The sequence below is a fragment of the Girardinichthys multiradiatus genome, chromosome 5 (genome assembly GCF_021462225.1).
Source record: "Girardinichthys multiradiatus isolate DD_20200921_A chromosome 5, DD_fGirMul_XY1, whole genome shotgun sequence".
NCBI classification, from domain to species: domain Eukaryota; kingdom Metazoa; phylum Chordata; class Actinopteri; order Cyprinodontiformes; family Goodeidae; genus Girardinichthys; species Girardinichthys multiradiatus.
Genome location: NC_061798.1, coordinates 29874328 through 30016455, shown reverse-complemented (window position 1 = coordinate 30016455; position 142128 = coordinate 29874328). Strand labels below are relative to the sequence as shown.

The 142128-nt window shown below is 40.1% G+C and overlaps 10 protein-coding genes, 1 long non-coding RNA gene, 2 other non-coding genes and 1 pseudogene across 17 annotated transcripts in view; 4 read left to right on the top strand and 10 right to left on the bottom strand.

Moving 5' to 3' along the window:
- Window positions 1-6333, bottom strand: part of cc2d1a (coiled-coil and C2 domain containing 1A) — a 22565-nt gene extending 16232 nt beyond the window's left edge. Inside the window, exons 1-10 of one of the 2 annotated variants that reach the window (XM_047366515.1) lie at window positions 6179-6333; window positions 5892-5961; window positions 3786-3927; window positions 3304-3407; window positions 2204-2437; window positions 1788-2097; window positions 1565-1674; window positions 1407-1479; window positions 1222-1305; window positions 419-546 (exon numbers count right to left, since the gene is read on the bottom strand). In XM_047366515.1, coding sequence (XP_047222471.1) covers window positions 419-546; window positions 1222-1305; window positions 1407-1479; window positions 1565-1674; window positions 1788-2097; window positions 2204-2437; window positions 3304-3407; window positions 3786-3927; window positions 5892-5948 — 1242 coding nt within the window. In that variant the 5' untranslated portion in view covers window positions 5949-5961; window positions 6179-6333. The remainder of the gene's footprint in view (window positions 1-418; window positions 547-1221; window positions 1306-1406; window positions 1480-1564; window positions 1675-1787; window positions 2098-2203; window positions 2438-3303; window positions 3408-3785; window positions 3928-5891; window positions 5962-6178) is intronic. The other variant, XM_047366517.1, reaches the window with a different exon arrangement.
- On the top strand, window positions 6331-19303 carry si:ch211-286b5.2. 2 transcript variants are annotated; one of them, XM_047366518.1, is made up of 8 exons: window positions 6331-6424; window positions 6759-6800; window positions 10485-10591; window positions 10666-11387; window positions 15090-15597; window positions 16196-16335; window positions 17489-17581; window positions 19069-19303. In XM_047366518.1, the coding sequence occupies exons 2-8, from the start codon at window positions 6767-6769 to the stop codon at window positions 19139-19141; spliced, it is 1677 nt and encodes a 558-aa protein (XP_047222474.1). In that variant the 5' UTR covers window positions 6331-6424; window positions 6759-6766; the 3' UTR covers window positions 19142-19303. The 2 variants fall into 2 exon arrangements, with proteins under 2 accessions (XP_047222474.1, XP_047222475.1); XM_047366519.1 differs by lacking the exon at window positions 6331-6424 and adding an exon at window positions 6471-6587.
- A 2740-nt stretch (window positions 19304-22043) lies between these two features.
- Window positions 22044-24241, bottom strand: nanos3 (nanos homolog 3). Its single transcript, XM_047366522.1, has one exon. The coding sequence runs from the start codon at window positions 23319-23321 to the stop codon at window positions 22674-22676; it is 648 nt and encodes a 215-aa protein (XP_047222478.1). The 5' UTR covers window positions 23322-24241; the 3' UTR covers window positions 22044-22673.
- Window positions 24242-26916: 2675 nt separating this feature from the next.
- Window positions 26917-35635, bottom strand: si:ch211-286b5.4 (afadin- and alpha-actinin-binding protein B). Of its 2 annotated transcripts, none has more exons than XM_047366521.1 (13): window positions 35508-35635; window positions 35383-35435; window positions 35131-35222; window positions 32030-32098; window positions 31833-31953; window positions 31677-31755; window positions 31471-31591; window positions 29316-29460; window positions 29144-29247; window positions 28903-29064; window positions 28659-28767; window positions 28132-28300; window positions 26917-27094 (listed from the first exon to the last, which is right to left on the bottom strand). In XM_047366521.1, the coding sequence occupies exons 2-13, from the start codon at window positions 35432-35434 to the stop codon at window positions 26998-27000; spliced, it is 1320 nt and encodes a 439-aa protein (XP_047222477.1). In that variant the 5' UTR covers window position 35435; window positions 35508-35635; the 3' UTR covers window positions 26917-26997. The 2 variants fall into 2 exon arrangements, with proteins under 2 accessions (XP_047222477.1, XP_047222476.1); XM_047366520.1 differs by having other exon boundaries at window positions 35131-35225; window positions 35508-35629.
- Window positions 35636-36253: 618 nt separating this feature from the next.
- si:ch211-286b5.5 (uncharacterized protein LOC100003596 homolog) lies at window positions 36254-41926 on the bottom strand. Of its 2 annotated transcripts, none has more exons than XM_047366524.1 (3): window positions 41685-41926; window positions 41096-41222; window positions 36254-37536 (listed from the first exon to the last, which is right to left on the bottom strand). In XM_047366524.1, the coding sequence occupies exons 1-2, from the start codon at window positions 41772-41774 to the stop codon at window positions 41097-41099; spliced, it is 216 nt and encodes a 71-aa protein (XP_047222480.1). In that variant the 5' UTR covers window positions 41775-41926; the 3' UTR covers window positions 36254-37536; window position 41096. The 2 variants fall into 2 exon arrangements, with proteins under 2 accessions (XP_047222480.1, XP_047222479.1); XM_047366523.1 differs by having other exon boundaries at window positions 36254-37533; window positions 41685-41921.
- A 15015-nt stretch (window positions 41927-56941) lies between these two features.
- On the bottom strand, window positions 56942-61352 carry LOC124868973 (uromodulin). The gene is made up of 10 exons (XM_047366644.1): window positions 61177-61352; window positions 60213-60998; window positions 59078-59497; window positions 58569-58883; window positions 58235-58446; window positions 57967-58118; window positions 57609-57851; window positions 57360-57519; window positions 57189-57264; window positions 56942-57104 (listed from the first exon to the last, which is right to left on the bottom strand). The coding sequence occupies exons 1-10, from the start codon at window positions 61238-61240 to the stop codon at window positions 57085-57087; spliced, it is 2448 nt and encodes an 815-aa protein (XP_047222600.1). The 5' UTR covers window positions 61241-61352; the 3' UTR covers window positions 56942-57084.
- A 14093-nt stretch (window positions 61353-75445) lies between these two features.
- On the bottom strand, window positions 75446-75606 carry LOC124869239 (annotated as a pseudogene).
- Window positions 75607-75696: 90 nt separating this feature from the next.
- LOC124868938 lies at window positions 75697-77252 on the bottom strand. Its single transcript, XR_007038432.1, has 2 exons — window positions 76707-77252; window positions 75697-76037 (listed from the first exon to the last, which is right to left on the bottom strand). It is a non-coding gene; the product is annotated as an uncharacterized LOC124868938 (long non-coding RNA).
- On the bottom strand, window positions 76711-76901 carry LOC124869238. The gene has a single exon (XR_007038539.1). It is a non-coding gene; the product is annotated as a U2 spliceosomal RNA (small nuclear RNA).
- A 2656-nt stretch (window positions 77253-79908) lies between the features above and the next one.
- Window positions 79909-88589, bottom strand: slc26a11 (solute carrier family 26 member 11). Its single transcript, XM_047364598.1, has 15 exons — window positions 88466-88589; window positions 87950-88123; window positions 87635-87848; window positions 86251-86443; window positions 85995-86080; window positions 85371-85587; window positions 85101-85279; window positions 84933-85005; window positions 82408-82519; window positions 82277-82332; window positions 81878-82018; window positions 81679-81806; window positions 80847-80946; window positions 80634-80767; window positions 79909-80538 (listed from the first exon to the last, which is right to left on the bottom strand). The coding sequence occupies exons 3-15, from the start codon at window positions 87836-87838 to the stop codon at window positions 80425-80427; spliced, it is 1737 nt and encodes a 578-aa protein (XP_047220554.1). The 5' UTR covers window positions 87839-87848; window positions 87950-88123; window positions 88466-88589; the 3' UTR covers window positions 79909-80424.
- Window positions 88590-88641: 52 nt separating this feature from the next.
- Window positions 88642-97854, top strand: sgsh (N-sulfoglucosamine sulfohydrolase (sulfamidase)). The gene is made up of 9 exons (XM_047365332.1): window positions 88642-88826; window positions 90816-90976; window positions 91056-91161; window positions 91257-91633; window positions 91755-91836; window positions 91926-92129; window positions 94606-94772; window positions 94845-95062; window positions 97514-97854. The coding sequence occupies exons 1-9, from the start codon at window positions 88745-88747 to the stop codon at window positions 97695-97697; spliced, it is 1581 nt and encodes a 526-aa protein (XP_047221288.1). The 5' UTR covers window positions 88642-88744; the 3' UTR covers window positions 97698-97854.
- On the top strand, window positions 96650-96840 carry LOC124869227. The gene has a single exon (XR_007038528.1). It is a non-coding gene; the product is annotated as a U2 spliceosomal RNA (small nuclear RNA).
- Window positions 97855-99567: 1713 nt separating the features above from the next.
- On the top strand, window positions 99568-101060 carry npb (neuropeptide B). The gene is made up of 2 exons (XM_047365334.1): window positions 99568-100085; window positions 100529-101060. Exons 1-2 carry the CDS (start codon window positions 99822-99824, stop codon window positions 100655-100657), a joined length of 393 nt encoding a protein of 130 aa, XP_047221290.1. The 5' UTR covers window positions 99568-99821; the 3' UTR covers window positions 100658-101060.
- A 2-nt stretch (window positions 101061-101062) lies between these two features.
- Window positions 101063-141403, bottom strand: gnav1 (guanine nucleotide binding protein (G protein) alpha v1). The gene is made up of 9 exons (XM_047365333.1): window positions 140862-141403; window positions 140668-140759; window positions 125107-125199; window positions 124515-124675; window positions 119689-119817; window positions 109251-109380; window positions 108861-108932; window positions 107029-107116; window positions 101063-102164 (listed from the first exon to the last, which is right to left on the bottom strand). The coding sequence occupies exons 1-9, from the start codon at window positions 140989-140991 to the stop codon at window positions 101974-101976; spliced, it is 1086 nt and encodes a 361-aa protein (XP_047221289.1). The 5' UTR covers window positions 140992-141403; the 3' UTR covers window positions 101063-101973.
- Between the last annotated feature and the right edge of the window lie 725 nt (window positions 141404-142128).

The following is a 142128-nucleotide window of genomic DNA, read 5'->3' as shown; positions in this document are numbered from 1 at the left end:
ATCAGTGTGGGACCTTAAACAAGGTTTCTCCGATGCTTAAAACAGGTGAGTTTGTGCAGGGTGTTTAATGTGTGCAGCTCTAAATAACATTTCAGCTCCTTTAATTGGAAAGAAATCAGCAAAACCTACCGATTTTTATGAATTTAGCACTGATTTCCCTTCATTTATACTCACATTAACATTTGACAAAACCACCCATCAAGGTAATTTGCATCACACTATAAGTTGCAGATAAAGCTAAACAGAATCTTTCCAGTCTAGGTTCAACCACTGAGTTACAAACAAAAGCAGATATATTGCACTTATAACTTACAGGACATTTAATGGTTTCTTTCATTTAGCCCCAGTAAGCATGATGAAGAACTTTCATAGGAGGGAAAAACAGAGATTCCCATTGAAAAGAAGACAATGTGGCTACCTTTATAATACGCTGATGCATGCGAGCCTTCCGATCGTCTCCTTTGCTCTTGGCTCCCTCTGCTGCCTGCTTGTAAATGTCCATCCTCTGCTTCAGGGCTTCTGCCACACTGCTAGGAGCAGGAAGGTCTTAAAAAAAGCATAAACACAAACACTGATGTAGGCTAAATTTAACAGGATTTTATTTTCACAGCTTAAAAAAAACATAACATGTGAGCTACCACTCTGTTTATCGATATGCTTAAAAAAATCATCAACCTCAATCCTTTTACGTTTGTTTTTCTGTTTTGTAAATTTTTTTTTCCAATTTTGCCACCAAGTGGTAAAATTGTGGAACTGATCAGAACCAACCAGATCACTGTTCAGTTGTCATAAATGTTTGAAGTCATTCTTAGTCTTGTAACTTACAGCGTTCTGCACATTTACTGGCATCCCTGGTAAAGATGCGTAAAAAGCATCAAAATAATTTTAATTTGACCTCCATTACTCCATCCTCCTCACTGTGTTTGATGACAATATCCATTTTTAAAAGTGGCTAAGAGAAATGTGCCTCTTTGTCACATCATGATTAAACATGAGAAAACTGGACCTCATGGATTACTAAATGAAAAAGAAATGCTTCTTAAATATACTCAATCAAATCAGAATTTTTAGTGTGAGATTACAGAAATGCAAATCAGAGATTCATTTATTCTAAAAGTTTTTGTTGTTGTTTTTTTTTACGTGGGCTATATTTTGTTCCATCAGTAAACAGCAAAAACACAAAGTATTTAAAAGGCATCATAAAGAAAAGAGGAGATTTACTGTTGGTGGCCATCTGGGTAGCTGCAGGAAGAGCAGCAGGTTTGGGAGAAGACTGAGGAGGAACAGGCACACTCTGCTGCTGGACTGCAGAAAATCAGAGAACAGTGATGCACTTTTGTCAAGTTTCTATACGTTTTTCCACTTGAATTCCTGAAACATGTAAAACTGCAGTAGCATAGACTCACCAGGAGGGAGCGGTAATGCGCTCAGCTCCACTGGTTCCCCTCGGTCCACAGCCTCCACCAGCGAGTTGAGCTTCTACAATGACAGAGGAAGCATCTTTAGTTAAATCTCTGTCAGTTTTATGCAAACAGATCTGCTCCAACTGATTCTGCTGTGTTACCTTGGCAGTGAGGTAATGCTGTTTGGCCAGGTCGATGTCACCACCCTGCTTGGCTTGTATGGCAGCCATCTTATACTCCCTCTGCCTGGACAGCACTGCCTGCTTCAGCTCTAGATGGTGTAAAAGCATGAATATGGGTTAGTTTCCAGTCAGACAGAGAACTGGAACAGAGTACAGATGTTCAGACTCACTCATCCCACAAAAGAAAGGTGTTGTCAGTTACCTGAGTGCTGGGCATCGGGTTGGCTAGGGGTGAGGGGGGAGATCGCAGGCGTTTCTGGGGTGACCGCAGCAGCTGGTTTTTGGGGAGGTGTTAGATGTCTAGGTTTGGTGTTCAGAGCTCCTGGTGCCAGATCCCTCATTGGTTTCTGATTGGAAGGAGGGGAGGGAATCCGTCCAGACGTTTCTCGATCCTTAACGGGTTCAGACTCAGCTGGAGTGTTTGAGGTTCCTCCAATGGCAACAGGAGGAGGAATCTCCTCTTCATTGATTTGCTTCCCTTTTTTCACAGATGTCAACATGGATTGTAACGTCTACAATTAGGGAAGACAATCATAAATACACAGAGTCAGTACCTATATCAACCGAGACCTACAATGTTCACAAGAGGAATTTTTGCCTTTCATTTTATCAGTTTACCTTTAACCCTCGGTCATATCTTCGAACTTTGCTAGTCTCGCCTGCAGCCTTGGCATTGGATATAGCTTTCTGATACATATCAATGCGCTCCAACAGGCAGGATTCCAACCCTGATGCTCCACTGGGTGCAGTGGGAGACGTGACATTCACCTTAGGAATGGTGGGAGTCGCAGCGGGAAGTTTTGGAGCAGGAGTATCCCCCTCGTCATCCTCCAACACTTCATTTAATTCTGCCTGTGAACACAGCAAGAAATCCACACTGTATGGATGGGAAGATGGCACAGACATGGATTACCAACTACAGAGTTGTTCACATTTATGTCAGAATAAAACAAAAAATGGTATCTGTTGTCCTACTATCACAAAACACGTAAACATGTGGTGCTTGCTAAACTTTACAGGGTTTAACGAGACCTGTGGGCTTCGGTCAGATGAAACCAAGATTGAGAGTTTAGGCAACAATCAATGGAGCTAGGTTTGGCTAAAGATGGATAGATGTAAAAAAGCATCCCATGCCCATTGATAAGCATGGTGGAGGATCTTCGATGCTGTTGGCCAGGGAACTCTTTGAATAACCTGGAAAATAAGGTTACAAATCTTGTGGCTTTTGTCAGTAAACTGAAAATGGGCTGCCACTGGATCTTTCCGCAGAATAAAGGTCCAAAGCGCCAGACTCAAAACATGGGATCTTCTATGGACATCTCAGTCCTCAGACCTAAAGGTCTACTTCATTAAAGCTCAGATTTCTCTGAGTTTAGTGCAAAATTATGCTGCTGTAATAAAACATTATTATTAATTATTCAAAGGCTACTTTCACAACTTCGTCAGAGGTGCCTGGTGAAATCTATTTAGACTTTAAAATGTAAAAACTAAAACAAACAGATGTAAATGTCATTTCTCAAACGGAAAAATAAAATAATCATAATAAAAGTTGAACTGAAGGATTCTTAGTTATAGTTATAATTGTTTGTCATTTTCTCACTGTAAGAGTTAAAAACTGAATGTTAGATATTTTCTGAGTAATTTAAAACTGATAAAATAATGATAAAATGATAAAAACTGATGTTTAATGTCTAAAATAGAGGAAAAGTGTGTTTTACCAGCAGGTCTTCGTCATCTAAATCTTCGTCTCCCATGTCCTCATCGTCCAGATCTTTCATACAAAGATCTGCCATTCGCTCAATTTCAGCCATGGGAACGGGAGCTGAGAAGAAAAAAATCAAACTGGCATAAGAAACGTTTATTGTTGAGGCATTTAACATTCAACAATGGCTTTATTTAACAATTTAAAGTAAGGTCACAGTGTTCCTTCTTCTCTTTGATTTTCACCTATATTCTGTTTCCTGTGTTTTCAATGTGGAGATTTAAAAACATGAAATGTGGTTGTTCCCTCTGTAACTTGGGCACCATTCTTTCTGTAATGTTTGATGGAAGAGTTTCTCTGCTTTTCATTAATTAATAAAACAGAGAGACAAGCGATGAGTCTGGTTCCCAAGGCTCTTGATAACTGCTCCCCAGATGAGTTTTTTTATATGTTCCCTGGTAGTTATAGATCTGCAAAATGCAATAGAAGTACACTCACATCTTCCTTCCCCCTTCTTCCCTTGTGGTCTCCCTCCTTTTCCACCTCCTCCAACCAAACTGAGGAGCTCTGCTTCCAAGTCCTCGTCATTTCCTTCTCCGTCCATCCCTGCGTCCGGTGTAAGGTCTAGAAGAAGCCCCATCTGACATCCAGACAGAAGGAGAGCTGCTGATTTATATGTGAGGCTAACATACTCATACACACTTTAAATTGTCATTGGATCACTTTAAGCTTTGATCTAATCCAATCTGATGCTGCATTTCTGTGAAGAGTATTCGGTGTCACTTCATTTTTTATGCCAGGATCTTGAGCTGTGATAAGGAGACCTAGACTGCTGCATCACATAATCTTGAACTTATCCCCAAAGATTTTCAATGGATTCTGGAGTTTTTGTTACCAAATACTTAATCTTTACCCTCTAAATAATGTTTATAGTTTCTGGCTGATGGATCCTGAAACAGCCACACCGGTCCATTGAAGAAAGCAAAAATGACTGACCTACAAATGTTTTAAAAGGTAATTAGGCTTCTATTTTTTAATATTATTGTTCTGAACTTTAACCAACAAAAATGAAACAACACTATAATGTTACCTCTATATGGAGACATAAGGTTTGACGGGTGGGGCCCCTAATCTGCTGCTCTTTATACTCCAGTAAATAAGTAGCTTCATATTGTGCTTTAAGTTGCTAATATTGTGCCTTGCATATGTAGTCATAAGCCTTTCCATATTTTGTAACATTACAACCACAAACTTTAATGTGTTTTAATGTCAGTCATCAGTCAGTAATTTTCTATCGCTTCTTCCATAGTGGGTCGCGGGGAAGCTGGTGCCTATCTCCAGCAGTCTATGGACGAGAGGCAGAGTACACCCTGGAGGGCAACACAGAGACACAGAGGACAAACAACCATACACACACTCATTCACACACACCTAAGGGCAACTTTAGTTAGGCACTCTAGTGATCTGACAAATATGGAAGAGTGACAACAACACCTTAGTAAAATGAAGCCACAAGAAGTACAAGCCATGTAAGGGACATAGCAAACATGAATAAAAAGGTGATCTGGTCAGATGAGGCCAAAAATCAGCTGTTTGACCTAACACTGCACAGCACTCTGAACACATCATCCCAGTGGTAAAACATGGTGGTGGCAGCACAGTGCTGTTAGGATGCTCTTATTTACCAGGAGCAGGGAAGCAGATCCAAAGTTGATGAAAAACTGGATGGAGCTAAACACAGCACGAAAACCTGTTAGAATCTGCAAAAAAGGACCCAAGACTGGGGTGTAGGTTTACCTTCCAGCAGGACAACCAGACCCAACATACAGCCAGAGCTACAATAGAATGGTTTACATCAAAGCATATTTATGTGCTAGAATGGCCCAGTCAAAATCCAGACCTAAATACAAGTCTCTAGATGTGCAAAGCTGCTCGAGACATACCCCAAAAGGCTTGCTCTACAAAGCAGTGCAAATGCATGCCACACTTTTAAGTTTTTACATGTAAAACAAATGGTGAAAACCATGCATCTTTCCCTTCCACCTCACAATTATGCCCTTCCTTGAGTATGTGTGTCATGCAAAATCCCAGTAAAATACATTCATGTGTATAGATATATTGTGACAAAATGTGAAAAGCTTTTGCAAGGCACTGCAAGTTGTTTTCAAGAAGCTGTTCAGCTATTTAGTTCTAGATTCTTGCATCTTACTGATCTTTATTTCTTCACACTGCTGTTAGATCTAACGCTGCTTTTTAAAACAAGATTTCAAACTTTTCGGTGGTTTTGGTGGGTTCAGCCCTTACTATTCTTCTAGGTTTTGGTGTCTACAAGAAGTCATATAATTTCCGTATTATTTAGTCTCTTTTGATGTTTTGTTTCCTTTTAATACTGATGGATTATTTGCACTTTATGGATCACACACTTTGTCGCCATGACTAAACAAAATGCCTCAAATCTATTGTTAGTTTAAACATGTTTATTAACGCAGTACCTTTCCACAGGGAGGCTCGTCGTTTTTTTTAAATCCAGGTTGTAACTTTATTTGGCCAGCATTGAATTAACACCAGGCACACAATGTAGTCATCAGTCATGACAGGTATTACCTGTTTGGCTCTAGCTGCCCCTTGACCCCGGGGAGGGAGGTTCCTGCTGCGACTCATGGACTGTAAACACCTGGGAGAAAACGAGTTAAAATGAATACATTCATTGAACCTAGTAACAAAGTGATGAATTGGTATTAACAGACAAGCGTCGGGTAGACAAAGCACCCATGTCAGTCACTATGACAAAGTTAATGCGGCAAAAAAAAAGAATCCAGACGTCTCCTGTCCTATTAGCTTCCCACAGCTAATTGATCCCACAGCGTTTGGATCTTCTGACTTTGTTTTACCTTCGCAGCTTCACTGATTGTTGAGTTGCTCAGCTGGGTCCCTCAGATGGAAAACTCGTTCTGTACAACATTAACCAGGTATAAACTGAGGGCCACAGATCTGTTTAACCGTTTACTTTGAGGCGTCAAAACAAGAACGGGGTAAGCCGTGTAAATTACTTCCTGTATGGCGCTTTACGGCCGGTCGAAAACACGCCCATTGTTGACGTAAAGCTGTGACGTTCGAGCCTGTTACACCCACCCCAGGTGAGCAGCTTCGCGTTAGTGAAAAAGTGTCGCATAAAAATTTACCTTAACATTGTGAAAGAGCCAATATGAGATGTGTGAAGAGATAAAATATGTTTCGGTCTCAGCTGATAATTTAAGACGCTGGTTGTGTTCAAGACAATTTCCCCTCAGTTAGCTAAATGTAATTTGCTAGCTAATCAATGCTCTAATTGTTGAAAATATTATGTTTCACTGTAAATTACTCTATTTGTCCTAAAATCCTTTCATGAATGTAGTTAAAGATTAAAAATAGTGTTTTTATTTTGTTGTATCTTGTCTTTAAATAAACATTTCCCCCTTTTTTTCCTTTTAGTTGAGGAAATGGCCAAAGGAAAAGCAAAGATTGACAGCAACGGTAAAAGAAACACTAACCTTATATAATATTAATCAGTAAGGTCATCGTAATTTTTTTTATCACTGGGTTTTTAAAAACAGATATCTTGGCTTGAGAAAAACTCCTACAGCTGTAGCATTAATTGTGAATTATCTATTTATAAACAGTACCTTGCAAAAGTTTTAACATTCCTTGACCTTTTTTCACCTTTTGTCACATTTCAACCACAACGTTCTGTATATTATGTTGTGATTTATGTGAAAAAAAAAGTTTTTTAATATTGTTAATTAACAAAATATGAAAGTGTTGAAAAGTATTGACCCCTCCTGAGAACCTTTTCCTGCACCGACATCTTCAAGTCTTTTGGGGTACGTCTGTATAGCTTTGCACATCTAGAGACTGACCATTTTGTTCATTCTTCTTTGTACAATATCTCAAGCTCAGTTAGATTGGGTGGAGAGCATCTGAAGAGCATTTTTTTAGGTTCACAGATCTGCTTTGTAAACCTGAAAGGTAGCTGGAAGGTGAACCTCCACCCCGGTCTCAAGTCTTTTGGAGCCTCCAACAGATCTTCTTCCAAGTTTGCCCTGCATTTACAGGGGTTGGACAATGAAACTGAAACACCTGTCATTTTAGTGTGGGAGGTTTCATGGCTAAATTGGACCAGCCTGGTAGCCAGTCTTCATTGATTGCACATTGCACCAGTAAGAGCAGAGTGTGAAGGTTCAATTAGCAAGGTAAGAGCACAGTTTTGCTCAGAATATTGAAATGAACACAACATTATGGGTGACATACCAGAGTTCAAAAGAGGACAAATTGTTGGTGCACGTCTTGCTGGCGCATCTGTAACCAAGACAGCAAGTCTTTGTGATGTATCAAGAGCCACGGTATCCAGGATAATGTCAGCATACCACCAAGAAGGACGAACCACATCCAACAGGATTAACTGAGGACGCAAGAGGAAGCTGTCTGAAAGGGATGTTTGGGTGCTAACCCGGATTGTATCCAAAAAACATAAAACCACGGCTACCCAAATCACGGCAGAATTAAATGTGCACCTCAACTCTCCTGTTTCCACCAGAACTGTCCGTCGGGAGCTCCACAGAGTCAATATACACTGCCGGGCTGCTATAGCCAAACCTTTGGTCACTCATGCCAATGCCAAACGTTGGTTTCAATGGTGCAAGGAGCGCAAATCTTGGGCTGTGGACAATGTGAAACATGTATTGTTCTCTGATGAGTCCACCTTTACTGTTTTCCCCACATCCGGGAGAGTTACGGTGTGGAGAAGCCCCAAAGAAGCGTACCACCCAGACTGTTGCATGCCCAGAGTGAAGCATGGGGGTGGATCAGTGATGGTTTGGGCTGCCATATCATGGCATTCCCTTGGTCCAATACTTGTGTTAGATGGGCGCGTCACTGCCAAGGACTACCAAACCATTCTTGAGGACCATGTGCATCCAATGGTTCAAACATTGTATCCTGAAGGCGGTGCCGTGTATCAGGATGACAATGCACCAATACACACAGCAAGACTGGTGAAAGATTGGTTTGATGAACATGAAAGTGAAGTTGAACATCTCCCATGGCCTGCACAGTCACCAGATCTAAATATTATTGAGCCACTTTGGGGTGTTTTGGAGGAGCGAGTCAGGAAACGTTTTCCTCCACCAGTATCACGTAGTGACCTGGCTACTATCCTGCAAGAAGAATGGCTTAAAATCCATCTGACCACTGTGCAGGACTTGTATATGTCATTCTCAAGATGAATTGATGCTGTATTGGCCGCAAAAGGAGGCCCTACACCATACTAATAAATTATTGTGGTCTAAAACCAGGTGTTTCAGTTTCATTGTCCAACCCCTGTAGCTTCATCCAGCTTTCCATCAATTTTGACCAGCTTCTTTGTCTTTGCTGAAGAAAAGAATCCCCACTACATGATGGTACCACTACCGTGTTTTGTGGTGGGCAGGGTGTGTACATTGTGAAGGGCAGCAATGGGACATTTCTCATGATAGTGTTTTTCACATTGGCCAGGAGGTTCAGTTTTGGTATTATCTGACCAGATCACCTACTTCCATGTTTGCTGTATATCATGCATGACTTATGGCAAACTGTGAACATGACTTTTTTTTTATAGCGTTTGTTTCAATAATGGCTTTCTTCTGGCCACAACCAATTCCAGATTTACGGAGTTCATGAAAAAACCCCACATTTTCTCACCTAAGCTGTGGATACCTGCAGTCGTTTGGCTGCTTTTCTGATTATTGTTCTCCTTGCCTGTACGTTTAGGTGGACAGCCATGTTTCCAGGTTTGCAGCTCCGCCTTATTCTTTTCATTTATAATGGATTAAACAGAGCTCTTCGAGATTTTCAAAGCTTGGGATATTGTTTTGTATCCCAACCCCACTTTAAGCTCCCCCATATCTTTAAACCTGACCTATCCAACAGATTCCTTAATGTTTATGATGTTGCTTGTTCTCTGGGGTTCTCTAACAAATCTTTGAGGACTTCACAGAACAGCTAGATTTATACGGAGATTAAATTCCAGAAATTAATAACAGATAAATTTTTGTTCAAGCTCACAATTTGCTCTGCTTTGTGTTGGTCGATTCCACAAAATCACGTTGAAGTTTGTGATTGTAGCATAAAAAAATTTAGAAGATGTAATGTAAATGTAGTAGTTTTCAAAGGTGCAGTTTACATCAAATCAGGCACAATATTACTACCACATTTCAGTAGGACCCTTTTTCATGCCTGGCTTGTTTTGACCTGCACTTTAGATAACGTACACTTTATTTATCCCATAAGAAAAGCTGTCTTCCATAAGGCTTAGCGTATAACTTCACTTTGTGATATCTAGGGCTACCTCTTAATTCAAGGTGAGCCAATATTGCCATATTTGCAACTCTTATAATGATATAGATTGTATTTAATCCACATTATTCTTACTCATATCTTGCTTTTCCATTCCTACTATGTCGCTAACACTCTTGTTACGCACTAAAATCTACATCTGCTGTGGGCACACAGTATATTACACCAAACAATATATTACCAAACATTGCCTCCAAGCAGTACCGTCAGTTTCAGTCTTGTTTATATTGAGATGCCAGTTGGGAATCAACATATTGTGTAGCTTCAGTGATATTTTGCATTTTAATGGCAGAGGAAATTAATGATTTCTCATGGTGATTTAATTAGCAAATAATCTGTCTATTAAAGGTGACATATCAGATGAATTCATTATTTGTCGTTTATTTTCAATCGCACAGATTCACAACAGGTGTCACCTCAAGGCACAAGGAAAACAGTTTCTATATAGCGTTTTTTTTAATTATAGGTTTAAAATCTATCATAGTTAAATTTAACTGAAAATATGAGCTGTAGATGAGTTTAAGCTAAATTGACACTGTAAGACTTCACCCAGTCCAAAATGCTGCTTTTGAAATGCTGAAAACCAGCCTTTGAACTTCCTGGTTAGATTCTGGTCATCGATGGTTCTGTCCATCACAGCCTTCTGGACAGACAGAACCAACCCTTGTTTTTTCTAATACATTGCACGCATTGCCAGGTGTGAATCTAGTAATTTAAAACTAATGTTTTCACTTTTCCTATAAATAGAGTGCGTATTAATAAACTAAATGTGTCCACAGTGGCTCCCCTCTGTGTCTTTAATTGATTACAAGTGTTTTTATGTTTCAGAGGACTTGGCTCTGCCCCAGACTCGTTCCCTTAGGTTAAAGAAGAGAGCAACTTCCACTGATGAAGCCTCCGAGACACATCAAGTCCAAGCTGCTCTTCTTCAAAAGGTATTTATGGCTGCAATGGAGCCCCTAATTGAATTAAATTCAAGCAAACTGACAGACTGTCTCCTAAATGTTAGAATACAGATGGAGATATTAAAGAAGTTGATAACATGCTGCTGCAGTCCAATCTCCAAGACAGTGCAACAGTCACAAACGAGGAAGAGGAGCAGTCCTGTCTCTCAAAACCAGATGAGTCCAACATAGAAAACAATTCAGAAGGGACAAATGCGTCAGACATGGCAAATAAGGAGAGAGAAGAGACTATGGTCGATGATCCCAACCGTCGTTTTGAGATAAAGACCTGTGGAGTACAAGCTAATGATTGTACTGATGAAACAGCTTCAGAACAATGCAGCAGGTTACCAAGTCAACCCCAGACGTTTGTGTCCAACTCTGAAGATGACAGTGAATCCAGTTGTGCTGCTTTAGAGAAGCAAGCGGTTGAAAAGGAACACTCAAATTTGAAGAGAAATCAAGACACTAACGAAGAAGTGCCCAGCTTTCACATGAGGGACGTCAAGGAGTGGGCGGTGGGTTTACCGGCCAAGAAGAAGCGAAGGATGGGCATGTGCGGTCTGACGGAGAAGGAACGGAGTCACTTTCTACAGGCACAACAGGGCGAAAACGCACAGATCAGAGCAGGGAGTCCAGGGACACAAACATGTGGTAAAACCTCTGAGCGTGTAGCTTCAGCGGACGATGTGTCCTCAGCCCATTTACAGTCTACACCTCCTCCCATCTCAGCAGAGGTCGAAGAGCAGAGTAAGGAAGAGCCCTCTCACAGTGGAGATGAATACCGGTCAGTATTTTAACTTTTTTAATTTCCTTTACATCTTACAGTGAAGGAATGAATAACCTGGGCAGGTTTCTGTAATATATTTAAGTGAAAGTGTTGAAGCTTTTAAAATGTATATACAGTACCTTGCAAAAGTATTTCTAAAATTTTTCCACATTGTTTCATGTTAAAACCACAAATATCATTGTATTTTATTTGGGTTTTATGCAGCAGGCCAACACAAAGCAGAGCAAACTCTGAACTGAAAGGAAAATGATGGTTATAATTTTTTCTTACATGTCTTTATTCTGACACCCCTCAATAAAATCCAGGAGGACATAACTGTGAAGTAGAAGATAAAGCGATAAATGGTTGTCCTATATTTTCACTAATTGTTAGGTGGTTGGAGTGAGTGGCCAACCCAAACCAACAGTCAGACTCAGAGGAACAACACAGAGACTCTTTAATTTTCTCGCAGCGAGGGCAACTACACACGAGAGTGCGAGCTATGTGTGGCTACCTCAGCTTCGTTTATTTATACAGTAGAGTGTACAGACATATCAGATGGGTGTGTGACATTTACAAGTTTCAGTTGGGGAGTGGAAACAGGGACAGTTGGTACTGCCTTCGGTTATTGCAAGACCAGCTGCACACAGACCAAGATAACAATTGAGTACAGCCAGACACTGGGTCACATTTACATGTGACGGTTAGAATAGAACCCCAAGTCTCTGGATGTTTTGGGGCTGTCATGGTTGACACGCCTCTTCAACATTGCGTGGCGGACAGGGACAGTGCCTCTGGATTGGCAGACTGGGGAGGGTATGTTCCAACTACAGGGGGATCACACACCTCAGCCTCTCTGGTAAGGTCTACGCCAGGGTATTGGAGAGGAGAGTCCGGCAGATAGTCGAACCTCGGCCTCAGGAGGAGCAGTGTGGTTTTCGTCCCGGCCGTGGAACACTGGACCAGCTCTATACCCTCTACAGGGTACTCGAGGATTCATGGGTGTTTGCCCAACTGGTTCACATGTGTTTGTGGATCCGGAGAAAGCATTCGACTGTGTCCCTCGTGATGCCCTGTGGGGAGTGCTCCAGGAGTATAGACTCGGGGGCCCTTTATTAGGGGCAATCCGGTCCCTGTACGAGCGGAGCAGGAGTTTGGTCCGCATTGCCGGCACTAAGTCGGACCTGTTCCCGGTGCATGTTGGACTCCAGCAGGGCTGCCCTTTGTCACCGGTCCTGTTCATAACTTTTATGGACAGGATTTCTAGACGCAGCCAAGGGCCGGAGGGGGTCTGGTTTGGGGACCAGTGGATTTCGTCTCTTCTTTTTGCGGATGACGTGGTCCTGCTGGCCCCCTCTAGCCAAGACCTACAGCATGCGCTGTGGCGGTTCGCAGCCGAATGTGAAGCTGCTGGGATGAAGATCAGCTCTTCCAAGTCCGAGGCCATGGTACTCAACCGGAAAAGGGTGGCTTGTCCTCTTCAGGTTGGAGGGGAGTTCCTGCCTCAAGTGGAGGATGTGGAATCTCCTCCACATCGAGAGGAGCCAGTTGAGGTGGCTCGGGCATCTATACCGGATGCCTCCTGGACGCCTTCCTCGGGAGGTGTTCCAGGCACGTCCCACCGGGAGGAGGCCCAGGGGACGACCCAGGACACGCTAAAGGGACTAAGTCTCTCGGCTGGCCTGGGAACGCCTTGGGCTCCCCCCGGAGGAGCTGGAAGTGGTGTCTGGGGAGAGGGACGTCTGGGCGTCTCTGCTGAGTCTGCTGCCCCCGCGACCCGGTCCCGGATAAAGCGGAAGACGACGGTTAGAATAGAGACAAAATGTTCCAGACACCGAATTACATCTGCATGTGACTGTTAGATTAGGGACGAAATGCATGTGAGTGATAATTAGTGAACAGGTTGAGTGTATATACATAAATAACACTAATGAAATCTGTAAAGTGTGGCCTGCATTTGCATTTTGCACCACTGCATCCATACTTTGTTGAACCTCCTGCAGTTACATCTGTAAGCCTTTGAGGGAATGTCTCTACCGGCTTTACACATCTGCAGACTGTACGTTCTGCTCATTCTTCTTTAGAAAACAGTTCAAGCTCAGTCAGGCTGGATCAAGAGTGTCTGAACATCAGCTTTCAAGTCTTGCCACAGATTTTCAATCGGATTTAGAGCCCAACTTTGACTGGGCCATTTTAAGGCATAAATATCCTTCAATCTAATCTATTCCATTCTAGCTTGATCAGTAAGTTTAATGTTATTATCTAGCTGCAAGGTGAACCTCATCTCTACTCAGAGGTTTTTTGCAGCCTCTAACAGGTTGTCTTCCAACATTATCCTGTTTTCAGGTCCATCCATCTTCCCGTTAACTCTGACCAGCTTCTTTGTGTCTGCTGAAAGAAAGAAAACCTGCAGCATAATTCTGCCACCACCCTGTTTCACAGTGGAATGGTGTATTTAGAGTGATTTTCAGTGTTAGTTTTATGCTCCACAAAACATGTAGATCGAAAGGGTTGCTTTCTCATTCGACCAGAGCACCTTTCACGTTTGCTGTGTCCCATATAGCGCTTATGGTGATCTGCAAACAGCACTTCTCATGACGTTCTTTGAACAAGGCCAGATTTGTGGAGAGACTTCCCCACCTAAACGATGATCTCTGCAGCTCTCCAGAGGTACCATGGCTGTCCTGGCTGCTTAATCCCATCATTGCTTAGTTTGTCAGTTTAGTTGTAAAAATCCTTGGTAGGTCTGCAGTTGTGACATGTTCAGATGATGAATTGAACAGTTTCTCAATGAGATGTTCAAAGTTTTGAATAACCTAAATTGAGACCCTTCTCCCCGACATGTCTACCGTGTTCATTGGTCTTCATATTGCCGCTTGTTCTTTAATGTTCTCCAACAAACCTCTGAGGCCATAACAGAGCAGTTGGATGGATACCCAGATTAAATCACAGGTGACCTCTGAAGGCAGTTTGTTGTAATTGATTTAATTTAGGGGTATCAATACATAAAGGGAGCTGAATAGATATAGGAATGTCACACTTTCAGATTTCTATTTGTGAAAGAGATCATACATACATACACACACACACACGTGTTTTACTATCTTTATGAGGACTTTTCAGTTACTTCCATTGACTTCCATTGACTTCCATTCATTTTCCTTGATTTTTAGTGCCTAACCCTGACCCTAACACTAACCCTAACCAGTTAATACCTAACCCTAACCCTAACAAAAACTCAATTCATACCCTAGTCCTAAATCTAACCCCTGTCCCAAGAATGGAATTTGAAAAAGTGAGGACCAGGAAAATGTCCTCACTTTGTCAAAATGTCCTCACTTTGTGATAAAAATACAAAAAATGGTTCTCACTCAGTTACAAGTAGAACAACACACACACACACACACACACACACACACAGGCATCTCCACCTATGTGAACTGACTGTGACATCCTCAGCTAGTCATCCTGAATCAGTTTCTTGGACAGAGACAGACGTCCTGCTGCTTAAAACAAGAGAAAAAAGAACAAAGTCCCAGTTAACTCCACTGAAGTTTGTGGTTGTAAAATGACAAAATGTAAAAAGAGGTATAAATCCTTCTGCAAGGCCCTCTAAATATGCTTCCTTCATAAACGTTTTCATAAAAACAAAATCCACATGCAATAAAATGAATGAATGTAGTTCATTACTGTCTGCTTAAACATTTAACTTCAACACAGAGCTGAAACCGAAGTCCACAGTGTTGTGACAAGCTCAGATGGAGCCGGTACCACAAGTAATCCAGGCTGCTCAGAAACAAGAAGTTCTGAGGCTAAGGAGGGCTATTCAGCTGATCCAGAGCTAAAAGGCAACACTGAACCAAACCAACCTGCAGAGGAAGAAAAAGAGGAACATCTGGAGAACCTGCAGCCACCAGAAGTCAAGGAATCCACCACTAGCAAGATTTATCTAATGCCTAAAATACAGACCGGAGAAGATTTGCTATCAAAAGTACCAACAGATTCTTTCAAGACTTTTTTTGCAAAGCAACAAGAAGAAGGTGATGCCGAGGGTGCAGATCCACAGATGTGCCGTGTGAAAAGGACCACAGATGAGGGTAACTTAGAGATGAATGATGCAATGGGAGATGATGGAGCTGAAGAAGGCGCTTCCCCTGAATTAAACTGTAGTTCTGAGAAACTCCACGAGGCTTCGCTGACACCTGCTATCCAAGAGATGAATTACAGCGTAAGTAGCTGGGCTAGATGCTAAAACAAAGGTTGCTGGGGGAATTGGGCTCTCTGTCATTTAAATGTACATTATAGAGAAAGGATAGCAGAAGATTTTGGAGCTTTGAACAAAATAACCACTAGTTCATCCTCACTGTCATTGACTGTGTGTTAGAAACCCCGTTCTTTCTTATGGTAACGCATCTTTAATAGTTGCAGAAAGTAAGCAGGTAAGAAGTAAGACCAAAACTGAGGAGGGCAGAGTGACACGTTTCCATGACAAGAAGAGAAAGTTCTCATCCCAGGCGGTTACTCATTGTATTTCTGTTTGGACTATTTACCAGAAATACCTTAATCCTAAAATAATAAGTTAATAGTTACTGCTATGAACAAATAAAGAGATTTTTTGTGTGTTTTGCACATTGTAACCATTTTAGTGTAGCCCCTCTTGCCCATTTAGGCAGGCTAACAGAAAGCGGTTAAAACCTGTAGCTCAGTAGCTTCTGTAATGTTTACAGCTGAAACCCAACTCTAAGCCAGGTGCATCGTATTCATTTAAAGCTCCCTCGGTGGGTTTGAAAGCTGTTGAAATTGAATTTATTTTTATTTGCACACAGTATGATCCCAGTGATGATCCCACTGCTGGGCCCTCTGTGGTCCACACTGAACACACTCGAACCAGGGACCCGGAGGACTCGTCTGGGCCTGGATGCATAGATTATGTGTCAGACTCGCAGCTGAACACCATTGTTATCATGTAAGAAAAAAAGTCAAATATGTTCAATCCAACACAATGTCTGATTATACAGGCGCATGTCCAATAATTAGAATATAATCCAAAAGTTAATTTATTTCAGCAATTTAATTTAAAAAGGGAAACCCATGTAAAGATTGATTACACAGTGATGCACTTCAAGCATTTATTTGTTCATTTTGATGATTAGGTCTAACATCTCAGGTAAACCTGAAATTCACTTTCTCACAAAATTAGAATATTACATTAAACCAGTGAAATGCTATGTAATGATCATGAAAACTTTCCTCCAGGGCAGTAAGCCACAATGTATCATATCTATTGTTCATAGAGTGCTGAATCCAAGCATATTAATGAAAGGTTTAGTGGAAGGAAAACGTGTGGTAGAGAGCAACAGGGATAACATCAACCTTGGGTGGATGGTTAAGATAAGCCAATTCAAGAATTTGAGGGTTGAAAAGATGTGGACTGTAGCTAGATTTAGAGCTTTAGCAGCCACCAGCCACACATATCAGGACCATGTCCTGGATATGTGTGTCTCATCCCTTGTATGAAGCTACTCCTGAACCAGACTTCATGTCAGAAGCATCTTACCTGGCCTAAAAAGAAAAAGGATTAAGCCATTGCTCAATGGTCCAAAGTCTTCTTTCCAGATAAATATACATCTGGCATCTTCTTAGAAAAATCAGGTTTCCAGAGTCTGGAGGAAAAGAGGAGAGGCACAGAATCCAAGTGGCTTGAACCAGCGTAAAGCTTCCACATTCAGTGACGATTTATTTGGAGCCAAATCATCTGGCGTTGGTCCACTTTGTTTTATCAAGTCCAAAGTCAGAGCAGCTGTCTACCAGGATATTTTTGAGCACAACATGAGAACCTTAATGGGCTTCCTCAACATATCAGTAGAGCCACAGGCTAATCACCTACATGACACACTGCAGCTGCACTGATGTGATTATTCGTGCAAAAGGAGACCCGACTAAGTGTTGAGTGCATATAATGCAGAATGCATAGACATACTTTTAAGTTGGCCAACACTTCAGCATTAAAAAAATCCTTTTTTATTTTGTCTGAGAGGCTGAATTTTGAGTTTTCCCTAGCTGTGTGTAACTGACATAAACTCGTTGTATGGTCCAACCAACGTTTTACTTTTATCCAGCGAGGAAAGAGAGGCTCAACCTGATTCCCAGGGCCGTCTTGAAGATGCCACAGAGCTGGTCTGCGGACTGATCAGAGAACTCTCCTCTCTGAAGTTAGTAGAAACCATTTCTTTGTCATCCATTTTATCTTTATGTTTTGTTTTTACTGCTTTTGCTGCTGTTTTTCCTTAATTTTCCTCTTTACTCAGCAGTCTCCTCACTCTGGAGGGATATGTTCTATAATCCATCACTACTTTGATCTACTTCACACCTATTTCTGTGTTCTGATTGGCTGCAGGAGCTCTGTCAGCTGTAAATCTTGTCTAGTTAAAACTTCAAGTTAAGCTTTGATGTGGCTGTTGAAGTTGCTAACAGAGTCTTCACGCCCTAAATTCAGCTGTGGTTGTTTTCAATCAAGCAGAAATATCAACTCTTAATCTGAGAAAATAAGAATATCAGATCTTTGAATGTAGGTGCTGCTATCATCAAGACCATAAAAGGTGGGTTTAAAAACCAAAGTTTCTTTGGGCGTACATCACAGACAGTTTGTCCTCATCTCTTTCACATGGTGCTCTAGTGAAGATAGAATACAGTATTCGTAACCCTTAAACTTTTCACATTACAACCAAAAACTTCAGCGTATTTTGTTATTTTATGTCATAGATCATGACAATATAATAGTATGTGTATTCAGTTTCTGATATCCCTAAATAAAATCTAGTGCTGGTCAAATTAGGCCAAAACTGAACTTTTTAGATACATGCAAAATGCTTTGGCACAAAACCATCATTGTCCTTCACCCTGAACATACCCTCACCACACTGAAACATGATGGTGGCAGCATCATGCTGTGGGCATGCTTTTACCCAGCAGTGACAGGCAACATGGTCAGTTGAGGTGCACATTTAATTCTGCCGTGATTTGGGCAGCCGTGGTTTTATGTTTTTTGGATACAATCCGGGTTAGCACCCGAACATCCCTTTCAGACAGCTTCCTCTTGCGTCCACAGTTAATCCTGTTGGATGTGGTTTGTCCTTCTTGGTGGTATGCTGACATTACCCTGGATACCGTGGCTCTTGATACATCACAAAGTCTTGCTGTCTTGGTCACAGATGCGCCAGCAAGACGTGCACCAACAATTTGTCCTCTTTTGAACTCTGGTATGTCACCCATAATGTTGTTTGCATTTCAATATTTTGAGCAAAACTGTGCTCTTACCCTGCTAATTGAACCTTCACACTCTGCTCTTACTGGTGCAATGTGCAATCAATGAAGACTGGCTACCAGGCTGGTCCAATTTAGCCATGAAACCTCCCACACTAAAATGACAGGTGTTTCAGTTTCATTGTCCAACCCCTGTATGTGCCAGATTTGATTGTCATCTTATTGTTATTTGATCATTTTACTTTGGTTCCGATTGCAAAGTCTATATCTCAAAATGTGCAGCAAATGGGTAACAGTTTCTTTCATTATCTTGCCTCAGCTAATGTTGTTTAATCTTAACCTATGATGTACTGTTTTAAAGAATGTAGAAGAGCTATAAAACCCACTTTAAAATCTAAAATTAAAAGCTCCAACCTGTTTGTTCTCTTTGTTCCAGTCGAATAGTGATGGTCGCTCATCGAGAACTGGAGAACCTGCGACGCAAACCTTCAAGAAGCTCCGTACGTTGAGGACTGTTTTCACTAAATGTTCTCATGTAATTGTTGTCCTAAGAGTTCATTGGTAAGAAAGTACAAAATCTTAAATATTTTACCAGTTTTGGTTTCCAGAATGTTTGCTTTGGCTGTTGATGATCTAGTTCTTCTTAAATAAAGTGATTCGTGTACCTAGAATCTGTTCTCAGCTTCACTAACAAAGCAGCTCATCAATATATATTAATGTATCAAGGATGTTATCAGTCTCATTAATAACACTAATCAGTCTTGTATCAATTGTTCAGTCTGAACGATAAAATCTCATCTGGGAACTGGCTTACTGCATGATAATAAAAAAAAAAAAAATGACTGCTCAGATTTTGTATGCTCTATAACCTGATTGAATTAATGAAACCAAAAACATAAGTATACTACTACTACTGTAAGGAAAAAATCTGACATTCAGAATATTTTCTAAAATGATTATACACCTAACTTTCAAATGTTTTCTTAACTTTTCCCTATAGTTGAAATAAAGGGCTCATCCACTCATTTTTTGTTTAAACATTTACCAGAGGAAGAGGAGGCATGAACTCAAAGGGAGTCACCTTTGATCTGTTAGCTTGGCAACCACTGAAGCACCACCAAAGAACTGATAAATGGACACCCTACATGTGATCCAAAATTAGCTGTTTGGTTCGTTTTTTTTCCCTCAGAACCAGCTTTAGAACTCAGGTGGTCAGGCTCCAGTGCACCTCTCAGCTCAGATGGAAAATCTCAACATCGTTCTGTTTTTTCAGTCCGAAGGTCGTTCTGTGGAAGGCTAATCTGGCCAAAGAATAATTGGATTCTTGGATATTTCCCAAATCACATTGGATGCCTCTGAAAATATTATTGTCTAAGAAACTCAGTTATTCTGAGATTTAAGTTTGGAGGAAAGAGACAAAACCGAGTATCAACTTCAAACAAAAAACTAGACAAAGATGCACAGCGTAGTGCAAAAAAAAAACAGTGAGGGTAAGGTAAGTTTATTTATAGAGCACTTTTCAGTAACAAGACATTCAAAGCGCTGTACATGAGGAGGAACAATTACAATACAATCACAAAGAAAATAAACAGACAGACACAGAAAAACAAATCAAATGACACTTATAATCCTTGGGAGTGATAATAATTAATAATCCTTCCAAGTTTACTGGTAGAAATTGGTTCCAAGCCACTCTTAATAAAGCATCTTATGCTAAAAGATGATAATATTGATAGTCTCATCATTCCACTGAATTGTAACTAGTGAAGCTGAGTCATTGGTACAAAACAGCTTTAATCCACATTTTCAGGTGCTAATAATATATTGCTTTTACTGGTACTGAAGTTGAACTAAGTAATAACAGTCCTTTGTAGTCTAATTAAGAAAGCTGGGTCACTGGTATAAGATCAGCTAAAGTCCAAATTACTAAATATATTTGGTTTTAGCTGGTAATCCTTCTAATAAAACTAAAAATCAATGAAAAAGTAATGAAATACTAATAATAATTGGCTTTTGCTGGTAATCCTGAGAAATCAGAAAATCTATGAAAAGTAATGAAATCACACATTTAGGTAAAGTAAGATAGGGGGGGGGAAATCATATTTCAGACTATTTTTAGCAGAAGAGTCTGAAACAGTACAAAAAAACCTCAGCAGGGGTAAGCAACACATTTAGCAAGGGTACGGTGGAATCTTGAGGGTACGAATATGTATAAGTCTGAGTGTTTTTGCATGAATTATACTGTCAACACTGATAGAAGCGCCATTGTCCTTGAGAAGTGAGGTGGAAGTTTTATCAATCGGCTGCATAGTCCTATCAGCACACAGCTGGTAGGGGAGTGCTGGGGAAGAGCGTCATGTTTATATAACATCCAGGAGATATTTAGTCGATAGCCAGTTAGCAGAAGTTGCCAAGGCCACATTGAGGAGCCAGATTTAAAAAAACAAATGTTGTGGTTCAGGCAGTTGTGAATTTCCAACTACCTTAAGAGTTTTACTGGTATGTCTCAATTGCGAATCCAAATAGCCAAATTTCTGGAACTTTCCGCAGATCTCGAGCAAACAACTTCTCCAAGATTATATCCTTTAACCTCTGAGTCCAACCGCTGCCAGGCTGCGATTCTGTTCAAGAATCGTGTCCAGCTTGCGATTCTGCTCTCTTAACATTTCAGTCTGAGTGTTGATCGCTCTACAGACTCCATCCAACATCACAGGCAGCTTTGGAACGCTTTGAACAGCTGCCCACGTTTTGCGAATCACTCGATAAGTCAGGTAACCACCAACTCCAAAACGTAGAAATCCTGTTATCAAAAGTCCAAATATGTACACATTTTCTACGTCCGCGACCGACATCGTAGTCAGGCACACAATCTTCCACTGCTGCCAAGAATCCATTGTGTTTCCAGGGAGGGATACACAGGAGGGAGAATCAGGCTAGATTTAATTCAGTTTTTACTTTTTGTTAACCATGGGGCAGAACATGTTGCCCAGCCAGGAATTTCAAAACATGACCTTGGAAGACCTGTAGCCATGCTGCATTTCCCAGCTAACCAGAAAATTATTTTTTTGTATTGCATTTCTTAAAACAGAGACAAAGAACCATAGAGCATCACTAGTTGATACAAAACCTCTCCATAGCTGGGAGAAGCCTTTCAAACTCAAAACTTTCTACATATAATCCTTTTATGAAATAAAAAGCAAGCCGTACCTTTCACACATGTACCCCTATTTTAAAAAAGGCACTAATCAAATATAAAAAAAAGTGTCCTTTTACATGTATGACATGCATTCAGATCATAACAGAAAGGTCCTAAATACACATCTTGAAGCCTTTGGTATATTCTCTGCATAAGAGATTGCAAATTCACCTTATAGCCACAACAAAATAATGCAAGAAAAAGAAGGAGGCAAATTCAAGTTTAGCCACTTATTTATAACTTGAACCAATATATAACTTGAAAAATATTTACAAACTTTAGGGCCACATGAGCTGGAGTGGTACAACTGGAAAATCCTCCAAATAAAACAAGCCCCAGGAATTTTGTACACAGAACAAGAGAAGGTCCTTCATTAAAAGCTTAAAATGCTGACATGGTCACATTATGTAAACCTACTGTAGAAAATGCGATGCAGTGTAACTGCAAGTCCTCCCAAAGGGTTGATTGTGTTATTCATTCATTGTATGTGGTAAGAGGCATGAACCTGGACATTGGTTGGCCATGTTTTAAAAGCATGCAAAAAAAAACAAAAAACACCATTGTTTTTCTCCTCCCAAACGTAATATCTGGCAGTCGTTCTTTACCTTATTGTACAAAATCCAAACAGCAAACAGACAGCGTTAAATAGTAAATAAAAAGCGTTAAAAGTAACTCCAAACAGAAAACATGCAAACACAAAAGCATGCAAATGAAAATACAAAGCAAGTAACACTCAAATAAACCACACTGATGCCTAATTATTATTATTATTATTATTATAACAAAATACACACAGACAAAAGGGAAGCTGCTTTCCGTTTAGTGTCTTGAGGCCACCTGTTAAATCAGCGTCTGGTCTTGGTGTACACAGAGCTATAGGAACTGTCCACTTTGGGGCAGAACCGCTTGGTGTGGGCACTGGCCCCTGTGGCGCCGCACAGGGGACACACGTACTGCCGCAGGTAGGGACATAAAACCTCTCCTGCCTGGTTCTTCAGCCAGTGGGACGCATAGACAAGCTCGGACTCGCCGTTGTGCTTGCAGAAGCTGCAGAAAATGCGAGCAGGAGGAGGAGGAGAACGCGCAGGCGGCTCTGGAGCTGGAGTCTTGCAACGAGTTGTGGTCCTCCTGCGTTCCTTGGGGCGACATCTGGAATCCGTCGGTATCTGCAGCGCAGTGGCACTGGCTGATACTGCTGCGATCCGAAGCATATCCTCTGGGTTAAGCATAGCCAAGGACCCAGGCAATTCGTCTGCAACGAGATCATCCGCGCAGGCTTCTGCGTTCATGCGCATCGACATTAAAGCCCTGCTGAAATGGTCAGACTGGGAGCGATGGGCTTGGCACGCTGGCAGGACAGACTCGGCGGCGCTGTTCCGACGCAGGATCTCTCTGACCGTGTCCGACAGTCCCATGTAATCCCTCCAGGGCTGGAAAGTTTCGCTGTTGGACTCCATGAAGCGCGGCAGAGGGTTAAACAATCCCCACACCATCTCATTCTTTCTGTCTCTATCCTGGAAAGTTTTTCTGGTCTGCCAGACGACCGAGTTGTGGATTTTTAACAAAAACAGGCAAAACGACAACAGAAAAGAGCAGAAAGGTGCGCACAGTCGACTGCCACTGGTAATTGGGCGCAGGTGGTGATCAAAGAGTCTCCAGGAATGGCAGCAGCCAATCAGGCTGCTGATTGGCTGCACAACGGGTGCAGCTCTCAGTGTCCACCACTTAAAGCATGTTCAGTATAAAACCAAATCTTTATTGCTACGCGTGGACATTTAGAAACTTAAACATCGCAAACTAGGTTTTAATTTTCAGGTTCTGATGACGTTATTAACACCAATAAAACATTAGAGTTACGAAGTCAGACTGACAGTAATTTAGTTCTTAAATAACTTTGTGTCAATGTTAAATCTATTGTCAGATGTTTCTATCGTTTGCTGAGGTTCACTACTTAATCGTCTAGTAAGTTGTAAAGGCCTTTGAGGAGAAATACATCAAGTTAATGAAAAGCAGTAACATTGCCCGTGTCAACCTGTTTTTAAATTAAAAAAAATGCTTCAGTAGTCCATCAGTGAGGAAATTCAAGTATATCAGCTGCAATAGTGACCCACTATTGCAGCTAATAGAGACCCATAGAAACGTATGAAAATAAGCAGTGATAAGATGAAATAGACAGTAATGTGAAATATACAAGGTAAAAAGCACCATAGAGACTGATGACATTACGTCTTCAAAGCGACACCCTTTTTTCCTTTTGAGGGGCCATTTTGTTATGTTCCAATGCATAGCAGGGTTATGATCTTTGGTGTTTGGGTTTTTGGTTTTCTTTTGTGTCTGTTTTCTTCATTTCCCAGTGGTTTAAAATGATCTACACTGCTTAAAAATTAAAGGAACACTTTGAAAACACACCAGGTCTCAAATGAAAAAACAAATCACGTTGTTATACTCAGAGAGCTGTGTACAGATTGGTGTGTGTTTGTGTGTCTCTTTCTCACCTCCTCTTTCCAGCCTGTGACTGCAGCTGCTGCTCTCAGGAGGACTAATTAGGAGGCACGTTTAAGGAGCTGGAACCAAAGGGGAGATGCCACATTGTTAGCTCTACCAGCGTAGTAATCAGGCTAGTATTTTCTAGTAGTCCTTGTTCTTTTATTTTACTCAGATTTTTTCTTCATTCACCAGGATCCTCCCCAAACTTGAGCTTGAGTTCCTCAACTTTGGTGATCAGTTCCCAGCTCCATGGATCCAAAGGGATATCCTCCCTGTGAGTCCTGTTTATCAGTCTCCACGCTGCTCCTAGAAGAAATCTGAGAACAGTCTCTTTCTTCATTCAGACACTTGCCTCCTGTTCACCCTCCAACATTGACTGCTCCATTGGATGTTTTTCTTTTTCCTTGAAAACAGAGATTCAACATCACCAAACTATTTCCACTACCTGCCAGACTCAGCATCTGTGGGTTGGTTGGCTCAATCCCTCCAGGAATCCCTCCTCCTCCTCCTAAAGTAAGACCACATGCTTCCCTCTGCACGATCTTATTAGCTGTTCAAACAGCAACCACCTACCTCTCCTCCTCAGAGCTCAGACAGACCCTCTCCCACTAGGAATCCAGACATCCAACCTAGTTTCCATTTTCAATAAACCTGTCAAACATCTTATCTGTGTTTGTAATTGTTGCCTGCTTCAGGGTCATTCTACAAATGTGACACATACTAGATATCCATACTGATATGGAATGGGTAATGTGTTGGGAACAAGGAGGCCACATTATTTGATGAAAATGATCAACCCACAGAGGGCCTAATCTGAATTCAGATACATTTATACTGAAAAACTGATGCGGCAGGCTAACCCAGTTTAAAATGTAATTGCAACAACTCAACATGGTACTCAGTCTGCATGCCTGACAATGTTGGCGACTGATGGTGTCTCCGTCATCTGTGCGTTTTGCTGTATGTCACCAATAAGTCAGTGTGGTAATTCATACTGGCTCTGTGGTGCTGCGACATGACAGAAAGCCCTGCTCCAATGTCCGTTAGATATGAATTGAGGAGCAAAGATGGATGAATTTCAGTACTGATAAGATTCACAGATGATGGAGCTGTTATGGGATGCAGGAATAGATCGTGAAAGGCATCCAGTGTGAATTGCTGCAGGACACTATTTGGGACTGACAGATGACAAAGCAGACATGGAACGTAGCTGATGTGAATTAGGGGTTTACCTTAATTACCTAGCAGCATTCAGGTAGATGCTACAATGTCTGCTCCTGCTCTGACCAGCATTTTTACTCTAATACATACAGAAGTCTGCATTGCCATATTTTCTGAAGAACAGTGCTCATAAGTGCTTAACTGCACTGCAGTAATGTGGCTGTCACGATGTTATTGTACAGACCCGTTTGTTACGCCATTTAAACTCTAAAAATCTGTGTGGTTTTACAGGAAATGTCATTAGGCCCTTAAAAGTCACTCCAGGTGTATGGGACACTGCTTTACCTGGAAGGCAAGTTACATTTCTGTTTTACTACTAGCATCTGCAATCAAACTCTCAGCTCATCTGATTCAGACACATAGAAAAGATGTAGAAAATTGTCACATGTAAACATCTGGTAGTGGACTTTGGAAAGAGCTGTTATTGATTTATTTAATAAAGTCATCTGTCCATGATGACGCATTCTTGCATTATCAGTACTTAGATTTTTGTCTCAGTTTTTGGATGCATTTGACCACAGGTTCCCGATGAGTGTAGGATCTAAACTCTGAACTTCCTGGCCAATGGCCATTGACAAAATTTTATGTTTTGATCCCTGACTTGATCACCATTGCCTTGTGACGCTGTGCTCCATCCTGTTGGATAAAACACTGTTCATCACCAAACCGCTGCTGGATCGAAGCTCAGGATGTTCGTACGACATTTACTCATGGCAGTGTTTTTAGACAAAACTGTGGGTAAGGCCACTCCCTTGAATGAGAGGCAACGCCACACTTGAATAGTTTCAGTATAAATCACTGTCAGAATAACCCAGAACTGAAGGTAGTGTCCTTTTTCCCTCTATATAGTCCCATTTCCAGATATCCCAAACAATCTGAAGGGGCTTCATTGGAGGAAAACATTACCCTGTTCAAAAAAAAGAATTCAATTATCAAATAAGTTTATTACTCAGGTGATTTTTTTTTTAAATGCCCAAGGGTTAAAATAATACCATTTCATTTGTTCTTTTATCTTTTCCCCTTTTGTAGATAATTCACTAATACTTATTAGGCATTGTCAAAAGACAATGGTGTTTATTGCAGTCTGTGATATTTGAGAAAATAGCGCTGCCATCTTTGAGGCAAGTGCTTTGTGTCTCAGATTAGGACTGGATAATAGTTTCTTTTACATTAAACAACAAAGGTCTAAATACAGACATTAGACTTAAGGGTCCTTGCAAATTAGCCTAATTTTGTCCATTTTTACTTTTAAATAGTAAGAGCCCAACATGACCAATATCCTAATTTAGGCAGAAAGAAAAGGAAAACAACCATGTTTTCACACAAGTCAGTAAATGTCTCAAAACATCCGTCAGCAGTGTGTAATGATCATCAACCAGGTTTAAAAACAAATAAACGCCTTTATTAAAAAGATAACATTGAAGGTAAAATGTTATTTAACTTCAGCAGTAAAACAGTGTACTAAAATGACCAGTCCAAATATGAAGGCCAGGGTGTGTGCAGTCTCCTGTCCGCCCCGCCTTCCCACATCTCCGAGTGGTGATCAGCTTCTCTGGACCTGCGGAAGAAGAACATTCAGCAAGATGGCAGCAGGTACGAAGGTCTGATCTAATTCAGTTTTAATAAGCAGCGCTTTCAGTTCTTAAATTGAGAAGCTCTGCATTGTACCGTCTGCACAGGTAGTTGGTCAGGAGCTGGACCAGATGAAGCCCCCACATTGAAGTACTCTTAATACAGTGTCTTGCAAAACTATTTATACCCATTGAACTTTTTTACATTATAAATACAGACTTCAATATAGTTTAAATTTATGTGAACCATAAAATTATGAGGTGGAGGGGAAATGATGCATGGTGAGACCTAATGTAACTTTTTTGCCTACATTCTGAACACTGTGCGATGTAAGACCCTGAACACACCATCCCCAAGGTGACGCAAAGCAATGGCAGCATTTTTCTCTGGGGATGCCATTCTTCTGCAGGAACTGGAAAGCTGGTCAGATTTGGTTAGAAGATGGATGGGGTCAAAAACAGGGCAGGAAGAAAACCTGTTAGAGGCTTCTAAAGACTGGACTGGGGTGGTGGTTCACCTTCCACCAGACAACCACCCTAAAAATACAGCCAGAGCTACAATGAAATTGTTTAAAGCATGTTCTTGTATTAGAAGGGTCTTGTCAAAGTCGAGATTTAAATCCAGTTGGGAGTCTGTGTTCACAGATCCTCTCCACCCAGGCCGATGTTTTTACTCAGGTGGGCTGAATACAAAAAGGCATGCCACAGCCTTCAGGTCTTTGTTTGAAAAAGAGTTTTAAAACCTCTTTGCTCTTCACAGAACAGCTGTATTTATACTAAGATTATCATCCCAACTAATTAGGTGACTTCTGAAGGTAAACTGGTTGTACTGGATTTAGGGTAAAGCTGGCTGAATTATGCACTACTTTGTTTTAATGGTTTACATAAAATCCTAACTAAATGCACTCAAACTTGAGGTTTTACCGACAAAAACCTACAAGACTTACAAAGCTATGAACACTTTGGAAAATAATTGTATTTCAATTTGATTGACTGCATGGAAAGTGTATGGACAAACACTAACCTGTTATTATATGATAAATTGAGAGCAGAGTACAGCTGAGGTGTGCTGGGGCTTTGAACTCTGACCCTTCCCTCATGTAATTCATCAGCAGCGGCGTTCCCAGAGTCACTGGATGATGGAGTGATGGGAAGACAGCCGGATACGTTAGTTCCTTCCACACCAGAGAAGTCTGCCCCAGAGACATTTAAAGACAAAAACTAATGTGCTGAACGTAAGCAAAACATGTATACACACACACACAGTATATATACATAATTAAGTCCCTTTTTAGCTGCTCCCTTATTCAGGGGTCGCCACAGCAAGTCATTACAACCTGCACACAGTTTTGCTAGAGTTTTTACACCAGATGACCTTCCTGACGCAATCAGGATTCAAACCTGGGTCTCATGTCAAAAACTGAGCCACACACACACAACCTCAAACATCTAACTGGCTGAAAGAAAGTGGAAAACACAAGAAGCAGACCATCTCAATCTGGACCTTCATCCAGTGCCCATGCATTTAGATTCAATCAAACCCTTACTCACTCAAAGCAGTGCTCTCCCTCCTGTTTGTTGCTCCTTTGTTAAACAGAGACGAGTCACACAGATACTGCTGCTTCAAAAACAAGCCCCTTTGTTGTTCAAAATCACGGCGCTGTGGACGCAAAAAAAAGTTTTGTATGTGATTTCAATAAGTGCACAAGTTGAAAGGCAAGAAGCTCAAGAGACCGAATCTCTTAGTTTAACCCCAGGAGTGCTACATTGTTGGTTTAAGCTCAACCCATTTTACCTCATGGCTCAGTCGAATGGCAGCGTCAGTGAACGCTTGCCGCTCCCTTTCAAATGTCCTCCGCTGATGAGTAAGCTCTGCCCAAGACATCTGAAGACGTTCCCACTCCTCCAAAAAGTAAGAATCGGAGAGTTCAGATGGGACCGTGGAGGCAAGGTTGTCCTACAAGAAGCACCAGAGCAGGTCTCACTCTCTGACATTTAGAGCTCACATTAAGTTTTAATAAAAAGGTGATTAATACCTGTAGAAGCTGCTGTTGTAATTTGATGACCTCCTGACTTTCTTTTAGTTCGAGCTCCAGCTGAGCCAGGAGCTTATCATGGTCGGTACCAGCAGCAGTGTGACCTGTGGACAGTCACTTTCTTACAGTTTTTGACCACTAGTTTGGGGACATTTACAGGCCTGTTCATCACCTTCAGACAAGATGCTCTGCAGCTTCTTCTGCACCAGCCTCCAGCTCTGAACAACTCCTCCAGTCACGTGTTCACCAAGTGCTGCTTCAGTTTCATCTAGCTTTCTGTCTCCATCTTGGCTAACATCCAAAAACTCCAACAGGCACTTCGAAAGGTTCAAAAATTCAACTCAAATGAAACATTTTTAGTAAAAAAAAGTCATATTTCACAAATTAAACTTCTCTTTAGTGGTTCACTTTTAAATCCAGAGTAAAATAAAAAACATTTCTTTCTCACATATATAAAAAAGGTCTAATTAATCTTAGTTCAGATTGTTCCATTTGTTCCTAACAGAGCACTTTGTTCTCAGACTGCAGGATTACTGGTGGTTCCTAGAGTCTCTAGAAGTAGAATGGGAGGCAGATCCTTTAGTTATCAGGCTCCTCTCCTATGGAACCAGCTCCCGGTTTTAGTCCGTGAGGCAGACACCCTGTCTACTTTTAAGGCTAGGCTTAAAACTTTCCTTTTTGATAAAGCTTATAGTTAGAGTGGCTTTAGGTATCTAGCTACTGTTACAGGTGCCATCTTAATAAATTACAATATCAAAAAAGAACATCAGTTCAATAATTGAAACTGATTCATTGCACAGTGCTAAATAACCATTTGTTAATTATGATTAAAACTAATAAAAACCCAAAGTTCAGAGTCTCAAAAATTATGAAACGTAGAAAAAAAAAAAAAGAATTGATACACAAATGTCGCCCACACAATCATGGGGAACACTGCTGATTTGATTGGTTTTGAGCTGTCATCAAACACCCTCCACCAATAGGATAAGCCACATTTGGTCATTAAAAAAAAAAAGTAGTTGGCTGCTCAGAGAGTGCTGTATCCAAGCAAATTCATGGAAAGGTGATTGGAAGGAAAAGATGCACAAGCAACAGGGATACCCACAGTCTTAAGAGAATTGTGAAGCATATCACATTCAGGGGTTTAGGGAAGACTCCGGCATGCATTGGGCAGGAATGTAATGATTTAATACACAATGATATTCTGATTTTATGACCACTGCCAACTGTGCCCTGACCAGCCAAGCAACTTACCGAACCTAAACCTGTAAAAAGGAACCTGAAGAATCTGTGGGGTATTATCAAGAAGAAGATGAGACGCCCAAGGCCCAAAGATGCAGATAAGCTGAAGGCCACCTTTACAACAACCTTGGCTTCACTATCACCTCAGCAGAGCCACAGGCTTGTCACCTCATTGGTGACAAGCCCATATTATCTGCACATACAGTTTAGTGTACGGACATACTTTCAGTAGGTTGACATTTCTTTATTAAAAATCCTCTATTTTTCCCCTTATTGGCCTATTGTGATATTCTAATTTAAAACTAGATTCTAGCTTTTATTTGCAGTAAGCTATTGTCAGATTTAACAGAAAAAAAAACTTGAAATAAATAATAGGAGTTGCAGTTTTTTAATTGAATTAAAATAAATAAATTAACTTTCCAATTAATTTTTTAGAGGCACCTGTAATGTCAAAGATGCAGACGTTTTGGAGTTAACATACTGTAGTACAGTAGCATGTATAAATAAGAACTACATGATTTATTTTATAGCAGGGGTAGTTGTACCAAGTACAACTACTAAAATAACTGCATCTTTACTTTTATAACCGCTTATTTAGTAGTATTTCTGAATTAATTTAATGTCTGAACTAAATAAACTTTTCAATAAAGACAAATTTACTGGGAGACACCTGCATGGTATTAAAGCTAACTTCATGATTAGATTCTACTGGAATGAACCGAATAGGTTGAACCGGATTTGGACCGTTTTGGATTCTATATATTTGGAAGTGAATTGGATCCGTTTGCCTTAGCTTAAGGTTCTCTAATCAGAGTTAGATCAAAATGATAGATTCTTATTTTACCACCTTGAGCATTTCTTGTTACTTGTAAAGATAATAAGGCTTAAATTGAACATTTAAGATCCAAAACCAGCCATAACTTCTGCAATAATTCACAAACTAAATTTGAATCTTAGTTTTCCCACCAAATTGTGCTTCAATTGTTCCAATATCTACTTAACATTTAACCTAGAAGCTCTTGAATTATTGAAAGAACTCTTTCTGGAATGACACATGGATGTTGGTTAGTCCTCCCTTTTCTGACCTGCTCCATGTCGACTCTGAGTGCGTGCAGCAAAGTGGTGAGGCTGTGGCGCAGCTTCATCGCCTCTCTCAGTTCTGCCTCTCTGCGCTCCAGCATCAGGCGCAGTGCAGCCTCTTCTCGCCTGAAGGAAAGAGCTGCAGTCTTAAAGAGGGGCTAAATCAAAAGGCCAAGACCAGAAAGACCTTTAATAGCAACAGTCCACATACTTGGCAGTAGACCTGATGGATTTGCTGAGTTGCTCCCTTTTGCCTCTGCTTCCAGGAGGGAAATTTAACACCTCTATAGCTGCATCAGAAAAAAAAAATACAAGATGATAAATGTTGTTTTTAATCAATATGTTTGAAATAATTCTGGAGTCTCACAGGGTCCTTTGTCTCTGTGACTGTCAGTCTGTGAAAGCCTCTCCTTCAGTCTGTTGCAGTGCATCTCTCTGCGCTTCAACTCTGCCTCCTGCTGGTTGCACTGCAGCTGCAGACGGGAACACTGACGGAAAGAAAAGCGCTTCTTGGGAAGGTGAATTCATGCAGGAAGTTATCCTTCTCACATCAACTGGGCTTACTTTTGTGTGCTCAGATCTCAGATCTGCCTGAAGCCTGGCCACGTGCTCATCCATTTCTCTGAGCTGCTCCTGCAAGATAAGACAGTGCGGTGCAAAAGTGTCCATACCCTTTAACCTTTCATTTGTTACCAACAGTGCATTTTATTGGGATTTTGTGTGATATACCAACACAGTAGCACAAAATCATGAAGCAGGACAAAAATGAAACACGTTTTAACATTTTTTTTTTTATCTGAAAACTGGTGTTTGTATTCAGCCTGCTTCACTCAGATGCCCCCAAATAAAATCCAGTGCAACCAGCTGCCTTCATAAGTCTTATTAAATATCGAGTCCACCTATGTATAATTTGTCAGTATAAATCCAGCTGTTTTGTGGAGTCAGAGGTTTGTGAGAGAATATTAGTGAACAAATAGCATCATGAAGACTGAGGAACACAGCAGACAGGTGGTTGATGAGTATTTTAAGGGAGGGCTAGCTCAGACATTTATTTTGTGAGCTTTGAACAACTTGACAGCAATGTTCAATCCATCCATCCATAGATGGAAAGAAGATTGAAAGTTTGTAAATCCATTAAGGGTTGGCCATCCACCCAAACTGACAGAACTGAAAACTGGCTCAGAGTTCATCTGCTTAGTTGTCCGTCTCTCCTAGATGGAGCAACTGAATAAGCTACTACTGCCTTTAACATTTTTATTTTAAGCTTACGTAGAAAGTTGCCCTTGGATCAGTTCTGGTCCTCAGGACTGAATGTCCTGCATGTTTACGGTGTTTCCCTGCTGCCTCACATCTGACTTAAAAGACTGATTAACAGGCTGCCGCAGCACTTGATGTCATGCTGAGAAGGTAATGCAATCATTTGAATCAGGTGAGCTGGAGAAGAGAAATCTAAAAGATGCAGGACAGTAGTCCCAGAGGACTAAGCTTGGGGACCAACTGGTATAAGTCACAGGTGTCCTGAACAAACACCTGAACTGAAGCATTAGTGCATGAGATGGAATCTGTAGAACTCTGCTGTATGCTGAGGAGACAAATCAGCACTTGGATTCTGAGGTGTTGGACCACTTACAGGTCCTTCTCAAAATATTAGCATATTGTGATAAAGTTCATTATTTTCCATAATGTCATGATGAAAATTTAACATTCATATATTTTAGATTCATTGCACACTAACTGAAATATTTCAGGTCTTTTATTGTCTTAATATGGATGATTTTGGCATACAGCTCATGAAAACCCAAAATTCCTATCTCACAAAATTAGCATATTTCATCCGACCAATAAAAGAAAAGTGTTTTTAATACAAAAAACGTCAACCTTCAAATAATCATGTACAGTTATGCACTCAATACTTGGTCGGGAATCCTTTTGCAGAAATGACTGCTTCAATGTGGCGTGGCATGGAGGCAATCAGCCTGTGGCACTGCTGAGGTCTTATGGAGGCCCAGGATGCTTCGATAGCGGCCTTTAGCTCATCCAGAGTGTTGGGTCTTGAGTCTCTCAACGTTCTCTTCACAATATCCCACAGATTCTCTATGGGGTTCAGGTCAGGAGAGTTGGCAGGCCAATTGAGCACAGTGATACCATGGTCAGTAAACCATTTACCAGTGGTTTTGGCACTGTGAGCAGGTGCCAGGTCGTGCTGAAAAATGAAATCTTCATCTCCATAAAGCTTTTCAGCAGATGGAAGCATGAAGTGCTCCAAAATCTCCTGATAGCTAGCTGCATTGACCCTGCCCTTGATAAAACACAGTGGACCAACACCAGCAGCTGACACGGTACCCCAGACCATCACTGACTGTGGGTACTTGACACTGGACTTCTGGCATTTTGACATTTCCTTCTCCCCAGTCTTCCTCCAGACTCTGGCACCTTGATTTCTGAATGACATGCAGACTTTGCTTTCATCCGAAAAAAGTACTTTGGACCACTGAGCAACAGTCCAGTGCTGCTTCTCTGTAGCCCAGGTCAGGCGCTTCTGCCGCTGTTTCTGGTTCAAAAGTGGCTTGACTTGGGGAATGCAGCACCTGTAGCCCATTTCCTGCACACGCCTGTGCACGGTGGCTCTGGATGTTTCTACTCCAGACTCAGTCCACTGCTTCCGCAGGTCCCCCAAGGTCTGGAATCGGCCCGTCTCCACAATCTTCCTCAGGGTCCGGTCACCTCTTCTCGTTGTGCAGCGTTTTCTGCCACACTTTTTCCTTCCCACAGAGGTGCCTTGATACAGCACTCTGGGAACAGCCTATTCGTTCAGAAATTTCTTTCTGTGTCTTACCCTCTTGCTTGAGGGTGTCAATAGTGGCCTTCTGGACAGCAGTCAGGTCGGCAGTCTTACCCATGATTGGGGTTTTGAGTGATGAACCAGGCTGGGAGTTTTAAAGTTCTCAGGAATCTTTTGCAGGTGTTTAGAGTTAACTCGTTGATTCAGATGATTAGGTTCATAGCTCGTTTAGAGACCCTTTTAATGATATGCTAATTTTGTGAGATAGGAATTTTGGGTTTTCATGAGCTGTATGCCAAAATCATCCGTATTAAGACAATAAAAGACCTGAAATATGTCAGTTAGTGTGCAATGAATCTAAAATATATGAATGTTAAATTTTCATCATGACATTATGGAAAATAATGAACTTTATCACAATATGCTAATATTTTGAGAAGGACCTGTACACATGTAAAGGTTGCAGAACGCTGGTCTTTGAGGACTAGAGTCTGACACCCCTGGTTTAGCCAATTTATATGCTAGAATAACCCAGACAAAATGTGTCTGCGTTCACAATGAGACAAAATAGTCTATGTGCAAAGATAGTAGAGCTATACTTCAAACAGGGAGCATTCATTGCAGTAAAAAAAAGGTGGTTCTCAGTGTTGACTGGGGAAAGCTAAATAAAATTGTTTGTGGAATTTGGAAACCATCTAACAGTTTTTGTCCATTTCAAATATGTGCATTATTTTTTGTGCTGGTCTGTCACAAACATTACATTTTCTGATTGTGACGAGACAAAAATGGAGAAAAAGTTTAAAGAGTGTGAACTTGTTTGCAAGACATAGTTCTTTTGATACGGCAATTGGTTTGCTTTCTAGTTGAGCCTTTTTTTACCCACCCTGAGGGAGTCTGCTGGGTCTTTACAGTCCTGTCTGCTGGCCCACCAGGAGGTACCTGGAAAGGAGCTTGGATCCCTCTGGAGATATGAATCTGCTGCATGGTTTAAAACAGAACAGGTAAAAACATGTAAAACAATAGAAAATGTTGTGTTAATTTGGGTTAAGTGATGATAAAGAGGATAGGTGAACTAATTTGCCTGTTTTTTAATGTATGTGAATGATAGGTTTAAATAATAAAAACTGAACTTAACCTGAATATTCCTGCTTTCCACCTACTTTACTCTGGTCAAATCGGTATGCCATCCTAAATCACAAATACAGTTCACATTTTAAACACATGGAAACTATAAGCACAGCAACGTATAAATGCACATACTTTTCAGGTCAATACACCCCTGTGTATATTTCCAGTTAGTAGTCAGACTTGCTCTCCCAGGTGTCTGCTGCTTCTTTTATTTCCAGGTGACAGCACTTCTGCTAATTACTGACAATGGATACTAGGTAGAACAAGCGATGGTCTCGGTTCAGCAAACAGTTTCCTAAAAAGGTATGATTGGGTTGATATTAGGAACCACTTCTCATGTATGGTCCTTCCTGAATTTATTAAAAGCCAAATTGTACAAAAATGCACAATAAGAGGACACACAAGTGACCCTCATTATGGGACGCACTCAGCTGGTGCTCTGTAGCTCAGCATATTCCACAGAATGAAGAGCCGAATCAGCTTAAAGTTGGAAGAATTACATGAAGTCAGCATGTGGCAGCAGCTGACGACTTACTTCATACTCCTTAACAGGGTCAGTACTCATGGAAATATCAAATACTTTCCAAGACATGAGTTTCCGGAGCTCTTGGTCCATTTTTTAAACACTACGACTATATGACAGACATTACTACAGTTGTCAAGCTTTAAATATGAAACCTGAAACAAGAATGAAGATAAAGAAATGGATGGATAAATTGATGGATGATACATAGATTGATAGATGGATGGATGGATGATATATGGATGGATCTAGACCTGGAAAATCTTAAATCAAATTCCATACTTTCTCAGACCGCTAGGAACCCATCTTTAAACCTTTATTTTACAAAACAGTAATCAAGCAAAAACAGCACATATTACAAGTATATATATTTTTATTCATTTTCTTCCATACAAACAGATTGCATTCATCACAAATCATTGAGGTGACAGGTAACAGTGATTCTGGTAGCTTCGTGCAGATTTATGGGATGATACCAAATAAATTAAATGGAGCAGTTCGCTCTCACGACGAGCCAAACCAGTCCACAATTAGATCATCAATTTCTGAATTAACATCCAATTCAGTGTAACTTCAAACAAGTAAACTGACTGGAATAGCATCAAATTTTATGTGAAGCCTTTTATTTAAATACTTGCAGTCATGAATTCATTATTTTCAGATACTTATAAAAATGTTACATGCAGCAAATTAACCTGTGTCTGAAAAACTAATTTCTAAATCACCCAAGTGTTGCAGAGAAAACAAAGAGGCACTAACAGCAGCAAAGATTTTGGTTGATTGGTGTTTGATTCCAGCGTGAAAAACAATGAATGACTTATTAAATACAAACATAACCCAAAGATTTCAATACAAACACAAGCATTCGTGCAATGTGATATAAATTAAAGTTATCATCACTATCCAAATAGTGTAAGGCCTTTATGTGTTTTTATTTTAAATAAAAAGATTCAACAAAGAAACTTAAAAGACAGATATAGATAGGAGGTGAATAAGAGAAACAAGAGACTTAAAAGATATAAAACCATCACTTGCCCCAAAGTTAAAGTCTGTGTCATGTTGTAGTACCTCAGGTTCACAATAGCACTTTTATTCTTCTTTTAAATACATGAATCATTAAAATAAAAAAGGCACCACTTTAGTTTGTTGGCCAACAATGTAGCTAAATTTTATTATTTTTTGTAGTCTTTTACACAAATAAACACCAAGCAGTGAAGATGGAACAGAACCTGGTTTAAATTTACGCTTGATAATCCCTCCACCCACCCCTCATGAAGGGCCATCCATCACCCACTGGGGAACGAACAACGGTAACAGTCTGCAAATAGATGCTGGACATGTTGAGCACTTAGGCAAAGCCAGATTAATCATTAGTCAGGTTAGTGTCAGGAACATCTCATGCTTGTTTGTTGAACAAGCAGAGTTTGGCCATGCTTTCATGTAACAGATGGGAGATTTGATACCGTTAGTTTTGGCAAACAGGTAGATTGACATCAGCCCTCGAAAGCCTTCAGCACCAAGAGTGTTTTTCCCCTCCCTCGCTTTGAGGAGCTGCAGTCAAGTCTACGATGACATCGATGAGAGGTGAAGTGACGGTTTGACGAACAAGTCCAGAAATCCTTCCTGTTCCTTCTGCTGCTGAGAGAAAACAGAGAAAATTGGAAAAGACACATTTATTAGGCTTGAATTAGACTTCGAAACTCCAGTCTTATTTTATTATAAACACTAACGCTTTTCTTGCCGTAACAGAGCAAAAGCCTTCAATGTGAAAATATATATTTTTTTAAACCTGCAGTGTCCTCAGGATGAATAATACTCCAGAGAGCAGGTTGGACTGAGAAATATCCAGCAGCATTACTCCTACAGAATAATTACAGAACATTAGAGAAACATGCCTTAAGGCTTTCCACATCATGTCTTAAACATATACAGCACTCATCTGGGCTGAAGGAAGACAAGCGGTTTGTGATATTTCCTGTTTTGAAAGACAAAGGACAAGAGCAAAAACACCACGATGTGAAGCTGCTAAACATTTCCAGTGAGATGAGAGTTTCTGTATCCAATTTGAAAAGGGAAAGATTCTTATATGTATATAAAGGATATAAGATATTGAATGTCTGATATTCTTATATTTGTGTGCAAGTTTATATATGCACACACACACACACTTGTCTATGAATAAATAAAATAAACAAATGTAGTATTGCACCAATCTTTAGGGAGGGCCGTCAATAATCTGTAGTATTTGCCAGAGGGCATGGGTGCAAATAGGCGAGGTTCTTTTTTTAACAATGATTTGTGCTCAAAGTCAAATTCTGAAAATCCCAGAAGGGAAATTCAAGCTTTATCTTTGATTTGCCACAACATGCCTTGTTTTTAACATTTTAACCATCAGTATTTAGATGTTTGACTTACTGCCTGAATGCAGGCTCATTCGCACATCAAAACAGGATCATTTCACTACTTTTTGGACTCTTCCCAATATGTTTGCAACTAACAATTATTTTGCTAATTGATTAATCTGTTGACAATTTTTTTGATTAATCAATGAATAGCAAAAGATGCTTATTGGGAGATTTTTTACTGAATTTGTATCAGGTGAAGCTAAAGCTACGTCACTTGAGCAGTTCTGGATAGAACATATTTACAGACACAGAAGGTTTTTCATCTTTAATGCAAAATGTGTTTGTACAGTTTTGGGCTAATTACTGCTCTGAGTGGGTTGTCCTTTCAGCAAATGACATGTTTTAGGGTCTGTGTACTCCTGTTAACGACTGTTGGATTACTAAATAAATTAATGATTATTTCAATATTCAATTAATTATTGTTTCAGCTCTACTAGACAACATTTATTTCAGACTCTTTTTAAACACACATCTGTTGTTTGGCTTTTGAAGATGAGCAGAATATTCTGTCTTTTATATTTTTATTGTAGTTTATATTTCACCGATTAAATTACTGATGATTTCATACTTGGTCCTTTAGAAACGAACCTTCAAAAATAAAAATATATTTGATAAACTGCAATAACATGATAGGAATGAGACAATATTTTAAATTGGATCAATTTTTTTTGCCATTGTACATAGCAGACCGGATGTGCAGATATTCCTCCTAAGCTTCAGGGACATGCATTCCTGCACGCAACACCAAAGTTGACTAAAAATGTAAACATAAATAGAAAATCTACCGTCAACATAAAGCTGGTTGCACTTGTAGGAAATGAGTATTGCACCTAAGAGTGTGACATGGGCTGATATATTGTGGTATTTAGTAGAGGTGCAGATTAATAAATTGTAATAGCTTATACTATATCAGTTTGTGTGTAATGAGTTTAAATATGGATTGCACAACTGAGTTTATTAACTAACATTAAAGAACTTTTAAAAGCTTATTTATGTTCATGTTGATGATTATGGATACAGCAAATGAAGACACAAAATTTAGTTTCTCATAAAATTTAAATGTTACATAAGACAAATTAAAAAAACAATTAATACTGAAATATTATGTTATGGCCATGTTATGCCCTACACAATCACAAGGTACACTGTTGACAGTTGTCACCGACACCATTGTTCACAGAGCGCCGTATCCAAGCTAGTTACTGGAAAGTTGAGTAGAAGGGTTAGGGTTAAAGGAAAAAATGTGAAACGGTGTACAACAAAAAGGGATAACCTCAGTGTTGAAAAGTCTGTGACACGACTGTGGCTCAGTAGGAAGTTCAGTCGTCTTGCAATCAGAAGGTTGTGGGTTCAATTCCAGCTTCCTCCTGCCATAGGTCGATGTGCCCCTTAACCTAACGTTGCCTATTGATCTGCGTATCGGTGTATGAATGTGTGAGCGTTAGTGAGTGCAATTGGGTGAATGTGGCTCTAGTGTAAAACACTTTGAGCGGTCTGTATGACTGGAAAAGTGCTATATAAGTTCAGTCCATTTACCATTTATCTCATTCAAGAGTTTGGGGGAAATTCACAAGGTGTGGACTGTCAGCGCTTTACTGGCCACCACACTCAAGATGTTTCCTGAACAACTGTTGGATTCTTTGTGTCAAGACACACCTGAAAGAGAGACAAGGTCAGAAGTGTCTTACTGGGACTAAGGAGATGAAGTTGTCTTTTTACAAAAAGAAAATTTAGCCTTTCATTTGGAAATCAAGGTCCAGGACTTTGGAGGAAGAGTGGAGAGGCACAAAAATCCAGAGGGTGATGATTTGGATTGCCATGTCATCTGCTGGTGTTGGTCCACCGTGTTTGATCACGTCCAAAATTAGCACAGCCATCCACCAGGAAGTTTTAAAGCACTTTAAGGTTCCTTCTGCTGATAAGTTTCATGGAGATGTTGATTTCATTTTTGGCAGGACTTGGAACCTGCCCACACTGCAATAGGTACTAAGACCTGGTTCAATGACCAAGTAACTGGGCTTGATTAGTCAGAAAACTGGCCTGAACTGAACCCCACGGAGAATCTATAGATTATTGTCAAGAAGAAGATAAGAGACACCAGACCCGACAATGTGGATGACCAAGAAAAACCTAGGAGTAACTGCCTCCATGCCGTGCTGGTGATTCATGCAAAAGGAACCCCACCCAAGAATTTGGTACATTTACTGCACAGTATGTTGAAATACTTTTCACTATGCCAATATTTCTGTATTGAAACCAAAACCAATGGAAGAGGAACGGGTCAGAACCGTGAAGGCATAGCACTACTAACTGAGCTGCTGACACATTCCTTAGGCTTTACACTGAGAAACAACAACTCTACATCAATATTAAGAATTTAACTTTTTAAATTTAACTGTTGAAATGAAATAACCTCACCATTACATTCTAATTTACTGAGAGACACCTGTCTTCTTTGGCTTATAGTTTAGCGGTCATATTGCACCAAGACTATCACTTTCACATTCACTGACTCAATTGTGTGTTTATTCCTAATAGGGGTATACGATGCTAAAAGTGGCAATGGTTCATTAAAGTTATTTGTTTTGATAACAATTATTTTTAATGACAACCCTTTTGGTGATGTTTACCAAAGTTATGAGGCATAAAGCCTTGACACTGCAGGGTAATGAGTGAAGTATAACCAGAATATGAAGGTGGTACTTCAGCTCCTTCTTGGAGTGGTTAAAACCCGCATCTTAATTCCCCAGTGACCTGAGAGCCCTAATGAAGACTTTAAAAAGCAATCTTACCTCAGAACAGTGAGCAGGACTTTGGGGGTCTGAAGGGATTATCGCTGGAGGGGACCCCTATGAGCAGCGGGTCCTTGGAGGCATTCTGCAGGCAGAACTGTTTCAGCTCGGCAGCGGCCTGGGACACCTGCAGAGCCCAACATATGGCGTGGTGTGAAAACATGAACAGCATAAACATACACTGCGTCTGTCAGCCTCCTGTGCGCTCAGGCTCGGCCCATTTTCTGCTTTTCCTACACTGACTAACTGCCTTTCTGGTTTTTTGCATAATATTTGCAAGCAACGGGGCCACGGAACAGCAGTGGTTGTATCTACTATGTTTCCTTCTCAGATGTAGGTTACAGATATAAGTTCTGTAATGTTTTATTCCTGTACAGAAAAACATTTATACGCGTTTAACTTTAAAACTTCTACGTAGCTGCGAGTTACCAAACAGGACAAACTAGGAACCAGTCTATATCTGTTCCTCATAAGTTTGGCGGAAGGTCAGTCAATTTATATTTGACAGAATCCACGTTTTGTGATTTCTAAACTTAGTTTCTAGGATCCGAAGGAAAGGTCTTCCGTGTTTGTGTGTCAGGGTTCGTACCTTGATCCTCCGGATACTGGCCTCTAACCGGAGCTGCTTCACGGCCCTCTGGGCGATGATTAAGCTGCTGCTGGCGTTGTTGTTGGACATAGTGGTGACTCTCGGTGGGTGTTCAATAAAATTATAAAGCTAATTTTGCTTTAATGACAGCCGTCTCCAACCTTTGCGGAAACCAAACCTAACTATTAACTGCCCTGAACCCTGAACTGAACTGGGAAACAGCCCCAGTGCTTCACCCCGCCCACATTGCGATGTTCAAGCTCTCCTATTGGCTAAGACGTCCGTCAATCAAATAATTGTGAGCCCACCTTCTCCCCGTTCCCACGGAAACGCCCATGAAAATATGGGCCATTATTTTAAGTTTCCTAGACAGCAAACAAGGAAAAACGTGACCTTCAGTCGTTGTTTCCCACTTCATTTAACTTCACACCCAACTGGGAACTCTTTCAGAGAAATGGTGCTTCATCATTTATGTAATATGCTGAGTTGAACCTTCAGTCTAATTCAGACATCAAAATGAACAATAACCCCCCACTCCCCACTCTTACTATGATAAATGGTCACAGAGAAAATAGTTCATTAGTTTAAAAACAATGTTTCTCAACATACAATTGCAAGGAATTTACAGATTTCATCATCTACAGTTCATAATATCATCAACAGATTCAAAAAACCTGGAGAAATGTCTTCAGGTAAGCAGCAAGGCCGAAAACCAGCACTGAATGCCCATGACCTTCGACCCTCACGAGGCAAAGCATTCAAAATAAACCAACATCATTCTGTAACAGATATTACCACGTGGGCTCAGGAGCACTTCATAAAACCAGCGTCAGTTATCACTGTTTGTCGCTACATCTACAAGTGCAAGTTCAAACTCTACCACGCAAAGCCAAAGCCATATATTAACACCACCCAGAAATCCCGCCGGCTTCTCTGGGCATGAGCTCATCGGCGATTGACTGACGTAAAGTGGAAAACTGTGCTGTGGTCTGACGAGTCGACATTTCAAATAATGGATGTCGTGTCCTCCGGGCCAAAGAGGAAAAGGACTATCCAGATTATTATCAGCGCAACGTTCTAAAGCCAGCATCTGTGATGGTGTGGAGGTGTGTTAGTGCCCATGGCATGGGTAACTTGAACACCCGTCTCACATTGAAAATGTGTGGCGCATTATGAAGTGCAGAATATGACAAAGGAGAACCCAGACTGTTTAGAAGTTGTACATCAAGCAAGAATGGGAATGAATTTTTCCTACAAAGCTTCAACAATTACTGTCCTCAGTTTCTGAACCCCTTTCGCGAGTTGTTAAAGGGAAAGGTGATGTAACACAGTGGTAAACATGCTCCTGTACCAGCTTTTTTGGGACTTGCTGCAAGCATCAAATTCAAAATAAGTTAATATTTGCAAAAAAAACAATAAAGTTTATCGGTTTGAACCTTAAATATTTTGTTTTTGTAGTGGATTCAGTTACAAATAGGTTGAACAGGATTTGAAAAACCTTGTAATCTGTTTTTATTTATGTTTTACACAATGTCCCAACTTCACTGGAATTGGGGTCGTACTTAAACCATGAGGTATGACAATCTTTGTTTTATCTGTTAAGTGTTTTCATGGATTATGAAAAGGAAAGGGTCGCAGAAGTACTCAAATCCATGTATTTTATTTCTATTATAATTCAATTCACCCCACATACATCATTGTCACAGCACTGAAAAGCTCCTTCAGTGACAGACCTAAATACACGAAGGAACGCTATCTTTAACTGTTAGGCTATACAACCAGCACTGTTCCCAACAGTTCTGGTAATTATAAACATGACAATAAAATACATTAAAAAACCTATTTGGTTATTACTATTCAGCTTTCCCTTGTACAGACCTGGCACACAGCCCGTTTAGCATAGTATAAAGAGTACAGTTATGTATTCTATACCTATATTCTGGATATATTTTGGATGTATGTGTTCCTATTTAAATTAGCTATTTATTCACTACTGTATGTTTTAACAGTTTGTTTTTTGTATTGTAAAGATTTTTCCAATTATCTCTGTTTTTACCCCACTCAAGGGAAAAACAGAAAATTGTTCTATTCCAGTCTATTCTGTTTGTAAATTTATATCATAAAAAAATTGTGTTATATTCCAAATTGGTTGTTCTGACTCTTGTTTAGCCAGTTATTTCTTACAAAAATTTACAAAAACTGGTCTTTTTATGGAACCACGCCCAATTGCATCGAGTCATTGACTTTGCAGCAATCTCTCTTCCCGAGTAACAATGTAGCAACAGATGACAGTCAAATGCAAGGACCTGTTATCTTTGCAGAAATACTTCAGCAAGGGTGTTGTGATAGTAGATGGCTGGTTGTATTGAGTCACAATCTTTGCAGCAATCCCTCCTCCTGAGCAAGCATGTGGCAACAGCGGCTGGCTGATGGCATTAAATATTTAGCTTTGCAGCAATCCCTAATACTAAACAAGCATATGGCACCAGTGTGGGGTCTGAACACCCCCAATAAGTGTATAATCGTTTTTATTATGGAAATCTATGCAGAAACTTTAGTACATACAGTATATAGCACAGTATATAGCACTGTGGGACGCTTGGAACTAGAGTTAGCTGCCCTTTTGACAAATCTTCTCCTGGGGGATGTTGCACAGTGTGTTTCGGCGTCATCAGTGGATATCTGTGGGCTGCTTTTTTGCTTGAACATCCATTTCTGGCATCTTTCACCATTTTGAGACATTTACTTTTTACTCAGGTCATGTTGTGGCTGTCGTTGATCAGATGAACTTCATTAGTTTCCAGTTGTACTCATCATTGTACTCATCATTTTTCCTGTTTTAGACAAACTGTCAACTCAGAATCATCCTACATAATTAATTGTACATAAAACAGTACATGCATTTTTATTTCTCACATTAAATACGATTTGAAGCCATAGTCTCCTTGAGTTAAATTAATACAAATAGGTTTGTCTTATCAAAGCCAGCTCACCTTCTCTAATGGTTTTCTACAACACTGAATCCAATAACTGGAGAAAGGTGGTTGTGTTCTTTAGGGACTTCATATCTGCTGACAGAACTGAAAGAGTTCATATTAGCCCCACACAAGGTTTAATAAGGAAAATACTAATTAAACATTTTCACTTACCTTTTTATTTGGCTGATCATCGAAAGCCCTCTCATGTGGTCCAACAGCTGACAGGTAAAACAGGTTATTGTCTATGGATTCTAACCACAAACACATATGTGGTTATATATAGATAAAGCTCAAAGGTAAAATTTGCTGAGCAGACAGCAGTCACTTAGAAACAGGCACACAACAACAACATTAAAAGAGGAAGTCTGAGTTTCATGCCCACATTGTTGAGTTCACCAAGCTGACAGCAGCAGAAATAAAAGATTTCTTCAGTCTGTTTGTTCTACATCGTGGCATTCTTTACATCATTCCTGAAGGTACCACGGAAAATCCTAAAGTCCTAAAGATAATCTAAGCCTTCTTCAGGGGTGTGCCAACAATTTTACTGCATACTTATACAATACCCTGCAAACCATTCTTGTTTTTAGCTCCACACAGCAAACTCCAGAGGCACAAATCTTAAGAAAAAAACCTTTGTCACCACACAAATGACCAGAATCCAAACACCTCCCGTGGTTTTCATCTTGTGAAAGCTACTTCTGAGGTTTAAATCTTCATTCTGTAGTTTGTACAGCTGCAGCTCACCATCTCTGATTGTTTCTCTGTTCAGAAAGGGAACCAACAGGTTTTGTATTTTATACACTAGCCCTTAGCTGTAGGAGTTTCATTTAAAAGTTGTGATGATGGTAGCTCTCGAGGACTGGACTTGACCACCCCCGATTTAAAAGGACAACAACTCATCGGTCATTTTATTGTCAAAATGTTAGCAACAGCATTACACTGGATAAATGGGAGAGAGGAAGCACTGTTGGAGATATCTATTACAGAACAGTGTCTTGAAGAAAGACTTAAATGTTACACTTAATACGACCCCACATGTCTACGTGACCTCTACCAGGAGGACTAATCTATACAACATGTTGTTCTACATTAAGTTTTCAGACTTGGAGGGAATGAATCAAATTTAGTATTTGTGCCACTTGCCAAAAACAGCGGGACACCTTTCTGTGTCTAGCATTTGGCACATTATTTGTTATTTCATTATCATGTTTAATTTCATTCCTTCATTCATCTTCTATACCACTTATTCCATAGTGGGTCAAGGGTGAGCTAGTGCCTATCCCCAGCAGTCTACAGGTGAGAGGCGGGGTACACCCTGGACAGGTCGCCAGTCCATCACAGGGCAACACAGAGACATACTGGACAAAAAAACCACGCACACACTCATTCACACCTAAGGGCAATTTAGAGAGACCAATTTACCTAACAGTCATCTTTTTGGACTGTGGGAGGAAGCCAGAGTACCCGTTGAGAACACACGCATGCACAGGGAGAACATGAAAACTCCATGCAGAAAGACCCCCAGCCGGGAGTGGAGCCCAGAACCTTCTTGCTGCAAGGCAACAGTGCTACCAACTGCACCACCGTGCAACCCATATGTTTAATTTTATTATTATTATTAAAATTATTATTATATAACTATTATAAAATAATAATTATGTAATAATATTTTTTTAATAATTATGATATAAATATTATTTTATTTATTTAGAAAGCACTTTGAAAATCAAAAGGTAACCAAAGTGTTGTAAAGCTATTAAAATTGATTAAAAATAAGATAATAAAATCAATACTCATTAAAGTACATTTATATTACATTTATAAATATATTAGTAAATAAATTAGTAAATAAATATATTAGTAAAATACATTTACGTTTCTAAAATTCATTCAGGCCATTCCAGATTTCACATTATATTACATATAAGTTTGTACACAAAAATATATACATATTGAACATGTTTTAAAGAAATCTTTTTCTTTTTACTTTCTTTTTTTACATCTGCAGTAGGCTTTAGGCTGTATTTAAGTGGGGAGCAACTATTGACTCAAATGTTTTTTTAAATTTTGAACATTTATTCAGTCTATTTGAGCAACTGAAAAAAAATCAAAAGGTCAGTCAACCATTTCTACCACTTATTCCATAGTAGGTCACGGGGAAGCTGGTGCCTATCTCCAGCAGTCTATGGGCGAGAGGCAGACCTGGACAGGTTGCCAGTCCATCGCAGGGCAACACACAAACAACTCCTTCACACACCTAAGGACAATTTAGAGTGATCAATTAACCTAACAGGCATGTCTTTGGACTGTGGGAGGAAGCCGGAGTACCTGGTGAGAACCCATGCATGCACAGGGAGAACATGCAAACTCCATGCAGAAAGACACCTGGTTGGGAATCAAACCCAGGACCTTCTTGCTGCAAGGCAACAGTGCTACCAACTGCACCACCATACAGCCCAAAACCTAAAGGTCTGTGCTCTAAGTTGTAAACGAATATACTGGAGGTTGTGTTTCTACATAAAATCTTTCCTCAACATTGAAATGAGACAGTTGGTTCCAGGGCATCATGGGAATAAAAAATGTTTGCCTGTTGTTTGCTCACTTTATTAGGCACACGTTTAAGACAAATAGCAAATTAGCCAATCATAAGGCAGCAATAAGCATCTAGATGTAGCGAGTACAGTTTGCTATAGGTATAGGGAACAAAGGAGATATAAGTGACTTTGAATGAGGTTGTTGATGACAGATGGGCTGGTCTAAATATTTCAAACATTGCATAAAAAAAGAACAGAGTTTAATCAATAGAGGCCCAAAATTAAGGACATTCAAACTGATGATATGAGTATGCAAACCTCTGACCCAAACAGTATCCTACAATCTGATGGCAAATCAAAGAATATTCATGACCAGCAGGTGGTGTCAGAGGCCAATAAAAGGCAGGGTTCACTATCACTTCCTGCTCAAAACTAGTATAACACCTATGCAAATAAAATCATATTGGGGAGAAACGTTGCTGCAAAACAAAAGGAAAAAGTGTTTAAGACCAACGATCTGATCCTTTTCCACTAGTTACTATTTGACAAAATAGTGAGAATTATTGTCTTATACTTAATCTCTGCAGAAAATACACTGATAATCTTTACATTTTCAAAGAACCAGTATTATAAACAGGCCCAGTATCAGATTCCTATCTTCCCACCTTTAATTGCCTAAACCAAGGTAAATGCCTTATGCAAACATCTGCCTTATCCATATGTCTTTTCTTCATTTCTCCATTTAGTAAACTTTATAATTACTGTACAAATATTCATGTTATTTAGGGTTTATGTTTTTATTGTACAGTAATGTCTAATCATATAACATCACAAACACCAGTGAAACTCTCAAGGTAAATATTAGTTAAAAAACCTCCCTTGGCAACAGAAGCTCTAACAGGATCATCAGCAGCATCAGGACCATGAAAAAAGAGAATGAACCAACTTCACTAATCTACTGCTGCTTAGACAGAGTGTCAGAAAAATGGGACCCCGATGAGATCCTGAGTGGATAAATAACAGCAAAACACAGTGGCAGAGGAAGGGTATGTTTCTGTGGATGCAATATTTCTATTCTGCTCCAACTGCTCCTGATATTACTGAGCCCTCTGAGGTATACTGTTTGGAGTCATAAATCTATTTATGTAATAATCTGTGGTTAATATTATTAGAAAATGACTGTTCCTATGTTTGATTTCAGCAATTAGTGGCTTTCTAACAATTTAAATTGAATGCTAGTTCTCCACTAAGCACAGAAAAACAGAAACATCTTTATATTTGTTGTATTTTCTTGATGATAAAAAGAACTAAAAACATACAAAAATGGTGTCGCACAAGAAGATCAGATGGGAAGCAGAGGAACAGGATCAAGCATGGAATTGTAGTAAAACAGAGAAACAGGGTATGGCAAAGAGTGGCACAACAGACAAAACCTACGAGGAATAATGAGAGGACATGAGTTTATACAGGTCCTTCTCAAAATATTAGCATATTGTGATAAAGTTCATTATTTTCCATAATGTCATGATGAAAATTTAACATTCGTATATTTTAGATTCATTGCACACTAACTGAAATATTTCAGGTCTTTTATTGTCTTAATACGGATGATTTTGGCATACAGCTCATGAAAACCCAAAATTCCTATCTCACAAAATAGCATATCATTAAAAGGGTCTCTAAACGAGCTATGAACCTAATCATCTGAATCAACGAGTTAACTCTAAACACCTGCAAAAGATTCCTGAGGCCTTTAAGACTCCCAGCCTGGTTCATCACTCAAAACCCCAATCATGGGTAAGACTGCCGACCTGACTGCTGTCCAGAAGGCCACTATTGACACCCTCAAGCAAGAGGGTAAGACACAGAAAGAAATTTCTGAATGAATAGGCTGTTCCCAGAGTGCTGTATCAAGGCACCTCAGTGGGAAGTCTGTGGGAAGGAAAAAGTGTGGCAGAAAACGCTGCACAACGAGAAGAGGTGACCGGACCCTGAGGAAGATTGTGGAGAAGGGCCGATTCCAGACCTTGGGGGACCTGCGGAAGCAGTGGACTGAGTCTGGAGTAGAAACATCCAGAGCCACCGTGCACAGGCGTGTGCAGGAAATGGGCTACAGGTGCCGCATTCCCCAGGTCAAGCCACTTTTGAACCAGAAACAGCGGAAGAAGCGCCTGACCTGGGCTACAGAGAAGCAGCACTGGACTGTTGCTCAGTGATCAAAGTACGTTTTTTGGATGAAAGCAAATTCTGCATGTCATTCTGAAATCAAGGTGCCATAGTCTGGAGGAAGATTGGGGAGAAGGAAATGCCAAAATGCCAGAAGTCCAGTGTCAAGTACCCACAGTCAGTGATGGTCTGGGGTGCCGTGTCAGCTGCTGGTGTTGGTCCACTGTGTTTTATCAAGGGCAGGGTCAATGCAGCTAGCTATCAGGAGATTTTGGAGCACTTCATGCTTCCATCTGCTGAAAAGCTTTATGGAGATGAAGATTTCATTTTTCAGCACGACCTGGCACATGCTCACAGTGACAAAACCACTGGTAAATGGTTTACTGACCATGGTATCACTGTGCTCAATTGGCCTGCCAACTCTCCTGACCTGAACCCCATAGAGAATCTGTGGGATATTGTGAAGAGAACGTTGAGAGACTCAAGACCCAACACTCTGGATGAGCTAAAGGCCGCTATCGAAGCATCCTGGGCCTCCATAAGACCTCAGCAGTGCCACAGGCTGATTGCCTCCATGCCACGCCGCATTGAAGCAGTCATTTCTGCCAAAGGATTCCCGACCAAGTATTGAGTGCATAACTGTACATGATTATTTGAAGGTTGACGTTTTTTGTTTTAAAAACACTTTTCTTCGGATAAAATATGCTAATTTTGTGAGATAGGAATTTTGGGTTTTCATGAGCTGTATGCCAAAATCATCCGTATTAAGACAATAAAAGACCTGAAATATTTCAGTTAGTGTGCAATGAATCTAAAATATATGAATGTTAAATTTTCATCATGACATTATGGAAAATAATTAACTTTATCACAATATGCTAATATTTTGAGAAGGACCTGTATACACTGAGGCAGGGTTGAGAAATGGCAAGCAAACCAGAAAAGCTAATTGGGTGGAATGAGGAGCAGCTGTGTAATAAATTATTGTGGTCTAAAACCAGGTGTTTCAGTTTCATTGTCCAACCCCTGTATGTATAAATTCATTAATCATGAACCACTGATTAAATAAGGCTAGTTATTTCCATGACTTGCAGATTGAGATTAAAAATGATTAATTCAGTCAACCTAGAAGTTTGTTTCTGATGGAAAAAGAAGTAAGAAATAAAGTAATGTAAAATGAGTATTAAAAATATATATTTTGTGTTTTCATTAACATTTTAATAAAAATTGCATGAAAATTATTTACACCCTTTCATAATGACTGAAAATCTTTATTAGCATTACAGCAATCAAACTCTTTTTATAACTGGTCACCAGCTTTTTCCATGTTCACATGGTATCTGGATGATTTACTTTTGATCAGCCCCACGTTTTTAAGGTTGGCAAGACTCTTTGCCATCATCCTAATCATTTTTTTCTTCCATGAATTCCATGCCCAATTTAAGTTTGGACTGGATGGGTCACTCCAAGATGTTAATATTGCTTTCAGTCCGAATAAACACAGTGGTAAAATAAAAAAAAAGACCTGCTAGGGGTATGAATAATTTCAAGCTTAGCTGTAACTCTGTAGGCTTAACTGGAACACAGCTTCTATGGTCAAACAGGCTGAGGCTACAGTAAAGATAAATAACTTGATATTCCTATTTCAAAGTGTTTACTTTTAGTTTTGCTGCTACAGAAAGGTTTGAACTTTCCCACAACCGACCTCAGTGATTTCCTGGTGTACAACAATACAGTTTGGCCAAGGTTGTGGGTTTATTGATGAAATAATGTTTATTTTGTTGCTGGTGTTAAACCTAATGTCACATACAACCCAAGTGTACAAGAGAAGATCTTAGTCTACATGGCTTTAACCACTAATTTGTTAATTGTTGTCATGAAGCCTTGAAGCTTATATCTTTAGTTTGGCATGTTGCTATCGGGATTAAAGCCTTTCATGTTTTGGTTAAATACAAATGTTGAGCTATAAGGATTGCTTACATGTATTGATTCCATACGATCTAGTTTGGTAAAAATGTCACGTGGATGCTGAGTTCATCGTAGTGCATATATAGTTCAGGTAGCAAGATGATGCATGGGGGATCTTTTAAATTATGGGGTTATTTGGATTAACATTAATTTTAGTGCAAAACAGGGGAAAATGTATTTTGTTAATTGCATCATACATTTCAATGACTGATGGAAGAGATAAAGACAACCTGCAGTACCTCCCAGTTGGCATAGGTGGCATCTACCAGCTCATGTTTACCTCAAAAGTGTTAGTCTTACATTGAACTGAGAGGGTGACTTACTCTCAAGTTGGTCTTATTACCACATTCAGACGAGTGTCAGCTTCCAAAGGATAGGAACAGGAGAAGGGAAATCTCTTGGGAAGGAGGAAGGGATAATTTTGCTGAGTAGCTGTGCTGCCATGCTAACACCCCCAAGCTTAAAAAGCAAAGGTTCGGTTTAAGCCCAGTTGTTCTTGTTGTGTCTCTATAACACTTCCACAGATAGCAACATCTTCATTAGCGTCTCTAATCATAAAACCTTAACATTCTTTATTGCTGCTTAGTTAAACTTTCTATTATAGTTGAAATTTTGATGTCAAGTACCACTACATAACACAGCCTGTACTGTTACTTTCTAGAAATGCACCAAGTACTTTCCAGATCTTCTATTAGAAATTAACCAAAATGTGCACTGCATGAAAATAATAGGTAAGTTCAGAAAATACCTTGAAAGTTACAGATAGTATCCGGCAAGTTAATAGAAAGCACCTGGTATGTTTAGTGAGTGTAAGCGACAATATCAGGGAAAGGACCATATGAAAGGGCCTAATGAGTCCCAATAAAATAATGAAAAGCACCTGTTAAGTTCTGGGAAAGTATCGGGTAAATTCAAAGAAATATGTGGAAGGGGCACTGGGTGGCTTAGTTGGAAGAGCAGGCGCATCATGTTGTCATGTGTTTGATTTCTGGTCTCGGGCTCTTTGTTGTATGTCTTCCCCTTCTCCCTTCACCTTCTTTCCTGTCCAATTACTATTCAATAAGGGCCAATAGTGGTAAAACATATTTAAAAAATAGGTCTATGAAATTATCTTTTAATTTCCTTAAAGGTTATTGGTATGTTCTATAAAGTTCCCTCTGTCCCAGGAACAGCAGGCTGTAGAAATGAAGTGTCACTAATTGATGAAGGAAGTATTCCTTATCATTTTATCATGTTTATTTCTGCATTGTGTAACTTGTGGCTCCCACTAAACTCAAAGTCAAAGTCCTTTGGTTTCATGCCAGGCATCTACAATCGCAGCAAAAACGAGACCTAACTGCCCTCAATCCTGAACTAATCTAGGAAAATACAGACAACCTATTAAGTGTCCCAGTTAAAAACACCTACTGTTTTAAAAGATGCATATAGGGCGTGGCGGTGGCGCAGGGGTAAAATGTGCGACCCATTTCAGAGGCTTCAGTCCTCAACAGTCCTGTTGCAGGTTCAACTCACGGCCCAGGCCACCTTTGCTGCATGTCTTCCCTCTCTCTCCACCTCTTTCCTGTCAGGTTACTGTCAAAAAATTTAGAAAAATAAAGGCCACTAATACCACAGAAAAAAAGATGCATATAGGGCTGTCACCAGGGCTGCTTTAGGACTCTTTAATGACTGTCTGCTTTGTCTCATTCCAACCTATAGCCAGAAATTAAACACTTCTAAACCTGTGCTTAAGACTGTTAGGAAGTGGACGGAGCAGTCAAAGCAGATGTTACAGGCCTGCTTTTACTGCACAGATTGGAGTGTTTTTGAAGCTTCACCCTCTGATCTAGACCAATTCACTGAAGCTGTGACATCATACATCCAATTTTGTGAGGACGTGTATGCAGATCAAAATCTTTCGCACATACAATAATAATAAACCATGGTTCACTTCACATATGAGCAAGCTTCATAGAAACAAGGAAGAAGCCTACAGGAGTGGGAACCAGTCCCCGTATAAGCCTGCCAGAAACAAACTGACCAAGGAGATCAGGGCAGCTAAGAGAACCTACAGCGAGAAGCAAATAACAGCTGGGTCATTAGCTTTTCAGCTAATGACCCAGCTGCAGTTTGGAACGGTTTGATAAACCTCACTGCCAACAGGAGCCTGTCCCCCAACCCTGATAAGAATCCTGATCTGGCAGACAGCCTTAACAGTTTCTACTGCAGGTTTGAAAAGCAGCCCTTCACACCTCCCACCAGTCACCCACATTGCATTCAAACACCACCTCCTTTCCTCAGATCCCCAACCTGGACTGAAAATCTCTGAAGAAGATGTGAAAAGGCTTTTAAGATTCAAAACAAAAGAAAGCTGCCATGATTAAGAATACATGAAGAAATAAATGACTCAATAAAATATTTACTGGGGCAAAAAGTAGCTAGAAATATAAATTAGGGTGCCATTAAATGCAACAAAATAATAAAAAGCAGAGGTTTACTCAATAAAGTAATCCGATATAAATATATATTTCTATTTTAATCTACTGTTTTTATTTAAATCACTAATTGACACTAAAAGACAATACAGCAACCAAGAAATGTAGAAAAGAAAAACGGAAATGGGAGGGGGACATATATCAGTGCTTCAGAAATAAAAGGACAGTAAAAAAATTTGAAAAATTATTTAAATATATATGACAAATAAAAATGGCAAATAATTCACTTGTATTAAATAAACTAAGGAAAAATATAGAGTTCAAGAAAAAATATATGATTTGAAATTGTGGTTTAAATAAAAATAGTGGATTAAAATAGAAATATTTTTAATATCTGATTAATTGGTCAATTATTTAATAAATCTCTTCTTTTTATTATTTTGTTGCATTTAATGGCACACTAATTTATATTTCTAGCTACATTTTGGCCCAGTAATTATTTTATTGAGTCATTTGTTTATTTCTTTATATATTCTTAATTTAGGTACGATTTGTCTTCCACACTCCATAATAGTCCAGATTTGAATTTGGTAAAGAGTCTGAGGAGGCAGGTAAACGTTAGCGTGATGATAAGGAGGTCTTCCCACCTTAAAGACTTGGAGCTCATCACCTAAGAAAAATTGTTAAAATATCAGCAGAACAAAGGAAAACAAAAAACTGTTCAGCAATTATAAGAAGGGTTTTCTTGCTGTAATGCCAAGGAACATTTTCCCACTGATTACTGAGATGGATATGAATCATCGTCTCAGTTTCAGTCAGAAACAAATATCATGGTTTAATGTGTCAAATCTGGATGTTGTTGACGAGGTCAAAAACGGCAACAGGACCGAGGCAGATGCATGAGGGAGATTGTATTTAATGGAGGAACTGGTGGACTTACAGAACATGAGGAAAAACACACAGGAACCAAGATGGGAGCAACAAAATCCAGCCAAGAGAGAAAGAAACCAAGGAGCCTAAATACTGTGGAGATGTGATCAGTAACATGGAAACTGAATTTAGAGCAGTTAACTGAGAGAAGGATCAATGATGGGAAGAGGAGAAACTGAATGGAAACACACAGTATCTAACTAATAACTAACATCTGAATAAGGCCTCAAAAAAGAACTTCGATGCTCAACACGAAGGAATGAACAAATACGGAGAGACCTTGATGACAATAATACTAGATTGATCGAAATACAAACAGAAGCGAGAACAAAAGAACAAACCGCTGTGGGTCATGACAGAATGAAACCTTTATTAAATCTAAATCTGCACGGGGTGTGAATACTGTGGAAGCTCATTACATTCACCAAAGGAAAATAAAATGACATCTTTGCTCAGAGATCAGGATCTCGTAATTACAAGATAAGACGTCATAATTACAAGATAAGATGTCATAATTATAACATAAGATGTCATAATTATAACATAAGATGTAATAATTCCGAGAAAAAATGTTATAATTACAAGATAAGATCTCATAGTTATGAGAAAAGATCACGAAGCTGAAGTTGACTTCCTATTGCAGCTTCCGATTTGGGAAACAGTTAAAGGGTCATTCACCTCATTTTTCATTACCTTGAGCATCTCTAAACTGCTCCAATTGAAAAACTACAGTACTTATACACTTCAAACCTGGACTAGATTGTCCTACACTAATAGCATAATCTTAGAAACCTAGTTTGAGATTTGTGAAACCTTTATTTGATTTGTAAAAGCTTTAAAAAGGGCCATATTAGTACTTTTACGGTATTTGGACCACATTAGAACTGGTTTTGCTCTGGCATTAAGCACGCCTGGGCATACAGAGTGTGACCCGCTCCAGGGACAGTGGCAAGTGGGGAGTTTGACTGGGGTGGTACACCTGTCAAATGGTAAAGCAGGAGCTCAGGGAGGACAGAAACCTCCCGTAGAGCAGAAGAAAGATTTTTTTAAATCTTTATTGTGAAGCTGGGTAAATATAAATCAATTCATTTATGAATCTCGGTGTTACAATCACCTCCATGGCTGCAGGTGTATAAAGTTTGGTTTGGAGAAACTTGACTGACCTGCAAAGAGTCAGATCAACCTTATGGAAAGCCTTCCCAGAAGAGCTGAAGATCTTAATGCTGCAAAGGGGGGTCAACGTCATTTAAAGTTGTTGCCCTAAGAATGGGATTGTTGGGACTTGGGAGTGTTATACTGTGCTTGTCCACCAGAGGTCTTCCTGGAGCCACTGCTGACTGCTACAGGTGTTCCTGATCATTGGCTGATTGTGTGTACCTGGGAGGAGTATTTAGGAGCCAGCCACCAGTCCTTTGTTGCCTGGGTGTTTTGCCCACGTGGTAATCACCAAGCCAAAGTAACTTTGCCAGTCTGACCTGACCCGACCCGACCCGACCCGACCCGAGCTGAGCTTGTGCTAACCTTGTTTTGTTTCTCTGCTTCCTGCTAGTACATGTGAGGTGTGGGCGGTTTCCTCTCAACCTGGATATCCAGTACCTCTTTCAAAAAGTTTGTGAATTTTGGACTATTACCACTAGACTGTGGTTTGGTTCCTGGATCTCCCGAGCTCCTAGCACTGTGTGAACTCAGACCTGTTGTGGACCGTTCTTATTGGACATCATTCTGGATTGCCTGACTCCCAAGCCCAATGGGAAAGATCTCCCCGGAGTTTACTACCTGTGACAAATGTAAGCAAAACTCTTTGGACTTTGAGGATTTATTTCTATGTGGCCAGAACTAACCAGAACTTCTCTCTTTAGTGAACCCGAGAATCCGAGAAGTACCTGCCTGAGCATTCCTGACCGGGTTTCCGGTGTGACTTGAAATACTGACTGTAAAATAAATCATTGAACCTTTTCTGGTCTACTGAGGGAGTTTGCATGTGGGTCAAACAAATTCAAAAAGAAATGAAAGGGATGTATTAAAGTTCACGTTTGTGTAGAGACAAGTGACTCTACTTTTGGCAATATAGTGTATATCTTTCAGCATCTAAAATGTTATTAGTAGTAGTGGTAATAGCATATAAACATATATAATTAAAATAAATGCATAAAAAATGTATTTGTAAAATTTTAAAACACCATCAAGTCAAAAAGAGATAACACACTGGTAAAAATTTGTAAATCTCCCCAGCAAAAAGCAGATGCAAAGAAGAAATAAGACAGTAGTAGTAGTAGTATCTTTTTTATTACTTTTTTAAACACTGGATGTTACAGAAGTAACACAATTATGAAATGTCAAATTAAGGATCCGTTTTTTCAAATCTTTTTTATTCAAGAGGTTTGGAATCCCGCTGTTTGAAGATATCACTTTAGTCATTAGATATCTCCCCTGAAAAAAGATAAATTTTAACAGTAGTTATACTTTAATATCAGTGACACAAAAGACTTAAACCAGATGATGGATCTTACTTACACGTGAATGGTCCGCTAGTGATCATTTTAAGAGGATTTGAGTTGAAAACAGAGCGGGAAGTCCTGCTTCGACAAGTCTGCAACATAGAGTAAGGTAAACCAGCTACAGTATATGATAAAATGTTTTGGTAGTACTGGATATGTGTCACAATAGATAAAGTCTGTAACTCACTGGGACACAGTTGGAGGTTCCCCTGTGGCAAAGACTGAGACTACAGTGAAGATAAATATCTCGATATTCCTCCCCCAGCAGGAACAACGTAGCAATGAATCGAGCTTGCAGAGAGGAGCCACTTTGAACCAAAGAGACCTGTCGATAGTTGACAGGACACCTGTGGAGAAGGAAAGAGGAGAACATCAAGGGTTTTACCTGCCAGTCCTTCTAAAAAAACATCTTCTAAGGCTGAGTGGGTGCACACACTTGTTTTGGATGAGAGGGTATTGCATGGGGTCTTCAGGATTTGATGTGTGGGTGGCAAAGCAGTCCTCCAGAACAACTGCAAATCTATAGTCTGTCTCCTCCACAAAAACGCCAACATACAGAGGTGAACCCACTGGGAGAATGACCCGACCTGGTTCATAAGTCTCGCTGTAGCTGGAATCTCGGAACAAAAACATGGAGCCTGCTGGTTGTGCTCCTGTCGCTGAAATGCCACCATTTAATCTGTCCAGAGAACATAGTGAGCATAAAGGGGAGAAAATAAATATTAAAGGTGGCATTCAATTAATGGCTGTTTATAATAACATATATTGCAGGGACATTTAAAAATGCAACTTACTCCAAGACTGGCCTGATGGCTGCATCCAGACTAGTGTTTGTATTAAGAGGGTAAGAACACGAGAAGGGTAGCCTCACAGGAAGTAGAAAGGATGCAATATTTTTATCATAGAGGAATAAAACGTTGGAATAAATGGCATGAGTCTGGTTAGTCTGAAAGACAGATAGTGCAATTGTCATTTTAATATATATATATACATATATATATATATATATATATATACACACATAGTGTATGCTGCCTTTTAATAACTGCACTCAAGTCTTACCGACAGTATAGTTCCACAGGCTCCTTCATGAGCATCTATCTCATACCAAACAAAACCATCATGCAACGCTGTGACCTGATGGCACTGTTTAGCAGCAAAATGTCCAGAGAGTGGGTCCAACCCTGCATTTGCCAGGCTAGTCAGCTGAAGACCCACTTTTTGTTTAGAGCGGCCACAAAAAAGCTGTGATGGTTGGAGTGGAGGGTACTGATCTAAAGAAAACACCATAAAATTGAAGGGAGAAAGTCAAATGTAATCAAAGCCTTAATATTCAATAATAAAATATTATATCATTCGAGCTGTAGAATGTGAAAACATGCAGGATATGACCTACATTCACATACAACACTGGCATCCTCAGAGTGATGACAGTTGTGGACACCAAACCCAGAGTGTCTGCAGTTGTGTATTGATGTTTCATATCCAAAACAGCCGACATCATCCAGCCATATCTGCCCACTGCCCTGTCCAAAAAATGCCCTCTGTGGAGCTGAACGAGCCCTTCCACAGTCCAGCTGTCTGCACACCACACTGGCATCGTTCATGTCCCACGAATCATCACAAACTGTCCCCCATTGTCCATTGTGGAAAATCTCTACTCTGCCAGAGCATCGGTGATCAGAGTTGACTAACCTCATTGGGGAAGTTGCTAAAGCAAAAACAAGAAAAACAGCTCTTTCTGGGGAAAACTCTGAGTACTCGTTACTGTAAACACTTGAAAAAAATACAACATATACACTAAGCTCTGCTTCAAATGAGAACTATTTAATCTCTAAGCAAAAAGTATCGGAAATACAAGATTCCTGCAATAATACTTCCAACAGCTGTCCAAGATGGTTTTACCTTCACAGATGACACCAGCATCCTCATTGTGACCACAGTTATGAGATCCAACCCCTCGGTGTTGACACTCCGATAGCTGTGATTCAGTTCCCGTGCACCTGACATCATCCAGCCATATGGGTCCAGTTCCCGCTCCAAAATATGCATTATGTGGCGCTGAAACGACTCTCCCACAGCCCAACTGTCTACACACCACCTGAGCATCAACCTGGTCCCACGTGTCATCGCACACTGTCCCCCATTGTCCATTGTGAAAGATTTCTACTCTGCCAGAGCAGTAATTTTCTGCATTGGCCAGTCGTACTTCTCCCTCAGTTCCGGACCTGTTGTTCACACTTGCTGTGGGAGTGTTATTGGTATAGATCTGAGGTACTGACAGGATTTTGTTTGCAGAATCTTGAGAATCTCTGCTGGTCACTTCTGTTCACAAGAAAAAACAGCGCTATATTTATGTTAAAACATTTATTTGGCTCAATCATAATATATATATATATATATATATATACACACTACATGTCAAACAGTTTATAACGCCTTTCTCATTTAATGGTTTTCTTTATTTTTATGATTATTTACATTGTACGTAGATTCTCAATGAAGGGATCAAAACACTAAATGAACACATATAGAATTATGTAGTAAACCAAATATTTTAAAAAACATTAAATATGTTATATTTTAGAGTTCTTAAAGTAGCCGCCCTTTGCTGAAATGACTAAAATATTAACCTCTGACCGTCTCTCAATGAACCTCTGTGAAGTTCTTTCAAGACTCTTTGGAAAACCATTTGAGGTGACCACCTCATGAAGCTCATGGAGAGAATGAAGAGCAAAGCAGTAATCAGAACAAAGGGTGGCTATTTTGTAATAATCTAAAATATAAAAATATTTTGAGTTTTTTCACACTTTTTGTTTTCTACATATTTCCATGTGTGTTTATTCACAGGTTTGTTGTCTCTGATGAGAATCTACAATTTAAATAGTCATGAAAATAAAGAGACCCATTAAGTAAGAAAGGCATTCAAAACCTTTTGACCGATAGTGTCTGCGTGCGTATATATATGACCGGTAGTGTGTGTGTGTGTGTATATATATATATATATATATATATACACACACATGTAGTGGAACAGTACCTGTGCAGTAAGCAAGTCCCTCTGCTGTTGGCTTTGCAAGTTTGTAGACGTAGTAGTTTCCATGGCAGAGTTTGACGTGGATGACATGTGGTCTAAAAGTGCAGCAGGAGCCATTCCCAGCGTTACAAACAGTGCGATTAAAGATTTCATCTAACACCACAGGATGAGGTTCTGTGATCCACATGGGACCATGTGTTCCACACCGGTTCTCAGCTATACACGTCTCTGGAATTTGAGCATCTCTTTGTCCCAGAAACATGCGATACCAGCCCTGCCAGTCAATGTCTCTGTCGCTGTGTATAACGCTCAACGCTGTATTATTTGTTGAACGCCAATCATCCTTAAATACAGTATAGTGCTCACAGGGATCAGCACATCTGGTATTGCCATCGGTTTGGATGCAGTCAATGCCTGAAGGACATATTGTGTTTCCACAGTTGAAGCGGACTGACTGGGAGTAGAAGCCTGATGTACTGTTGGAGGGAAACAACAGGCATGCATAAGACCCTGGCCGGTTGGAGCAAATCTGATGTGCTGGACATGGTGAGCTCTGTTGAGAGCACTCATCAACGTCCACACAGCCGAAATCTGGTGACCACTGATAACCTCGGGGACAGCAGGAAGAGTTGTCACAGAGCTTTATATCATAGCAGGTCAGACCATCACCCACAAAACCATCTCTACAAGCACAAGAGAAGGTTCTGCTTTCAAGAGAGTCACCTCTTTGTCTTGACTCCAAGCAGGTGGCTTCATGATGACAAGAATCACAGCTGGTAACAGGTGTTGCTGCAAAAAATGTAACGTTATTTAGATGCATGTAGATGACAGTATGTAAAATATTCTACCAGCTAGACATATCAAATTAATTTCTATGTGATAGAAAATCACTGGAAAATAAATGATCTTCTAAGTATTGTTTTTAACTTTATTTGTAACCAGTTTGTGTTTTAAATCCAGGTTTTACCTGATGTGGTTCTTGTAAAAATTTGCAAAAGTATGAGTAAAGATAATTTCCAGCGCACTCCCATTTTTGGCCAACAAAAAACAAGGAGATGAGATGAAGATATCCACTCACTTCAAACAAAGAAATGTATTGTTGCAATGGTCTTACTCTGCTGTTACCTCTGCTTATCTTGAGGAGGATGCTAAATGTCACCTGTGAGTACCAGTATTTATACGTCTATTCCTTTGAACAAAGAACCAAAGTGACTGAGCAAGCCAGCATTGATTCAAGTGATGTCAGAGATTACTCATTATTCCGAGAAACCCGCTCATTTGGCGGATGAGAAAGGATGTTGTAAAACTATACAACTTTATCTGTTACGGAAACTGGAATGTTCTAAAAAATATTTTATCTGTTGCTAGTTAAAAAATTAAAGAAGTGAAGGTCATCAGCTCATTTCTTGGAAGGGGATTTTTTTCTTGGCAGCAGGGATTGCTTATGGTGCCACACCCTCAGCGTTTTATCCTCAGACTCAGACAATGTTGCTGGTACTCCTCTATACAAGGTATTAAGCCTGACATCTTTGGGTTTACAATATTAACAATATTGTCACATACTTAACAATATTAAGCATGTGACAACAGGAGGCTGCAACAAGTCAAGAAAATCACTCAAATCTGTCAATATTTAGGAAAAAAAATATTTTTCCTATTAGTACAAGTTAAAATAAGCTGATTTAGTTTAAACTGACGGCCTCTCGTTGCCAAGGAATCGCAAAAGAAACATCTCATGATGAGTAAAAGTGAAAAGCTTTCTTGAGACCTTCTCAACATATTACTGCAAAGCATAGTGATGGCATGAGTTGCAAACATATTTTTATACATCTGAATGTTCCAGTATGCATCATTCGGACCATGATCCAGAAGTGGAAGAAACATAAGTTATCCATTAGCCTGCCAAGACAATACTTAAATGAGTTGTCCAAGAACAGATGGCCATTCACAGCTTCAGAAAAACCTGGAATTAGCAATTGCAGTTTTTAAATGACAACAATAATGAATACACCTAACCACAATGGCCTCTATGCACTCTCATCATGCAAGACTCCACTGCTGAAGGGAAAGCATGTTGAAGTTTGTGTTTGCTGCAAAACATTTGCATAAGCCAATGACATGCTGGGAGAACAGTAAAATTTAAGTTATTGGATGCCTTTGCAAACAGCAAATATTTGGAGGAGAAATGATTCTGCACATCACCAAAAAACACTAAACCAATAGGTAAATTTGAAGTTGGAAGCATCATAATGTGTGGTTGTCTTTTAGCTAAATGTACCTAGACAGACTAAAAAGATCACTCGAGAGTTTTTCAGCAAGACAGCCAAGGAAACTTCACTGGCTTCAGAGAGAGAAAACAAAGCAGCTAGAGTGGCCACAAAAAGCAAATGGACTCAAATCTGTGGAAAGAAGCTAAGATTAGAGTGCAGGGATAACCCCAAACAGTTTATGAGGAGGAATAGGCCAACATCACACTTGTGAATGCATGAAACTAGTTTCTCCATGAAGGAGATATCTTGCAGATTACCAAAAGCTGTCTTTCTTTCACCTTACACATTTTATTTGCCCATTTAAGATGATTTTATACTTCTTTAAAGTTACCTAGTTTGATAATGCACCTTGCAACATTTAAACACCTTTTTTTCCTAATTTGTTTAGGTAACTTGGAAACAGAAAAACTCATGGTGTTTAAGTCACATTTCTGTTTAAATATGGACCATTTCATCCACAAACCAGTAGCTTTCTGGGTTGTTGATTTTCAGTTGATTTAAGGTCAATTTGAAACACGTCTTGCCTTAGCTAAATGGCTTTGGAGAAATTTTTTATGATGCATGGTTTATGTAAATGATTGGCTCAGTTTTTATAATCATATTATCCTTGGACTTCTTGTCATTCTGTACCTTGCCAATAAACCTATCTCTCCATTTAAATGTAAATGATTTACTAAGCATTTTGCCAGTGATAGCCATTTTTAACCAAAAGTGTTCTGGGAAGTACCTTGAGGTTCACATGGAATGGTGGACCCTATTGAAAATGAAACATTCAATGGTTAAGGGAAAACATTGTTGCCAATTTAACTTTGTGTAGGTCTTTTGACCACATTTGTTTGCGAAACACATTGAAGTGTAAGGATTTATGGGGTTTACGTCTGATTTTGTAAAGTTTGGTGCAGAGGCAATTATGGTTCGGGGCTTTCAGAAGTTAGGTTCGGCCCTTAGTTCCAGTGAGAGGAACTCTTAATGTTTTATTATACGTAGACATTTTGGACAAATTTTGTTCTAGACTCTCTGGGAACAGTTTGTAGATGGGAGTCCTCAGTTCCAAAGTGACTGTGGACCGGGGCACAAGGCAAGATTCATAAGGACATTTAATGAGTGAGTTGAGTAAAGAGGAACTTTATAGAGCCCGTAAACAGTCCTGACCTTAATCTGACTGAACACATTTGGAATAAATTAAGACAGAGATTGTGAGTCAGACCTTCTCATCCAACATTAGTGTCTAATCTTACAACTAATCTCAGGGAAGGATGGTCAAATATTCCCATGAACGTGCTTCTAAACCCTCTTAGAGAGTCTTCCCAGAAGAGTTGAAGCAATACCATGTTTACATTAAGTGTTTTTAATGACTTTTCTTCAACAACTGACTATGGTAACCATGTACTGCTAGTGCTCACCTCTGCCTTTGACACAGTAGAACATAATATCCTGATTTCATGGCTGGAGCAATGTGTAATAATCAGAGTGTCAGCTCTCTGGCGGATGAGATCCAATCTCTCTGATAGGGGTTTTTGTTTTAATATTGACAACTTTACCTCATCCTGTGCTGCCTGCCATTGGTGGGTGCCACAACACTCTATTCTTGGCCCACTTCTTTTCACTGTACCTTTTGCCACTGAGAACTATTTTACGGAAATATGGGATTTCATTCCATTTATATGCATTTCTATTTTCCCCTCAAGCAGTCTGATGCTCACTTTATTCAGTCCCGTCTTGATTGTCGTAGTGACATCAAATGATGGATGACGCTTAATTTTCTGAATTTTAATAAACGTAAAACCGAGACAAAGTGATTCTATTCAGACCCAAATGTTCTGTCAGTTCCCTCTGTGCTTTGCACTGGCGGCCTATCTTTTTCAGGATCAGTTTTAAAGTCCTTTATTTGTTCTTAAGTTTCTTAATGGTCTTGCGCCAGTATATTTCTCCAACCTGCTGCACCCCTACGAGCTGCCTCTGCACATAAGACTAACTTCTGCCCATATTTTAACCAAAAAAAGGCAACACGTGTTAAAGGTGGCTAAAAATCTATTTAAATATGTTATTTTCTTCACTGCATACAAAACTAAATATCATGAGTAATGTATTACTGCAACTACTGCTAAACAGCTGCCACAAGCTGCTTAGCAGCTGATACAAATATTCAAAATAGTCTCGTTCTTCTCTTATGCTTGTTTCTAACTTTTCAGTTTTCGTGGCATTGTTGCCAAGGGTAGGCTTATGCTCTGCAGGACAGAAAAAACAATATGAGGCTTTTTGCCTGAAGCAGTTCCATGAGTGTCTATATTAAAGGAATCAAGCAGATTAACCGAGACAGAACTTCTTAGCAGCCATCACATTCTTGGAACCAGAGTTGCTCAGCTGTTGATGTATTTAGACATTTAAGGACTAATTTTAGAAAACAAAAATTAATGTAACTTTTACAATTCAGTCATTAATATTTTTGGAAAATATGAGCATGACACCAACAAACTGAGTTTGTATTCATAATTTTAACGGCTTGATAGAAAAATGAACCAAATGTTTTGGTTTTCACTTTGCATTTGGATCAATTAGATTGTTCGACATGTAGTTCACTTTTTGTGTTAGATATCTTAGACTTTAGACTTTACATTGTTAGGACCCTGCAGGTCATTTGCAGCAAGCAGTAGTAGCAACCATCACACAAGCAATTACACAATCTACAAGACAGGAGGATAAGAGTAAGTGAAATGTTCTGCTAAATTTAAAATGTGTAGACCAGTGTGTTAAGATAATATAATATAAAAGAGGTCAAGTAAAGTAAAGTGAGAAATAAGGTTTGAGGCCCGTGTGTTTCCTGAGTTGGCAACTCTACATGGTTTCCGACGAGAATTCATGGTTTTGCTGGGTTGAAGTCCCGGAGGGTGGGGTCCTCCGAAGTGTAAACAGTTTTTTTAAGGTTTGAGTCCTTCAAAAACGGGGTTTGAGTCCCCTGGAATTTGAGGGTTAGAGTCCCTCAAAAAACGGGGTTCGAGTCCCCTGGAATTTGAGACTTAGAGTCCCTCTGGATAAGGGTTAAAGTCCCTAGGTTGTGCATTGTATTCTGGAGTCAGAAAGCTAAGACCGGGCAAAAACACAAAGGTTTGAATGCTGTGTTTTATTCGAGTTCTGTCTCGATAAAACCAGATTACAGATGTGGTAATTCATAAAACACATAGTCTGAAGTCCCGTGAAGCTATAAGTTACTGTGAACAGATTGTATAAATCTGCAAGACCAGTAACAGTGAGAGCATGACTGTGAGTTATAAATGACATTTGTAACAAGACCAGCATGAGAAAACTATGAGCTGGAATAGGATAATTCAGCAAGAATAGTTAGACTTGGAGGACATCTAATGGACTCCAGAGAAAAGTACATAATTCACAAACACATAAAATCGATGAGCTGTTCACAGAAGGGATAATCTGTGAGACAGACTTGTTAGGAGGAGTGTGTGAAAAATACGGTGTGACTTGTAGAATATAAACTATCTATGTGTGTAATATAAACTATCTATGTGTGTAACTGGAATGTGTGGAATTAGGGGGGTCAAGCTTAGGGAGTGAAGCATAGAAGAGGCCTAGGGGAGTGAAAACATAGGGAGTGAGAAGCATAGAGAGTGCAAGGTCATAAATCAGAAGAGGACAGGGAAGGCAGAGACAGGGGAGGATGAGTTGCATGTTACAATCAGAAGTATTCCTTATTTGGACCTAAGGGACTGTTATGTTATACATGTGTGACATGATATATCTATATATTGAACACACCCTTGAGACTGAATAAAACGAGCTGAAAGCAAGAGTTGATTAGGGATGGGTTTGCAGCTGCTTGGCACTCCATCTCTCACTCTGCAGAGGCGAACATAAGTAGATTGTACTTCTGTTTATTTCACTCTTTGTAACCTGTAACCAAATCAACGGACCCGGGGAAGCAGAGATGGCTTCAACAATTGGAGGCTCGTCCGGGATTTGGAACAACAGGCGAAAGAAATTCGGACCAGTGACGAGGACCAACAGGCATCAGACACGGGCTAGCCAAAACTACACAACAGGTAAGCAGAACCTGTTTAATCAAACTCTGCTTTTGGATTTTCGATAGGCTAAATTAATATTGTGTCTGATGTCTAAGTAAGTCTGAGTCTGCCAAAACTTAAGAAAAAGAGTGTCATAAAAGTTGAATAGGATTTAAACTGGTGAATAAGATGTTGTTTTAAGAGAATTACAAGACTTAGTGGTGGTATTGTGTGGAAAAATATACTAGTTTCTCGAACGTGGCGGTTCAGAGTACGTCCTTGACGGAGGTCTACTGTTAGCTGGGTTAGAAGCCCGAGGAAGTGAGAAACCTCAAATTCTATAGAAAAGTAAATACACTGAGATCAGGCACAAACACTTGGGTGTGAATGCCGTGTTTTATATGAGTTCTGCCTCAGTAAAACCGGATTACAGACGTAATAAAAGCACAAACACATAGTCTGAGAGTAAGTCCTGTGAAGTGATATAATGAACTGTGAGCTGACATAAAATTCAGCAAGACCAGGCTTTTTGGTAAAAAAACTCCTGAGCTGTGCACAGAGGAAATAATCTGTGTTACAGACATTATTAGGCGGAGTGAGTGAAAATTTGTGTATGACTGGAGAAGCAGCTGTGGGGAGCAGCTTTCTCATTGCAGGTGACTGAATGCAGTTTTCTATCTGGAAATCTTACGGATAGACTGCTGATTGCTGCTTTTGATGAGTAACGAAATATTTCTCTGTGAAAATTCCGATTATAAACACATAAACTTAGAAGGAACAATATAAGCGGTGGAAATAACACCGTAAGATATAGAAAGTTTTGTGAGTTTGACATGTTTTTCTTAAAGAGCTGTGAACAGCAGTTATTATAACTGTAATATCGGTCATGAGCTGTTAAGTTGGTGAAATAACCAACAACAGACTTGTTAGGGTTAGAAAAGTGAATGAGTTGGACACACAACACTCCGGCAAATATTAGACAAGATTTATAGTTTAAGTCCATGAGCTGTGAGACACACACACACACTGGCCACTCAAAACAGGCTTTTGGGGGTTGAATGTGTTCTGGTGTCTTGGAGGTTGGTCAGAACTGAATGAGTGAGTGACTGAGATAACGCATTAAATATATCTTTTAGAAAAAAGCATAGTAATTGTCATAAGATGGAAAGAACAAAACAGATAGAGAGAGTGTTCGCAAGTGGTTTTGTAAGAAAAAGAAAAATGCAAAAAAAAAAGGAGAGGGATTTGGCACTAACTAAAGGATAATTAATTGACTACGAGGCAGACGTCGTTCTACAACACCACAGGGTCGACCCAAAACAAAAGGTAAGGAGATCTATATTTATTCTCCTTTCGCCTGCTAATAGTGTAGGTGGTGTTGTGGAATAGATTTCTGTTTTCTCTTAAATGTACAGTCTTGATCAGTTTTGGGTCAAATATTTGTTGGTTGAAATAATGGATTACGGTAAAGAAATGATATATTGCGTAAAAATATTTGTTACCTGTTGTGTTTTCGTATTTGTCTAACTGGATTTACTATGCATATGAGTGAGGGGAGAATACAAATGAGTGGCTGCGAATGGCTGCACTTGAGTGTGAGTGACTGCGGAAGCGGTGATTATATTATATTACAAACTGTATTGCCATAGAGTGAACAGAAAAAAAAAAAAGACAAGTTGTTCAACATGGCAGGAGAGATTGATTGTCGAAGGAGGAGTAGGAATGGATGACAGGGAACCGTTAGGTAGATGGTTGAACCGAGAATATAAGAGATATCTGAAGGATAAAGAAAGTTGGTTGATTAAAGCTGATGAGGAAGGGCGACTAGGTGGAATAAAGTGTAAAGTTGAAGCAAAAGAGCTGAAGTAGGGCCTAAGAGAGACAGAAGCACAAGAAACGTTTAGACTTTTAAGAGGGGTTACACTATTGGAATCAAAAGTGCATGATTTATATGAGAAAGATTCTCAACAGATGACAGAAAAACAGTTTAAAGATTCTGGAAGAACACACACCATGACTACTTGTAGCCAGAGCGGTCCATCCAGATTTCAATGTCCGTTGTTGACTTCATCAGTTGTAATGACAAATTATGTCCCTTTTTTATTGGGAGATGTACAGGCATTAGTGGATAAGTTGCCACCTATTGTAGGATGCGGACGGGTCAGGTTACAGGAATTAGACACATTGATTAAAGGCATGACCCTGGCCTTGGGTGACTTTAGAGCAATTTTGGGACGATCTCTGTGTCCCTCGGTGGCTAGGGAGATAGAACAGAATGCTGATTGCAGTAAGGACCCTGATGACACACCCCTGACACGTGTAATGACAGCCCTAGGGAAGACCATAAGAAATCAGACTCCGTTGCAGTCCCTCAATTCGATTGGGACCCTAAGGTATGGGACAGCTGTTTAAAAAGCCATATTAAAAGGAGTTCCTGTTGACATGTGTCAAAAGATGAAAAATAATCCTGATTTGCAGGGAGCAGACTTTACAAAGTGGGAAAAACATTTAATTCACCATTTACATACAGCTCAGGAGGCAGAGAAAAAGAAAAGAGGAGAAAGAGCATTTACAGAATCAGCTCCTTAAAATGCTGCTTAAAGAGGCCAAAGAGAAATTAAATAAGAGAAAAAGTGATAAAACTGAAAATGTAATGTTAGCTGCACCTCAACCTGTTCCTCCGGCTGCATCTCCATCAACACACACCCGTACGTCTGTGACTGATCAGTGGCAAGGAGGGGGGTTACCCCCTCCTCCACCCTATCTATTTTTATAATTACAAGTATAGAGGCCCCGGTCGTGGAGGCGGATGGCATGTTGGTGGTCAGTTGGTAAATATGGATGGTGTGGGGCACCCAGAGGAAGGGGTGGAGCCAGCAGGGCACTGGGAGATGTGTGCTACAACTGCGGTCAGTCTGGACATTGGCATCCACAGATGGGTGGATACCCGTCTTACAGCCCATACTGACGCCACTGAGGAGGACCAAGGCAGCGTGGGCACAGCAGACCCCATGTTGCCTGCAAAGGTGGGAGAGAACTGTCTGAATTTTTTTAGTGGACACTGGAGCTACTTATTCCACCATAACACAGCAAACTCCTAAACCACTGCTCTCTACCAAGACTGTTTCTGTGATGGGCTTCTCAGGGGCTGCATAAATTCTTCCTGTTCAGATTGGGACTCAGAGAGTAACTCACTCTTTTGTGTGTTCACCCAGCACACCTGTTAATTTGCTGGGCAGAGACTTATTAGTGAAGCTGGGAGCATCAGTGCTGTGTGGTACTGATGGGTTAATGGTAACTTTTCCAGATGGTTCCTTTTTGGCATGTGGACAAATGCTTCAGCATGGACAATATTTTTTACAGCCAGTTGCAGAGGAATATGCTGACATCTACTGGGGACTGCTGACCGCACCTTCTTCTCCAAGCAGCATCTTCTCTGTGTATCACCTGTGGAAACCCTGGATTCAAAGTCTGCCCTACACCTCTCCGCCTGACCCACCCCATGTCACTCTGTTCTACGACCGTTGTCACACTGAATGGTACCAGGATTTGTTTAATGAAACAATAGAAGGTAGGACATGGTTTATTTCATCCAAAAATATTTATGTGGCTCCTGAGGGTGTGGCTGCAACAGTTGATTTAACACCTGACCAAGCAGAATGGTATTTACTGTCAGATGAAGCTGTTCCTCATGATTCTCTTCCTTTGCATCCTGAGCATCAAGCTAAGGAATTGGGAGGAGTGGTAAAGCACTCTCTGGCAGCTGGGGACTGGCAGTGTCATGATTCCAGCCCTTCAGCTCACCTTGACTGTGCTGATTACTCATTGCCTTCACCTGCACTGGGCTGCTCCTATTTAATCAGCTGCTCGTCACCAGCTCAGTGCGAGATCGTCTGTTGCCTATGTCACAGCTGTCAAGCCTTGATTCATGTTTAAAGAGAGTTTTTTCTGGTTATCTGATCCTGCCTGTTTTTTGACCACAGATTTCTGCCTTGTCCTTCTGCTGTTCGGAAAAGTCCTGACCTCACGTTGCTGAAACCTGCCTGTCTCTGACTGTCTCTGGATTACTGGACTATCCCTGCCTGAAACCCTCCAGTGCTTTACCTTGGATTGTCTCCCGCTTCTGCATCTGGTTGGTGGAAATATTCTCTGTCTCCTGTTTGTTCCTGGAACCCCCAAGACCTCCTGTTGTCCACTTCCACTTCCTCCCCGGCTGGATTTCAGTTCCCTGATAAACCTCCATTCCTGTCCTTCCTGTCTGACCGCTTCAGTGGAACCTCTTCTACCCAATTAGTATTATAATTTTTTTTATATTAAAACTTTTGGTTAACCATTCTCTTGTCTGGCTGCGTTTTGGGTTCTGGTTGGGTTGCTTCATCGTTACAGTACGATCTCGCCAGTATGAACCCACAGCCGAATCCCGATTGGTGTTCTAAAGTAGAGGGGGCTATTACTGGCCTAGAAAGAAATGTCCAGGAGCTTTTGCGGGGACTTTCTTCTCTTAAAATCACCCAGGTCCAAGCTAGTTCCTCAGTTGCTCAACCACTCCCCTCTACTGTTACTCCGACAGCTAACGCAAACAACGAGCCTAAGCTTCCCCCCCCCCCTGAGCATTTTAATGGGGATCCTAAACAATGCAGACCTGGGGCTACATGCTCAACCATCCAACAAGCCCCTCCTAACACTCTCTCCACAAGGACTACCACTGTCATGGGCTTTTCTGGGGCTAAACAGGTCCTACCTTACACCAAGCCCCTAAGAACTGAAATAGGAGGGCAAACTTTGAACCACAGCTACTTAGTGTCTGCAGACACACCAGTGAATTTACTGGGCAGAGATATGTTGATCAAAATGGGCGCAACCATTCTGTGTGGGTCAGACGGACTGCAGGTGCACCTTCCTAATGGCACCCAACTCTCATGTGGCAGCAACACATTTTTTTCACATTTTTTTAATCCAGCCCTTTCCTGTGCCTAAGGCTGACATTTACTGGGTCTTGCTACACCCAGAAACCACGGCATGCAGAGGTGTTCTCTCTTCCTTCCTTCGGTGGAAATCCTGGATCTCCACTCTGACACCCTATGTTCCTCCCCCTGACCCACCACATGTCACACTGTTTTATGACAGAAATAACTGGGAATGCTACCAGGAAAGCTTTGCTGAAGAGCTGGAGGGTACGACATGGGACATTGTCACCACTGATATTTATGTAGCTCCAGAGGGTGTTGTCGCCTCTATACAGTTATCAAAAGAACAGGAAGAGTGGTTTAAAATGTGGTCTGATGGCGTTCCCCACGTTTCTTTAGCCCTCCATCCAGGACATGAAGCACGTGAGTTAGGGGGTGTGTTAAAACGCTCCCTCTCCCTACAGGATTGGCATCTCTCTTCCACTCCTAACCTCTCCTATTCACCTTCAGGGAACACTTATCGCATTCTTAATCATTCCACAGATGTAGGCACCCTGGAACATGTACAGTTAGACAGATAGCATGGCAGAGAAAAATCAGATCACCCACTGGCAGCTGCAGTTGTACAGAGCATGCCCTCCACACTTTGGGCTGAAGGTCCTACGGACGTAGGTCTCATACACTGTACTCCTATTACCTTTCAGCTTACTTCTGATCAACCAATCTGGAGATCTCAATACCCTCATAAACCCGCTGCTGAACTGGGCATTAGGAGCACAATAGAGGGGCTGTGGAATGCAGGTGTGTTGGAGTCGGCTGACTCCTCCTCGTGGAATACACCTATCTTGCCAGTAGAGAAAAAAGGGACAGGAAAATGGAGGATGGCACATGATTTGAGAGCTATTAATGCAGCACTGTCCACTCCCACTGTCCCAGTTCCAAATCCTTATGTCGCTCTCACTAACCTTAATCCGGAACATGCATGGTTCACATGCATTGACCTGGCCAATGCTTTCTTTTGCCTGCCTTTAGCTGAAGAATGCAGGGACCTTTGCTTTTACCTATAGATCAGATAGGTATCGATAGACTCGTTTGCCACAGGGTTTTGCTCTGTCTCCAGGAATCTTTAACCAAGTTCTTAAGGACTCTCTACAGGACTGCCCCCTTCCACCACACACCACATTGATTCAATATGTGGATGACATCCTTTTGGCAACGCCAACTGTTTCAGAATGTTTGGAGGCCACGGCTGTGGTCCTCTCACACCTTGCTAAAGCCGGGTACAAGGTCAGCAAAGCCAAACTGCAAACTTGCAGAAAACAGGTTGACTTTTTAGGTAGAGTTATCTCCCAACCGGGCACTGGGATGTCCCCTACTCATCAGTCAGCTGTTCTTTCCCATCCCAAACCCGTTTTTGTGAAAGACATGCTTTCCTTCTTGGGTCTCACTGGATACAGTAGATCTTTTGTTCCAGGATACACTGATCTCACTGCTCCACTTAGGGACCTGGTCAAAGAACAGGGCATGAGAAATCTCACTGCCCCACTGGAATGGACTCGAGAAGCTGAGGAAGCTTTTATAACTTTGAAAACCAGCCTATCCCAAGCTGCACACTTGGCACACCCCGACTACACATTGCCGTTCTATTTAGATGTTTCTGTAACAACACACACAGCCAATGGCGTGCTGTTTCAGAAAAAAGGGGGTAGTAGAACTGTCCTTATGTCCATAAGTGTCATGTTGGACAACATGGAACAAAGACATCATGAATGCACCAGACATGCAGAAGGGATGGCTAAAATAATCTAGAAAACAGCCCATGTAGTTATGGGACACTCCCTCCACATTCTCACATCACATGGAGTAGTGGCTTTTGTGAACTCAAAGACATTCACACTATCACCACTGAGACAACAGAGACTGAGCAAGGTGCTGGAAGCTCCCAACATCACATACACACATGAAGGCATAAACATGGCAGACAGAATGACATCAGGAGAACCACATGTCTGTGCAGAAAAAGTGGAGTTTAATGAAAAAATCAGACCAGATTTACAAAGCACATCCTTAACAGAGGCAAGAAACCTGTATACAGATGGTTGCTGTTTCAGACATGACACAGAAGGACTGAAAGCAGCTTCTGCAGTTGTGGAGGACACAAGGACAGACTTTGTAACAGTGAAAGCGGAAAGGCCGACAGACACACAATCAGCACAGAAAGCAGAAGTTTTGGCAGTGACTGCGGCCCTAGAATTAGGAGAAGGACAAAAAATAAACATTTACACAGACTCAGCATATGCCTGTGGCATATGCTGAGTCTGTGTAAATGTTTAATTTAAGTCAGGGCTCCCCCACCTATATAGATGCTATAGGTGTCCCTAGGGGAGTACCAAATGAATATAAATTGGCTGACCACATTTCTGCAGGATTTGAGAATATACCAATTATTGCTGCCCTTTTCCCTGTGACCCCTAACAAGAATGTCGACTGCATCAATTATATTCATTACAATATCCTACGCCACGCGAACTTAACTTGAGATGCAGTTGAGGGACTCGCTGATCAAACAGGACCTACTTCCCTTATGTCAGTACAAAATAGAATGGTGCTGGATATGCTTCTAGCAGAAAAGGGGGGCGTATGTTCAATGTTCGGTGATATGTGTTGCACATTTATTCCAAACAATACAGCACCAGACGGATCAGTGTCAAAAGCCTTAGCAGGCCTCAAAACGCTATCCGCCACCATGCATGAACATTCAGGTATTGATAACCCATTTGAGGATTGGATGATTGGTATGTTTGGACAGTGGTCAGGTTTAATCATGTCTTTGTTTATTTCCATAGCAGTATTTGTTGCTATTATTGTGACGTGTGGATGTTGTTGTGTACCATGTATTAGATCTTTGACTGTGCGCTTTATTACTGCAACTATTGAAGGCAAGGCAACCACACCCCCTCATATGATGCCTTTATTGGCTATCCCTGATGACGACGAGGAGCCTGAAGGGGTGTTGAGAATTTAATTCGAGTCCGCTGTGCTTAGGCTTCTGGTATAGACGTTTACTTTTTGTATTCTTTTAGTGAAGTCTTAACAGACTTCAAAAGGGGGAATGTTATATATAACAAAGTGTAATGTGATCTTATGTTCATAACAGTGTGGAATTAGTCTGAACCTGTAGCGCTTAGAAAGTTAACTGTGCAGAACAATATGTATTATTTGTGAACTTGAAAAAAACAGGCACTAAAGGGTGTGAGTGCATGTGTCAGTTTCATCAATAGAAGATGCCTCAGAACTGACCTTCAGCCAAAGAATGTATGAGAAACTGTCTGCAGCCAAAGAATGTGTGAGAAACTGATAAGGTGCTGCACAACAAATGTGAAATGTATATTCCCTGGTATGTGTGTGTTCAATAAAAGAACTGTGCAGTGGAGAGAAGAGCAAAAGTGTTCCTGACTAGACAGAGACAGCACCTCTCTTCCCCGGCCAGGTGAATCAGCTTCAACCCATGTTTTGCTTTCTTAGACATTTAAGTTTAGTTTTTTCTCGAGCCGAATTAAGATGCTTTGACCAAATAAATGAACACGCAGGAGTTTAGAAGGACAACTCCGACAGGAACTACAGTGGAACTGATCATGTACAACACATGTGTACATATTGATAGCTTAGGTGTGAGCAAAAGACAACCAATGGAGGAAATATTTCTCCCCGTTTATATATTTTATACACGAGGAACTTTTTGTGTTGGTTGATTATTGTTGATAAGTTATCAGTTTACAGCAGGCCAGTGGTGCAGTCAGCTTTGAACCGTTGCTGGAAATCATAACCGATCATATTTAGATGTTCAGAAAATACTTTGAAGAAAAATAACAACTTAATCGATTAAAAAGCTTCAATCTGTATAAATTCTACCGTTACCTCAAACACAGCTACCGATATTAATTAATGTGGATCATGACTGTATTAAGTCACGTCTCACAGCGTGGAAAAAGTGCAGTATCACCTAAGGTCCAAATATTGTTGTATTATTTTTAACAACCATGTGGAGGTGCACCGTTCCCGGAAATAATGCAATACCAGGTCGATGCTTGGAGCGGAAGAAGCAAGCCCCTATTCCGTCACCCTGATACAAAAATCCATTAATGCTAATTATGTTGGGTTTCTACGATATGCCTTTATTAGAGTCATAAGGATGTAAAGTTTGCCTTAAAAGAAGAGAAACAGAAGAAAAAATGCTGACCTAAAGGATGAAACTCTCCAGTACTATAAAGCAGAAGGACAAACTAACACAATGTAATGATTAAAAACAACCCAGAATGTTTTATTTCTTGTTATTTTAAAGCTGCTCTCTATTACAAAAATATAAAAACCAAATGAATGTAAGATTAAGAAAAATAGCACTTAAATGTTTTTATATCAATCAGGATGGAAGAAAATACCATCAGAGTCTATCAGAGCCTGTTGTAGAGGGGTCTGCAATGTGGCTCCAGTTTCTCCTTCAGGACGTAGTCTGGTCCACAGACCCAGGGGTCTCCTGTCTTCCACTGCCATTTCTGCAGAAGCTGCCTCAGGTTCTCCAGCACGTCGCTGTAGGACGGGTCCGGTACCAGGTTCTTTGTTTCCAGAGGGTCTGTCCTGCGTGTGTTCATAACAAAGCATCGTCAGGTTCCACATACTTAGAGGACAGACTTTATATATGGAGGTAAAATTATTTTATTTTGCAACATGATGTCTGAATCCTTTGTCAGTCTGTATGAAGTCAACCTTAAATTGACTGAAAACAAAAGTTTTACTAAAACCAAGAAATTACACAGCACTGTCTGCAACTGGTTCAGAATTCAGCTGCCAGACTTTTAACTGGTACCAGTAAAACAGCCAGTAACCTCTCCTAATGTGTTTCCAGTTCATTACTGGCTCTCTGTTAAATATACATGGCGCATCTGAATAACTTAGAATATCACTGAAATGTTAATTTATTTAAGATATTCAGTTCGGAATAAGAGGAGAATTCTTAAACGATTGTCTTTTAGACGCTCTTAGAAGTTAACCTTTAAAACATAACAGTTATAGACACAATGAAAAGGCTAAACTCTTATACTACTAATATACAGGTACAAGGTCAAAATCAATGCAAAGTGAAGATACTTCAATTTGAAACCACCATTATTTTCAACAACCATGTGGGGGAGCACAGCTACCGATATTAATTAATGTGGATCATGACTGTATTAAGTCATGTCTGACAGCGTGGGAAAAGTACTGTATCACCAAAGGTCCAAATAATGTTGTATTATTTTTAACAACCATGTGGAAGTGCACCGTTCCCGGAAATAATGCAATACCAGGTCGATGCTTGGAGCGGAAGGAGCAAGCCCCTATTCCGTATCCCTGATACAAAAATCCATTTAATATATGGTTCCCAGATAGGGAACGTATCAGATATTAAACTGATAAGAACAGATACTACACTTGATCTTAGCCAAAAGGCCGAGAAGCGATGTCATATTATTGTTGGAGGAAACCACCTCATTCTCACCGACCTTAGTTTGACTCACGGTTCACAAACTTTAACTTTTCTCAAAGCTCTAACATAAAACAGAGATGGTGTTTTATTGAGTTCTGCTCGTTTTAGTATTGGTCCGTTGCGGAAAATTAAACTAAATCAGCCTAAAACAGGAAAACACCCCCATTTACTTCTAGTCACGTGGTACTCTTTTGTCCAATAGGATGGAGAGCACTAAAAACAACTCCTGCTGATAATTTATTCACATAACTGTAAAGGTAGGTCCTCGGCCTTTTCCTGTTTGGTTCCACTTAGTTAAATAAAGTTTATTGGAGCTAGATTCAGGTTTTAACATACTTACCAATAATAGTGATCTCTAGTGGCGAGGAGAGCTAACTGGAGCTCTGCTCTCTTTTTGGAAGGGCAACGTTCTTTATAAGCTCTAAAACATTCACAAAACATCTTCCTGGGTAACATTTGTTTAAACAGTTGTGGAGAAAAGATAAGCATTTATAGGAAGACCCAAAGTTGCAACCTCCACACCCCCAACACGCTCCTAACCAACCAGCCAAACATTCCGACCCAAGTAAAACTCAGTTCTTATTTTCCACTCCGACTTTGAGTAAAAACATGACACCGGTTAATAAAATTATATCTGTCAAAATAACTTTAAAACTTTGGAAATGAAAGTTGTAGGAGAATTATGTTGTGATATCACGGGTAAAAAAATGCATTTAACAATAACTGTTATTGGGTAAACAAGCCTAATTTTATAGTTAGAAACACTTTAAGGTAAAACTAAAACTCGCAGTCTCTTTGCTCCGAGCTGATTCCAGTGTATGCGCATGCGCAAACGACCCACCCTCCCAACATATTTCGCTAACGACATACGCTCCAAAGAAAAAAGAAATCAAATAAAAAAGGGTTAAAAATAAAATATGAAAGACCGAAATAAACCGTAGCAAACATTTACATCCTTCATGCTGTAGTTATTTTTCTCTGTAGCTAAAATTAGTTACAGGTCTTCGTCATGCAGTGAAAGTATGAGAATAGCTCAACTGACTTCAAATGTCCAATCAAAGGTAAACACAACGCTTTTTGTTTAGGATGGGGATTATGTTTTGACAAACCATTTTAATTTGGCTTTGTCTTTAAGAAATAATGACATGGTTGAATCTGAGCTGTGTGCTTTTGAACTAGTCAAATGATGCTGTAAATGATATGTACCTAAGAAGTCTGAATATGGATCTGGGCATAATAAAATTCAATTTAAGTGCTTTATTGATTTTACAGGTTTGGTAGTAAAGAACTGCCGGTGGTGATGAAACTGAGATCAGCATAAAAAAAGATTAATCACAGTTAATTCATAATTGAACATGGGGCCAAACATATTTTTAAGTAGGCCCAGGTTTCTCTGGATAGCTTTTTTCCTTGAATAAATAACATTTTTTTTTTTTTACTCACTAGAGTAGTCTTTTTCTAAAATAATATTGAATGTCTCCCACACATTTAGACACAGATTAACTATTCAAAGCAATTCAGGTTGATAGCAATGTATTTATTTACATTTTCTTTGTTTAAATACTAAGGAGCGTGTTTACTAATAGATATTGTACATTATGCACGTGGAAAAAATAGGCTGCTTCTTTTGCTATATTTTTTCACATAGCAGCCATATTCAATTTGAACGAGGGGTTAGTCAGGAACCCCTGACATTCCAAATAGCATTCCAGCTGATTTGTCCAACTTGTAACTTAGACATTCATACTTCCCATCAAAAACTACAGAAATTAGCAAACAAACAGGATTTCCAACTTGAGCCGGTTTAAGTTGAGTGACGTCTTTCCCAAATCTGAGATTGCTGTCATTCTGTAAATATAAACAGCAACATATTGCAACAACAATGCTAATATTTTTTTGTTAGATTTTTATTTTTAAAAGCTAAATATGTTGTTTTAAAAAATGTTATTCCTTTTGCTGGACTTTTGCTGTATGTATTTAGAGTTGTTTGCATAGTTAATTTAGATAAAAAATAGATTTTGAGAGCTACATGATGTTTTAAACAAACTGGTCATTCGTTTATTTACCTCCCCTTGCTGTCTGTCGACACTGTCCTGTGTGTCCGACGTTTATGGAGGAAATTACTGGCAAAATACAGGAGCACATATTTTCAATTTCATTCTGCTTGCACTCAAAACGTCTGCTTTCTTTAAAATATAGTCTGTAACTCCTTCTTATCCTTGTTTCTGCACTCAGATTTAATGCTTCTTGCAAAGATATTTTCTCTTCCTGCTTGCTTCCTTCTGCTCGTGCACAAACTTGGCAAACTTGAGGAATTCATGCTAGTGCCTCAATATCCACCCCCTCCTCTCTCACACATGCAACACTACACAGCAGTATGGTCTTGGGGTGTAGGATGATGGCCCTTGTTGGCATTGCGTAGGACCATGCAGTTCCTTTATTTATGCTTGGAACTGAAGAAAGATGCTGCATGAGAATGCTTCATCACCCAACTATGAGAATGTTGAAAGCTGATAAAGGAAGAATATTGTTCTTTGTAGTGAAAATCCATGTCTTTAAAGAAATCTGGCTGTGCATAAATATGCATTTTATTACAACAGTGATTTAAACGCAAACATTCAATCAAAGCTGGAAAGACTTGCTTGAAAATGTAAGTTTTATTTGATAAACCAGTATGAAAGTGACAATGGCAATCAAAGGCATTTAACATTTTTTATGGATGAATGTGCAATTATGAACATGTGATTATGAATATTCATTAAAATGGTCATTTAACACTAATAGTTATTAATCTATAATTCCTAACTAAAACCATCCACGTTTACATATTCAAAGTATACTATGAAATTGTGATTCTTGGGCAACCATCACTTATTATTATTAATAATTGGAATTAATAATTAATATATTTTAACCAAAATTATCAACTCAAAGCTGTATTATCCAACAGTTAAGCAAAAAACAAAAACAAGTACAACACACTGATCTTTATATATAACTGAATTTATTAACTAAATTATTTCCACCTTACATTCAAATAGAGAGTGATGTTAGTATGTATGTGACTTCAGCAGATTCCCAGAACTGCAATGAATGCTGGGAAGTATAGTTTGATCAGCCTTCTTTCCAGTAATGGTGGCTCATAAATAATTAAAACACTTCATTATTTAACATTAGTTTTTCTTGAAGCATTACTTCCACATTTTTACTTTTTTATTCTAAAAATCTAATTTTGTCAATGGCAGAAAAGTGAAAAAATATGTTATAAAACATTAATATAACATTTAAAACACTAACAAACAACATGGTGGTAAAACCTCTATTTAACAAACTGGAATAAGTGCATCTTGTTGTTTCAGCAGCAGAGCGCTTTCTTCAACTGTCGGTACACATGTTTTCTACAGTTGTAAAAATCCCAGATAAGAGATGCAAATGATCTCCTGCTTCTGTCCACACGCAAACATCTCATCTGCAGACGGAGATCCATCAGTCTGGATTTTAGTCACTGAGAAGGCTCACTGACTCCTCCATCTGCAGCAGTGCCTCCTCCACACTGTTGGTGTATCTGAAGCCCTGGAGATCTGCTTCTAGGAGAATCTTCAGAATAGAGAGCTGAACCAGGGGGGAGAGAAAACAGGGAGATAAAACGTAAGGAATATTTACTCCATTAGTTACTAGTTTAAGACTAAAAGGACTGAGAGGAGCACCTGTAGTCCTGAAAACATCAGCTTCACGTTTCTCAGGCTGAACTGCCTCAGCAGGTCCCTCAGCTCGCTGATTACTGTGTAATCTATGATGCTCACATGATGGCAGTCCAACACCACAGACCTCGGAGGAAAGACTGGTGGACAGAAGGTGAAGACGGGTTAGGAAATCACACGGAGCTAAAGTAATCAAATAATAGATCAAGAACCTCTTACTCTGCAGGGCCTGAGTGTGTATGATGTGGCTGAGATGCTCCACTGCAGGAAAACAGAGTCCACTGCTCAACTCCATCACCAGCGCACCATGATCAGACACCTACACATGAAAGCAAACATGGCCTAAGATTAAAAAACAAGCTGCAGGTCCAGTGCATTGAAAACTCTTCCAGATTTCTTCACTTATTTCTATGTCACACTGATTTTTTTTATCAGATTGAATTAATTTTAATATCAGACATAGACAGATTGAGTAAATACAAAAAGCCATAATAAATTAATTTCAGGGAAAAAAATCTACTCAAAACCAACCTTGCGAAAAATAATCACCCCAGTAGTTAAGCCACAAATTAACTGTGATTAACCACATTTTTTGTGTTTCATTCACCAAACCCAGGCCGGATTACTGTCCCACCTGTAGAATCAACCAATCATTTAAATAAAACCTGTCTGACAACATGAAGTAGGCTAAAAGATCTAAAAAAACAGCACATTTTATCAGTTTGTAAAGGGCTACAAAGCCATTTCTAAGACTTTTGGAGTCAAATGAACCAATGTGAGACAAACTATCCACAAACAGAGAAACATGGAACAGTGATGCACCTTCCCAGGAGTGGCTGGCTTACCAAAATTACTCCAAGAAAAACATCAATGACTCATCCAGGAGGTCACTGAAAAGCCCAGGACAAGATATGAAGCAGGAAAACTAACCCTGAGCTAATAATCATTTTTTATAAACATTATAATATCTATAAATTGTGTCATTTTATAGAAGGCAGTGGATAACCCAGACATTGGTTTTAAAAGCATGTGATCAATAATATTGCTGCACCTTTATCTTGGGTCTGGCCATTGTGTACAGCAGCAGGGCTCCAGAGATGGTTATACCTCCCATGATGCCATATTGTACCTGCCAGAAACTCAACAGGAACGTCACAATGAAAGGAAGCAGGTCCAGCCCTGTCAATGACAAATCATAGTTTAGTTAAACTGACATGTGAGATAAAGCTAGATCTTATAGAGACTCTTACTATGGATCCTCCACATCTTTATCACAACACGGTAGTCAACCATAGGAGCCACTGCGCAGATGATGACGGCAGCTAAAGAAGCTTTAGGGATGTAGTAGAAAGCCGGCATGAGGAAGGCCAACGACAGCAGCACAATCACACCTGCAGAGGCACAGAGAAGAAAAAAAACAAACAAAACGACACGTTTTGCAGAAAATAAAGATGGTTTAGCTTTCAAATTCTATTAACTAAAGGAATACTTCAAGTTTTCACCCTTTTAATTAACCATTTTCACACTTTCACGTATGAGCTGACATCAACCAGTCATGTTTTACTTTGGGGTTAAAACAATAGAAATGTGTAATAACACAGACTGCCACAAGAGGGCAGACGTGGTCAAGTAAAAAGAGCAGAACCTACTGGTGATGATGCCACCAGCTGGGGTGCAAACCCCGGTCTGAGAGTTCACTGCTGTCCTACTCGGGAACAAAAAAGTTGATGATATAAAAAAAGAAGAATCAAGCAAATTTTTTGTAAACCTAAACACGAACCGTCCAAAGCTGCCAGTGATGGGGTACGCTGACACGAAGGAGCCCAGGATGTTGGTTACACCGATGGCCAGCAGCTCCTGGTTGGCATTGATCCTGTAGTTGTTCTGACTGGCTGTGTGGAGGCAGAAAAATGAAAATGAGTTATCAGTTAAATGACAAACACTTATTACTGCTGTACTGAGCTTGACTTTCCATAAAAAGATAAAAATATCTGGTAATGTTGTGCGCTTAAAAAAAGTTCCTCTTTCATTGGAGTAGCATAAATTCACATTGAAAATGTTAGAATAATTTAATGTGGGAAACTTTACGCAGTGTGGAAAATATTCGATGTTGAAAAATAATTATTTTTAACAAAATCATTGTTGCAACAATTATTAGCCCCCTATTCATTTCAAATAAATAAATATTAATATAAAATGAGAATTTCTGTATGTTATCTATAGTTTTGTTTTAGGTTGATCAGACTGTAAATCAATTTTCAGGTATTAATCAATGACTTGCTATTTCCTTTGTGCATAAATATGATATAACAAAGAGGTCTATTTCTATCGCCCACTCTTCAAAATGGGGAAGACAAGAGAACATACTATGCAAGTAAGGCAGATGGGTGCTGATGTTCATAAGTCAAGAAATGGGTGCAAGAAATTCTTGTCCAAATGTGGCCATATCCACAGTCAGGGCAGTAATTAAAACTTAAAAGCAACTGGAAGTGCAACAAACCAGGCTGGACAGGGAGCCAAGTTCATCTTGCCAACTCGCACAGTAAGCAGGATGGTAATGGAGGTAAAGAAATCTTCAAAGCTCACAGTTAGAGAACTGCTGTAAAGAGTGTGGCATTGTGGCGTCACCGAGTCTTTATAACAACCATTAGAAGTTATCGACATGCTAATTGATTGATTGGGAGAGATGGCAGAAAAAGTATTTTCTGACCTACCATTACAAACATAAACAGGGGGATTTTGCTAAACTCTACTGGGACTTTAACTTGGAACTGCATGTGTTGGTCAGATGAGATTCAAATAGAGCTGCTCAATAAAACAAACACTCCTGGTGGGTGAAGAAAAATAAATCAGGAACATGAGGAAAAGCACCTTATGGCTACTTTCATTATGGAGGAGCATCTGTGTAGCTGTGGGTCTGTTGCTCTTCTAAAATCTCTGGGAACTTTGCTAATGTGCATGGCACCATGAACTTTCTGAAAAAGCATTACATTGTACATAAACTTGGTGTGAAAAAAACTGAAGATGGGTTGTCACAGGGTGCTTTAGCAAGATAATGATCCAAAACATATGGTCAGTTCAACACAGAAGTGGTTTCCCAGTCATAAAATCAACCATCTTCCATGGGCATATGAGTCCTAAGATCTAAATATTTCAGTATAGAAAACCTGTGGGGCTACATGGGAGATGGGGCTAAATATTATGATTGAGGATAAAGAATGGGAAAACATGTGCATTGGATGTCATAAGGGAATAAATAGCAACCTATGGAAAGAGTTTGATTGGAAGATGAAGACCAGGATTTTTAGGACACCTGTGGCAGTTTCCAGGTTTGTAGGTAGTCTGGATGCAATGCTTGGTTGGAGAGAATGTGGAATGGTAGGTGATTATTCACACATACTCTGGGACTGCCCAAAGATACTTAATATCTGGAAGGAAGTAAAGAGTGAAATCGCTAAACTTCTGGAAATTGACTTACAATTTACTCCAAGTGAGTTTCTTTTAGACCTAACACCTGAAGCCTTATACACCAGAGACCAAAAGTATTTGTTACATATACTCCTAATGACCTCTCAGAAAATAATTAAATAGAGAAGCTCACAGCCACCTACAGTGGCAGAGTGGAAACAGAAGCTAAGGGAGTTGTATGTAATGGAGGTCCTAACGGCTCAACCACAACTAAGATCTGATCAGTTCAAGCGGAAATGGTTACCAATAACAAGATATCTCTAAATGGAGGATTCTACAATGCCCTATAGTGTCCTAACTGTCCATTTAACCATCTGTCTGTTTTTATTATTATTCTGCACTGTCAAGCACATCTTTCATTCTTTTTTGTTGTAACGTACTTCGATGTTGTCAGGAATTGTTGTGTACTGTTCCATGCAAATTCAAATAAAAGTATTGTAAAAAAAAGAAAACCTGAGGGGTGAGCTGAAGAGAAAAAGTATATTACAGGTCCCAGGCCTCTGGGTGATCTAGAGAAAGAGATTTCTCTCTTAATGCTCCAACATTTTGATTTTTCATAGAACATGCTGTCTTATAGGCAAGATGGGGTTATACAATAAATAGCAGGAGAGGCAGTAATTGTGTCATTACAGATTTTGTTTAAAATATGTTTTTCTTTACATGAATAAATGTACTTAGATTAAAGGTTGGATTTTCTGTGTGAGATTGCGCTGCAATAAAAGATGTATTTATTCAAATACATCTTATTCATTTCTATCAGGGTTGCCAATAAACTTGGCTGGAACTGAACACCATGATCGGTAGAGCAATATTGTGAGATCTGATGAAAACATTTACCAAAAGCTTTGGCAATAGCAATGCTCTCCAACAGACCCATAAGAGGAATCACAGCCAGTCCTCCTCCGAAGTCCTGTACCAAACACAGAGAGAAAGCATGACTGGTCAGCTACACGTCACAGAGATTTGGAGAAGTGAAAGTGACTGCTTCTTCCTTCTGCTTCTGACCTCTACAATCTCTTTAAAAGAGACAATGGTTCCATTAGACGTGGTGTCCGAGGTTGGTGGGGGGCTGAACGGTGGGAGTCCCCGAGTAGTGTGCCCAGTGATTGTGAACACTTGATGTCCATAAGCATCCCAGGAATATGCCATGAGAGTTGCAGCCACGACCACCAAGGCGTTACGCACTGATCCGAGACAAACAGTTTAGACAGAAAGCAGTTAGAAATTAAACCAACCGGGTTTTATTCTTTCTGTCTATATGGGACAAGTACTGACTGGTTGCAACAGCCCACACTAGTTTACTGGCGAATCTGGAGTAGACTGATCCATCGTCAGTGCCCGGATGTGACTTCATGAACATCAACCCGATCAGTAGAGAGAGACAAACCAGGCCCAGGACCACGTCGCCCACTCTGGCCTCTGGGATATTGTGGAAGGTAAAGTAAACCTCAAGGAAGAACTGATGGGGAACATCCTGGATTCCCAGTATATTCTGCAAACAGGAACCGATTTAACCGCTGACATCACGAGCGCCACAGGTACACCAGAGGAGTTTAAGCAGCATTATAAACACAACAACCAACCCTCCCAGTCAGTCTGAAATGTCCTTTCATGTCTTCTGTTAGAACTAGCAACGTTGAACCAAGAAAGTTAAATAACTTTAGTCCTCACCATATAGCAAGTTATTTGCATTCAGTTCCAAATAAACTTAAACAGGCTGTTTGTGCATTCTGTTTAAACAAATTATGTTAAACAGTTAGCTAATGTGGACTGTATATACACAACACTGAGATCACGCTGCATACAGAGATGTGTTATTGTTTTGCAGTGTGTGTGTGTGTGTGTGTGTGTGCGTGCGTGCGTGCGTGTGGGTGTGTGTGTGTGTGTGTATAACCTCACTTTGACCTGGCCAAAGCCAATGGTTACTGCAGCAGCACAGGTGAAGCCTTTTATTACAGGGTAAGAGATGAAGTCCAGCAGGAAGCCTGAGTACAAGAATGAATGATTTACAGAAACAGCTGGGAGATTGTAACTTTGCAGCTTCTGCTAAAATCATTTACCTATGTTGAATTTGTAAATGACAGACAGCTGAGTTAAAAAGAGGATTTGTAGCAGCAGTAGCAGTAGTAGCAGCAGCAGCAATAGTGTCTCTTACCCAATCTGAGTAACGCCATCGCAGCCTGGATGACTCCACAGAGGAGGCTGAGCAGGACGGCCCGGTGAGGCTGTCCACCAACCACAGAGAAACACAGGAGCGACATGATGGCGGTGGGACCTAGTGTCACGTCCTTGGATGTCCCCAGGAGGGTGTAAATAAACCCCCCCATGAAGGCAGAGTAGAGTCCATACTGTGAAGAAACAATCTTAGATTGAAGATTGAACAGGACATGACTAGTAGACACGTTATAACTGGTAGTTATTTCTCCCCAAAAGCATCTCAACTAAAAAGGTCTAATGTCCTCATTAATAAAATAAGTAGGTGTAATTTTATTTTAATTGCATGTATTTGCATGCCTGAATCTTATTCATAGTAGTTACATTCTCAGAGCCTTTAACTTTTTCACATTTTGTCACATTACAGCCATAAACTTCAGTGGATTTTATCAGGATTTTATGCAATAAAGTAAAATGAAAAGAATACAGAGTGTTCAGAATGTTTTACAAATGACAATCTGACACGTTTTGTCATGCCTTTATATTCAGCCCACTTTACTACCCCTAAATAAAATCCAGCGAAACTAGTTGCTAAAAGACGCCTAATTAGTAATTGGAGTCCACCTGTATGTAATTTTATCCTTATAGATTATGTAAAGGCTTGTTAGAGAACATTCGTGAACAAACAGCAGGAACACTGCACATAACCCTTAGAAAACATTCCCCTCTGTGACACGTGATGGTGGCAGTGTCATGTTGTGGGGATGTGTTTCTAAAGCAGGGAAAAGAAAGCTGGTTTGAGTTGTGTTTGAAATATGGATGGAGCTAAGGACAGAGTAACCATGGAAGAAAACCTGTTAGAGGCCACAAAGGACAAGAGGTTCAACTTCCAGTAGGAAAACAATCCTACACATACAACCAGAGCAAAAATGGGAAGGTTTAGATCAAAACATATTCATGTGTTTGAATGTTCAAATAGTCAAAGTTCAGACCTAGTCTAACTGAGGCAAGACGTGACCAGCTGAAGTTCACAGATGCTCTCTGTCCAACCAGACAGAAAGAACAATAATCTAATATTTCAGTCTCTAGATGTGCAAAGAGGGGCTGACTAGAAGTGGATGCCACACTTTTCAGATTTTCATTTGTGAATCATTTTGAAAAACGTGTATTATTTCCACTTCACAGTTATGTGCTACTTGTGTTGATTTATCAAATGCATTACTATGACGTTCTTGGTTGCAATCTGAAAAAAATTTAAGAAAGTACAAGGTGCATGAATACTTTTGCAAGGCACTGTAAGTCGTTCAGTAGACAAAATGCTCAAAATCTGCTGAACAAAAACCCCAGCATGTTCGGTAATAAGCAAAACTTAACCTGAGACTTACCTGCACAGGAAGTCCAGCTACTTCAGCATAAGCAAGCGCCTGTGGTACAGTGGTCAGCCCTACAGTGATGCCTGCCAGCAGGTCCATCTGCAGGTACCTCAGCTTGTACTTGGGTAACCAGGAGAGAACAGGCAGCCAGGACTTCAGGGTGCTGTAAGAACAGCAGCGCCGGAACGACTCTCTTCCCTGCAGGGGTCGATCCATCCTAAAAAACCTTGGAGGTAAAGAGAAGAACAAAGAAAAGGTTCAAAAATCTAATTACAGTACATGGCATCTTTACAAATGTGTGTATGACCGGAGAATTACAGCACTTACGATGCGTATAAGGTTTTTCTGCAAAGATCATCAGCTTTGTGTCCCGGCGTGGCTCCTATGGATTTGGTTTTCCTGCTGTGATTTCCAGCATTCAGGAAAAAACAGATCTGCTCTGCAGGGATGCATGTGTCTACGTTCCTGTGGGAATCTCTTTAAAGCAAAAAGACTCCTTATCTTCACAAGAAAAAAAAGAAACAAAAACAAATCAGCTTCCTTCAACATTTCGCAACCGTTATGCTCATGTGTGACTTATCATACGATGATCATATGACAGGCAGGTACTTTGTACGTCCCTAAACATCCTGAGTGTTGTCTACTGTAAAGCCATTTATGTTCCTGTTAGGGAATCTCTAGAAGTATGTAAGCAAACAAGATGCCTGAAATCAAAATGGACTTAATCTGTATTATGTATTCCATAATAACCCTGTTGTTATGCATGAACAAAACAGTAAGACATTAAACTGTAACAATAGAAGGCGGGAAAATATTAGAATAGAATAGAATAGAATAGATCACCCTGTCCTAGTTGTAGTCCTCCTCTAGGCATCCTTCATTGGCCAGGCTGTGATTTTCCAGATCAATAATGGGTGTTGAAAAACACTTCCCCAAAACCGGCTCCGGAAACAACTTCCTGTTTTCTACCAGTCACGTGACCCATTGTCACGTGACGACAGTTCCAGTTGTTTCCGGAAGTTTACAATATGATCGCTGTTGCTGTCTGCAGGGATCGTAACGTTTAAAGAGCTGTTTGTGTGATTTTTTTTTTATTTTTTATCAGAGCTTTAAAGCTTTATTATGCTGATTCAGTTGGTGTTTCTGGTTTTAGTTTCTTGTTGCGTCTCAGAGTCCAGGAGAAGAAACATGCTTCTTATAATTGGTGCGTAACCATTTATACCTTAGATCATTTAATGTTTAGAAAATGTAACTGTCAAGGTGTTAGTTTAATGCACTTTAATGCCCTCTAATAGCTGTTTTATAAATCCCTTCTTCAAGCTAAGTTAAAGTGTTTTATGCATGCGTGTTGATTCATATGTGAATAAGAAAAACTCATCTTTTGAGCAGAGCAATACAGCTGTCTTGTGTCATCATCTTCCCAATTCTAGAAGTGATTTTCCTCCAAGCTGCAAGACTGCCTTGTGATTGTTTAAAGTGGTCTTCATCTACTGTATATAAAGATTGGCGTGGATAAATGCAGGTGCATCTCATTTAATTACAAAAACATAGAAAATGTAATTAATTTAAAGAATAAAAATATAGCTCCATTACATACAGAGTGCTATAATTGAAGAGGTATAATATATAGTCTAATATTTTAGTTAATTCTACTGAAAAGATTTTCCTAATACAGAAACGTGGCCTTTTAATATGTCAGCATGCTGTACTGTATATCTATTTTTTGCCTTTTTTCTGCCTGGTTTCACATGAGGAATGCAACAGTTGTAGCTCATGTGTGGTCGCTCTTAAACCACTTACTTCATCTACAGTCCACACAACACAAATCTCCCCCAATCTTTAAATGGGCTTTGCTTCGTAATCCCCTCAAGGCTGCTGTTTTTCCTGTTGCTTGTGCATCTTTTTTACTACCACTTTTTTTTTCTTCCTCTTAACTTTCCATTAACATGCTTGGATACAGCCCTTAGTAATGATCTTTTGTGGCTTATCCACCTTGTGGAAGGTGTCAATGGCTGTCTTCTGGACAACTATCAGGTCTGCATTCTTTTCCATGACTGTGTAGCCCATAGCATAACATTATTGTATCAAAAATACTTTTTAATGGTCTGTTGTAACTGGCAACCTGTCCAGGGTGTACCCCGCCTCTCGCTTGTAGACCGCTGAGGATAGGCACCAGCTCCCTTGCAACCTTAATATAAAATAGATGGATTGATGGTCTGATGTAATATTGTTTTCTCTGGAATTATATTGTGGGTTTTCATTAGCTGTGAGACATAATTATCAGGGTTAACAGAAATCAATGCTTGAAAAATATTACTGTGTGTAATGAATCTATATGTGACATGAGCTCCACTTTTTGAATTTAATTATTGAAATAAGAAACTTTTTAGCAATTTTCTAACTTCTCGAGATGCATCTGTACAAACCACTCTGCAGGTTTACTGGTCTGCAAAAGGGAATACCTTAAATCTATCAGCCCTTCTGGGATGAACTGGAAGTCTATTTCAGTTTCAGACCTCATCTCTGTTTTTAAATTCAATTCAATTCAGTTTTATTTATATAGCGCCAATTCACAACACACGTCGTCTCAAGACACTTCACAAAAGTCAGGTACATACATTCCAATTAATCCTAATCATTGAACAGTGCAGTCAGATTAAGTTATTTATTCAAATTGGATAAAAAGTTTTTCTGTCTAAGGAAACCCAGCAGATTGCATCCAGTCAGTGACTTGCAGCATTTATTCCTCCTGGATGAGCATGTAGAGACAGTGGACAGTCACTGGCGTTGACCTTGCAGCAATCCCTCATACTGAGCATGCATGTAGCGACAGTGGAGAGGAAGAACTCCCTTTTAACATGAAGAAACCTCCAGCAGAACCAGGCTCAGTCTGAGCAGCCATCTGCCACAACTGACTGGGGGTTTGAAAGAACAGAGCAGAGACACAAAGAGAACAAAGAAGCACTGATCCAGGAGTCCTTTCTATGGAAAGGAAAAGTAAATGTTAATGGATGTAGCTCTTTTAGTTGTTTCATCTAGAAAGAAAGAACAGATAAACTCTGAGCCAGTTTTCAAGGTTAGAGTCTGAAAGAGAGCACATAGAGTTAGTCACAGTAGAAGCTCAGTCAGTAGCTAGGTTTAGGAGAGAGAAAGGGTTAAAGAACAAAGTTACGATGAATACATTTTTTTCCAGCTGATGATGCAGGTTTTGAAACAGAGGTCTATAACAACTCCGTGGTCCACACCCCTCACCTGCGCTCTCTGGCCCGACACAGCGTGGTGTTCAGGAACGCCTTCACATCCGTCAGCAGCTGCTCCCCGAGCCGCTCTGCCATCCTCACAGGCCTGCCGCAGGTAAGACGCACACAGACACACGTGTGTGAGTGTCTCCTGTTTGTTTGGGAAGGTGCTGAGGTCTGTCCTCTGTTTTCAGCACCAGAACGGCATGTATGGCCTCCATCAGGGAGTTCATCACTTCAACTCATTCAATGGAGTACAGAGTCTGCCGCTGCTACTCAGCCAAGCCAACATACACACAGGTACATTTAAATGAGAATTTTACTGCATTCATACACTTACCAAAATATATTTTTATTATTTTACCTTCATCTCTCTTTTCTGCTGATTCCTGCAGGTATAATCGGAAAGAAGCACGTCGGTCCAGGATCTGTTTACCCGTTTGATTTTGCCTACACTGAGGAAAACAACTCTGTCCTCCAAGTGGGCAGGAACATTACCCGGATCAAACTCCTGGTCCGCAAATTTTTCCAGACTCATAAGGCAGAAGCAGCTGAACGAAGGCGAGTGAGAGGCGAGGGAATAAGCAGCAACCCAAAAGAAGAAGAGGATGAGAGGCCGTTTTTTCTTTATGTGGCCTTCCATGACACCCACCGATGTGGCCATTCGCAGCCCCAGTATGGTGCTTTCTGTGAGAAGTTTGGGAATGGAGAAACTGGAATGGGTACGATTCCTGACTGGACGCCAGTGTATTACACACCAGAGCAAGTTAAGGTCAGTGATGCAATATTTTCATTGGATTTATAAAGTGAGAATGTGTTAAAGTCCATCTTAGAAACGGTGAGTAGATTCAGAATGTAGCGTTTCTAACTCATGTTAGTCTAAATTTGCTCAGGTTCCTCCCTTCATACCCGACACACCCGCTGCACGAGCTGACCTGGCTGCACAGTACACCACAGTCAGCAGGCTGGATCAGGGTCTGTTACCTTCACCCTCACAAGAGCAAAAAAACAAAACAAAAGGATGAGGAAGGCTAAACCACAATGATGCACGTTTCCTCCTGCAGGTATTGGGTTAGTTCTTCAGGAGCTCCGAGATGCCGGTTATGAGAACGACACTCTGATCATCTACAGCTCCGATAACGGGATCCCTTTTCCGAATGGCAGAACCAACCTGTATCAGTCTGGAACAGCTGAACCCATGTTGGTTTCCTCCCCAGAGCACAGGGAGCGATGGGGGGACACCAGCCAGGCCTACGTCAGCCTGCTGGGTGAGAAACAGCTTTATGCATCTTCAACAAATAGCTGACCAGTGTGCTCCAGCCCTTTCTGCCTTTGCAGAGTTATTTAACTGAAAACCGTGTAAAGTTATGGAAAGATTTCATACTGAGAAATTAGATCTTTCAAAACAGTCAGTCAGTCATATTTTACCGCTTCTTCCATAGTGGGTCACGGGGAAGCTGGTGGCTATCTCCAGCAGTCTATGGGCGAGAGGCGGGGTACACCCTGGACAGGTCGCCAGTCCATCACAGGGCAACACACAAACAACCATGAAAACACACACTCATTCATACACCTAAGGGCAATTTCGAGAGACCAGTTAACCTAACAGGCGTGTCTTTGGACTGTGGGAGGAAGCCGGAGTAAAAAAAATGTGTCTCTGCAGCATCCTCCACTTTTATTGGCATCGCTGGTAAAGATGTGGAAAAAGGCTTAATTCTTATCCCAATAGCACAATCTCTCAATAAAAAATTAGGACAAGATCAACCTTTAATTTAAGCCCTTTTTTTAGCGGGGAGAAAAAAACCCTTGTAAGATATATCTGTTTGAACAAAATCACCAGGGCCACAGTCACTGAAGCATTTTTGTAATTTAAACGTCTCTATTTGAAGTTGATCAGAATTGGTTGGAACGTTATTTTTTGACACAGAGGCCCGTTTCCTTTAGCTACTCTTTAAAACTGGAAGGACACGAGAACATCCCTTTATTTTAAGATTGTTGTAAGATGGGTGTAATGTACGTTGATCTTCATTAGTCAAGAAATGGCAACAAGAGAAGGACTGGTCAAAGATTGCTCTCTCTGTTCGCTCCAACTTTGTGGAATGTTACAGAGGACTAACTTTACTCCTATTAACAGCAATGGTACCAAAATGTGTGGTGATTTCAGATATTTGTGTTTTCCTCACTAAATAAATGTACTCAAATTAAAGGTTGGATTTCTCTAAATGTTATCAGTGTGAGATTGCTACTGCAATAAAAGATTAAATTAGTTTTAGACCTTTCACACATCTTTATCAGGGTTACCAATGATTGTGCTTGTGCTGTATTATTCCTGCATCTATGGGGGGTGAATCTCTGCTTCTGATGTCCCTTTATGCCATCTTTGGTCTTTAAATTCACTACATTTTGTGTGCATAGAAAATGGGGCAGACTGGCTCAAAAGCATTTGATGAAACATCTCATGAACATTAACCCAACTGGGTTTTAAACCATTTCAGATTATTTCCTTTACGGCATTGGTTCCTAAACCATTCTGTTTCTGACAATACAAGCAGCATCAATTGCCCATGAATAGATAGTTCATGTATTTGTAATATCCTCTTTAGTCTGTTTCAAGATTGATGGTATAAATATGCTTTAAACATTGATATTTTGGTTATTTGCTTTGAGTTCTCAAGAAGCCCAAAGTAATTGGTTTGCAACCCCCAGAAGGGTCCTGACCCCAACTTTGGGATCCACTCCTCTATGGTAAATATCATCATTCAGAAAAATCTTGGCAACCAAATCTAAAGATACAATTTTAATTTCAGTCTCAAAGGAAAAGTTAGAGACTGTACAGAAATGTCACCACCTTCTTTAAGCCTAGGCTCATTTCCAATTTGAAAATCGATTCTTTGGCTGAAGGTCTTTAAACGCAACACATTTTGGCCTCAACAGGTGAGAGACCATCTGGTTTGCAACCAGTCCTCTGTATAAAAAAATCAACATCTGTAATAATCCGATGGGGCAATAACCTCACCAGAGAGAACATTAATAGAACAACCCAATATTTCAGCTGGATTACTCCTCGGTGCTTTTAGATGGTGAACAGTGTCAGCTTCCGGCTTTTTTTTAGGCTTTCTTTAGTGTCACAGTCAGTTTCTCCATCTGAAGTGTTCCAGCCATCCTCTAGAGGGAGACTAAACACAGATGTAGCAGCTTTTCATGCATTGCTGGAGAATTATGACAGTTTGGTAAGTTATGGTGATCAGTCCAGTTGAACCAGTCCTCTGTTGCACCATGAATGAGTGTTAGCAACAGAAATTGTCAGAATATAGTTAGAACATACCAGACACTTTTTAATAAGCTTATATTAGTTTGGTGTAATTTATTCAAGTATTATGTATTGTCAGTCATGTCTAAAATAAGGAGTTAAAACAGTATTTGGATTATGCAGTTTTGCTGAAAAACATAAACTGACACTTATATGATGCTTTTCTGGTCTTCTAGCCTCTCTCACTTATAGTAAACCATATTCACCCATCCTGAACTCATAGGATTGTTTAAGGATGCAAAATAAAAAGAAGTAGCTGATGATTTGTGGCTTTGAGCCATGAGTAAACCATCTAGACTCCTCTCTGTATGAAATAAGAGAGATTATTCTGATTAGGAGTGTATGTGCAGTGATTATATTTAATGTTAACAAGTTAAGGTTTAAATTTAGTTTTCATATTTTTTATTCTCCTGTTTCTTTCTGTGTCTCTGCAGACATCACACCCACCATCCTGGACTGGTTTTCTATTCCCTATCCATCCTATAGCCTACCAGAGAGCCCATCCTTGCAGGTCCTCCTCACCGGTCGCTCCTTGCTGCCCGCTTTGACCTCTGAGCCCAGCAGCTGGATCACGGTCTACTCCAGCCAGTCGCTGCATGAGGTCAGGACCTCTTCGTCACTCAGTCAGGAACAAATCAAACTCTAAGCATTGACAAATGTGCTCTGATTTCAGGTGACCATGTACTACCCGATCCGCTCCATCCAGCAGGGGGCATATCACCTTCTTCACAACCTGCACTACCGTATGCCTTTCCCCGTCGATCAGGACCTGTATGTGTCCCCAACCTTTCTGGACCTGCTGAACCGGACCAGGCTGCAGCAGCCGACTCACTGGTTCAAGAGTCTGGACCAGTATTACTACAGGGAGCGCTGGGAGCTGTACGACACCAGGTCTGTGACGCTGCCAGCTCCAGAGAACTGAATCCTAGAAGTCAGGATTCACAGTTAGGTTAAAAACTGACACATGGAAGGAATTTCTCAAAACAATTAAACCGTAAAAGAGTAAAACTAGATCAGATTTTTTTTATCCTAAAGATAGAAAGAATTCTGAACTTTAAAAGTAATTTCAAAAAACCTACCAGGCCTACATTTCCCAAACTGTAGCAGGCTGGAAAAATAATTTAGAAGCATTTTGTGCATTTCTAATAAGAGAAAGCAATTTTTAAAAAACTATTTATGAATTAAGTGATCTGACTTTTCCAGTGATTTTCTGAGGTAAATTGAGCACAGTTGTGCTGATTAAGACTAATCTGCTAATTATTAGTTATCTGTAGCTTGTGACTGTTAGTTTTCCTAAGACGCCATCTTAGGCTTTGTGTAAATGGGATGGTCATTTTTCATCATTTAACTGACAAACTGATGCATCAGAAATGATGACAGATCAATTTATATTGTAAGTGTTCATTAATTCCAGCCCCCCTCCCTGCGCTCTGCTGTTATGTAACATAATAATAGAGGAATTATGGGATTACAGCTACTGGCAGAGTTAGGGATAGTTAGGGATATATGTATATAATATTTGTGTATAAAATCCAGTAATTAATGCTGTTAGAAATTATTGTAAATCAAGCTTTATTTGTAATTCATCAGAATTAGCTTTCTTGCCAAGTTTGTCCAGACAAGCAAGAAATTTGACTCCGGTACACTTTGCTCTCAATAATAAAGACTATTTTCTTAATATAACGTGAGATCAGTCCGAGTATGCATGGTGTTGAGTATTAAGTATTTCATTTGCCTTAATTTTGCGAAAAGATGTTTGATCTAAACTACATTGAGAATCTATAGAGAAGGGGTCTCCAACTCCAGTCCTTAAGAGTGGCCCTCCTGCAACATTTATCAACTGAATTCCCTCATCAGCAATCAGTAATTCAGCTCTGCAGAGGCCTGGTAACAAGCCATACCTTTGATTCAGGTGTGTTGAAGAAGGGATGCATCTAAAAGTTGCAGGATAGGAGTTCTTGAGGACTGGAGTTAAAGACCCCTGCTATAGAAAATGGTCAAGAGGACGATGAGAGACAACAGATCTACCAACTGATGGCTACTATTAAAACAAGTCCAGAAAGAGAGCAGAGCTCCAGTTAGCTCTCCTCACCACTAGAGATCACTATTATTGGTAAGTATGTTAAAACCTGAATCTAGCTCCAATAAACTTTATTTAACTAAGTGGAACCAAACAGGAAAAGGCCGAGGACCTACCTTTACAGTTATGTGAATAAATTATCAGCAGGAGTTGTTTTTAGTGCTCTCCATCCTATTGGACAAAAGAGTACCACGTGACTAGAAGTAAATGGGGGTGTTTTCCTGTTTTAGGCTGATTTAGTTTAATTTTCCGCAATGGACCAATACTAAAACGAGCAGAACTCAATAAAACACCATCTCTGTTTTATGTTAGAGCTTTGAGAAAAGTTAAAGTTTGTGAACCGTGAGTCAAACTAAGGTCGGTGAGAATGAGGTGGTTTCCTCCAACAATAATATGACATCGCTTCTCGGCCTTTTGGCTAAGATCAAGTGTAGTATCTGTTCTTATCAGTTTAATATCTGATACGTTCCCTATCTGGGAACCATATATTAAATGGATTTTTGTATCAGGGAGACGGAATAGGGGCTTGCTCCTTCCGCTCCAAGCATCAACCTGGTATTGCATTATTTCCGGGAACGGTGCACTTCCACATGGTTGTTAAAAATAATACAACAATATTTGGACCTTTGGTGATACAGTACTTTTCCCACGCTGTCAGACGTGACTTAATACAGTCATGATCCACATTAATTAATATCGGTAGCTGTGCTCCCCCACATGGTTGTTGAAAATAATGGTGGTTTCAAATTGAAGTATCTTCACTTTGCATTGATTTTGACCTTGTACCTGTATATTAGTAGTATAAGAGTTTAGCCTTTTCATTGTGTCTATAACTGTTATGTTTTAAAGGTTAACTTCTAAGAGCGTCTAAAAGACAATCGTTTAAGAATTCTCCTCTTATTCCGAACTGAATATTTTAAATAAATTAACATTTCAGTGATATTCTAAGTTATTCAGATGCGCCATGTATATTTAACAGAGAGCCAGTAATGAATTGGAAACACATTAGGAGAGGTTACTGGCTGTTTTACTGGTACCAGTTAAAAGTCTGGCAGCTGAATTCTGAACCAGTTGCAGACAGTGCTGTGTAATTTCTTGGTTTTAGTAAAACTTTTGTTTTCAGTCAATTTAAGGTTGACTTCATACAGACTGACAAAGGATTCAGACATCATGTTGCAAAATAAAATAATTTTACCTCCATATATAAAGTCTGTCCTCTAAGTATGTGGAACCTGACGATGCTTTGTTATGAACACACGCAGGACAGACCCTCTGGAAACAAAGAACCTGGTACCGGACCCGTCCTACAGCGACGTGCTGGAGAACCTGAGGCAGCTTCTGCAGAAATGGCAGTGGAAGACAGGAGACCCCTGGGTCTGTGGACCAGACTACGTCCTGGAGGAGAAACTGGAGCCACATTGCAGACCCCTCTACAACAGGCTCTGATAGACTCTGATGGTATTTTCTTCCATCCTGATTGATATAAAAACATTTAAGTGCTATTTTTCTTAATCTTACATTCATTTGGTTTTTATATTTTTGTAATAGAGAGCAGCTTTAAAATAACAAGAAATAAAACATTCTGGGTTGTTTTTAATCATTACATTGTGTTAGTTTGTCCTTCTGCTTTATAGTACTGGAGAGTTTCTTCCTTTAGGTCAGCATTTTTTCTTCTGTTTCTCTTCTTTTAAGGCAAACTTTACATCCTAATGACTAATAAAGGCATATCGTAGAAACCCAACATAATTACACACTGTTTACCTGGTTGCTAAATCATTCAGTTGGGCTGACTAAGACTGATCTGCTAATTACAGCAGAGCAGAGGAGTTCATGAAGCTTGACTGGAAGAGTCAGCGGCATGTCCTAAAAAGGGTTTGTATTGATAATAATGTTTCCTCTCAAAGCTCCACAATAAACTCAGATCAGTTTAAAAGTTCAGAGCCTTGCCAAAATATTCACCCCATTGAGGTTTTTTCACATTTTGTCACATAACAACCACAAATGTCAAAGTATTTTATTCAGATTTTATGTGATTAACATAAAGTAGTGCATAATTGTCAAGTAGAAGGAAATGGGTACATAGCTTGTAATTTCTTTAAAAAAATAATAATAATCTGAAAAGTGCGGTGTGGATTTGTACTTTATTCAAATAGCACTAAATAAAATCTAGAGCAAGCAACTACCTTCAAAAATCACCTTATTAGAAAAGAGAGTCCCCATTTGTGTAATTCAATCTCAGTATAAATCCAGATGTTCTGTGAAGACCTGAGAGGTTTGTTGGAGAACATCCGTGATCAAACAGCATCATGAAGACCAAGGAACACAGCAGACAGGTCAGGGATAATGCTATGGAGAAGTTAAATGCAGGGTGAGGTTACAAAACGATATTCTAAGATCTGAACATCTCAGAGCTGCTGTTTAATCCATCATATGGCACAACTGGAAACCTACCAAGACATAGCCATCCACCTAAACTGACATGGGAGCACTGTTCAGAGAAGCGGCCAAGATGTCCATTGAGGAGCTGCAGAGATCCACAGCTTGGATTACACTGTAATCTTCCAGGATTACAATGTAATCCTGGAAGAAAATCTGTTACATAGAGGCTGGAGTGTTGGTTCAATTTCCAGCAGGACAACAACCTCAAAACATACATATAGATGATGGAATGGATTATATTAAGGCATATTAATGTGTTAAAATAGCCCAGTCAAAGTCAAGCCTGAAACTCAACTTGAAAATCTATGGAAAGACTAAAACTGGTGTTCACAGAAGCCATCTATTCATTTTGACTGAGCTGAGCTGTTTTACAAAGAAAAATGGGCAACAATTTCAGTTTCTAGGTGTTTAAAGGTGGTGGACATAAACCAACAAAGACTTGGAGATGTGATCGCTCTACTCAGGAGGGCTGGATACGCACCACACTTTTCAGATCTTTATACAAAAAGGAAAACAATTTATAGTTTCCTTCCTGCTCTATCACATTAAATACCGATAAAATACATTAAAGTTTGTGTTTGTTACATGATAAAACGGACTGGTATAAACTGAAGAAAGGATCAGAGATGTGTCAGGTTGTTATTTAGCTGACAGCTCTGCGGGAAATTTGTCCACATTCGCACATGTTCTCCAACAGTTTCTTCAATTATTGAAACCTAAACTGGGCGCTTCAGCTCTGACATCTTCCCTCACATCTCTTTCAAGATCCACAGGTATACTTTGACCCCTTAAAGCGTCAGAAGGGGTGACGCCCCTATACCTCCTCCTTCTCCCCCTCAAACCTCACACACATCATCATCATCACTCCGTGGGTCCAGCATGCCATCAGAAACGGATCAATTAGAATCGTTTCCCCCATTTTCTACAGACGGATCATCATCATCCGCCCACCTCGGCTCTGATTTGACGAATGTCCTGTGTCACGATAAACCTCACCACCCTGCCTATATAAGAAACAGAAAGTTTCCCAACATTCAAGCAAAAACAAAGTGTCCACAGACGAAGAGCAGACTTGAAGAAGCGCATTTTTCCTGTGCGTAAAAATATAAAAGTGCCAAAATCTTCCCGGAGATGGAGAGGTCGGTCAGGTTCGCCGTGGTGTGCGTCGGAGTGTCTCTGCTCGTCTCCTGCCAGCCCGTGGAAGCCTGGTACAAGCAGATGACCGGACCCAGCTACTACTCTGTGGGCCGCGCCTCCGGGCTGCTGTCCGGCATCAGGAGGTCCCCGTACGTCCGGAGAGCCGAGTCCGAGGAGACGCTGATGGACAGCGGGAAGGCGGCGGGGAACGACGTGATCCCAGAGACCAACAGGCAAATCTCCGTCCTGAAGAACATGGTAAGCGCACCTCACACACTAGAAACCTAATCTCTGTCTAAAGGAGACGTTTGTTGCCACATGTAGCGTTAAAAGTTAGACACATTTTTAATGCAAAGGGAACTCTTATAGAAAGTACACAGCAGGATTTATGTTTGGCTTGCAGAAAAGTAACGGCGAGAGGAAAAAAACCGCATGCGTAAAGGCGCACACCTGCGCTAATAAAGCACGAAAACGGTGTTCTACCAGTAAGAAAGTGAATAATGTCACCACCAAAGCAAAGCCTTGGTATAATTGCATATCAGTAAACACACAAATATTTATTTGTACAGAAATACAGAATTGAATCAAATATCTCTATTTACTCACATTGATACAGAGATTTTTACGCATTTCATTTTGAAAATGGTGTTGTAATATAACACAATGTTTCAGTTGAAATGTAATTTCTCTCCATCCTGCAGGCCATCTGTCTGAAGGACATCTCTCCAAACCTGAAGAGTTGCGAGTTGCTGCAGGACGGAACGGGCACCTTCCAGTGCAAGGCAGACGTCTTCCTCACCCTGGACTCCTTGGACTGCCTGTCCGCATGAGCCCCCGTGACTCCTCTTCATCGTCCTCCAAAATAACCCAGAGAGACAGACAGAAAAACAGAACTTCTCTGGGAAAGCAGAAAAAAAATCAAACTAGAGAAGAGGTTTGGATGGAGATTTGTTTCGATGATGGACCCTTGCAGATCCTGAATGTTCCTCCTTACTTAAACAAAAACAAAAAAAAAGCTAAAAAACATTGTTCAGTTTTGCTTTTGGTTGCATAGAAAATATGTAAACAAGGAAAAAATAACGCTAGAAAGTTAGTTAAAGCCATTTGCATTTCAGCCCACTGCATAATATACCAAAATGTTCATAAATGTCCAGACGTTTCTCTGCAGTTTTCCAGAATTCCTGTAAATTACTTTTATTTATCTATTAAAATGAACAAACAAACAATATTAAACCTAATGTTGTCTGAATTTATTTTAGAACCCTGGAAGGTTTATTTTCTTAACTTTTACACATTTATTTTGTTCAGAATGCCCAAGAAAATAAACCATAAGAAGATGAGTGTCACAGAAAGGCAAAAAGACATTCTCAGATTAAAGCACACATTTCAGCACTTCTTCATATAAAGCATCTGGGGGTGTTTTTCAGTTTCAGTCTCACACTGCATCATTCGTATCATATCTTGTTCATTACTGAAGTCAGTGTGTGTTTGCACCAGTTGCTCGGGGGACCCTTCAAAAACAAACTCCGGAACATTTAATGCCAAAAAACACACATGCAGGATTCAGCATTCTGCATGACAAGTCAGAGTTTATGAGCGCATGTGTCAGACCCAGAAACAATAACCCTCACAGGGGGAAAGGAGGGAAATTAAACCCAGGTCAGACGCTTATGGGATGTTTTTAATCTACACGTTTTGCTTCTAATAAGCTCCACAGCATCATCGCTGGCTGATATTAGTCAGTGGGACAGCTAATGGCACAGATTAAGATGCCTGCTGCGTCCTGGATCTCTGGTGAACACAAACCGGTGAGCTGTTATATGGCGGTGAGCACCTCATTAGGAGGATGTGACGCACGGCACGGAGAAACGGTGATGGATGAGGGGAAAAACACATGATGGTATGCATGGGTGAATCCTGCACGGAGGAAGTTAACAGACAACAGTAAATCCTTACCACCTCTCTGTCGTGCTTTAACCACAAAAACAGAAAAGGAAAGTCCATATGCTTTGCAAGCTTTCCAAGACGTTCAGAGCTTGGTTTTGTGCTACTTAATAGACAACAAACTCTCTGTTTGGGTTCATTTCAGTTTTTTAAAATGCAACTTAATTGCTCAGTCTCCAGGGGTCCATAGCACTGCCGCCATCTACAGGAGAGACACAGCTTCCAAGTTCTCCTTAATGATCGTGTCCATAACCACCTGAAAGACGACCTGGATGTTGGAGGTGTCGGTTGCCGTGGTGAAGTGGTGGTAGATGAGCTTCTTGGGCATGTTGTTGAGCGAGACGAAAGCAGCGACGATGAAGCGTGCAGCCAAATCAACATCACAGTCCACACCTGGAGGATTCAACAAAAGTTGGTTGGCTTTTCTATTATTGATAGAAAAAAAGTTGACCTATTTAGCCTTCTGGGTCAGGCAGAGATGTGTGAAATAAATTATCCTCAAGGGAAGATGTGGCTTGAAAGGTTTAACAACCACTGCATTAAACACAAACGAACTATAACCCCCTGCACAGAGAATTCACTGGTTAATTACATGGCTGAGTGGAGACTGAATGGTTGGGCTCTCTATAGCTGTGTTTACACCGGCCATGGGATCTTATTGGTGTAAAGTTTCTACTGTGCAAGAAAAGCTGAACGTTTTACTCTCAGTACTGTTTAGAAATTAATCAGAGAAAACACAAACGTGTAACAGGCGAGTAAGTAGAGGACCTCAGGAGACATTATTAATGGATCTCAGAAAAGATCTCAGCCTGTTTGTTATGGATCATGATGGGTCTGCAAATACTGGCAGCCATTTAGCAAATGATGAGCCAAGGTAGGCTATATTCACTAATTGCTGTTTTCATATAGATGTTCCATTTCAAAATTGCACAATTTTCCAGACTGAAATTTACCGGATTTTTCCTGTTGTGTTTTATTTTATAGACATTTGGGTACAAAACAGTTACCTAGCTGGTTTATATTGTTCCACAAATTATGAAACAATGTCAGTGGTTCTGATTCTGCTGTGTGCTAAAGGGCTATTCCAGATCATTCCAAACAAAATCTGTAAATATCTGGCTTCTTCAGCTGCAAAATGTTTAAATCCTTTGTTTTACTTTTTAAGTTCCTGCAAATAACGCTCATGGATTAATGTGATGCACTACATTGAAGAGGGGATAGAAATGCTAAAAATATTAAGACCAGAGCAGGTGCACTCTCCAGAACCTTTTCACAATGGATCCAGCAGAGAAACTGAAACAACTTAAAAGTGTCAGGGTTTGGACATTTTGGACTTTGTTTTGATTTTGTAGACATGGTTGTTTGTTTACTTCCTCTTGCCCCTGATTGTTTATTTCCTTCTACTGCCTCCTAGTGTTTATTTATGGTTAGGTATTTGTTCACTGTGCACTCTTCTTGTTTATTAGTTTATTTTTCTCTGTTCCTCCTCGCCCTGGTTCCCCTTCTGTGGTTTATTTATATTCTGTTTGCTCCATTTATACTATTCTTTGTAGCATAGTTCCCTTATGTTTAGTTTCTATAGTTCTAGTTCTCCCTCCTGTTAGGCCAGCTTTAGTTATCCTTACATCTTGGTTTGTATTTATTTTAGTCCTCACATTCCCTGCTTCATTCCCTGTTTATTTCAGTCAGTGTTTTAGTTTTGTTACTTTTGTACTTAGGGTGTCTTTATGGGCTCTTTGTTTGTTCTTAGGTTGTTGTTGTTCCTATGTTCCCTCTAGTTTCTCAGTTTACTTTAGTTCATGGTTATTCTAGTTTTCTTATGCTTTTGATTATTTATCTTGGCCTATGTTTCTCTTTATTGTTAGTCACTTCACTCATGCTCAAACTTTCTATTTGTCTCACCTGTTCCTTCTGCCTCCTTGTCACACCTGTTCTTGATTCCTTGATTACTTGCCTTTGTCTCTCTCTGTATATTAGTTGGTTTGTTTCACTATGCTTTGGGGGTTTCTTGCGTTATAACTCGTTCACGTCTACATGTTCTGCCCTCGTCCATGCCATGACTTCCTGCAGTATCTATGTAAGTGTTTGGATCCAACTCTGGTTAGTACTTGCAGTGTTTTTGTTACGTTTTTTTGACATTTTTGAATAAAGCTGAAGACTGCTTTTGAAATGCTGCTGCCAAGCTCTTGTCTGCGCTCTGCTGCTTGACCCCAATCCAAGTCGTGTTAGCATTTTTATTGACATTTGCATGAGAGCAGGGAGGACATAGCCCCCGTTGATCCTGCTGAGGTGAAACACTGAGCAGACATCCAAAACCTTCAAAAATAACAGCATGTGGGACATTAGGAGCTTATTATCAGCCCTGTCGTTGTGTTTAATAAGCTGCCAAACCGACTATGGGTTTATGCATAATTTATCGTGTTTTAAGGATTGACATATCTGAGTAGACATCTCTAAACTACATCGGTGGAATTTGAGGCATTTTGTTTTAGGTTTAATCCATAAAATATGACCAGGAAGGTCCGATTAATCAGTCACAAAAGAAACAGAATCAGACTGTTAATGGTCAAATGTTAGATATGGAGCTAATCAATCTGTCTGATGGAAAGTTTTACTTAACACCCAAAACCCTGATGAGATAAAAGTCAGTGTCATAAGTTCAGTGTTGAATCTTTGCAAATTTTAATATATTTATTACATTTTTATTATTATTATTCTACATTTTTACTAACATTACATAATATTATTTTTTATTTATTATTTAGCAAATGTGAAGCAGAGTAAAATCTGCTGCTGATGATGATACTAGGGCTTAATTTCCTTATGACAAACACTATATAAGATGGAGAATCTTAATGTCTGAAGACCTTAGAGTGGGCTTTAATTAGAATATACCTATTCTAACACTCAACACATAAAGAAAATATGTCTTTTCTAAATTTCCCAAAAGGCATTTTTTAATTACGCCAGACTCCAGTTTCACTTTCAACATTAAGCTGGTGAATGTCTGTGGTGTAGGTTCATGCTGGAGATGATTTGACTATAATACCAACATACTGACTCAAGGTTTTAAGCATCTCTGAAGACTCTACAAAGACTCTGGAATGTGCTGTAAGTCAAGGACATAAGCCAACCAAAGGTCTGTCACAGAGCTCCCTTTATTCTCATAAAAAAACAGGGAAAAAGGGAACCTGAACTGAAGAAGATGGAGAGGAAAAAGGTGTCGGTTTGGATTTTAATTGAATAAATCCAGCTGGTGTCTAGAGTTCCAGTCAGAAATTTACAAACACTCATCAGAGGACTGAATGTCATTTAAATTTGGAGCCTTTAATGATTTAAAAGCTCCAAATTTGCCATTCTCTGTTCAGGTTGGAAGGATTTTACACTTGAAAAATGAATTAACATAAAGAATTACTTGACAATGTGTGAATTTATGTTTGATTGTCTTAGCAAGCTGCACCTCCACCAACAAAGTTCTGGTACGATTCAGACTGGATGTTTGACTACTTTTCTTGGCAGAAAGGGTGCAGCTCATTTAAAGTGGTTGGTTTCATGGCACTGACCTAGCTTCTAAGCATAGTCCACAACTTTTCAACAGCGTTGAGGTCAGGGCACCCAAAATTAAGTTTAATGTTAGCCTACCTTCTCCATTATGAACCATTTCTGATGTTTGCTTGGGGTCATTGACCTGTTGGAACACCCAACCAAGCCCAGATTTCAAACATCTGGCTGCTGATTTGAAGTGAAGTCAAATAATTTAGAGGTAGTCCTTCTAACTAGTTTGTGTAATGCAACAATAAGACCCTCTGTATGATGTAACCACCTTCGTGCTCAACAGCTGTGTGTTCTTTGATTTGAAAGCCTCATCTCGACTCGTCCAAAACATTTTTCCTGTCATTGGGACCAGACAGCTCAGTCTTCAACTTGTTTGAACGTATAACTTTTCTCCAATAGGTGTTTAGCTTTTCCATTAAAGTAGCTGCATATTTCAGTTGAGCTTGAATGTGTCAATATTGGAACGGGGGAATCTTTCTTGGTCCTCTTTGCCCTCATTGATGTAAAACTTGCCTCACTAAGGACAGTGACCCTGGCGTTTCAGAAGTCCTAGTTTATGTTCCACTTCAGCCTTGGTGGTTCCTGGGTTGCTCCTTAACTTTCTAACCAGTTTCCATTTATATGAGGGTGACAGTTTGGGGCAGATGGTTCAAACTTGGACCAAGATAGGTTTTCCAACAGGACAATGATACCAAACACATAAAAACTGGTTTTGAAACATAACATTAAGCTTTGTGAATGGTCCTGAACTCAATCCTATTGAAAACTTGTGGACTATGGTTAAACGTTGGGTGTGTGGCAGGAAAACAGTTTAAATTAACTCCACATTTCTGATAAGAAGAGTGCTCAAACATCCATCTAGAAACTTAATGTGCTTGATTGGTTGAGGGGCAACTTGTCAGGAGACGTTTAACCAAATATTGAGGTATGTCTTGTTTTTTAAAATCATTTAAGTTGTTTCATCCATAATCATTACACCATGAACAAAGAAGGCTTCAAATACATCCATAAAACTTTAAATGTCTCAATTTTGTTTTTTAAATATAAGCTTATTAGGTGATATAACTCCACAGAAATGGATAAAAAAAAAAACACGGGAAGATGTAAATCTATTTGGCCTCCTGAAAAGGTTCAACAAAAATAAATGATAAGCAGAATGTTTTTAATTCTTTTGGTATAGAACAAATAGAGCAGCACCAAAAATATTTCCTATTTAAATTTGGATAAAACAAAAAAACAGTTTCAGTTTTATAGATATGGACCAATAAAAGGTTTTCATGGTATGAGAACCTTGATTATAAAACCAGCGTATTTCCACAAAACATTTGAACAAAATCCAGTTTAAAACAGAAAACATTTCAAGGCAACAAAAATAAGCCTTTTTTTTAAGCTAGCTGCCCAGCAATGTCCAGCAACAGGTGGGGTCAGGGCTGCTCCTCAGTACTGTTTGTTTCACAAAGCTGGAGAACATGTTCTCTGACATCTCACTAGCATATGTCTATTATATTGCATGTTTCTATAAAAAAAATGTTTTACTACTCTAATTCTGCATAAACACGGCTCAGTTAGTTAAGGTGACAGGACTCCATGACAAATGTTTTACTCCATCTGTTGTTGTATTTGTTTTGTGAATTTGAACCAACTATTTGTGGTCATACAAAGCGCATGTGCTGTGCACGTGAATGACTGGCCTCAATCTTACCTTTAAACTGTGGCACATATAACCGCAGATGTCGTCCTGTGTGTAATATCTTGTCTTGAAAAAGGTCTATCTTGTTCATGAATAAAATCTGCAACAACAACAAAGAGAGTCGGGATGAAAGCCCATGAAACTCAGCACCTCCTCTACAGGAGGGAAGAAAAACTAGTCTTAAAGACCATAAAGGTGAGAAAATGTTGAATTAGAGAATACCATCTGGAATAATAAACAGATTTAATGTTACTCAGAAAGATTCACCCAAAAATCAATAGTTGTATTGGTATTAGCTCAGGTAATAATGGCACATCATGTGAATGTGCTCAGTCTAACCTGCAGTATGGAGCTGAATGGGCTCAGTGACCACTTCCATAAATCTGCATCCCTGCTTGTTGTCTCACCAATAACTTCTGCTCAGCGGCCAAAAGGCCGTTCTGGTACTTTAGGCTTTGTACCCGACCAATTAAAATTGCGACTTTGTTCTACCTTTTCCCTGCTTGTCTGATCACAAAGTCAAACAGGAGTACAAAAAGCCCCTGATAATAATAGGGGAGCGATAAGGTAGAGCAGATTTTCAATAAACAGGATGCAGAGCAACACCTAGGGGTGTAATTATCACTGACCAGCCACACTGACTAGTTAATTGAGGTGGAGGTTACAAATTATCCTCCCACATAGCAAAAAAAAAACCCAAAAACAACGTATCATTAAACACTTTTATTTAATGAGCCTGTTAGCCGCCGTAATGTGCGGGTCCACACACAAAGCCAGTCCATAAACACGTCACACGCAGCCATTCTAATTGCCCATTCGGCTCTAATGAAGCTTTAAATAAGTTCGTATGACTAAAAAAAGATAAAACAGAAACTTAGTTTGTGTTTTCTGCAGGAGGAAAAGTGTAAAGCTGTTTTCCTGTCACCAGATTAGACACGAATAAGCACAATGAGGTTTTTATTTATTAACCTTGAAAAGGTCTTTGTTGGGAGCTCAGTTTCCACTCAGATTAGCCTGAACTAATAACTGTGTTAGTGGTGAAACGTTGCTGGAAAACACAGGAGAGTTCTCAGAAGCTGTCCTAAGTAGGCTTTAAATGTAACTTAAGTCTGCAACCTCATGACAGTGAAGTTTTAATGATATTATGCACAGGAAGCATGGGGGGGAAATGAAGAGAGGGGAGAAATGTCACGTTGTCAAAGATTAGCTTAAATACAACAAGCTGTTCAAATACTGGTGAGGAAATGGTATTTATCAAACTGTTTTCTGGTCCAGTCTGTTAAAGAACTGATATGTTCCTACAGTTTACTTCAGGTGACCCTGTTTACTCTGGATGGTGTTTCGACTTGTTGGATTGGATCTGAGCTAGTATATTAAGACATTATGTATCCCGCCTTTCATGAAATGACATCTGGAGATGTCAACGCATGAGGAAGTTGGCATGAGACCACTTCTTCAAGTTCTCTGACGGCCAGTGTGCGAGGGCCACATGTCATGATCATTTCAAACTACCAGGCTCCTCCACATAGCACCCATGGCCCAGATGTGCTGCTGCCACCACCATCAGGATCCATGATCTAAACATCAAGATGGGGAAGTAAAGTCCAGGTGGTCTCATGAAGAGTATGCCAGTGTATTCTGTTTTAAACTGATTTCCTTCCCCTCTAATAACAAAAAGACGCTTATGAAAAACAACGAGTAGTACCAGCAAATATTGAACAATATCTCTTTTATCAGGGCGCTCCCATGACATTTTCTGTACAAAAACATTTCTCTCGCTTTTCACGACACCTTTAATTTGGTTTGTGCATGTCCTCCTGAGGAGGAAGTGATGAATTACTTACCATGGATGTGCTGCGGAAGAAGACGTTATTGCAGATGGAGGAGAAAAGCTTCATGCTCTCCTGAAGGCGGTTCTGCAGGGAGAGGACAAAACAACATCAAACAGCCATTTTCATTCTCTGTCTCTGAAGAAAACGCACAAATCAAAACTTTTGACTATTTAGTCTGACATCTTTAAGGGGTCCAAGATAATTTCATGAATTTGGGTCTTTTTTTTTTTACATTTGGGATATAAATATGTTTAGTGCTGCTCCTTTTATGCCTGTTGTCATAGGCTTTAATAGATGTTTATATGGTGTTTATACAAAGTAAGGGAATAATGAGAGGTCCTGCAGTAACTCTGACTGTGCAGCAGGAACGTTCGGGTCAGGGGGATGGTGTGTAATGCTCACCACTGAGGGATCTTCCATCAGAGTCATGTCGTATCCGCTAAGAGCCACGACAAACAGCACGGCTCGGACGTCCTCGAAACAGCTGATCCACTTCCTGCGTTCGGTTCTCTGACCTCCAACATCATACATCCTAGAACAAACAGAGCATGTAAACATGTAGGTGACCAATGAGTGGTTTTAGTAAGAGGCTGTATGCGCAGCCATTTAAGGAATATGTTTATTTTTTTCAGGAATACAACTGAGGAAATGTGAAGCTCAGGATGTTTGTCAGTCATGTGGAAAAAACTGGGGAGTGAAGCTCTGAAATGGTGAACGTTCATACTTCTGATATATAGTGCTGTGAGAAAGTATTTGCCCCCTTACAGACCTATTCTATTTTTGTTTTTTGTCAAACCTAAATGTTTCAGATCAAAAACACTTTTCAGTTTCATTTGACAGTCAAACATGGAGGTGGAGGTGGTGGTGTGATGGCCTGGGGCTGCTTTGCTTCTTCAGGATCTGGACGACTTGCCATGTTTGATGGAATCATGAATTCTGCTCTCTAGCAAGAAACCCTGAAAGAGAGTGTCCGACCATCACTATGTGACCTGAAGCACAGGTAGTTTATGCAGGAAGACAATGGTTCGAAGCACATCCACCTCTGAACGACTTAAAAAATAAAAAAACTAATGTAAGACTTTGGAGTGGCCTTTTTCACAATTTGAAAACTGCACTTTGTATTTACTTGTCATATTTATATAATATTACAATTTGTTTGACGATCTGATAAATTTCGGTGTGACAAAAAAGCAAAAACAGAAAAAAATCTATAAGGAGGCAAGAACGGCACTGTAAGCAGACCGAAAGGGTCAAATTTTTAAGTAAAGACCCTGAAGATCAACAGGCATCTCCATCACCCCAAATCAAACATTACGTACAAACTCAAGCAAAGAGTTAGAAAAACATCATTTTAGCATGAACAGCTCCTGTTATCGGTTCAAGACGGGGCTCTTGGGAAAGAAAGGTTGAGATCCAATGATTTAGCATATCAAATTATTGTTGTTTTTTTCCCCTTTCTATGTGGTTCAAGCAGCTGCCATGGAGTCCAAACAGATGAGTCCAAAACACTGTCCCTTAGATGAGAAGGTGGTGAATTATTTGGAAAGAAAAAACAAACAAACCATTAGCTGAGATCCACATTGATGTATTGGACCCAGCTTCCTTCATCTGACACAAACATACAATTTATTATTTATTAATTGGAGGAAGACTTCAGTGAAGTCCGTGTTTCTGTGCCTGTTGTCAGTTCTATGAAATAACATCTTACCGTTACCGAGGCGCTCATCATCTTGCAGCTGGCAGCAGAAATTGAACCCTGATCAGTAACAGATTGTTTTGGTTTGAGACAAAATCAGACATTTTCCAAAACATTAGATTGAAAGCCTTGAAACCCACATGAAGAGTAGCACGCCACACATGTCTGCTGACTGTGTCCACCCTTTTCAATTTTCAACAACATTTTCAGTGAGGCGATGACAACGCGGCACCACAAAGAGCGAAAAGGTCAATGTTCTCCAGAAGGATGAAACAGAAAGACGGCGGGAATATCAGCACACAGGTGGGGGAACGACGCATCCGCCCATCACTCTTCACCCGTTTCCAAAGCCAGATGTGTCATCGCCCACCTTCTTTTCGAGCGTCCAGGGAGGTAACGCGGCACTTTATTGAGAGAGGAAATTAACATGTGGAAACACAACAAGGGAAGCACACAGGAAAGGCAGCGCGGCATAAATGTCAGATTATAATGGAAATTTTCCAGAGATCGAAGACAGGCAAAACTCTGATGTGTCATCACAGACATTTACTCATTTACAATCTCACCTTAATACCACTGGTATTAAATCTGAGCTCAAGGTTCTCAATATTCATCAAAACGGGGCAGAAACAAAAAGATGCTTCCAGTGTAACGTGTACCTGCTGCCAAGATGATAAAAACAAACATCAGACCGTTATCCAGACATGTTTCAGCTGACATCAGGATTACTTCTTGTAACTGATTGACTTGAGATGCAGACAACCTCTACAATATCACCAACTGGTTTGTGGACTGAGGTCTCTGGTCCAGCTATGAGTACAAATTGATCTGTTCTAATGTAGGGCCACAGGTTTGGTTAATAAATACAGGAATGTGGTAAAAAACAATGAGACAAACAAGAGGTCTGGAAATGCCTGGAAAAACCTGAAATTTAACATCAGTGTTTTACAGATGTTGATAATTACTGAAAAGGTATTGTTCATTCCCCATAAATCCTTCTGTCCATCTGCACATCCGTCTATCCATCCTCAAATCATCCATCTGTACTTCTTTCCATCCGTCTATTCGTCCTTAAACTTTCCATCCATCAGGACTGACAACCTTAGAAATTTGAGACTGGAAAACCCAATGGAAGTATATGATATTGTCATACAAATCTGTAGGAACCTTGTCCATTGTGATGAAGATCTTTAGGAAAATCAATAAACTGGTCAATTTTGTGATATTACAAGAAACCCGCCCAATCCGTTTTTTATCTTTCTAAACAGCTCGGGTCACATCATCTCCTTTCCTCCTCGTACCCACCTCCCACTCCTGTTATTCATGACCCATTATGTTCAGCCTCATCTGCAGGGTTGTAATTGTAATTATCAGAGAGCCTAATGTTAATGATGCAGAGAAGATCCTTATTACAGCACCAGGTCAAAGGTCAGACAGGAACTCTGTGTGCTAACTGGAGCACATTCACATACATGTGGAAGTATGCAAACACATTTCAACACACCAGATTTCATCAGGTTTCACTTTTTTGATTTTTATTAAAACTAAAAAAGTTGATTTTCGAACAATATATAATTTATTTTCCTGTAATTATAACAACTTTGTGTTTTGTGCTCCACCGGTGTCTGCCCGGGAATTTCATAAAGTTGGATTTTTTTTAATGCAACGATCGTTATAAATAAATTGCTGTATCTTTGTACCTTGGACAAAAAATGCTACAAAAACATTATGAATTAATCTATTTTTCCCCATTTCTTTTTATGAATGTCTTGTTAGGTCCTGACCATACAGAATGAATTTTTAGACATTTCCTCGGATTTGTGTGCAACGTTTGTAAATTAATTTCTCCACCTGTTTCCTCTGGACACAAAAAATGTATTTTAAAGACTGTCATAAAAAATAATATGTATAAATTTAATGTTCCAATTTCTTTTAATGAATGCTTTAACTTCAGTCCTCTCCATACATAAATATTCACAAATGTAAAACGCTGATTGTTTAATGGTGGTTTGGGATATTCTTTCAAGCCTCAATTTTTATGCAAAGTTATTAGAGCATGATCAAAAATGATTATTTAAATGATCCTCAATTGACACACATTGCTCGCAGATTGTGTTTAAAAGGCAAAAGCTACAAGGCATTTCAGTGATTTGAAGAACAAAATCCCCCAAAATGCACAAGCTGACTGAATTTTATGCACTTTCCATAAGTGCAGCTGAAGTTAAGCAAATATAAATGGGAAAAAGAGTCCAACAAACACTTGTTTTTGTTATGGCAACAGCCTGATTGATGGCAGATTAAACAATAATGACTAATGTAGAGAACAAGGATTGTCGTAAAACATAAAATGGTGATTAGTCATTCAGATCATGAAAGTCTAAATAAAAACAGTCTTGAACATTGATGTTTTCCCATTGAGTCATACTGTACTTGCCTGCAGATACACACACACACCACATCAGCAGCTAATGGGTTAAATACTGACAAACAGTTTTTAAGTTTATTTTAAAGGTAACTAGGGTTGCCATTAAAATTTTTAATGTTAAATGTTTAACATTTTTACCTTTAAAACATTAAAAGTTTTAATGTTTATTTTAAAGGCAAGACAAACCTGTTCAAAGTATTCCTACAATGTTAAGAGACTTGGTCAGACAAAAATACTTAAATATATTTTTTTTGTGGCACTAGTGGCCTTTATTTTTCAGTTCGCAGCCAGGAAACAGGTGGAGAGAGAGGGGAAGAGATGCGGCAAACGTTTCTGGAGCCGGGACTCGATCCCAGGACCGCCGGGTCGAGGACAAAAGACAAAAGCCTCCGTACATAAGCCATGCGCTTAAACCCGTACACCAACAGCCCCACCCAAAAGTCTTTCTTTTTTACTGTTAAACTGTACGATACAATCAGAACAAAGAGGTAGAGGCGGGTCTCATTTCAGTGTTTGATTATAAATGTATATTCATCCAATAATGCTAGCTAAGCTGAGCCTGGTCAGTGGGCACAACAGTCATCAAAACCAACTTGTTTCTATCCATCCATCAATCAAGGATATGAGGAAGGAAGATATGACACAGAGGACTAAAAGAAGGTAGGAGACAAAGAAGGAAGAGAAGTTGGTCACAAGAAAGGACACAGAGGAGGAATGAAAGAAAAAAGCAATGAAAGAAGGCCCAAGGAGGCACTAGAGGTAGGATACAAGGAAGAAAGGGCAGACAGACGGAGAGAGGGGAGGTATAACACAAGGATACAAGGACAGAGGGAGAAAGAAACAAAGCAAGGAGGAAGGAAGGAACACTTATACAATGTGATAGGAAAATAATGTCTAGAAACTCAACTAATAATATTCTTAACTCTACGCCTGAAAGGTAACTTCTCCTTAATTTACAAAGATGCTGAAAGACTAAAGAAACAGATAATTTTATTATCATCCTGTTCAGAGTTCAGCTACACAACAGCAAAGTATTTCTAAATGCTTTCTGACGTGTAAACACAAACAGCCTCATCAAGCAAAACAATATCAGCTTCGTTCTGCAGCAGAGGAGCTAGAAAGATTTATCAGTCAGCATCATCAGTCTCTGAAATATCAATAAATAAATATCAATATTTTCATTTACCCTCATCAATATGTGCTGACACAAACTCCTTCATCATATTATTTAGTCGTCACAGCCGGTTGTTTTTTTTGTTTTGTTTTTTTTGCAGCATTGCAACAAAGACTTTACAACTGAGAACATGTTGCCATGAAATCATGCAGATACTCGCAGGCCACAAGTTTGATATTTCATGTTCCAAATAGACCTGCAGAAAGAAAACAAATTGTAAGTTTTGTAATATCACCTGCTCACCAAAAAACTAGGCATGCAACACTTTCAAGAAGAAAAGCACTTTTTGTAAAGAAGAATCTGTAAATCATTGTATATCTGAAACATGAAATCATGAGGAACACCCACGTTCCCCATGATTAGAACCTTTTTTTGTCAACTCTCATCTTGAGTTTAGGGATATGATTCATTCATTCATCAAAAATACCTGCTGTATTCTGTCAAGTTTAATGCATGGGAGCAAAAAGTCTGTTTATGAGTAAAAGTCGATGTTTCTGGTCCTACTTTCTATACATTTAAAATCAAAGCAAAGAATACCAAAACCTTTCCATTTTAAGAAGAATTAGGTGCAAAAACAACCAAAAAAGAGTTCATCCACATTCTAAGGACTGGACATCCCTGTTCATAACTATTATTGAGTAAATAAACCAAAGTAAAAACATCTATTATACTCTTAACAGTTTATAATTTTCAAATGCATGTACTATGTAGTTCAAATGAAAACTGCCTCAAAATAGTTTCGGTTTGTTGGTTTTTCTTTGGAGGATGTTTTTTTTTTTAAAGTTTGTAAAGGTGCATCATTAGAGTCTTATTAGTCATTATTAATTAAGCAAATCAGCTTAGCCTCTTGGGAGATGCTTTAGGGTGCTTAAATATTAGAATAACAAGCATAAAAAACATTTAGTTTTGTCATTATTTTACATAATCAGATAAAAGGCTGCATTTCTTCCTGGATTCATCTTTCCTGTATTATTGTTAAATGTGAGTGACTGAACTGTGTCTAAGAAGGTTTTTATGTTATTTAGGTTATTGGTCTTTATTTGACTTTCTAATATAACAAAAATAAAATCTGCATTTCCAGACAATCACTTATTATTTTATCTGAATTCTTTAATAAACTGGGAAATGCTCAGTGAGGCATCTGAATCCAAATCACCTTAGGTAAATCTAAATTAGGTTTCCAGAGTGCCTGAAATTAAACTTTTTTTTACAGTTGAATGAGATTTAGAAAAAGATTCAGACAGAAATAACAAGTATTAGTATGAGTCATCAGATCAACCGAAGACTAATTTACATCCACCAACAACATAAAAAAATAACCTAAAGCTCAGACAGCAATCTCAATAAGCACTAAGGCTGCACTTAAAGCTGCAGGGGCAGGAGTGCTGGGCGCAGATGTTCACACAGATGAAAAACCTCCAGTATATAAAACAATAAGACAGACCCAGACACTGAATAGAGGAGGATGGTTCTACAAAGTCCTCGGTACGAACGCAGCCTTAATTCTCGCAAGATGAAAACAGAGCAAAGAAAACATTTCCATTTAACTGCTGCAGATGCCTTGAAAGCAAAACATTGTAGCTCCAAATCTCAAAGCGCAATAACAACTCCCTCCCTGACAAACACAAACCAGCCCTCCAAATCCCTTTAAAACCCATTTTCAGTTTGATATAATTACATTCATTTATGTAAAGCTGCCAATCAAACCTGAGGGTTTGATCTTCTTTAAGACGTCCACATCAACCTGCACACAGATATGCACAAAGAGCCCATCACAAACACCCGTACTGCTGCATGTCAAATATATACACCGAGTTATTTATCTCCTCAAGCATTCGGGCTGATAAGAAAAGAAGATGCGGGAGAGGATCCATCCGGCAGTTCCACCTGAGGCTTCCTCAAGCTCCGACCTGACACCGCTGTACCTGACGTCAGCGTTTAACAGAAAACACCTATAATAAAGTAAATCAGAGAGCGGCATCTGAGTGACACAGTCAGTAAGACTGGCAGGGAAATTCAGCATTTATCTGCAAGAGATGACACATCCATTAACAATGAAAGTGCTTCAACGTTGCCGAAACTTTTCCTGGACGTGAAGTCTTTTTGCCAACTCAGGTCAGACGTGCCACAAGTAAGCAGCATCCACAGATGTAAAATAAGCATTTAGGTGTCACGCAAACAGCCCAGACTGGAGTCGTTTACTGACAGATCAGCTCTCTACCACATTTATATGCAAAGCAGAGGCTGTCTGAAGACCAGAAGTGATAACCTTTATTATCATCGCTTCACACAAAGTGTAACGTCAGATCAGGATGAAAGACAGGTTCATTTTGTAGCAGGATGGAGGAGGGAAGCTTATAAACAGGGGAGAGGTAATCTGATTTTTCTGAATATGATGACAAACACACTGACACAGGACAATAACACACAGAGTTATGGAAGCAATCAGTAGTAAAAAAGAAAAGTGTGTTCAGAGCGATGTGCAGTGTTAGTTTTCTGCCACATTGTTCTTAACATGCAGGCCAAGAGGCTTGTCGCCTTCACCAGAACACCTTCTTCCATGTTCGCTGTAGCTCCTACATGCTTGTGGCAAACTGCAAACAAGACGTCTTGTGGCTTTCTTTCAACACCGGCTTTCATCTTGCCACTTTTTCATAGAGGCCAGATTTGTGCGACTAATAGTTGCCCTGTCAACAGATTCTCCCACTTGAGTTGTGGATCTCTGCAGCTCCTCCAGAGTTACATTAGGCCTCTTAGCTGATTTTCTGATTAATGCACACCGCCATATGTTGTAGGTTTGCTGTTGTGTGCTACTCTCTATATTTCAGATTGGACAGTGAGATGTTAAAAACTTGGATATTGTTCTATAAACGAACTTCTCCACATCTCTCCTCTTGACCCGTCTGCTGTGTTCCTTGGTCTTCTTGATGCTGCTTGTTCACTAATTTTCTCTGACAAACCTTTAAGGCCTTCACAGAACAGCTAGATTCATAGTGATGTTAAATAACACACAGACGGACTAATGGACGAAGTCACCATTAACAAACTAGGTTACTTCTGGAGGCACCATGTTTTATTTTGAGGTATCAGGGTAAAGGGGCTGAATGCAAATGCATAAGAAAATAGTGAAAACCATAGATCCTTTTCCTTCCCCTATATAATTATGTGCTACTTTAATTTGGTCTACCACATGAAATTTCAATAAAACACATTCAAATTTGTGATGGTGGTGTGATCTCCAACATTTCAAGTCAGAATTCCTGCTTTTGTGGATGTTTTATGTGATTTTTTTCCATCTTCAAACTCAGAAACTCCAAATTTAGAGTACAAAGTGACATTTACACCTCCTTAATGTTTAAGTACTTTTAAAGTGTTTAATCAACAGCTTTCTGTTCTTTTTTGTTCTACTCATTTTTAGTCTCGTCTTTGTACCTGACCATGACAACATGTTGTGTAAAGAGTGCTTAGACATATTTGAGGAACTTGGAAAGGAAAAGCTCAAAAAAGCAGGATCTACAGCTCAAAATATATGAAAGTGATTTTTGTAAGAAAAGGGAAAAGATCAGGACAGTGAAGATGCATCATGCTGAAGCTGAGTTTTCAGCTAACTGCTCTGCTGGGACTAAACTGCTGTTTTATGTCAGTCAAACTGTGTTTTTCTACATATTTAAATAAACAATTAGTTAAAACAAACAGTTTCTTTGTGAAAGGCGTTGGACAACTACGTTTCTTGCTAGACTGGCCTTTATGTGAACAAATAATGGTTAATTCCCTGAGTTAAGAACCCCTTTTATACCTGAATGATTATAGAGCATAGCAACAAAGAATAATAAGCATACTAGACTGAAAATTTGTAAATCAGCTAAAGTTCAAAGAAAAACTTGGAAAGATCTTTAAAAATCCTAAGGAAACCTTTTAAGAAGAACCACTTACAAAACACCATGTTGCTTAAATCATTTGCTCGTCTGTCTCACATATAAATTTGAGAGGCACCTAATTTTTAAAACACTGGCTTTGTAGCTGCAACAAAGACATTCTTCCAGAAGAGTGTTTGTAAGGTCAGACACTGATGTTGGACAAGAAAGTCCGACTCAAAGTCTCTTCATTTTTTTCATCCCAAAAGTGCCCTGTTGGTTGGGTTTAGGAGTCCAACAAGGCCAACCAAAGTTTCCCACACCAGTCTGGCTCATCTATGAGTTTATGGACATTACTTTGTGACGTGGATCTTGAAGGGAGCATCTCCAAACTCATCTAACAAAGTTGAGAGCATGAAATTGACAAACTTTTTTTGGCTTGCTGGAGCATAAAGAGTCACATTGCTATTATACCTTATGGACTGAGCACAACACCCAAAAACAGCTCCACAGTGTGCACCAAACCATTCTGTGACACTGCAGTCAGACGAGGGGTGTTCTCCTGGAAACTGCTGAACCCAGTCCAGTCCAGTGGATAGCCTGACACTCCAGAGGACACATCTCCACTGCTGAAGAGTCCAGTTGTGGGATGTTTTACAATCACTGCATCCAACACTTTGCATTGCACTTGGTGATGTGAAGTTTGATGCAGTTGATCAGCCATGGACACCCATGCCATGGAGCTCTCTACATGGCGTTCTGGAGCTAATTCGATGGCCACATGAAGTTTGGAGGTCTGTAGCTATTGACTTTCCATATCGTTGCTGACCTCCACACACTATGAGCCTCAGCATCTTCTGACCCTGCCCTGGGATTTTCCATGGCCTCGTTCCTAATTGCTTTCAGACCACTAAAAGTGGTCCACTGAGTGTGGAAACTCAGATCACGGCTATTTGTTATCCGTGAGCTGTTCCTTCATCATATTTCCTCCTTCATCATATTCCAGCGGCAGGACTAATAGTGGGCCGACCAGGGGTGCTGATGAACTAAGGTTCACCGGACATCTTACACAGGTAATATCCTATCCCAGTTTTTCACACATTTGTAGAAGCAGTCTGCATCCCAAGGTGCTGGATTTTCTACACCTGTGGCCGTGGAAGTGACTGGAACAACTGAATTCAATGATGTGGATGGGTGACCCGATACTTTTGGCAGTATAGTGTTGCAGCAAAGACATGCTCATGAGGAACCAAATACTTTTAACAAATCCTCCTCTATGAAAAAAAAAAAACAGAGCTAAACTAATAAACCTAGAAATCTTAAAAACCTTTGTTGGGCTTCATTTCTTCACTCTTAAACAGAGAACTTTGGTTCATCACAACCTCTCATCTTGCTGCTGGTTCCTGATGTAGGAAGTATGAAGTGGGAGCAGCTCATTGATCATAGATGAACGTGATCCCAGCTCTGATCCCTGCCCTCTGCTGCTGCCCTGATAAGACCGAGCCACCGCTACACCAAACCGACGACAAACTTTTATTTTGACATATTGACATATTGCATGAAGCCGCTCGTCTAAATCTCACATCTCGGGCTAATCGCCTGGCTGTGGACAGAGATAAGAGTGCTGCAGGTGGACAAGTGAAGAAAGCTGGTCGGTGGGTATAAGGGCCTCATTCATACAGAGAGTCTACCTGAAGATGAGGTGGTTGACTTTAAACTGGGTCTCTATTACGCCCGTCGTCCTTAGTCGCACTCGGAGGACGTCTGTCTCTGTGGGCACGTAGTCTGGAGAAGTGATGCGGCTCATGTTCTCAAAGAAACTACGACAGGAGCGGAGAGAGACAGAGAAGAAAAAGGTTAAAAGAACAGAGGACATAACTTGCAGTCAAACTGGAGATCAAACGAGCAATCAGTCACGGATGAGTGAGCTCATTGTGTTTGTCGTGGTCGTGTCGGCTGCCAGTTGGTGGGTTGGGTGTGCCATGATAAGACAGGGACCCCCTGGGGGGGGTTCATCACGATGAATATTCACAGAGTAGTTTACCATAATAAACACATTGAGGCTAAGCTTCCAAACACTGATTAGCTGCTAACTCAGCCGGTGTGATTGAGTGTATCATGAGCATGTACACACACACGGCAAGAGCTGATCCTTTTACACACACACAAACACACACACACACACACACCCACACACAAACACGCACACATCCGTGTTTTACTATCTTTATGAGGACTTTTCGGTTACTTCCATTGACTTCCATTCATTTTCCTTGATTTTTAGTGCCTAACCCTAACAATAACTCAATTCATACCCTAGTCCTAAACCTAACCCCTGTCCCAAGAACAGAATTTGAAAAAGTGAGGACCAGGAAAATGTCCTCACTTTGTCAAAATGTCCTCACTTTGTCAAAATGTCCTCACTTTGCGATAAAAATACGAAAAATGGTTCTCACTCAGCAACAAGTACAAGAACACACACACACACACACACACACACACACACACACAGGCATCTCCACCTATGTGAACTGACTGTGACATTCTCAGCTAGTCATCCTGAATCAGTTTCTTGGACAGAGACAGACGTCCTGCTGCTTAAAACAAGAGAAAAAAGAACAAAACAGACGACACTTGAGTCTGCTTGCTACTTCTGTTGATCTGAGAAACACTTTTAAGTTTTAGAGACCATGTTTAGTTTATAAAACAGCACATTTTCACCTGTGATAGTGAACATTTTTAAAACGGGCAGATTTATAAATCATCTCATGACTAGGAGCATCTAAATATTAAATATTCTACTACAACTCACACTTAAAACAGCCCTGATCATGCCTGCGTGTAAAACATGGGGGATAAAATTCACCCTTGACAAATTCAATTCAAACACCTGAACATCTTGTCTGAAAAGGAAGCTCCCCACAGTTTGAAATGTTCCCATTAAACAGCAGCCAGTTTCCTATGTCTGTCCTATACAGTTGCTCTGGCATTTATATGTATAAAGAACCATATAATAAATGTTTATTTTATTTTATTCATACTGTCACACAGAAAAATGCAGAAAAACCCACCAGAACATTTTAACAGTGGGAGAAAAAAATGGCACATTTGGATAAATGCTTTTGACTAAATCAGGAGTGGTGCCCCCCCTTACAGAGGCAGGGAACGCCCTGGACAGTAACCAGTCCATCGCAGGGCAACACAGACACACACAGGACAAACAACCATGCACACACTCATTCACACCTAAGGGCAATTTAGAGAGACCAATTAACCTAACAGGCATGTCTTTGGACTGTGGGAGGAAGCCAGAGTACCCGGAGAGAACCCACGCATGCACATGGAGAACATGCAAACTCCATGCAGGAGTTAAACCCAGGACCTTCTTGCTGCAAGGCAACAGTGCTACCAACTGTGCCACAGCCCTAAATGAAATGATAGCATTTAAACATTTTTTTTCATTCTTTACTCTTTTTGAAAGTTGCTCAGGGTGTCTAGTAACTTAAATCCGTCATTTGGGACTTTGTCTTTTCTTGGGGTATAAATATGACGTGACACAGAGACCCATTTCTCTTGGCCACTCCTCAAAATGGGAATAACAAAAGAACATGCCATTGAAGTAGGGCGGACATGTGTTGAAAGTTATAAAACAAAGTAAAATTAAGTGTCCATCTCACTGTTGTGTTGTTTAGTTTTATTCTGCTTCCCCCCCAGAATCTCTATGTTTGAATCCTGATGAACTAAAACAAGCAACAGCTTAAAAAAAAACTCATCTACAAATGACTGCTAAATATGTAAGCTGACTGAGATGTTTTAAAATGTACCACTTTGTTGTGACACTGTTCGGTCTTCTGAGTTTCTGTTTTAATTCTGTTCTTTTCAAACCATTTTGTTTTTTTTTTGTTGCTGTTGTTTTTGTTTAACTACTTGTTTATTTTGTAAACCAATAAGTTGGTTTGTTATTCCCTTTTGTTAGTTTCTAAACTTGACTATATCTCCATTTGTCAGAGTGAAAATGTAAACGTTTAAAACAACTAAAGCTGGACATGGACCTGAGTATATCAGGATAAGTGCATAAGCTTCTGAATGGGAGAAGAAGATTGAGGTAGAATGCTTATTATGGCATATAAACAAAATATACACAGAGATAGATGTGATATCTGGTGCTTATTTTCAGTTTAAACATGATTATTTGATCTCCTGTTGGCCATGTGAAAGATCACAGTCTGCACTCAGTCTGAACAGGATGAGATCTGAATATAAAGCCTCCAGTAATTATAGGGTTACAGATGTAAATAAAACATTTTTTTTATGATTTTCAAAGACACAAGTATTCCTTAACTTAAATTTTCTCTCTCCAATGAATGAACGAATATATTATTTTACTACAATGAATTGATCTCATTTTGCAAGTATTTGTACACATCTTTACCAGGAGTGCCAGTGAATGTGGAGGGACTGGATATATAAGCTTTAAATAGTATCTGAAACTAAGTGAAACTAGAGGAAGAAACTTACACTGTAACTGAGTCATCTACAGTAATTAATTACAGCCATTTGATACTTATTTTTAAAAACATTCATTAATATCTAATATCTGATGAACAAACCTCACATTTAAAGCATTGCTGTAGAGCCTAATCCTCCCGAGTCAGAGTCATGATCTGGTAACTAATCTATGGTGTGTAGGTCACATGTTGAACAAGGCACAACGAAGCAAAAGGAAATTACCTTTACCTGCTTTAATCAAAGCAGCTTTCTGGGAAAGCTCTGGGTTGTCCACCAATTAATAGAATTGAACTTACATTAAAGTAACACTGTTGTAATTTTGATTGTTGCGATTATTATTTCAGTAAGGTTTGGGACGACAGCAATGATGGATGGATGGATGGATGGATAAAACAGGAATGAAGGAAAGCAAGACAGACGCAAGGAAGAAAAGAAAGGGAAAGAGGAAACAAAACAAAGGAGGAAGGAAGGAAGGTCACTAGGATGGGGACATAAGGATGGAAGAACAGAAAGCAGGAGGGAAAGACCAAAGGAGTGCATTTGACTCCTTTGACCAATGGAGTAAAACGTAAGGACACAGGAAAAAAGAAACCTGAACCTCATGTGGCAGAGATGGAAGAAGTAAGGACACTAGGAAAAAAAGACAGGTAGGACAGTTGAAGGGACTTATGAAACAAAGGAAGGACACAAGGAAGAAAGGAAGGACTCAAACAAAGGACGGTAGGAAGGGAACATCGTTTAAGCAAAAGGGACAAAAGTCTTGAAATACAAGTAATTTTCTATAAATTATTTTTACACTTATTCAGACTTGGAAAATATTCTAATATCCCCTCGGGGATCAATAAAGTATCTTTGAATTGAATTGAAATCAAAATCTATACTTTTCCCAACTTTTCCAGACTGCATAGGAATCCTAAGATTGAACCACGAGCGAGTTTAAGATTAGATTCCAGAGGATGGACGAGTCAACAAGGATCCTCACATGTAACGTAGCGGCACAGAGAGTGTGTTTGAGGTGGTGGTGATGGATGGTGGTTCTCAGTGGGAACCAAGGGGCCTGTCGGTGTGGATAATCCCAGAAGCGAGGCCTCCAACTGGGGCAGAGGATGAGAATGGACCTCCTGGTGCTGCTCAGCTCTTTCTCGCCACCGCATCAGAAACACAGATACACACACCGTCTCCTCTACACTCGTGTTTTAGTTTCGTTCTTCATCATCCTCTCCTCGTGTCCACTGTTGTGCCTGCACAGCCTTTAGTCCTGTTTAAATTCACACATCTTTAAGATTCTGCAGCTCCTGTCCTTAATGAGCATCAGTAAAGAAATTTAGAAAACAATTGATTGTTTAACTTCCATTTCACAATTACTGTTGGTCAAATACAGGCTAGCCAATACAAAAGTCTGCAACCTGCAGCTCCAGAGTCACATGATGCTCTTTAGTTCTTCATTATTGGCCAAAACAGACACAAAAATCAAAATTTCTTCTAGGAAAGGATAGTTTAAGCAGTTTTTTTATTGTTAAATCTGTTAGATGCAGCACAAATCTTGAGACTAGAGACTTTGCGATTTTGCAAAGAAGAAAGGGCAACAATGTCTGACTCTAGATGTGCAAAGCAGGCAGAGAAATAACCCAAAAAGACTTGCACCTGCAACTGAAATGAAAAGTGGTTCTGCAAAGCCTTGATTCAGTGGAGCTGAATACAAATCCACAGGACACGTTTCAGATTTTTAATGTCACAAAAATTAAGAACTGTGTATCAATCCCCTGTCTGTCATATTAAAATCTCAATAAAACACAACGGGACTGTCTAATAATTACTTCTAAAAACATTTCTATTTGATGCCACTTATTAAAGATGTTTAACTCCATGTATTTACAGACTGAGAGCCCTCTCCCTCGCTCTCCAGATGTTGACTTCAAGTGACACCGAGCATCAGCTGCTCAGCTCTGCTAATTAGACCCCTGCTTCTCCTCTGCTCAGCGTGAGTGTGTGCTTCAAAATTACTCACTACAGCGCCGAGTCATTCAGCTCGTACTCGTAACCACGGGCAGCCGCGGCCCTCACCCCCTGGTCGGCCCAAAGGCTGGACAGGGCGTGGCTCAGGAAAGGTAACAGCACCTGTTCTTCATCGAAACACCGCCCACAAGACAGAACTGAATGGGCGTGGACCTGCAGAGACGATGAGATGGAGACAAGAAGCAGGGATGAATGATCGGGGAAAAGGCCAGATGGATTAGAGATGCAAGTATAAGTGAGAGAGGAGTTTATGAGTCAGTTATCATTAAAGATGCTGGAATGAATGACTGAGCCCACATTTATTAGAGGAAATACGCTGGTCATCATCTCCCAGCAGGATGTGCAGAGTGGGTGGGGAGAGGAGGAGCTTTACTAACTCAGATAACAAAGTTCAAATTAAATCAAACTTCACAATCTAGCCACCCACCTGCCACCTCAATTTCTGCTGTTTTCCAAGCAGACTGAGTGTGAAGATGCCGCCCTCTGGTGGCGGTCTGGGTGAAGTGCAGGTAGACAGGCAGAATGAAAGATGTTCAATCAGAACCTAAACTAGTCGGACAGAGAGAGCAGGACAAGGAACTTACCTTATTCCTGCTGCTAGCCAGGTTGATGCGGAGTACGCCCATTCCATGGAGGACAAACTTCATGGAAGTCAGGAGGTTATCCAACACCGCCAGCTGCCAAACACCAGAAGTGAAAGTTTAAGATAAATGAATGAAGGCAGCAATGATTCATTTAAAACCTAAAGATTGTAACTGTGCTGTTTTCTCAGAAGATTTTTACAGTTAATTTGTTTCTGACATGCATCAGAGACACTACAGTGCCTCCCTTCCTCAAGCTGACATCAAACATCAAAACAAGCTGAAAGTGCTCCTGAAAATCAAATGTGTTTACATATTTCTTCACATGGTTTGTCCAATGGAAATGAACACTTACAGACAAAGACTTGGGTCAGTCTAACAGTAAGGAAGCAGACCTTCACACAACTATATTTCAAAGTTTTAAAGATATTATTTGGCCCTGCGATGGACTGATGACCTGTCCAGGGTGTATCCCACCTCCCACCCATAGACTGCTGGAGACAGACACCAGATTCCCCACGAGCCACTATGGAAGAAGCGGTATAAAAAAATGACAGATGACTGACTGACATTATTTTCCTTCTAACAAAAGGCTCATTCTATCATGTTTTTATTTGAATCCTGTTAACAGGGTATGCCAGGTTCCCATCAGAACAGCAGAAACAACAGAAGATAACCCACAGTTCTGGGTCAATCACAAATTAAACATACAGTGTATTGCAAAATTATTCAAACCCCTTAAACTTCCTGCCCCTTTTCTCACATGACAACTGCAACATCATGCATAACACTACATGTGTAACACTACTAAGTCACAAGGTAGCTCTGGTGTAAAGCTGGACTTCTCCCTGTTTCCTAAAGAAAGGGACCAAATACTATACTATAATATATTATTTTAAAAGCCTTTAAAATAATTACTGAAACTCCTAACAGAAAGTCTCCACTGAGGACACCGCGCTCCTGCTGGACATTGCACAGACTGTATATTCTGCACAGGTTTTTATTTGAGTCAAAGTTCAGCTTTTAAAAACAATCTAGGATACTAAAATGAATCTTTAAAAAAGTTACATTTGGCTGTTCATTACCATAACTTATAGCAGTTCTGCTAAGATAAAGGAAATCTCTAAAAATTAATAAAGGAGATTTTAAATCAGAATAAGGTTTATCAAGGCAAGAAATTTGACTTCAGTTTCACACGCTCACAGTGTACAGACATTAATCATATTGGGTCAATTATAGACAAGTAAAATAATGTGTAATATATTGGTAAAGGGTTTGAATAATTATGTTCCTCTTATGTTAAAGAAAGCTCTACTCACATTGGTTTTAGAATAACAGTGGAACGTAAGAAAGTAAACAGGTATGAATACTTTCTGGTGGCCCTTTAAATATATCATTCCCTTTCGAACAGCGTACTCACTCTGCTTTTAGGCATCATATTAATCCATCCTGATATCCGCCGCTCTCTCTGTGGAACATCTAAGGTGGGATAGGCTGGTCAGGTGACCCACATTCATTTTGTGAGCAGAGGGGAAAGATTTTGAGGCAACGTTGATTTCTGTCGAAATAAAAGCTTCTTTGTGCTTTTACCTTTCTTTAGAATTCACTATTATCATCGCCGCGAGAAAACAAACTTAATATCTCAACACACTTGGTACATCAAACATCCTTGCTTTCTTCAAAGCACATAAATTAACACCGGGTGTTATTTTTACGACCGTGAACATCATCAAAATCAGGAAGTTCAAAAATTCAACAAATAAATGCAAAAACTGACTGCTACTGATAAAAAAAATGCTTAACCTCTACCAGAGTTTGTAGTTTAATGAACTGATAACATTGATTTGTTTTATCACTTGAAAAGAAATGTAGCCATAGAGTCTAATATTATTGTTCTTGTTCTAGTCACGTTCCCATCTTTGTAGTCAAGGAAAGTCCAAAGTAAGGAAATGTTTCCTGGGGAGAGGAACCAGACAACTGAAGGTGAATAAAACTAGACGGAGATAGGAGGAAAGAGAGAAAAAGCAACAATGTGAAGCAGATTTCTTGATACATCAGCAACTGTACTTTTGTACCTCCTTCACTAAGTGGATTCTTGTGTTTATGTAAAGTTGCTTTTAAGGCTCTAACAACTTCTCCATGTCTAAAAAGTCATCTCCTTGCTTTCGTTTAATTTTAGCAATAAAAATAGATGACTCCAAAAAAATTTTTTATTTAATGTACTATAATTCTGAAATACTGAAGGACAGCGCCCTCTACAGTCTTTGGTAAACATGCATCTTTATAAGCTTTGTTGTCCATGAGCCACTTTGAAACGACTCCTCAAGATGATTAGGGTCATGGTCCATTTGGAAGACCTGTGTCCAGCCTTAACTTCCTAACTCATGTCTTGAGATGTTGCTTCAATATTTCTACATTATGTTCTTTCCTCATGGTGCCATTTATTTTGTGAAGTGCACCAGTTCCTCTTGCAGCAAAGCACCCACCGAACACCATGATTCCACCCATGCTGTTCTCTGTCTTGGAAATGTAATGATAGTCCTAATGGCCAAACACTTCAGTTTTACATTCATCAGAACACAGGACTTGCTTTTGGAGTAATGGCTTCCTTCCATCTGAATCAACGAGTTAACTCTAAACACCTGCAAAAGATTCCTGAGGCCTTTAAAACTCCCAGCCTGGTTCATCACTCAAAACCCCAATCATGGGTAAGACTGCCGACCTGACTGCTGTCCAGAAGGCCACTATTGACACCCTCAAGCAAGAGGGTAAGACACAGAAAGAAATTTCTGAACGAATAGGCTGTTCTCAGAGTGCTGTATCAAGGCACCTCAGTGGGAAGTCTGTGGGAAGGAAAAAGTGTGGCAGAAAACGCTGCACTACGAGAAGAGGTGACCGGACCCTGAGGAAGATTGTGGAGAAGGGCCGATTCCAGACCTTGGGGGACCTGCGGAAGCAGTGGACTGAGTCTGGAGTAGAAACATCCAGAGCCACCGTGCACAGGCGTGTGCAGGAAATGGGCTACAGGTGCCGCATTCCCCAGGTCAAGCCACTTTTGAACCAGAAACAGCGGCAGAAGCGCCTGACCTGGGCTACAGAGAAGCAGCACTGGACTGTTGCTCAGTGGTCCAAAGTACTTTTTGTCGGATGAAAGCAAATTCTGCATGTCATTCGGAAATCAAGGTGCCAGAGTCTGGAGGAAGACTGGGGAGAAGGAAATGCCAAAATGCCAGAAGTCCAGTGTCAAGTACCCACAGTCAGTGATGGTCTGGGGTGGCGTGTCAGCTGCTGGTGTTGGTCCACTGTGTTTTATCAAGGGCAGGGTCAATGCAGCTAGCTATCAGGAGATTTTGGAGCACTTCATGCTTCCATCTGCTGAAAAGCTTATGGAGATGAAGATTTCATTTTTCAGCACGACCTGGCACCTGCTCACAGTGCCAAAACCACTGGTAAATGGTTTACTGACCATGGTATCACTGTGCTCAATTGGCCTGCCAACTCTCCTGACCTGAACCCCATAGAGAATCTGTGGGATATTGTGAAGAGAACGTTGAGTTACTCAAGACCCAACACTCTGGATGAGCTAAAGGCCGCTATCGAAGCATCCTGGGCCTCCATAAGACCTCAGCAGTGCCACAGGCTGATTGCCTCCATGCCACGCCGCATTGAAGCAGTCATTTCTGCCAAAGGATTCCCGACCAAGTATTGAGTGCATAACTGTACATGATTATTTGAAGGTTGACGTTTTTTGTATTAAAAACACTTTTCTTTTATTGGTCGGATGAAATATGCTAATTTGTGAGATAGGAATTTTGGGTTTTCATGAGCTGTATGCCAAAATCATCCGTATTAAGACAATAAAAGACCTGAAATATTTCAGTTAGTGTGCAATGGATCTAAAATATATGAATGTTAAATTTTCATCATTACATTATGGAAAATAATTAACTTTATCACAGTATGCTAATATTTTGAGAAGGACCTGTATGTGTATGAATGTTTAAACAGATTAACGTGACACCTTCAGGCATCTGGAGATTTTTTCCTGATAGCTTGGCTGTTTTCATTTGTTTTTTTCATGAGGTCACACAAGGAAGCAACGTGTTTGAGCTGTTGCCTTAAAATACATCCACAGGTTTGCCTCCAATTTACTGTGACCGTAACCATGGCGACACATGCAGAAATATTGGAGAGGAAGTATTAAATCCACTTATTAAGAAGATGGGCTTAAATCCTCCAAATCCTCCCATTCCCCCTCTGCCATTTTTCAACAACCAGACCATCTTTCTTCTTGAAAATTCCTCCGTTTACTCGTCCCAAATTAATGATTAGGATCAATAAATAACATGTTTCATCTTATCTCTTCTCTCTGATTACCACAGTTAACTACAGCTCAGAAATATTGATGATATATTATTAAAAACACCATTTAGTGCTCTTAGTCTATGTAAACTAAAAAAAATACCATGTCTCTCTCATCATTCTGACACAATTTGAAATTCAAAAAGAAAAGATTTTGCTAATCCAGTGTTCGATTTAATTTCCCTTTGGGATTAATGCAGTATTTTTCAACTAAATTTCAAATTGAATTGTGGAGTAAAACAAGAAATGTTTAGACACCGAGCATCTCAATCTGCCACCACAGAGCTTTAGGTCGGTTTTCCTAGCCCATTATCAGTGCTACATCATCTGTGAGTACAGAGAAAAGCACTTTATTTTCACTGAAGTTTGAGCTTATTTGTTCCTGAAAGAAAGTCAATCAGATAAAAATGCACCTTTCTGACCTTCACTTCCTGCTGCGGTTTAAATCCCTGTGGGAACCTCAGCATCAGCAAAGACGTGCTGAGCTTCATCACAGCCGTGTAATCTCTAAATCCACCCACTTAGACTGATCTATTGTTCTGGTCCAGGTCTCTGCTGGGGCTGGCTCCCTGAACACAGACAACTACCAGTCATCAGGACCTGACTTGTGTCTGAGATGGTAATAAGAAAACATAGGAAAAAATGTGGCTGAACTGGTCAGACCCGGATATTTAATTATTAACCCCATACTGTAAAATACACAGCGCATCACTGAGAATGCAGGGAGTGTTCGAGAAATAAAAAAAAACTTAAAAACCTGCAATATTTACAATAAATTTTCCAATAAATTGGTATTTTTATTATGGCTGGTACACATTTTTTCTGTAGAAATATCAAAACCTTCCAGATTCAACTTTCCAAAGTTCTCAGTCCTTTATATTTATAACACAATTTAAAATCTAAAATACTAAAGTAAAACATGAATTTATGGCACGAAAAGGGAAGAAAGGAAGGATGGATGCAAAGAAAGAAGAGAGGTACAACAGAAGAAAGAGAAAGAAAAGGACACAAGGAAGCAAAGGAAAAATTAAAAAACTAGGATAAACAGAAGGAAAGAAAGAAGGAAGGAAACGAGTACAGAAAGAAAGAAACACAGAGAGAATCAAGGAGGGTTAGAAGTAAGGGCACCGGAAAGAAAGAAGGGGAAGGAAGACAGACATGGTGGAAGGATGTGGTAGGAATGAAGTCAGATAAATACAAATATTTTTCTATACACTTAGTTTATTTTTTCCATGTCGATCTAGACTGTGTAGGAACGCTGTAATAAACCTTTAAGCAAAAGATATTTCAGAATGAAGATTTCATAGTTGCTGTATTTTATAAGCACTGACACTCTGCATTAAGACACACAAAGGCAGAGCTATGTGTTCAGCCTGGAGAAAACATGGCCTCTGGCTGCAAATAAAAGAGGGATAAAGCAACAGCTATTCCTCTCCTCATTTCCCTTCAACAGGCAGCTCTGGGAAAGTTTTATTGCAACACAAACGCAGATTAAAGGACCCAAAGAAACACAAGTTAAGGAGTTAAGGTACATGCTGTTCATGTTTGTGTCATACAGTCAAACAATGTCCACAAGGGTCAGATAAAGAGCAGTGTGTGTGTGTGTGTGTGTGTTTGTGGAGAGGAATACGTGTCTGTGTTTGCTGTGGAACGCTGGGACAGTTCGGGAAGGGAGGGACTAGCCTGTGGGTTAGTGTCATTTCTCCATCTGAAAATAAGGGCGTCAGTGCAGAACAAAGGCAGAGTTAACTGACACCAGGGAGCACAAAAGAGCGGAGAAACTGCAATGCCGAATGTGTTGATGCATGTGTGCATGCTTCCACGTGAAACATCTCCTTTTAACATCAATAAATAGTGGGCATTAATCAAACTCAGGGCATAACATCTAAAAGAAGCTGCAAAGCTGCAGTTCTGTTTCTGAAAAGGTTCTTTACAATATTCATATTTACTGCAGTATCATTTATCATGTTGTGTGAAAAACTTAAAGCAAACAAATGATTGAATGAAAATTTTAGAAGTAAAACTCCTTTTTCCATAAAACATACAGGGGTTGGACAATGAAACTGAAACACCTGGTTTTAGACCACAATAATGTATTAGTATGGTGTAGGGCCTCCTTTTGCGGCCAATACAGCGTCAATTCGTCTTGGGAATGACATATACAAGTCCTGCACAGTGGTCAGAGGAATTTTAAGCCATTCTTCTTGCAGGATAGTAGCCAGGTCACTACGTGATACTGGTGGAGGAAAACGTTTCCTGACTCGCTCCTCCAAAACACCCCAAAGTGGCTCAATAATATTTAGATCTGGTGACTGTGCAGGCCATGGGAGATGTTCAACTTCACTTTCATGTTCATCAAACCAATCTTTCACCAGTCTTGCTGTGTGTATTGGTGCATTGTCATCCTGATACACGGCACCGCCTTCAGGATACAATGTTTGAACCACTGGATGCACATGGTCCTCAAGAATGGTTCGGTAGTCCTTGGCAGTGACGCGCCCATCTAGCACAAGTATTGGGCCAAGGCAATGCCATTATATGGCAGCCCAAACCATCACTGATCCACCCCCATGCTTCACTCTGGCCATGCAACAGTCTGGGTGGTACGCTCCTTTGGGGCTTCTCCACACCGTAACTCTCCCGGATGTGGGGAAAACAGTAAAGGTGGACTCATCAGAGAACAATACATGTTTCACATTGTCCACAGCCCAAGATTTGCACTCCTTGCTCCATTGAAACCGACGTTTGGCATTGGCATGAGTGACCAAAGGTTTGGTTATAGCAGCCCGGCCGTGTATATTGACCCTGTGGAGATCCTGACGGACAGTTCTGGTGGAAACAAGAGAGTTGAGGTGCACATTTAATTCTGCCGTAATTTGGGCAGCTGTGGTTTTATGTTTTTTGGATACAATCCAGTTTAGCACCCGAACATCCCTTTCAGACAGCTTCGTCTTCCGTCCACAGTTAATCCTGTTGGATGTGGTTCGTCCTTCTTGGTGGTATGCTGACATTACCCTGGATACCGTGGCTCTTGATACATCACAAAGACTTGCTGTCTTGGTCACAGATGCGCCAGCAAGATGTGCACCAACAATTTGTCCTCTTTTGAACTCTGGTATGTCACCCATAATGTTGTGTGCATTTCAATATTTTGAGCAAAACTGTGCTCTTACCCTGCTAATTGAACCTTCACACTCTGCTCTTACTGGTGCAATGTGCAATCAATGAAGACTGGCTACCAGGCTGGTCCAATTTAGCCATGAAACCTCCCACACTAAAATGACAGGTGTTTCAGTTTCATTGTCCAACCCATGTATATCTAACATGATCACAAGATCAAGTTCTTCCTTTTCCACATTCATTTAAATAAAAATGACAACATCGAAGCTATGTTTACATTAGCATCTACAGTCATCAGGTACACCTGTTCAACTGCTTGTTAACACTGATGTTCAATCAGCCAATCACGAGCCAGTCACGAAGTGCATTTAGGCATGTAGACGACTTACTGAAGTTCAAACCGACAATCATAATGAGGAGGGCAGAACTGCACAAATATCGCAAATCTATCACCATTGCAATATCAGTGTCCACAATAATACAGGTCCTTCTCAAAATATTAGCATATTGTGATAAAGTTCATTATTTTCCATAATGTCATGATGAAAATTTAACATTCATATATTTTAGATTCATTGCACACTAACTGAAATATTTCAGATCTTTTATTGTCTTAATACGGATGATTTTGGCATACAGCTCATGAAAACCCAAAATTCCTATCTCACAAAATTAGCATATTTCATCCGACCAATAAAAGAAAAGTGTTTTTAATACAACAAATGTCAACCTTCAAATAATCATGTACAGTTATGCACTCAATACTTGGTCGGGAATCCTTTGGCAGAAATGACTGCTTCAATGCGGCGTGGCATGGAGGCAATCAGCCTGTGACACTGCTGAGGTCTTATGGAGGCCCAGGATGCTTCGATAGCGGCCTTTAGCTCATCCAGAGTGTTGGGTCTTGAGTCTCTCAACGTTCTCTTCACAATATCCCACAGATTCTCTATGGGGTTCAGGTCAGGAGAGTTGGCAGGCCAATTGAGCACAGTGATACCATGGTCAGTAAACCATTTACCAGTGGTTTTGTCACTGTGAGCAGGTGCCAGGTCGTGCTGAAAAATGAAATCTTCATCTCCATAAAGCTTTTCAGCAGATGGAAGCATGAAGTGCTCCAAAATCTCCTGATAGCTAGCTGCATTGACCCTGCCCTTGATAAAACACAGTGGACCAACACCAGCAGCTGACACCGCACCCCGGACCATCACTGACTGTGGGTACTTGACACTGGACTTCTGGCATTTTGGCATTTCCTTCTCCCCAGTCTTCCTCCAGACTCTGGCACATTGATTTCTGAATGACATGCAGAATTTGCTTTCATCTGAAAAAAGTACTTTGGACCACTGAGCAACAGTCCAGTGCTGCTTCTCTGTAGCCCAGGTCTGGGGAATGCGGCACCTGTAGCCCATTTCCTGCACACGCCTGTGCACGGTGGCTCTGGATGTTTCTACTCCAGACTCAGTCCACTGCTTCCACAGGTCCCCCAAGGTCTGGAATCGGCCCTTCTCCACAATCTTCCTCAGGGTCCGGTCACCTCTTCTCGTTGTGCACCGTTTTCTGCCACACTTTTTCCTTCCCACAGACTTCCCACTGAGGTGCCTTGATACAGCACTCTGGGAACAGCCTATTTGTACAGAAATTTATTTCTGTGTCTTACCCTCTTGCTTGTCAATAGTGGCCTTCTGGACAGCAGTCAGGTCGGCAGTCTTACCCATGATTGGGGTTTTGAGTGATGAACCAGGCTGGGAGTTTTAAAGGCCTCAGGAATCTTTTGCAGGTGTTTAGAGTTAACTCGTTGATTCAGATGATTAGGTTCATAGCTCGTTTAGAGACCCTTTTAATGATATGCTAATTTTGTGAGATAGGAATTTTGGGTTTTCATGAGCTGTATGCCAAAATCATCCGTATTAAGACAATAAAAGACCTGAAATATGTCAGTTAGTGTGCAATGAATCTAAAATATATGAATGTTAAATTTTCATCATGACATTATGGAAAATAATGAACTTTATCACAATATGCTAATATTTTGAGAAGGACCAGTATAATATCACAAAGAACCGCTTGGATTGCAATAAAGCAACACTAACCCTATTAGCTAATTACATAAATGCCATGCTGTTCCCAACCGAAAACAGACAGACTTTCACAACCTAGACTTTAGTATTTGTGTATATTTCACCAACTTCACATTCCGTATGTTTTTCTGATAAGATGCAGATCCACTTAAAGTGTATTTAAGTGAGCGTAAATCTGGCATGGCTGTTGGTGCCAGACGGCCCGGCCTGAGTACTTCAGAAACTACTGGTCCACTGTGACTTTCATGCACAACCTTCTCAGGATTTCAGAGAGCGGTGTGAAAAAGAAAATATCCAGTGAAAGGCAGGTGTGAGGAGGAAAATAGGATATTCACATGAAGGATAAGGAATCTGCAGCAACTATGACGCTCTCATTTCAAAATACACCAAAATGTCTGAGGAATGTTTCCAGGAGCTCGATCAAATCTATTCCACAAACTGAAGGCAAAGAGGGGCCAGCCAAGGTGTACTTAATAAAATGCTCGGTGACTGCAAGCTACTTTGCTAAATTAAATCTTATAAGTTTTTTCCCTTAGAATTAACTGTTTAGGTTTGAGCCCTTGAGAATAACAAAAGTCCATCTGTATGGAGACAAACATACTTGGGTGACACAAAACTAAATGTAAAAATGTGGACACTTTATTTCAGAGACTAAGAATATGCATTTAAAAAATTTATCGTCATGGTTATAATGTTTTTTTTTTTTAAAGATACTTTTTCGGCACCTTTATTTTTTCCATTTTTTGACAATAGGTAGACAGGAAAGAGGGGTAGACTTTCAGTAAATGTCGCCGGGTCCAGGACTCGAACCCGGGACAGCCGCCATTCGAGGACTGTAGCCTCTGTATATGGTCGTGCACTTTCGCCCCTACACCACCAGCGCCGCCCATCATGGTTATAATTTGTAAGGTTCCCCAAGTGTGGTACGATGATCCCCAGTGGTATTTGTGTTGGCTTCAGTGGTACCTAGAAGAGATATTTTTTGCAGCACTATTAGCTTTTATTTTATTTTGTTATTTTTCCAAAGTAGGCAGACAGGAAGTGGGATGGAGAGAGGGGGAAGACATGCAGCATAGGTCTCCGGGGTCGTGACTCAAACCCGGGATGGATGCGTCAAGTGCTGAGTCTTGCGTATATAGGCTGCATGCGCTGCGCTCCTAGAAAGCCAATTTTTTTAACTGAATCTGACAACAGTAAACGAACGACAATGGCTGGTGGCTACTTATTTACCTCTGGAGTTTGATACTGGACCTGGGATTGACATCAGCTCAGCCATGTTCCAGTTCCTAGTCAGAAAGGCCTCAAAAAGGCTGTGCACAGAGACAAGCTAACATCCATTATCTATACCGGCTAATTACATATCCAGTCATATTTAATAAATTGGAATGTGTTGATCTTAATTTGTCCGATTAAAAGTACATTTAAAAAATAACTTTTAAGCAGGTTGAAAATATGGCAGCCATATTGGATTTGGAGGTTGGGGATGGTGAGAAAAAAGTCTCTCACCTGGAATTCTCACTGAAAGGTGGATCATGTAGTCCATCTCTAAGCTGGAAGAATAAACAGGGCAACATTTCTTTTTTTCTGGGTTTTATTTTTGTCTTTCTGAAGAAAAAATAGTCCTGCTGAATATCCGTTTCGAAATCCCCCGCTGGATGGTAGTGCTTGGAACCTGCAGTATTTACTGAGGTGGTAAATATGTGAAAATCACTGGTAACAGGAAGCAAAAAAAAAAAAGGTGAGTGTAAGACCCAAAAACAAATACTAGTGACGTTTTCCCAGATGAACGACAGAAGAACAAAGGTCTTGAGGAACTGCCAGAATTAATTGTTATTTTTTTAAATTAGTAATCTAGTCTAGCAGAATCCATTCAGATGTTGTGACGAACGTGTTTAGGGTGGTTACTGACTTTCCCATCAGGACGCCCTCTGACCTTTACACAACGTTGAACCGAGAAAAAACACCTAGAACAAATTTCCAACGGACTTACATGGCCACAAAGGGAAGGTCGGAGGTCAATTTTGATAAACAACAAGGTTTAAAACCAGTTTTTCCAAAACTGTTAATTGAATTTTAACCTTTAAATATGGGAATTGGGTGTTTTATGGAAAATGGAAAATTTCTGTTGAATTTTTAAGAGTTTATCATGTTACATTCACAAAAATCTATGTAATTTATTAGGATTTTACATGATAGACCAACTCAGTCGACTAAGAGGGTTAGACGGGAACGAGTGTGACGTAGTGATATGATACAAAACAAAGACAGCAGCAGCATCTGTGGCTGCAAACAGAGCAGAACCACCTACTCTATTGTTCGTCTGATCCAAGAAATACGTTGATCAACAGAATCTGATGCAGATAATAACATGTTGATTGTGCGCAAAATGTTCATTTTATTTTAAATACTGAATGCATTCAGAAAGCCTGCATGATGATCACAGAGCTCAGCTGAATCAAGGGGAATTGCCTTATCTTAAACCTTAAATGTTCTCCTCAGAAGAATGTTGGGAGTTGTTCTCCACGCCCCTTTGATTCCACAATCCTAGCCAATTGCTGTGGATGCACACACAGTCCCTGATTTCACCAGATCGCTTCGCATGATGATTGAATGATCCGTAAAGGGGGTGTTAGTGGTTATTTTATTGCAGAATGTTAATATGAGAGAGGCTAAGAGAGGAGAGATCCATATAAAAGAGAAGTGGGGAATAGCAAGAGCAACCACTATATAAGACTAGAAATTGCAAGAGAAAACACTCTGAAAGTCCTGTGTGCATGTACAGGGGTTGGACAATGAAACTGAAACACCTGGTTTTAGACCACAATAATTTATTAGTATGGTGTAGGGCCTCCTTTTGCGGCCAATACAGCGTCAATTTGTCTTAGGAATGACATATACAAGTCCTGTACAGTGGTCAGAGGGATTTTAAGCCATTCTTCTTGCAGGATAGTGGCCAGGTCACTACGTGATACTGGTGGAGGAAAACGTTTCCTGACTTGCTCCTCCAAAACACCCCAAAGTGGCTCAATAATATTTAGATCTGGTGACTGTGCAGGCCATGGGAGATGTTCAACTTCACTTTCATGTTCATCAAACCAATCTTTCACCAGTCTTGCTGTGTGTATTGGTGCATTGTCATCCTGATACACGGCACCGCCTTCAGGATACAATGTTTGAACCATTGGATGCACATGGTCCTCAAGAATGGTTCGGGAGTCCTTGGCAGTGACGCGCCCATCTAACACAAGTATTGGGCCAAGGGAATGCCATGATATGACAGCCCAAACCATCACTGATCCACCCCCATGCTTCACTCTGGGCATGCAACAGTCTGGGTGGTACGCTTCTTTGGGGCTTCTCCACACCGTAACTCTCCCGGATGTAAAGGTGGACTCATCAGAGAACAATACATGTTTCACATTGTCCACAGCCCAAGATTTGCGGTCCTTGCACCATTGAAACCGACGTTTGCCATTGGCATGAGTGACCAAAGGTTTGGCTATAGCAGTCTGGCCGTGTATATTGACCCTGTGGAGCTCCCGACGGACAGTTCTGGTGGAAACAAGAGTGTTGAGGAGCACATTTAATTCTGCCGTGATTTGGGCAGCCGTGGTTTTATGTTTTTTGGATACAATCCGGGTTAGCACCCGAACATCCCTTTCAGACAGCTTCCTCTTGCGTCCACAGTTAATCCTGTTGGATGTGGTTCGTCCTTCTTGGTGGTATGCTGACATTACCCTGGATACCGTGGCTCTTGATACATCACAAAGACTTGCTGTCTTGGTCACAGATGCGCCAGCAAGACGTGCACCAACAATTTGTCCTCTTTTGAACTCTGGTATGTCACCCATAATGTTGTGTGCATTTCAATATTTTGAGCAAAACTGTGCTCTTACCCTGTTAATTGAACTTTCACACTCTGCTCTTACTGGTGCAATGTGCAATCAATGAAGACTGGCTACCAGGCTGGTCCAATTTAGCCATGAAACCTCCCACACTAAAATGACAGGTGTTTCAGTTTCATTGTCCAACCCTTGTATGTTGAATCCTTTCCCTTCAACCCACCCCATCCCAACCCCTGGAATTTGGCTTCCATTTGCTCTCTCCCACACACACAGAAGGACAAGCAGATGTGAACTAAAACCACTGCATACCAGCTTGAGTGTCATGACAAATGTCAGCAGCACCCCACAGACTAGTCATTTTGTCACTATTTCAAATATGAAATACAAACCATACGATCGCAGAACTTTCAGCAGAAGCTTCAAATGCATGAACAGAACTCCAATGAATTAACTCCATAAAAATCTGGTTGTGTTGCATGACTTAGGTGAAGCAGACTGAGGAATTTTTATCTGGCTTTAATGTGCTGAGAGACAGATGAGGGACTGTGGTGGAATGGAGCGGGAGGGAGGGAAGGAGGAGAAACGCACAGTCAGCACCTATCGACTATATGTAATAATTGTATCATCTGATACGCTTGCTTTCAGTCAATGCGTATCTATGAATAAAGTCATTAAAAGGATGGAACCTCTGGTTTAGTTTAAATCATTCAGATGAAATACAATACAACAGCAGGGCTTATTTTTTTGCACAGACTGCATGTGTAAAAGGGTCACCCCAAGTAAGCTTCTTATGGGGAGCCCAGTTTCTCACGGATAAAACTGACATATTCTGGATATTAGGTAGATATCTGCTGAACAAAGAGTACAAACTAACCTAACGCAGACATACAACTGTCCCAGCCTTCTGATTTTGTGATATTAGTTTGTACAATTAAGATAACATGGCAACTCTACGCAACATTAATGGAGAGTAATCAACTGATAAAACAAAATGGAGAAAAAATAAATCTTGGAGCACAGTTCACCTCGTCCATAAACAATGTCTCTAGTGGTGCATTAAAAGTATTCCTTTAAAATTTAGAAAGGCAGCTGCGGCGTGACGCATCCAGTCAGATGTTACTCTTAAGGTTCTGAGGACTGCCTCTCCAGGTTAGGATATGGAGTTCACTGTCAATAAATAAATACAAATAAAGAAATACTTTTCTCTATCTCTGTGTTTTTTTTTTCCAACAAACCAGTTCCAGTTCTAGCACCATTTCCTTGAGTTTCCAGATCTGAAAGCTGGTCTTTTTTTAACACCAACTTTGAGCCAATCCAGTAGAAGGAACCACTGGTGCTGGAGGTGGGCTTATAGACGGCAACAAACAGTCAAAATATCATGAGCTCATTGTTAAAGCCGACTCGCTCTAATCTTCCCACATCACCGCTCACAGAGTTTCAGTAGACCACAAGAACCTCCATCTCCGATGTCTTCCACTAAAAAGATTTTTTTTAAGTCTTTTAATATCGTCAGACAGTGTCAATGAGCCCTGCTCAATGTGCTGTCTTTAACTGCTAAGAGGGTAGAGAAATTAAAAAGAAAGCAGATAGAGTAGGGGTGTCCTTAAGGCCCGGCGTTCTAGATCTAATGGCAGTATTACCTCTTTAGGAAATCCTCATGTTCTGCAGAGGCTTGTTAAATTATGTTCAGATTTGTTGAACCAGAGAAACGTCTAAAACATGTGGCCCTTGAGGACTGCGATTGGACAACACTGAGAGAGCGGATCGAATGTTTACTGGATGAAACATAGGGACATAAAGACGAGGCTTTGAGGCCAAAGGAAGACCAAATTAGTTATTTTATAGAACCAGTTCCCATACAGCAGAGGCCCAGTTAAGCACTGGAACTGCTTTGGTGTAAAAAAACTAATTTGACATCCACATCAGCTGTTTTTGAAGCTGAAGAGAGAGAAACTGCGACCTGTAGCAAAAATAGGTGCAAATTGTGCTGATCTGCTGGAGTTGATGGTTGTTTTCAAGCCTGCGAGTATTTAGTGCCGTTTGCTTTGTGAATCTGGTGCAAATAAAGCTGCAAAGAATGTGGGAGTTTGCGTTGCTTTGTAATGTCCCTCCACTGTGTGCTAATGGATCTGAGTGTGATAAGTGTGTGTGGTTCCCACCTTGAAGCTGCTTAACTCTTGCTTTGTGAAGCCATTGCTGTGGATGATTTTCATCTGTTTGACCAAAGTGCTTTTTCCACTCTCTGCTGCTCCTGTAAGAAGGTTAAACAGTTTTTACTTCTATGCTTGAATCTGACTCGAGTAAAACACTTTAGAGCCTTCCGGCTAAAAGCCGATCTGGTGGTCGGTCTCACCCAGTATGAGGATTTTAACCACATTCATCTCTCGCTTTGCGTATTCGTACAGGTCTCTGTCTATCTTGGCATTGTGTACCCTCGCCTTCTTCTCCTCCTCTGTATCTTCGGTTCCGAGGCACAGTCCCATCCTGAGCGACCATCTCCTCTCCGAAGCGGACAGAAAGCGAACCTAAAGTTCTTCAGCTACTCCAAAACAAGCAGAAAAACGTCCCAGAGAACACAAACAACTCTGATTAAGGTTAAAAAAAAAAAATTAAAAAAAAAAGGCAAGACTTCAGGCCATCCTGGATGCCTTCAAACTTCCAGGGGGCTGTTGATCGCCAAGCCTTCAGGCAGAACTGATTTTACGCATGGCTCCGAGCGCTATCTCCGCCTCTCGGCGCCAGATTTCTGCTCTCCCCTCTTTGCGGTAAAATAGACCCAGAGCTGTGCTGTGCCTCTGCAAGTCAAACTCCTGCTCTGCCGCCTGAGAAAAAAAGAGCCCCACTCCCACTGCAGCTCGCTGCCCAGATGGGAACCTCTCGGACTTCCCTGGGAAGTGACGTGGGTTCCGTGGGTCTCACCTGAAAACTTAACATTCAGCTTCGAACTTCGTGTTTGCAAAACTCCGGCTCGAAAAGACATGCATGCTGCTGATATGTGATAATGAAACATCCTGATGATTTCTGCCCTGAAAACTAACTTTTACAGTCATCTGCTGAATGACCTCATCAGCGCTGAAAGGAAACCTTCCACCAGCAGGTTCTGCAGTGAGTCTTATCCACCCTTCATCTTAGCTTCAGCTTCTCCTCCCACGGCTGGTTCTTCATATGTCTGAGTTTTGCATTGCTCATCACTTTGGGTGGTTTAATTTTTCGTCTTTATAATGTAATATAAAGAGCACACCTACAGGACTTTAACCCAGTATGAATCGACTGTGAAAGGGTTACTCCAGAGCCTTGGCTCCTTCCTGTTCTGCTACACTGGTATAGATGTCATGATGTGTTTGACATCATTGCTACTTTGAATGAGTTTATTCCGGGTCAGCGGAGTTTGTGTCCAACTCAGGACAAGCCAAATCATCACACCTCCACCACCGTGCTTGACTGTTGGGAGGAGGTGTGTGTACGTGTGAATTTCTAAGCCCATTTTGTACCTACATGTTGCCATTCCATGCCTTCTGATATCTACTCAACCATAGCCTATCAGTTGATTTATCTTTGTACTTTAGTATTTTTGTATAACTATATTTTCTGGAGACTTCATACACACCCCATATCCATTA

What these genes read in the sequence shown, in the direction of transcription:
- si:ch211-286b5.2 (XM_047366518.1), top strand. Translation starts at nt 6,767, where the DNA reads ATGGCCAAAGGAAAAGCAAAGATTGACAGCAACG. An exon ending in CTGAACACCATTGTTATCAT is followed by an intron (nt 16,336 to 17,488) that starts GTAAGAAAAAAA and finishes ACTTTTATCCAG; the next exon opens with CGAGGAAAGAGAGGCTCAAC. An exon ending in AGAGAACTCTCCTCTCTGAA is followed by an intron (nt 17,582 to 19,068) that starts GTTAGTAGAAAC and finishes TCTTTGTTCCAG; the next exon opens with TCGAATAGTGATGGTCGCTC.
- nanos3 (XM_047366522.1), bottom strand. Translation starts at nt 23,321, where the DNA reads ATGGTGTGGGGATTGTTTAACCCTCTGCCGCGCTTCATGGAGTCCAAC.
- si:ch211-286b5.4 (XM_047366520.1), bottom strand. Translation starts at nt 35,434, where the DNA reads ATGGCATACCGATTTGACCAGAGTAAAGTAGGTGGAAAGCAGGAATAT. An exon ending in TACAACAGCAGCTTCTACAG is followed by an intron (nt 29,065 to 29,143) that starts GTATTAATCACC and finishes TGCTTCTTGTAG; the next exon opens with GACAACCTTGCCTCCACGGT. An exon ending in AATTTATCATATAATAACAG is followed by an intron (nt 27,095 to 28,131) that starts GTTAGTGTTTGT and finishes CTTCTTCCGCAG; the next exon opens with GTCCAGAGAAGCTGATCACC.
- si:ch211-286b5.5 (XM_047366524.1), bottom strand. Translation starts at nt 41,774, where the DNA reads ATGTCCAACAACAACGCCAGCAGCAGCTTAATCATCGCCCAGAGGGCC. An exon ending in CCAGTATCCGGAGGATCAAG is followed by an intron (nt 41,223 to 41,684) that starts GTACGAACCCTG and finishes TGGGCTCTGCAG; the next exon opens with GTGTCCCAGGCCGCTGCCGA.
- LOC124868973 (XM_047366644.1), bottom strand. Translation starts at nt 61,240, where the DNA reads ATGGGAGTGCGCTGGAAATTATCTTTACTCATACTTTTGCAAATTTTT. An exon ending in TACCCTCTCATCCAAAACAA is followed by an intron (nt 57,520 to 57,608) that starts GTGTGTGCACCC and finishes CCTTCTCCACAG; the next exon opens with GTGTCCTGTCAACTATCGAC. An exon ending in GAACCTCCAACTGTGTCCCA is followed by an intron (nt 57,265 to 57,359) that starts GTGAGTTACAGA and finishes TCTATGTTGCAG; the next exon opens with ACTTGTCGAAGCAGGACTTC.
- slc26a11 (XM_047364598.1), bottom strand. Translation starts at nt 87,838, where the DNA reads ATGGATCGACCCCTGCAGGGAAGAGAGTCGTTCCGGCGCTGCTGTTCT. An exon ending in AAAGATGTGGAGGATCCATA is followed by an intron (nt 81,807 to 81,877) that starts GTAAGAGTCTCT and finishes TGTCATTGACAG; the next exon opens with GGCTGGACCTGCTTCCTTTC. An exon ending in TGGCCAGACCCAAGATAAAG is followed by an intron (nt 80,947 to 81,678) that starts GTGCAGCAATAT and finishes TTTCATGTGTAG; the next exon opens with GTGTCTGATCATGGTGCGCT.
- sgsh (XM_047365332.1), top strand. Translation starts at nt 88,745, where the DNA reads ATGCTGATTCAGTTGGTGTTTCTGGTTTTAGTTTCTTGTTGCGTCTCA. An exon ending in AGTCAGCAGGCTGGATCAGG is followed by an intron (nt 91,837 to 91,925) that starts GTCTGTTACCTT and finishes TTCCTCCTGCAG; the next exon opens with GTATTGGGTTAGTTCTTCAG. An exon ending in CCAGCCAGTCGCTGCATGAG is followed by an intron (nt 94,773 to 94,844) that starts GTCAGGACCTCT and finishes CTCTGATTTCAG; the next exon opens with GTGACCATGTACTACCCGAT.
- npb (XM_047365334.1), top strand. Translation starts at nt 99,822, where the DNA reads ATGGAGAGGTCGGTCAGGTTCGCCGTGGTGTGCGTCGGAGTGTCTCTG. An exon ending in TCTCCGTCCTGAAGAACATG is followed by an intron (nt 100,086 to 100,528) that starts GTAAGCGCACCT and finishes TCCATCCTGCAG; the next exon opens with GCCATCTGTCTGAAGGACAT.
- gnav1 (XM_047365333.1), bottom strand. Translation starts at nt 140,991, where the DNA reads ATGGGACTGTGCCTCGGAACCGAAGATACAGAGGAGGAGAAGAAGGCG. An exon ending in TGGCTAGCAGCAGGAATAAG is followed by an intron (nt 124,676 to 125,106) that starts GTAAGTTCCTTG and finishes TCGTCTCTGCAG; the next exon opens with GTCCACGCCCATTCAGTTCT. An exon ending in TGATGGAAGATCCCTCAGTG is followed by an intron (nt 108,933 to 109,250) that starts GTGAGCATTACA and finishes CTCTCCCTGCAG; the next exon opens with AACCGCCTTCAGGAGAGCAT.